The 144179-nt window shown below is 43.1% G+C and overlaps 1 protein-coding gene across 1 annotated transcript; it reads left to right on the plus strand.

Moving 5' to 3' along the window:
- The first annotated feature begins 11455 nt into the window (after positions 1 to 11455).
- RABGGTA (Rab geranylgeranyltransferase subunit alpha) lies at positions 11456 to 73860 on the plus strand. Its single transcript, XM_068271454.1, has 17 exons — positions 11456 to 11563; positions 13802 to 13832; positions 19592 to 19702; positions 22028 to 22152; positions 31269 to 31456; positions 33806 to 34003; positions 39523 to 39606; positions 39711 to 39793; positions 42791 to 42883; positions 43545 to 43647; positions 43734 to 43785; positions 47656 to 47744; positions 57009 to 57097; positions 59473 to 59589; positions 59670 to 59783; positions 65251 to 65338; positions 73656 to 73860. Exons 2-17 carry the CDS (start codon positions 13830 to 13832, stop codon positions 73802 to 73804), a joined length of 1686 nt encoding a protein of 561 aa, XP_068127555.1. The 5' UTR covers positions 11456 to 11563; positions 13802 to 13829; the 3' UTR covers positions 73805 to 73860.
- Positions 73861 to 144179: the final 70319 nt, after the last annotated feature.

Here is a 144179-nt window from a genome sequence, read left to right on the forward strand (position 1 = left end):
CATTTCTGGCTGTTCCATTGACCTTTGAAAGGTGGAAGTTTGTTGGGCTGGGAATAGCTCCTGCGAATACCCCATTGTGTCCTGAGGAAATTCTTCGGACTGGTTATTTGGCAGTTGTGTGCGTGGTGTCGCTGCCGGTTGTGTCAGCTTTGTGCCCACTGGCTCCTTGTAACTGGCTGAGGACTCGGACCTCGTGCGTGATGTGCTGGTGCTGCTTAACCCACTGCTGGACGCTTGAGAGGTCATCCAATTAATTATCTGGTCCTGTTCTTTTTGATTTGTGAGGGTTGATTTCCTGGACAACATGGGCGGTATTGAGTGGGTTTTCTTCGGTGCTCCACTGTGGCCTGTACGTGAACCGTCAGGGGAAACACCTCTTCCCTTGCCCCTCCCTCTTTCACAGGATTTCTTCTTCATTTCACTTATCCTTAAAGTACACGCTGACTGGCAGCAGTACAGTGGCAGTACAGAAATGCTATATAGTGGTGGGTGAGCGGTGTACTACTATTCCCAGCAGCGACACAGAGCACAATGCTATACAGTGGTGGGTGAGCGGTGTACTACTATTCCCAGCAGCAACACAGAGCACAATGCTATACAGTGGTGGGTGAGCGGTGTACTACTATTCCCAGCAGCGACACAGAGCACAATGCTATACAGTGGTGGGTGAGCGGTGTACTACTATTCCCAGCAGCGACACAGAGCACAATGCTATACAGTGGTGGGTGAGCGGTGTACTACTATTCCCAGCAGCGACACAGAGCACAATGCTATACAGTGGTGGGTGAGCGGTGTACTACTATTCCCAGCAGCGACACAGAGCACAATGCTATACAGTGGTGGGTGAGTGGTGTACTACTATTCCCAGCAGCGACACAGAGCACAATGCTATACAGTGGTGGGTAAGCGGTGTACTACTGTTCCCAGCAGCGACACAGAGCACAATGCTATACAGTGGTGGGTGAGCGGTTTACTACTATTCCCAGCAGCGACACAGAGCACAATGCTATACAGTGGTGGGTGAGCGGTGTACTACTATTCCCAGCAGCGACACAGAGCACAATGCTATACAGTGGTGGGTGAGCGGTGTACTACTATTCCCAGCAGCGACATAGAGCACAATGCTATGCAGTGGTGGGTGAGCGGTGTACTACTATTCCCAGCAGTGACACAGAGCACAATGCTATACAGTGGTGGGTGAGCGGTGTACTACTGTTCCCAGCAGCGACACAGAGCACAATGCTATACAGTGGTGGGTGAGCGGTGTACTACTATTCCCAGCAGCGACACAGAGCACAATGCTATACAGTGGTGGGTGAGCGGTGTACTACTATTCCCAGCAGCGACACAGAGCACAATGCTATACAGTGGTGGGTGAGCGGTGTACTACTGTTCCCAGCAGCGACACAGAGCACAATGCTATACAGTGGTGGGTGAGCGGTGTACTACTATTCCCAGCAGCGACACAGAGCACAATGCTATACAGTGGTGGTTGAGCGGTGTACTACTATTCCCAGCAGCGACACAGAGCACAATGCTATACAGTGGTGGGTGAGCGGTGTACTACTGTTCCCAGCAGCGACACAGAGCACAATGCTATACAGTGGTGGGTGAGCGGTGTACTACTATTCCCAGCAGCGACACAGAGCACAATGCTATACAGTGGTGGGTGAGCGGTGTACTACTATTCCCAGCAGCGACACAGAGCACAATGCTATACAGTGGTGGGTGAGCGGTGTACTACTGTTCCCAGCAGCGACACAGAGCACAATGCTATACAGTGGTGGGTGAGCGGTGTACTACTATTCCCAGCAGCGACACAGAGCACAATGCTATACAGTGGTGGGTGAGCGGTGTACTACTATTCCCAGCAGCGACACAGAGCACAATGCTATACAGTGGTGGGTGAGCGGTGTACTACTATTCCCAGCAGCGACACAGAGCACAATGCTATACAGTGGTGGGTGAGCGGTGTACTACTGTTCCCAGCAGTGACACAGAGCACAATGCTATACAGTGGTGGGTGAGCGGTGTACTACTGTTCCCAGCAGCGACACAGAGCACAATGCTATACAGTGGTGGGTGAGCGGTGTACTACTATTCCCAGCAGCGACACAGAGCACAATGCTATACAGTGGTGGGTGAGCGGTGTACTACTGTTCCCAGCAGCAACACAGAGCACAATGCTATACAGTGGTGGGTGAGCGGTGTACTACTATTCCCAGCAGCGACACAGAGCACAATGCTATACAGTGGTGGGTGAGTGGTGTACTACTATTCCCAGCAGCGACACAGAGCACAATGCTATACAGTGGTGGGTGAGCGGTGTACTACTGTTCCCAGCAGCGACACAGAGCACAATGCTATACAGTGGTGGGTGAGCGGTGTACTACTGTTCCCAGCAGCGACACAGAGCACAATGCTATACAGTGGTGGGTGAGCGGTGTACTACTGTTCCCAGCAGCGACACAGAGCACAATGCTATACAGTGGTGGGTGAGCGGTGTACTACTATTCCCAGCAGCGACACAGAGCACAATGCTATACAGTGGTGGGTGAGCGGTGTACTACTGTTCCCAGCAGCGACACAGAGCACAATGCTGTACAGTGGCGGGTGAGCGGTGTACTACTGTTCCCAGCAGAGACACAGAGTGGCAGTAAACACAATGCTATACAGTGGTGGGTGAGCGGTGTACACAGAGTGGCAGTAAACACAATGCTATATAGTGTGGGTGAGCGGTGTACTACTGTTCCCAGCAGCGACACAATGACTGGGGGGACCCTGGCTAGCCTGGCTGGAGAGAGAACTACCCTGCCTGCCTACCCAAAGCTAAACCCACAGAGAAATGACGTGGATCGGGTATTTATTATGATGTATGATTTTCGATCCACTTCTCACATGTACACCACTTTGTATTGGTCTTTCACGTGGAATTCCAATAAAATTGATGCATGTTTGTGGCAGTAATGTGACAAAATGTGGAAAACTTCAAGGGGGCCGAATACTTTTGCACTGTAGATAGAACCATACAGGTAATAAGCAATACGATACACAACACAATACAGGTAGTAATACAACTCCAGATCATACACTGGAGAGGTAGTGCTAATATCACAAGTTCACGTATTCTGGGTAGGGTGTACAATCAAGTATGATACACAAGGGGAGAGGGCCCTGCCAAAGGCTTACAATCTAGAGGGCGGGGTGGTGACACGAAAGGAGGGGGATGCATCAAGAAGTTCTCGGCAGAGAGTAAGGGCAGCGTCAAAGTGAAGTAGGCCTCCTTGAAGAAGTGAATTTTGAGTGCTTTTTTTGAAGGTGTTGGAAGGAGGGAGCAAGTGTGATGGGCACTGGGAGAGAGTTCCACAGGAGGGGGGCAGCTCTAGTGAAGTCTTGTAGAAGTGCATGGGAGTGCGAGATGCGTGGGGTGGTTAGGAGGAGGTTGTTGAAGGAGCAAAGTAGGTGGCCATGTGTGTATCTGCTGACCAAGTCATAAATGTAGGTCGGGCAGGACTTGTGTATAGATTTGTAGGCCAAACATAGGATCTTGAAGCTGATTCTGAAGCGAATTGGAAGCCAGTGAAGGGATTTGCATAGGTGGGAGGAGTAGATTAGTCTGGCTGCTGCGTTCATGATGGATTATAGGGAGGCGATGCAGTTTTGCGGAAGGCCTGACAGGAGGGTGTTGCAGTAGTCCAGGTGGGAGATGATGAGGGCATGGATAAGGATAAGGAGTTTGGCAGTGTCTGGGGGCAGGATCTCCAAGGTCGGAGATGTTGCATAAATGGAAATTGCAGGCCTTAGCAATGGTTTGGATATGGGGGGTGAAGGAGAGGGCTGAGTCCAGGGTGACACCCAGGCAGCTGGCTTGTGTGTTTGGGCGGATGATTGTGCTGTTGACAGTGACATAGATGTCTGTGGGGGGGTGAGATTGCACGGGGCGGGAAGATTAGGAGTTCAGTCTTAAGGTGCCCATACACTCGTCAGATTGGCAGCAGATAGATAAGAAATGCATCTGATGATCTATCTGATGCGTTTTTAGAAAAATTTTTACCAGGATAGAATTCCAATAGATTTCAGTTTGAAATCTATTGAAATTCGATCTGATGGCATTTTTTTGCCATCAGATTTCCATTAAGGCCAATGCAAACTGATAAGCAATCTCATCAGATCGACCTAAATTTTCCACCCTGCAAGTTCGATGGAAATCCATCGAAATCGATCGAAATCGGCCGTCGATCGGTCGATTGGCCAACCGATTTGCAATCGATTGATCGATCGATCGATCGGGATCGATCGGTCGGCCAGAAAATCGGCTGAGTGTATGGGCTGCTTTATCCAGGTTTAACTGTAGGAACCTGGCAGACATCCAGGATGAGATAGCCGATGATACCTTCTCCATGGTGGTGGTGGAGAAGTCCGTGGCATGGAGGTAAATCTGGATGTCATCTGCATTTAGGTGATAGTTGAAGCCCAGAGAGGAGATAAGTTTACAGTATAGGAAATAGACTCATTACATGCAAAGAGAGATATTTCAAGCCTTTATTTGTTATAATTTTGATGATTATGGCTTACAGTTTGTGAAAACCCCAAAAGCAAAATCTCAGACCATTAGAATATTGTGAAATTGTTCAATATTCTAGGCTCAAAGTGTCAGACTCTAATGAGCGTATTAGTCCACAACACCTGCAAAGGATTCCTACTTTATATATTAGTTTCACTTTTTATGTTGAATTACTGAAATAAATGGACTTTTGCACAATATTCACATTTGTTTTCAGTTTCACCTGTATATCATTAAAGATTTTACTGTCTTGATAGCAGTTTTCTTAAAGTACAGCTGACCTGCTGCAAAGCTTCCTAAGGTCAGCACAGAGGTATGCTCCTGCTGGATACTGTGCATATGCTGGATGTTCATGCACATACCTCTGTGTATTGTCCATTCATCTCCTTGTGTTAACAATATCTATAAACTTGATTATATCTCATATTCATCTTAAAAAGGCCTTTTAAAATTATTTTTAATTACTTTTATTGTTAATCACTGAAAATAATAGAACATCATTGGAGCACAGTATAGCTTGTTTTATGTGATAATTAATGATAAGGTTTGAGTTAAGTTCTTTTTAATATGCTGGAAATAAATATGTAGTGAAATTAATTTCTGTCAAAAACCATCACTGTTCACTGTCAATTTTTGCAATGAACGCTAATGGCAAGAATATGAGATGAGAGATGTCTAAAACAACATCGCCATCTGCTGGTAGACAAGAAGAAAAAAGGTATACCATACACTAGTATTTCCCGACAGCACTCTACCCCCTTCTGCTGGTCTATTTGACTGCAGTTGTGTCTGAATAACATCAGAAACAAGTATGCAGCTAATCTTATCAGATTTGACAAAAATGTCAGAAACACCAGACCTGTTGCATGCTTGTTCAAAGTCTATGGCAAAACGTATTAGAGGATCAGCAGGACTTCCATTCAACTGGTATTGCTTAAAGGGAAGTACATTATGGTAGTCTCCATATCCCTCTCACTTCATGTGTCCGTTTAAAGCAGGGCTGTCAAATATTAAGTGGGCCAAAATTGAACACTGGGACCAAGTCTCAGGCCAACCTAAAAGTCTACTGGCCACCTTCCAGCCCTATAAAGTTCCCTGGTGTCTAGTGGTCCTTCTCCCTCCCCATATACTTCCCTGGTGTGTAATGGTGCTTCCTCCCACATACATTTCCCTGGTGTCTAGTGACCCCAAACCCTCCCTTATACAGTACCCTAGTGATTAGTGCTTTGCCCCTACCTCCCCGATATGGCTTTCCTGGTGTTCTAGGGCTTCACCTTCAATATAGCTTCCTTGGTGATCTAGATTGGGCCAAACATAATGTAAAATGAAGAAACCACTTGTGGTCTAAATTGAATGCCTCTGAGGGCCAGATTTGGCCCACAGGCCGGAGTTTGACATGTTTGTTTTAAAGAAAAGCCAAACATTCAGTGAAAAATGTATAGAAAATAAATCAGTGCCACATAAGCTATTTTGTCATTTAATTTTGTAGCCAGCAACAAGCTTCCAGAACAGCAGATTATTTAGTATATGCTCTCTTGGACAACAGTACTTTGTTTGATCAATGGGACACCCATACCTCCCTTTTAACATTAATTAAATTAAAATGTACAGTATATTAATTATCCCCCCACCCAATAAACAATAATTGCACATTCAGAAGTATGTACCTGATTGATTCTGCAGTCCCTTAGTGACTGATGATGATTAGGAGAAAGTACATTTTTATTTGCGATTTTTATGCAATTTTCACTGGAATGTACTTTGCTGGGGGGAAAAAATGGGAAGGTACAAGTGAGGTCACACAGTGTCCTCACTGGCCTTCCTGAAGGTGGATGCTCACCCAGGGTGAATATAAAGAAGAGAACCTGAGGCAGATGAAAGTATGTCCTCCTAGAGACCACTGCAGCTGCCTAGGGCCCTCTTTAAGATTACGACCGTGTTCCCTTCATGCATGTGCAAGTATGGCCATGCCTGTGCAGTAGGTTGGAGCCGTTCATGTACGAGCTGCTTATGCCTTCTGTGCAGGTACACCCATACTTGCACAGGCAAGGTCTTGTTGGATATGTTCTAGGGCTCCGCATACAGAAATGGTGTTCTCCAGAAAGACTTAGGAAGCCTTTGGAGGATCCAGAGGTTTCCATTTTCTTACGCAAGTATCTAATTTTATATTTTAATCCGCCTCAAGTACACATTAAAGTAAAACTTAAGAGTTTCACTTACCTGGGGCTTCTACCAGCAAACGCAAACGTGTCCCCTGCACCCTTTTCAGGTAATTTCCCGGCGATCGCGTTTCAGTGCTATAGAAGCGCTAAACGTGATCGCGGAAAAATCGCCACAGTGTTCAGTGATTTTCCGCGGGAAAATTACTCCTGCAAAACACCAGCAAAAATCGCCGGCGTTTTGCGCTTTTAGGTGTGAATGGACTGTTAGAATATTAAGTTATTATGGGTGCAGCCCTTCAACATACACAGTAAAGGGAACATGACCCGAAACGCGGGTTCGAAAATGGATACTTACCTAAAAAGAGGGAAGCATCAGGATTCTACTGAGGTTTCCTTCTGTGCTCCAATGTCCATCCTTAATCAGCCCATCGATTGCTCCTCTACCGTTACGAGCGCGGCTGCACACGTGCACTAGCATGGAGCCGCTCGTACAGTACTGCGCATGCGTGGGCGTGCTTGTACGACTACTGGATGGCCGAGCTGATGGAAGAGGGGCCAGGCCCAGCAAGGCAGGTCATCAGAGTACTGAGGGAAGCCTCAATAGGATCCTGAGGCTTTCATCCTTTGGCTTCCCTCTCTTTTGGTAAATACCTCATTTTGCACCCAAGCTTCAGCTAAGGTACACTTTAAGGCCCCATTCTCACTTGCAATACGCTAGCGCTTTTGCTAGCATTTTGCTCTGGCAATTTTTGGTGATTAACGCGAAAATAACGGCATTCACACTTGATGATTTTTTCGCGATCGCGATTAGCGCTTCTATAGCACTAAACGCGGTCGCCGGGAAATAGCCTGAAAATGGTGCAAGATACAAATTTGCGTTTGGTGATTTCTGTTAATCGCCGGCAATTAACGCAAATCGCCCAAGTGAGAACGGGCCCATAGGGTAATATGGCACTAGCACTTTAAAAAGCGCTAGCGCCTGAGCGTTTTGCCGACGATGTCGGCAAAACGATCAGACGTGAACGGGGCCTAAAGCAAATGTGAAGAGAGATTAAAATAAAAAACGTCAGATACTTACCTATGGAGAGGCACTTTTGGGAACTCCAGCTGAAAAATGGGTGTGGCCATGCACCACAATGTGCGTGTGGTCATGGGTGGAGCCAAATTGACATGAACTTAACAGCGGTCTAAGTAAGCCTGCCCAGCAAAATGTTGGATGAAGCAGATCTCTCCATTAAAAAGAAAAAATAATGCAGCATATCACATAAATAGGCAGGGTCACATAGCTAGAGTTACCTGGCTTCTGTGCTGGCTGGTCTGGCTTTCTCCTGGGCAAACTGGCTTGCTGCCAGTCCCCCCCCCCCCCCCCATAGCATTCCCTGACCTTCTATTGGACGGGTGAGAGCATGGAAGGGGGTTCCATGCGCCCATGGGCCCCCCATTGAGGCACCACAACCTCCAGCGTGCCCCCATAGAAGAACCACAGCTCCCTGCACGCCCCCATAAAGGCATCATAGCACCTAGCATAGCATTACAGCACCCATTATGCCTATATAGAGGCACCATAACACCCAACAGCATAGCTGTGTGCTATGGTGTCATGCTGGGTGCTATGGTGTCGTGCTGAGGGCTATGGTGTCTCTATGGGGCACTTTGGGTGCTGTAATGGCACGGTAGGTGCCTCTGTGCACCATGCTGTGTGCTGTAGAGGCACCAGTGGCGTAGCTAAGGAGCTGTGGGCCCCAATGCAAGCTTTACATTGGGGCCCCCCCAAACACTCTATATGTAACAATTGATACAGCGCACCAAAAACTGCCAATGGCAACTACAGTGTCAGAGGTGCAAGAAGGGAATGGGCAGCAGTTTGTTAATGATTACCACTAATCAAATTATCTATGGAAGTCATTATTATGAGCGCAGGAGCAATAAAGAGCTAATACTGCAGTTGAGGGAAGGCCCTTCGGAGCCCCTCTTGCCCAAGGGCCCAAATGCGGTCACAAACTCTGCAACCCCTATTGCTATGCCCGAGAGGCACCCTCGTGTGGTGCCATGCTGGGTGCTGTGGCGCCTCTACCCTGCCAGGAGACATCAGGGGCACGCCAGAATAAATCCGAGGCACATGCCACTGATCTTTAGGGCGAGCAATGCCCCTGGGAAAGGGAATGCTCTGGATCTAATAGGAGTACATTTGAAATCGGCGCCGATAGACTTGGGCGCAGGATACAGCGGTATATGGCTGATCCTGCTTCTGCACAAGTCCGGGCCGATTTAATAACTATTCCCCCTCCAGGCCGCCATGGATAGTAAGAGAATGAAATAATTCGGCTTCCAGCGATTGCTGGAGGCCGAATTATTATGTTTTTAAGCAACCTCGGCTCCGTCTTCTGACAGAGCCGACCAGGGGTGCCTCTAGTCATTTTGTCACTCCAGGCGAGAAAACCTGTGGCGCCCCCCCGAGCCCCTCCTCCCCCCCAGGAAAATAATCATAATGCAGTATCGTTTCACCAGAAAATAATCATAATGCGGCAGTGTTTCATCAGAAAATAATAGTAATTATTGTAATTCAGAATCGTAATTCACCAGAAAATAATCGTAATGTGGCAGTGTTTCACCAGAAAATACACTTATTGCAGCAGCATTTCACCAGAAATTAATCATAGGGCAGCAGCGTTTCACCAGAAAATAATCGTAATGTGGAAGCGTTTCACCAGAAAATACACGTAATCCGAGCAGAGGGAAAGAGTAGAGAGGGAGAGGCAGCATAAGATGTAAGAGGGGGGTAGAGGAACAGAGAGGGGGAGGGATAGACAGCATAAGATGGAAGAGGGTGCAGAGGAACAGAGAGGGTTAGAGACAGCATAAGATGGAAGAGGGGGCAGAGGAACAGAGAGGGGAGAGGGAGAGACAGCACAGCACTAAAGCACAGGTTTACAGCTTTACCAGCCTACAGCCTAACCAGCTTTCAAAAAAAACTCTAGTATCTAAAGAGCAGGGCACATTCTAGCAGTTATAACAGTACTGGGAGTCTGCACACAGGACAGGAAGTGTCCTTAGCAGCCTGCCTGCATACCTTCTCTTCTGCCTGTGCATGCAGCTTATCATCTCTGGACGTAGTGAAGGGTCGTTCGCGAACGAGCCGGCTCTAAGATCCGGCTCTTTGCTGCGAACGACAAGAGCCGGTTCTCAGTTTTGAAAGAGCCGATGCCTCAGCCGCCCCACAGAGCACTGCTTTGCTCTGCAATAAAGGGCGCTGAGGCATGTTGGGAGATGTAGTCCTCCTCTTGCAGCTTGTAGGAGTGTATGGGGCGGAGGAGAGCAGTAGCAGGAGGGATTGACCCAGTCAGAGAAGCAGTCTGGAATTGTCATGGAGACGGGGGCGGGGCTTTTACTCCGATTTTGAGTGGTGTTTAGTGATATTTAATGAAAAGCCGATTCAGAGCCGTAAGAGCCGGCTCTTTAATGGGAGCCGATTCAGAAGAGCCGATTCTCTGAAAAGAGCCGGAATTCCCATCACTACTCTGGAGCAGAAACTTCCCTTCTCCCGGGCTGTGTTGCTGTCTTGTGCGAGGGCGGGGCTCCAACACGGACACATCACATTCTTCTCTCTGTGACTGCATCTGTCTCCTGGCTGTCTTGCTCCAGTGTCTGTGTGCAGCCAGTGACACAGGTGGGGGGTCAGACTGTCGGGGGCATAAGCTGGCTGGCCGCTGGCTCCTGGTTTGACTGGCGTGGGGCGGAGTTAAAGGCTGGGCCACACGAGGGAAACACTTTACCTGTGTGGCTACTGAGAAGAAGGGGCACGGCTTTAAAGAAGGAGCCTGACAGAGAAGAGCAGTATTGATTGTTCTATTGGCTGGGGAGAAGTGGAGGTGGAGGCACTGCTGAGCTCATGGTAGCGTGCCGAGCACCGGGGAGTCGGGAGATAATATAATATAAAAAAAAAAAAACATGGTCACGGTAGCAGCGGCAGGGGAATGCGCCTCACCACCTCATAGCGCCTCACCACCTCATGGCGCCCCAGGCAACCGCCTATACTTGCCTGGTGGGTGAGACGCCCCTGGAGCCGACGTTACTCACTGAGCGCTGCAATAGGAGTGATTCCTATTGTAGTCTATAGAGGCGCCGGCTGCGCCCAAATCTAGCAGCGCTGAAAAGCACTGCTCCATCTAATAGAGCCTTCCTGTTCATCCCACTTCAGAAGACTGAGTGATCCCAAAGACAGGCAGCTCCGTACTGTGCATGTGCGACTATATGCCAGAGTGCACAGGCGCAGTTTGGAGCCTTCGGATGATACTCAGAGATATATTCGACCTATTGGTTAAAAAGCTCTTGCGGGAATGACAAAGCTGGAATCAGGGGACCATGAGAGGATGTTCCAAAGCCTTCCCTCTCCATAGGTTTTTTTTTTATTTGTAATAATTTCACGTCACATTAGGTTTAATCCTAAACTTTCTCGCACACCTTGTAAACATGAATCATATACCCTGGCAGAACAGAATGCAGCAGAGAAACAGACACCTCCCCATTAAACGAGGAAGCACTAATCATCAACAGAGGATATTACACTAATATCTGCAATTCTGTGCAGACACAGGAACCACCCTGAGTCACACGTTTCTACCCACTTCCAATCAACACTACTGACAACCCCGCCCTACGTCTCTGAAAGCCAATCGCAGCCTCCGTGTCATGCCGCAGGGTTACACGCAGTTAGGAACTGCAATACTACTGACTGCTGAGCCTAGAGTCACTAGAGGCGTTCTCCAGTCAGGGGAAGTGTGAAGGCTGCGCTTCCGGTATAGCGCAGGTCTCAGAGCCAGCCGGCTATCTCAAGCAGGTAATATTCAGGAAGACATTCATCATTCACTGTACGAGACCATTATTCCATTGTCAGGGCTGTAGACGAGATGGATGCATTCCCTGCTGCATCACGGCAGTGCAGGGACAGAGCATCATTTCCTTAACATGAGCTCTGTGAAGTGCTTGTCATGCACAGTGGAGTCAGCACATTTTGACATCTCCTCTACCTGTCTTTGTAATACATACAGTCTTCATCTTTTCACATACCTCTTTTTGCTGCTGTCCATTCCAATCAGTAGAGAAATATTCTAGAATCTGGTCTAGTTGAGATGACCTATGGCCACATCCTGCTCACACCAATTTTGTCTCCACCACTAATTTGTAAGAAATAGAGTACCAAGCTGCTTCTTCTGGTATGGTGCTCACTATGGCTGCTGCTTCTGCTCGCTCAGCTTTACTAAACCTATTCGGTTGGAGGCATGGATAGTGTTTTCTGTTGGTTCACCTATTTAATACAAATTAGTGGTTGCAACCAAAGTGTTGCAAGCAGGGTGGTCTATCTATGAGGTTTCCTGCTGGGTCACCTCAACTAGACTAGTAATATAGATACCCAAGACCTACTTCTAATCTAGTAGGTGCCGTGCTGCCTTCCTGTTCACCTTCCTCAATCTGCTGTGTGACCAGGTAAAGTCTCCCAACTTAGCCAAGCTGCGCACTACTACACATTTGCTGACCCAATGGCGTGCCTCTTTGATCACACCCCTGTGACAGGTAGTTTTCTGCGCAGAACACTCCTGACTATGGGAGCATGATCAAGGCGGCGTGCCACCGGGTCAGTCCATGCACAGTAGTGGGCGACTTACTGGGTCGCACAGAGGATTGAGGAAGGGTCTCGGGAGCACAGTGAGGGACCTACAAGACTACAGGGGCTGGAAGAAAACCCCAGGTAAGTAAAACTCATGTTTATGTTATGCGCATGTCTCTTTCTGAACATGTGGGCCAAACAAGGTGAAAATAAACTGATGAGATATACAATTGCATCTATTCTCCTTCTAAAAAGGACAGCTGAAGTGAGAAGAATATGGAGGCTGCCATATTTATTTCCTTTAAAACTATACCAGTTGCCTGGCAGCCTCGCTAATCTATTTCGCTGCAGTAGTGTCTGAATCACACCAGAAACAAGCATGCAGCTAATCTTGTCAGATCTGACAATAATGTCAGAAACACTGATCTGCTGCATGCTTGTTCAGGGTCAATGGCTGAGGGTACATTTCCACTTGTGCGTTGCGATTTTGTTGCGGAAAACGCGTCACCGAATCTGCATGCGGGTGCGGAATTGTTCGCGTTTTCACGCAGTTTGCGCTATGCGATTTGGTTTTTCAGCGGAAACGCCGGGAAAACTGCAAGACTAATACGTTTGCGGTTTTCCTATTAAATTACATTACCGGCGATTCGCGTGCAGAATGCCGTGCAGATTTTTTCTGCACAGCAGACTGCACAAAATCCCGCACAAGTGGAAACGGCCCCATCCACTTGTATTGGTTATGCGAATCTGCAAGCAGAAAACGCATGCAGATTCGCTCTAGTGGAAACGGGCCCTCAAAGTATTAGAGGTAGAGGATCAGCAGGCTAGCCAAGCAACAAGGAAATAAATATAGCAGCTTCCATATCCTTCTTGATACAGTCCTTTAATAAGCTGTTTACAAAGGGGTAGCAGGATACTGTTAAGGCATAATTTTAGAAGGATTAACAGCAAAACAAGAAAATAAATGGTCTATTACATTTTGTTGATATACTTATAAAATAATAATCATTTTCAAGCCGGCTGCTGTGTGTGTCTAGATTTCCTTCTGTCCTGCACATGCCCCCTCCAAACCCACCCTGCTCTGATTGGCCATGTTGCTGCATCTATCCGAAGCATACATTCCCAACTTGCCACGGTGCTGATTAGATGGCATGTGTGTGTGGTGGGATGGCGTGTCGATGCATGTAGGATGTCGTGCCTGACGTCCAAATAGATGGCTTGCACATTCCTGACTCGTGCAGCATGGTGTGCGCAACTAGCTATCTAAAAAAATCATGATGGCATGGCAGTCTGTTATAAGTATTGGTCTTTGAAGCAGCACAAAACAGCAACTGAGATCATAGCCATGGTATTGTTGAAAATTAAATAACCAAGGCAGCCTCCATATTCTTCTCACTTCAGTTGTCCTTTAAGTATTCTTATCTAGTTACACGTTTTATTGGTTAATTTATGTTACCTGATTTCTTACAGATCTGCTTTGCACACCTTCTGAAGCAAAATGGTATGTACAAACTACATTTATATATGTGTGTCAGACTTATTAGAATCAGAATCAATGTTATTTGCCAAGCACGACCGGGTTTTTCCTGGCAATGGATATGGCACATACAGTACACCTGTATGATATAGCAGTGTAAGCACAATATACAGCAATGTACAGCAGTGTAAGCAAGATGCATTGAAGTGGCACTGACTCAATGTTCGATTTGTTGATAACAAGGACCAGCGTGAAACCCTTTAGGGGGAAGGATGTCAAGAGAGTTTAAGAGGCTAACCACCGAGGGGACAAAAGTGTTTCTATGCATGAGGTCCTGATGGAGATGGCTCAAAACCTCCAGCCTGCTGGGAGCTGACACAAGAAGGGGTAGCCTGGGTGGGTGGGATCATTGGCAATCCTCAACGCTCTGGAGCGCATTCAGGTGTTGTAGAGTAGGTTGAGTGGGGGAAGGGTTTAACAATCATCTTCTCCGCTGCTCTGATTGCCCTCTGTAGTTTTTGTATTTTCTTGATGAAGGCACCGGCATACCAGACCAGGATGGAAGAGCCAGAGGACTGATTCAATAGTGGCGTAGTAGAATCCTGTCATATTCTCCTGGGCCATACTGAACTTCTTCAGTTGGCGAAGGAAGAATAGCCTCTGCTGTGCTTTCCTCTATGTAGAGGCGGTGTTGGCCTTCTAGCTCACTTCGTTGGAGATGGTTGTGCCCACGAGGCGTACCCAGGGTACTCTTTCCACTTCAGTGTCGTCAGTGTAGATTGAGGGTGGGGTGGAGGCATGCTTTCTGAACTTGATGATCAGCTCAACCGTCTTGACTGTGTTGAGAACCAGCCTGTTCTCTTTACACCAGTAGCACATTCTGTCAACCTGCTGGCGGTAGGCCTACTCGTCCTATTTGGTAACCAGGCCAACGATGGTGGTGTCATCAGCAAATTTAATGACCTTGACCAAGATTTCAGTGGCTCTGCCATTGTAGAGAGCTTAAGGTGGGACAGGACAACTCTTTCAAAGGTCTCCATGATGACGGATTTTAAGGCCTCAGGCGTAAAGTTGTTGAGGTTGGAGAGTCCCTGCTTTTTAGGGACATTAATAATGGTAGACCTCTTGAAGCATGCGGATGGGATCGAGCTGCTGTGAACAAGTTTTCAGGCAGACTGGTGACACGCCATCAGGGCCTTCAGCTTTCCTACCGTTCACTGTTGACAGATGCAAAGGATTATTGCAAAAAGGATAAGAATTAGTTTAACACATTCCCTGTCGCATCTTAGTCTGGACTATTGCCCTGATTCAGATGCACTGCATAAAAGGAGGTCCAGACTGGGGTGTAATTTCAAATGGTACTGGGGCCCTCACCTACAGTGGTTTGCAAAAGTATTCAACCCCCTTGAAGTTTTCCACATTTTGTCATATTACTGCCACAAACATGAATCAATTTTATTGGAATTCCGCGTGAAAGACCAATACAAAGTGGTGTACACGTGAAAAGTGGAACGAAAATCATACATGATTTCAAACATTTTTTTTTTAAATAATAACTGCAAAGTAGGGTGTGCGTAATTATTCAGCCCCCTGAGTCAATACTTTGTAGAACTATCTTTTGCTGCAATTACAGCTGCCAGTCTTTTAGGGTATGTCTCTACCAGCTTTGCATATCTAGAGACTGAAATCCTTGCCTATTCTTCTTTGCAAGACCGCTCCAGCTAAGACAGCAGTTTTCAGATCTTGCCACAGATTCTCGATTGGATTTAGATCTGGACTTTGATTGGGCCATTCTAACACATGGATATGTATTGTTTTAAACCATTCCATTGTTGCCCTGGCTTTATGTTTAGGGTCGTTGTCCTGCTGGAAGGTGAACCTCCGCCCCGTCTCAAGTCTTTTGCAGACTCCAAGAGGTTTTCTTCCAAGATTGCCCTGTATTTGGCTCCATCCATCTTCCCATCAACCAGCTTCCCTGTCCCTGCTGAAGAGAAGCACCCCCAGAGCATGATGCTGCCACCACCATATTTGACAGTGAGGATAGTGTGTTCAGAGTGATGTGCAGTGTTAGTTTTCCGGAACGCATAGCGTTTTGCATTTTGGCCAAAAAGTTCCATTTTGGTCTCTTCTGACCAGAGCACCTTCTTCCACATGTTTGCTGTGTTCCCCACATGGCTTGTGGCAAACTGCAAACAGGACTTCTTATGCTTTTCTGTTAACAATGGCTTTCTTCTTGCCACTCTTCCATAAAGGGCAACTTTGTGCAGTGCACAACTAATAGTTTTCCTATGGACAGATTCCCCCACCTGAGCTGTAGATCTCTGCAGCTCGTCCAGAGTCACCATGGGCCTCTTGACTGCATTTCTGATCAGCGCTCTCCTTGTTCGGCCTGTGAGTTTAGGTGGACGGCCTTGTCTTGGTAGGTTTACAGTTGTGCCATACTCCTTCCATTTCTGAATGATTGCTTGAACAGTGCTCCGTAGGATGTTCAAGGCTTTGGAAATCTTTTTGTAGCCTAAGCCTGCTTTAAATTTCTCAATAACTTGATCCCTGACCTGTCTGGTGTGTTCTTTGGACTTCATGGTGTTGTTGCACCCAATATGCTCTTAGACGACCTCTGAGGCCATCATAGAGCAGCTATATTTGTACTGACATTAGATTGCACACCGGTGCACTCTATTTAGTCATTAGCACTCATCAGGCAATGTCTCTGGGCAACTGACTGCACTCAGACCAAAGGGGGCTGAATAATTACGCACATCCCATTTTGCAGTTATTTATTTGTAAAAATTGTTTGGAATCATGTATGATTTTCGTTCTACTTCTCACGTGTACACCACTTTCTATTGGTCTTTCATGTGGAATTCCAATGAAATTGATTCAATACTTTTGCAAACCTCTGTATACGGAAAGATTATTGAAAGTGATGAACATGAAACATAGACCATGTGATCACTTTCTTGCAATTCTGGTAAATAAAGTCCTCAAATGGCTATGGCACCCTCTGCTATCAGTGGACTTGCGTGTACTTTTGGTGTTGGAATACCACTTTTAGGATATATGCTGCTGTCCAAAATGAAAATCATTACAGACAATGGCCAATAAATTGAGCTCTCACGCAGAAAACATAATTGGAGAATTTGTTACTGGTAGGTAGGATGTGACATTCTCTGTCCATTCCTCGAGGCAGGGTGCCTCGGAGGCCCTCGAGGCACCCTGCCTGGAGGAATGGACAGAGAACGTCACATCCTACATCAGGTTCTGTGAGGAGCTGTGCATCCCCACGAAGAGTTTCAGGGTTTACCCCAACAATAAGCCTTGGTTTAACGGCAAGCTACGCCGGCTCCGGAAAATCAAGGCGGCAGCGCACAAGTCAGGCACACCAGAGGAGTTCAAGGCAGCCTTAAACGTGAACTCAACGCTGCAAAAAAGGTCTACTCCAACAAGCTGGGCCTCAGCCTTCGATCCAACAACGCTCGGGAAGTCTGGCAAGGTCTCAGAGCAGCAACCAACTTCAAACCAACTGGTCCTCAGTCATCTGAAAGACTCCACCGTTGCCCACCTTGACCCACTTCAATTCGCTTATAGAGCAAACCGGTCCATTGAGGATGCCATCAACATCAGTCTGGCATTCATCATGGAACATCTTGACAAACCCAACTCCTACGCTAGGATCCTCTTCCTAGACTTCAGCTCTGCCTTTAACACAATCTGCCCGGACATTCTGCATTACAACTTAGGGCAACTTGGGCTCGATCATACTCCCTGCGCTTGGATCAAGGACTTCCTCATGAATCGGACGCAACAAGTCAAACTTGGCAGCTGCCTTTCCCGAGTGAGGACCACAAACACTGGCGCCCCGCAGGGGTGTGTACTGTCTCCGATACTGTTCTCCCTATATACTAACCGATGTACCTCAGCTGCTGACTGTGTTAAGGTCATTAAATTTGCAGATGACACCACCATACTTGGCCTCATCAGGGGAGGGGATGAACGCACCTAGCGTAGCGAGATCGAGCGAATCTGCAACTGGTGTAAGGACAACATGCTCGTCCTAAATGCTGCAAAGACTGTCGAGGTGGTCGTGGACTTCAGAAAGCGCCCCCCCCCCCCCACTTGACCCAGTCTTCATCGATGGCTCCGAGGTCAGCAGAGTATCAAGTGTTCGATTCTTGGGCACTACCATCACCAATGACTTGAGATGGAGTGAAAACACCACTAAATGCCAGAAGAAGGCACAGCAACGGCTGTTCTTCCTAAGACAACTAGGGAAGTTTGGCATGCCGCAGGAGCTGTTGTCAAGCTTCTACACCGCCACCATCGAGTCTATCCTGTGCTCCTCTATCATCGTCTGGTATGGAGGAGCCACCACAAGTGACAAGTACAGACTACAGAGAGTAATCAATGCCGCTGAAAGAATCATCGGTACACCCCTGCCACCACTGGACCTCCTGCACGCATCCAGACTGAGGACAAGAGCTAACAGGATCACGCAAGACCACCACCATCCTGGCAGTCGCTTCTTTAACCGCATGCGCTCAGACCACCGTTACAGAGCTATTTCCACCAAAACCTCCAGACACAGGAACTCCTCCTTCCCCCAAGCAGTGCACATCCTGAACTCGAGCCCTGCACACAGCAGGCTGTCACCATGGACTAGATAGCCTGTTTGCTCCTACTGGGCGGCTGTTCTTCATTCCATGTATATCCGCTCCTTGGACTAATTAAATATCTAGCTGGACTAATTAACCATCTAGTTCTTCAGTGCACGGGCACCTGCACCACTATGTTCCAATGCCTATGTACGCACGTGTATTACATTACTTTTGTTTCAATGCCCATGCCCATGTCAATGTTTGTATGTGTATTGCACTACTATGGTTTATGCTATCTTGCACTATGCCGGTGTGTACCACAAACAATTCCGAGTTTGACAACCGCCGGACTTGGCGAAATAAATTTGATTCTGATTCTGGTAAGATTACAGTATAAAAATATTAAACTCTGAAGAATCGTACTGTACATTACCTAATGGATAATCCAAGTTTAGCAAAGGTATGGTAAGAACCATATAGTAAGAACCTACGAAAACCTTTTCCAGTACATGCCATAGAGCTTGGGCACATTGTTGAGTTGCTCGGCGATGCAAGTGACCATGCATTTTGCAGAAACGCAGGGCACCTGTGTGGCTCGCTGTTGCAGTGCTGACCCCATTCAGTGATAATGAATGGAGCAGCTGTGCTGCACTCAGAATGCATGCTGTAGTCATATCCCTGCATATCGCATGCTGATACATGTTGCTGAAATCCGCTCAGCAATGGGACACTTACAATTGCAAAATGTTCTAAAAAAAATACACTAGCTAGTGATAGTGTTTTGGAGAGCGATTTTGTCACTTGAAAGTGGAGCGATTTCAGGGAAAGCAATTTTGGACCTTGCTTTCCCTTATGAAATCGCTCTGAAAATGCTGCATGCAGGCCAATTGTGATTCACTCCTATGTGAGCTTGCCCATTCACTTTCAGCAGCGAAGCGCTTTTGGAATTTCCAGCGATTTCTAGAAAGCACAAATCGCTGTCTAGTGTATCTCAGGCCTTTATGAATTAATGGCCCCTAACAACCATGCAGCCAAAAAAAGTGGAACATTATGACATACATGCGGGTTCCAAATACAGAAATTGAAGCTCACCTGTTTCTTTTATTCATTCAGATAATTAAGTTTGGAAATGTATCATGTTTATATCTCTGTATGTTGTGTAAATTACAAGTGAACCTTTGTTACCAGCATGGGCGGATTAAAGTAAAGACTACTTTGGAGCAACAAGAGGCAAAGCGAAAAGAGAGAGAGAAGAAGCTACAGCTGTATGTGAGTGCTACTCAAGATGCCCTAAATAAGGTATGAACAACTCAGACACTCTCTATGCTTGTTATGGTTTGAGAAAATAAGTGTTCAGAGAGGATGCCACCTATTCGTCATCAGAATAGTATCTGGATGGGGTAAGGGCCCGTTTCCACTAGTGCGGTGCGAATCACCGGGATTCCACCGCTGACGAAATCGCATGCGGATGCGATTCCGCGTGCGTTTTTTTGCCGCGATTTCGAATGCGATTTCGCATAGGCAGGGTATATGCGAATTTAACCATGTCACTGCCTGGTTCAATTTGCATTAGTTTTCGTGCGAATTTGCACGCGAAATCGTGGCAAAAAACGCATGTGCGTTTTCCCTATTAAATACATAGCCTGCGAATCGCCTGCATTCCTCACGCAGGCGAATTCTGCAGGCCCTACCGTGCAGAAAAATCCTGCACAGAAAAACGCACCAAAAAACTGACAAGTGGAAACAGTCTCATCCACTTGTATTGGTTATGCGAATCCGCATGCAGACAACGCATGCGGATTCGCTCTAGTGGAAACGGGCCCTAAGGATTGGCAGTTCTGAAATGGCACTAGGCATGCTGTTTGTTTTTGTTTGTTTTTTATTTGTTTGTTTTTTAGCTATCTTTGCGTTTGGTTAGGGATGTTGGTGAATGTTGGGAACAATATTCTCTGAGGCTAGTTACACACTAGACAGAAACGCTAGCGTTGCGGAAAATGCTAGCATTTTTGGAGCTAATGAAAGTCTATAGGCCACATGTAAAAATGAATATACAGTATGTGCGTTTTACGATGTCTGTTTTTTAAACCATACAACTTGCTGCATCATTTTCAAAAACGCATATAAAATACACATGGAGATGCAGAGAAATGCATTTTTACATGTGTTTTTTAAGATTTTTTTTTTATTACAAATATGATGTTATAAAAACCACAAACACATACAAAAATGCAGGTAAAAACACACAGTGCAGAAAACACATGGTTTTCTGCACTGCCTAGAATGCTCCCAGCCTGAATTAGAATATCAGTGCATTGTGCTTCATGGTGAAACCTCAAGCAGATTTTTTGTTTTGTACTGCTTCAGTAGCACACACCCATTGGTTGGATCTAAATTGAATGCAGATGCAATAAAAACTAACTTCAATTACCAGAAGTAATAACCTTTGCATGGCAGGATTCTTTAAATGATACCCGAACTGACATGTGACATGATGAGATAGACATGTGTATGCACATGCCTAGCACACAAATAACTATGCTGTGTTCCTTTTTTTCCTTTCTCTGCCTGAAAGAGTTAAATATCAGGTATGTAAGTGGCTGACTCAGTTCTGACTCAGACAGGAAGTGACTACAGTGTGACCCTTACTGATAAGAAATTCCAACTATAAAACACTTTCCTAGCAGAAAATGGCTTCTGAGAGCAAGAAAGAGGTAAAAAGGGAATTTCTTATCAATGACGGTCACACTGCAGTTACTTCCTGTCAGGACTGAGTCAGCCACTTACATACATGATATTTAACTCTTTCAGGCAGAGAAAGGAAAAAAAGGAACACAGCATAGTTATTTGTGTGCTAGGCATGTGCATACACATGTCTATCTCATCATGTCACGTCAGTTCGGGTATCCTTTAAATAAAGGCTTGCATAACAGTAAGCTGGTGACTGCATACAGCCATGCCTCTGCTGAGTCCGATTGAGTACACTATCTTGTGTTTGGCTGCACTTCTTGATCCTGGAGCCCATTCATGCTCAGCCTATCCCATGCCTTTTTCCTGCCCATGACATGGAGGTTGTGATTTCCTCACAGATTTTCCACGTGTGATAGACACCCTACCATCATAGATGCACATAAATAATCATTTTCCACCGTGAAAGTGGACATTTAAAAAACAAAACACAATCTCTCTGTAGAAAAACACACTCTCGCTACAGTATAGTTTTCTGAAGACTGTAAACAGGGAGAGGAAATACGTCGCTGGTTATGTTTTACATAAAAAAGCACGCAAAACACACATACACACCAATCGCGTTTTAGAAAACCATACCATTGTATGCAATTTGAATGAGACTTATGTTAACATGTTAGGAAAGGGTAGCTGGGATGAAGTTAAATGGGAACCAGTAGCAGACACTTCTGGTGTTGGTCCATCTCATCTCAACTTAATACCTATTTTTACAGAAATCTGCAGTGAAAGGAATTTAGAGGCAGACATTGTTAGTCCAATTGTGCTATTTGTTTGGCTTCTCAGCTTGTCTCTTACCCGTATACTGGCATTCTTTTTTCTTTCTCTTGTCTATTCCATTCCTGAGCCCACTTTAATCCAGGCTGTTTGTTTTTTTTCTAGCGTGAAGTTGGGCAATTGGATAAAGAAGCCCTGGAACTGACAACTCAGATATTGTCATTAAATCCAGATTTTGCATCCTTATGGAACCTGAGACGAGAAGTATTTCTGGCGCTCGGCAATGAAAGGTAAAATGCGCAGTGCCTGTGTCCGTTTCTCTTATTCTCTGCTGAATGTGAACTTGTCTTAAAGGACAACTGTAGTGAGAAGAATATGGAGTTGCCTGGCAGCCCTGCTGGTCAATTTGTCTGCAGTGGAGTCTGAATCACACCAGATATAAGCATGCAGCTAATCCTGTCAGATCTGACATTTTTAGAAACGCCTGATTTGCTGCATGCTTGTTCATAGTCTATGGCTAAAAGTATTAGAGGCAGAGGATGTGCAGGACTGCCAGGCAACTGGTATTGTTTAAAAGGAAATGCATGTGGCAGCCTCCACATCCCTCTTACTTCAGGTGGCCTTTAAGAAAAGGCTAAGCATCTCTGTTGTCCATAGGTACCTATCAGATTTCATCTGTCCTTGTGTTAGGGCCCTGTCACACCAAACAGCATTTTCGGTTTTTAAAAAAACACTTCCATTGACTTACATTAAAATTACGGTAAAATCACGGCAAGATTGCAGCGATCGCGATTTTTGGTGTGACAGGGCCCTTAGAGCAAGTAATAGCATTAAATAGCTGTAAAAACATTCAGTGTCGGCCCTGCAAAGTCACCCAAGGTACTGGGTACCTATACAGTGGAGGAAATAATTATTTGACCCCTCACTGATTTTTTAAGTTTGTCCAATGACAAGGAAATGAAAAGTCTCAGAACAGTATAATTTCAATGGTAAGTTTATTTTAACAGTGGCAGATAGCACATCAAAAGGAAAAAAAAAAAAAAAAACCTTAAATAAAAGATAGCAACTGATTTGCATTTCATTGAGTGAAATACGTTTTTGAACCCCTACCAACCATTAAGAGTTCTGGCTCCCACAGAGTGGTTAGACACTTCTACTCAATTAGTCACCCTCATTAAGGACACCTGTCTTAACTAGTCACCTGTATAAAATACACCTGTCCACAGAATCAATCAATCAAGCAGACTCCAAACTCTCCAACATGGGAAAGACCAAAGAGCTGTCCAAGGATGTCAGAGACAAAATTGTAGACCTGCACAAGGCTGGAATGGGCTACAAAACCATTAGCAAGAAGCTGGGAGAGAAGGTGACAACTGTTGGTGCGATTGTTCGAAAATGGAAGGAGCACAAAATGACCATCAATCGACCTCGCTCTGGGGCTCCACGCAAGATCTCACCTCGTGGGGTGTCAATGGTTCTGAGAAAGGTGAAAAAGCATCCTAGAACTACACGGGAGGAGTTAGTGAATGACCTCAAATTAGCAGGGACCACAGTCACCAAGAAAACCATTGGAAACACATTACACCGCAATGGATTACAATCCTGCAGGGCTCGCAAGGTCCCCCTGCTCAAGAAGGCACATGTGCAGGCCCGTCTGAAGTTTGCCAATGAACACCTGAATGATTCTGTGAGTGACTGGGAGAAGGTGCTGTGGTCTGATGAGACCAAAATAGAGCTCTTTGGCATTAACTCAACTCGCTGTGTTTGGAGGAAGAAAAATGCTGCCTATGACCCCCAAAACACCGTCCCCACCGTCAAGCATGGGGGTGGAAACTGTTAGGCTTGGTGGTGTATTCTCCACAGTTAGCATGCAACACATAAGCTGACATGAAGGAGGTACACACACCAGCACAAGGAATCAGGATATCCCCAGTTTAGTGGAGGAGAGGACTGACTCCAATAGGAGATTGTGGCGCACAGAGCCGATGCAGATCCGAACAGCCACAAACAATACTTTTGTGATAACGTCTCAGCGCAAAGAAGCGCTGAGCGCATAAACCAGAACTGAGGAGATCAGGACTGGTAGACAGAATGAACGCTTGCTTAACCAGCCACTACTTAGTGACAGCAAGCGTCCACAACAAGACAGACTGGAATGAGGCAGCCAATGCGTTTGCAGCGATGGCGTGCCTCACAAAGACAGGACAGGATAGTCAGGAAATAGCATTTTCGCTATGCAAATTTTCCTTGCAAATTCGGGTACGTTTTTGCTTAAAATCGATGTAAAAGAACATAGGCAGTGACATGGTTAAATTCGCATACCTACAAACAGATGCGAATTTGAACGCGTTTTCGCGTTAAAATTTGCATACAAATGCGTAGGTATTTGCATGCAAATTCGTTTTCGCTATTTCCGCAACGGAATCGCACTGCACTAGTGGAAACGGGCCCTGAGGCTTTAGGCAACCCATTTAGACAACACAGGATCTGCAGATAGATAGATAGATAGTGTGGTAGATCAGGTAAATGATCAGTGTCTTCCTCATATCAATTGTTAACCTATTCAATACAATGCAAAGCTATCAGAACCTCCACTGCGGCCTGCTGCCCTGCCTCTGTCCATCCCGCATTCCCCCAACTCTCACAGATCTTGCATTGAGATAAGGAATGCAGTCGCAGTTGAGTCAGCACCATCAGCCTGAATCATAGCGAACAGATTAGCTCCCTTAATCCCTCAACTCATCCACCCTGACCAAGTAGGTTTCACACAGGGTAGGTCAACATGCGATGGCACTAGAAAGGTCCTTGATTTGATACATAAAGTTGGGCTCTGTCGGACGCCTACCCTCCTAGTCTCCTTGGACGCGGAGAAGGCGTTCGACAGAGTCAATTGGTTGTATTTGTCCAGAGTGCTCACCAAGTTTGGTATCCCAGGTTTCTTACATAGAGCAATTATGGCTCTTTATACTAACCCCTCTGCTAAGGTGTTATCCTCAGGTTCGTTGTCCTATGCTTTTAACATCAAGAATGGTACTCGTCAAGGTTGCCCGCTCTCCCCCCTCATTTTCAATTTGTCACTAGAACCTCTAGCCCAAAATATTAGAGATAATCCGCATATTTATGGTATTACAGTTGAAAAATCCACTTACAAATTAGGCTTAAATGCCGATGACATTATTTTATTATTACAAAAACCCTTAGTATCCTTGCCAAATGCTCAAATTGAACTAGATAATTTCTCCCGTATTTCTTATTATAAGCTTAACCAAAACAAAACTGTTATTCTCCCGTGCAATGTTTCCCAAAATATTAAAAACTCCATAAAGGAAAACTGCAGCTTCACATGGAGCGAAAACTCTATAAAATACTTAGGAATACACCTTACCCCTACACTATCCACTTTGTACAAAGAAAATTATCATCCATGGTTGAAAAAACTCAAAGAAAAACTAGATGCTCTAGCCAAAATAGAATATTCCTGGATGGGTAGAGCAGCATCCTTTAAAATGATGGTTCTCCCCCAGCTTTTATACCTGTTCAGGAACTTGCCCATAAGAATTCCACAATCCTTTTTCAATAATCTTCAAAAATCCCTTAATAGTTTTATCTTAGCACACAAAAAATCCAGGTTCTCCAACAAAGTCCTTACTACACATACCTCGAATCTGGGACTCGGAGTCCCCAACCTAGAGTTATATTATAAAGCTACTGTCTTAGATCAGTCTAGGTCAGTCTAGTTAGAAGACTACTCAAAACAATGGGTCTCAATAGAGGAAGATCAGCTTCCACACAAATCCTTCAGATTTTTTCTCAAAGCTAGATTGACTTGGAAGACTAGACAGTGCATACGAAATCCAATAACAGCTAACACTATAAGGTTGTGGAGGGAAGTATCCAACTTGAGTAAAGAAGATGTTTTAGCTATAGAATCAGACTCCCCGTTGAGCTCCCTATATACTGTTATTAAAAACATAGACCTGGAAAACTGGATTCAGTGTGGCATAGAATCTGTAGAGGACCTGTTGGAGGACACTGGGATAAAATCGCTGGAACAACTCATATCAACATATGGTATATCACAGTTAGATAAACCATTATATTCCAAAATTAGTAAATTTTTTTCACTATCATCCATACACCCCAATTTCTTTAATTCCTCAAATTACTAAAATAATTAGGCCTGAAGGCAGGAAAATTAAAGGCACATCAATCTTCTATAAATCATTATTAGCAATGAAAGAATCTGCTCCTAAGTGGCCATTAGACAGCTGGCAGAAATATTTGGAGACTGAACTTAGCTCTGAAAAATGGGAACTAACATTGAGATCAGTGAGGAAATCCTCCCACTGTATAAAACACCATGAAAGCTTACTGAAAACCATTTGGCAATGGTACTATACACCAGAAAGAAACTCTAAATTCGATACCAAAATGTCTCCTTTATGTTGGAGAAACTGCAACTTGACGGGCACTATAGGTCATATCTTATGGGACTGCCCAAAATTAAAGGACCTGAGGAATGATATTGAAGGCTTTCTAGGGAAACTCCCTATGTCAATACGTCCTATTCCATCTGGTATGGCTTTGCTTCACCTGGGTACCAGGGATCTGCCGCCCCAAGAAAGACTCATATATAACCAAATTTTTATAGTTACTAGGAATCAACTAGCTTTAAATTGGAAAACTACAATAATTCCTTCATTGGGTGAAATTCTCAGAATAGTAGAATCCAATATGCTTGCAGAAAAGGCATGGGCAATTAGATCTGGATGCCTGAAGGCTTTCTTGGATAAAGCAGATCTCTGGCCTCTCTCACATTGTGGAAAGTTATCTGGTGAATGCTTTGACCTAGCAGGCTCGGCTCCAGTCGGTGGTGTAACTGACAGTTCTGTAACAGAGGTAATCAAATCATCTATGGGACACTATTGGGACAACCTGTAGTATAGTGTAGTTTAGTTTAGTTAATTTAGTTAATACCAAATATAACTCAGAAATCAATCCAACTTCTGGATTGAGATTGAAGTTATAGACTAGCATGTATTGAATTTGTTCTTACAGGTATAGATAGACTGATTGGTGGTAGGATGTTTCCCGGTAATGTCCATGAATAGCAGGGACTCCACTCCCTGGGATCTCTGTAGGGTGGTTTCAATCCCCCATTTCCCAGGTTGAGAGGACTCCCCAAACTCTACAGTTATATGGACATTCTAGGGACAACTTTAACAACCATAATTTGTTCTATTCCAATTAGTTTTTACTTAATAAGACTTATCGCTATACCTGAATTAATTTAGATTAGTTTAAGCTATCTTGTTCAAAATTAGAAAGGAACTACGAAGCTGTAAGATTAAGATTAGAGACTTCACTGACCTTCTCAGAATACCTGCATATAATAGTTATCTACCATCTTCAGGTATTGTCAAACATTAGTCTTTGACTCTCACTATTAACCCAACTATTTCTAGTTGAGTAGACTAGTAGAGCAACGTTATCACAACATAACTATAATAGGCTACTTACATGTTCACTGCTTTTGAATATGATTACCATCACTATGGTATTGCATTGTAACAGTATTTGTATTTGTATTAATGTATTTGTATTAATGTTATTTTATTAGAGACATTCTTGACCCCAAAGATTTCTCTTTGAATGCTTTGTTGATTTAAACACTACTCTGTTTGGACTATATGGACTACATCGACTATATTGAATGACTTAGTGTTTATCCTTATCCTTGTATGCGATGTACACATAATATGTCTACTCTCTGTTATATTTCAAAACTTCAATAAAAAACACAGAAATTGAGTCAGCACCATCAAGTAATTTATAAGCTCTATATTGAAATAAAAGCAGCATGATATCCTGCTATAACAGCGACAGCTCCGCTGTTTTGGGCTGCAGACCTTTCTCAAGCTGTTAAGTCACACATCACACTGTCATTTAAAATCAATCCATATATATATATATAGGCAACTTCACAGTCAGTAACCAATCAGATTCAAACTTCCATAGCCAATCAGAGGCCAGCGGTCATCCAGTGGACCTGATGGAAGACACAGGTCTATAAAATGCACATTTTCTATCCCATAATAGTGCAGGCATGTTCATACATATGCAAGACCCCCCTGGTTGTTCAAACGGACCACAAAGGGAACATCTACTTAAACAGGCAAATGATTTGCGCAAATATGTTACCTAGAGCAACAGTCTAGAGCAGCCATTCTCAACCGGGGTTCCTCAGAACCCTGGGGTTCCGCGAGAACCCTTCAGGGGTTCCGTGTCATTTTGCCACTTCCGCGGGACAACATAGTCCCGCTGCTGTCTTTTTGCAGCAGCAGCAGAAGGATTCCTTCATGCTGGTGCAAGTGATGCGGCGGATGGATCAGTAAAGAAGCCACATCACCCAAAGCCAGCTCTATAGTTCCGGCACGCGCGTGAGTTCAAGAAGAATCCCAGCTTCAAGGAGGAGGAAAGGACATCAGATGGTAAGTATGGGGGGAGGTTTTTCCCTGCACTGATGGCAAAGCAGCCACATTAAAGGGGACAAAGCAGCACACAAATGGGGGACAAAGCAGCCACAGAGAGGGGGAACAAAACAGCCACAGAAACGGGGGGAGAAAGCAACTACAGAAACAGACAAAGCAGCAACAGAAACGGGGGACAAAGCATCCACAGCAATGGAGGACAAAGCATCCACAGCAATGGGGGACAAAGCATCCACAGCAATGGGGGACAAAGCAGCCACAGCAATGGGGGACAAAGCAGCACACTAACAGACAAAGCAGCAACATAAACGGGGGACAAAGCAGCCACAACAATGGGGGGGGGGAACAAAGCAGCACGCTAACAGACAAAGCAGCAACAGAAACTGGGGACAAAACAGCCACAGCAATGAAGGACAAATCAACACACACACAAAGCAGCCACAGAAAGGGGGGACAAAGCAGTCCCACAAACAAGGGAGACATGGTAACCAAACAGGGGGGACCAAGCAGCTACAGAAATGGGGGCCACACTTGTTAATAAGGGCACATGGGAGCTAACAAGTGGGATAAAGGGGGCCAACCCTGTTAAGGGGGACATAGCATGCCACACTAATAAAGAGGGCACAGGTGCCATACTATAGAGAGGACAAGGGTCCAATTTTAATATAGGGAAATGTGTGTGTGTGTGTGTGTGTGTGCATAATATATATAAATATAAAATATCTATATATATATATATATATATATATATATATATATATATATATATATATATATATATATATATATATATATATATATATATATATATATATATATATATATATATATATATATATATATATATATATATATATATATATATATACACGCGTCAGGGGTTCCCCGAGATTTGAAAATTTTCCGAAGGGTTCCACGGGTCAAAAAAGGTTGAGAAAGGCTGGTCTAGAGTGTACACCTGCGACCGGAGCAGCCGAGAGTCCCCACTGGCAGCCGCACTTCTGCCATCTGATGTCACTCCCACGTGACAAAGTCACATGGCCACAATCAGCCAATGGGGAAGGACCTATCTCGTAGTCCTAAATCCCCATGGCAATGTATATCAGCGTGATGTCGGCTGTCATGCCGAACCAATCACGCTGTATGTAAACAAAGCTCAATGCTAAATCTAGTTAATCAACATTGCGCGGATGCACAAAGGGACTTGCCACCTCTCCCCCGCAGTTCCACCAGACGCACCTCAATATAGGTATAATTATAGGACGACCACTGGGCTCCTCCAGCTCAGGAAATCTGAAAGTAGTAAATACAATATTAACATTAACCCACTTATAAACTAGATTGGACATGAACTTCATCTCAAGCAAAGCATCAGATCATATTCCATATATACCATATCAAAATTCATCACCAATCATATACAAGACATAAGATCGTACTCCTTGTTAAGTCCTCCCCTCCCCATTGTCCCCAATTTATGTATCCATGCAGCTTCTTTCGTCAGCAACAATTTATGTCTGTCCCCTCTCCTTAACCTATTTTGGTTCCTGGACGTAGAAAGTACGTCCAGGAACCATGCGCACTCCCGCGGCCGATCGCGCGCGTGCACGCGCGCTCTCGGCCCGCGGTTCGTTAGCCAGGCAATCAGTGGATTGGGCTGCGCCTTTTCTGGCTGTTACCTCCCCCATGCGTCGCTCTAAGCGTATGTTACGCTTAGAGTGACGTCACGTAAACAAACTCATGGCCGCCATCTTGTGGCCAAAAAGTAAAACTACAACTAAAAGTAAAAAAAAAAAAAAAAATCAACACGCATTTACATTATAAACCTATAGTTTACATCCCACCCTCCCAAAACTACCCAAATAAAATGTTTAATATAAAAAAAACAAACAAACATTACAATAATAAAAAAAAAACATGTAAATATTTACCTAAGGGTCTAAACTTTTTAAATATCAATGTAAAGATTATATATTTCTATATTTTTTTTTTATTTTAAACTTGTAAATAGTGATAGATGCAAAACTGAAAAAATGCACCTTTATTTCCAAATAAAATATTGTCGCCATACATTGTGATAGGGACATAATTTTTAACGGTGTAATAACCAGGACATATGGGCAAATACAATACGTGAGTTTTAATTATGGAGGCATGTATTATTTTAAAACTATAATGGCTGAAAACTGAGAAATAATGATTTTTTCTGTTTTTTTCTTATTCTTCCTGTTAAAATGCATTTACAGTAAAGTGGCTCTTAGCAAAATGTACCCCCCAAAGAAAGCCTAATTGGTGGCGGAAAAAACAAGATATAGATCAGTTCATTGTGATAAGTAGTGATAAAGTGATAAAGTTATAGGCTAATGAATGGGAGGTGAACATTTCTCAAGTGAAAACGACGGAAGGTGAATGGGTTAAAGTTAGAGGAGCATGGTCAATAACCTGCACTCTCAATTAAATGACCGTATGACCAAACTCCTTAAAGTGTGATTATTACCACCCCTGATTGCAGTTTTATGGCAGACTACAGCCCAATCAACAATTATATTTAAGATCCCATCTTAACATAAAGATGCCTAGCTTGACCTGGTGATATATTACTTACCAGTATTTTAAATTACTGTTAGCCATCCTAAGTAAGCTACCCTAGTTTGACCTAGACGTAATCAGAAATTGCAGTATAAATGACAAGTGTTTTATCACAAAGCAGTTTTGTTTAGTTACTTTAGATTGATGTTTCACATTTACTATTCCGTTTATTGCAGCAAAAGTAACCTTTCTGACACAGAACATGTTCTGCAAAGACGGCAGATTTAAAATCTTTTACTCAAAATAGATATCTGCCAAACGGTCTACTTGCTGGAAATGATGCATATGTGTTACTGTTTGTTTGTTTTTTCTATTATCTACTCAAGGTCAGAAGAGAAGATACGTTCTCTTTATGTGGGGGAGCTCTCCTTCCTAGAGAGCTGCCTGCGTGTCAACCCCAAGTCCTATGGAACGTGGTATCATCGTTGTTGGGTAATGAATCACATGCCTGAACCAGACTGGGCAAGGGAACTGCAGCTGTGCAATCGGTTTCTGGAGATTGATGAAAGGAACTGTGAGTATATGACTTTAGTTGTAGAATTTCATAGTACACCTGCCATGAGTGGACTGTGAGAGCAACCATCATGACTTCATTCTAAATATGTTGTCTGTAATACTTGGCTGTATCACCTAGCTGTAATTCATTCAGTCACTCACCTTGATCAGTTATGCCGAATGTTGTCAACGCTGCTGATTTGTTCCAGGGTGGAGATTGAAGCTGTTCATACAGAGATAAAGAACATAATTATTAAATTGGTTTAACATTTTATGCAACGTGAAGATTCTGTTTGTTAAGGGGCCCATACACTGGTCGATTTCAGCCATCGATCGATCAGAAATCGATTCTATCAAATTCCCAGATCGATTTGATCTATCTGACAAGATGGAAAATCTAGGTCGATCGGCTGCTGGCAGCAGATCAATGGCTCATAGATTTGCATTGGATCTAATGGTCCAATAATGCGTTTAGATCGATTTCCAATAGATTTCATTCTGAAATCTATTCGAAATCTGTTCCTAGTGTGTGGCACACTTCAGATAGATTTCTATCAGATTCAACTTGACAGGCATCTCACAGAAATGTATCTGATGGTCGAATCTGCTGCAAATCTATAAGTGTATGGCCACTTTTAGTTTCAGCCATCCAACAAGCTGGAAAATGTAGACCTGGAGTAGCATAATGGCATAGTGGAACGCTCTCACCTTATAGCACTAGGATCACAGGTTTGAATTTTGGCCAGTACCCTATGTGGACATATAAATTAAGCATGTTCTCCCTGTGTGTGAGTTTCCTTCAAGCCATCCAGTTCCCTCCTACTTCCTAAGAACACACCAATAAACGGATTGGTCAAAAACACCCATCCTCCAGAAAATAAAAATCAGTGTTTACTATGGTAGGGATATTTCACTATGACTATGGTAAGGTATTTGATTAGGACATGACTATGTACTTGGTAAAGAGTTTTTGAAAATGTTAGCACTATCTTAATACATCATAATAATAATATGATCATAGCTTCAAAAAAAGCATATAATCTTTCAAACATTTTATTAACAGAATGCTTGAGGCTGGGAGCACACGCAATACAGTAGAATCAAATGCGTTTTGATGAAATACCCCAACTCTGTCAATGAGACGATGCAATTAGAACAATTACAATTGTTCTATGAATATTTTATTAAAGCACACTGCTTAGCACATCTACAAAAGTTGAGTCATTGAATATGAGCAATATACCCAGAGATTGTTGTAGATAGCAGCTTGGAGTCTGGTTATCTCTAAGTAACCTAATTTAAAAATTAACATTCATGACTGTGTGTGTGTGTGTGTGTGTGTGTGTGTGTGTGTGTGTGTGTGTGTGTGTGTGTGTGTGTGTGTGTGTGTGTGTGTGTGTGTGTGTGTGTGTGTGTGTGTGTGTGTGTGTGTGTGTGTGTGTGTGTGTGTGTGTGTGTGTGTGTGTGTGTGTGTGTGTGTGTGGTGGGGGGGTCTGGGCTGGCTTCTCAGCATGCATTGCAGTAGGCGTGTGCATGAGTTTACCGGGAACCTGAAACAGACTACATAGTCATGTCACTAACTGTCCCTCAGAGGGGCTCGCAATGTAACCCCTACCAAAGTCTAGGGACAGTTTTAGGGGATCCAGGGCTGCAAGACGAGAGTGCTATTCACTTTGCAGCACTGTGTCCCTGGTTTGAATCCCAGCAAAGACACTATCTGCACAGAGTTTGTATGTTCCCCCCATGTCTGTGTGTGTTTCTCTGGGCACTACAGTTTTTGCCCTAAAATTGACCATGACTATAATGTGTATGTGACAATGGAAGATTGTGAGCCCCTCTGAGGGACAGTTGGTGACATGGCTATGTAGTCTGTAAGTGTGCTGCAGATTATCTCAGTACTATATAAATACTAACTAATAATAATATTGTTAGATTATCATGTCTTCGTTTATGGACAGCTTTAGGACAAGTGTACACAAACAGTAGAAATGTGCCCATACACTGCCTGCACTGTGCTACGATCTGCACAGCCTGAACTACTTCACTTAATTCTGTTAATCAGTGCCATAATATTGAATGGCCTAAAGCAATGCAGTGGAAATGCCAGGAGAACGCCAACAATGAACCCCATGAAGCCGTAGCTGGAAGAGATGATTAGGATGTGCTGATCGTAGAGGAAGGCAGACAATGCATGGGAAATATTCAGTCACGTGTGTAAACCTCCCCCGAGACAGAGCTACAGCAATAAAGCTGGTATTCTTTAGACGGAGGTCACTAATTACAGGTGTACTTGAAGACTTTAGTGCAGCATAAAGTTATTTTTATACTTTCTAAAATCATGTCTGTGATTTTTCCATTTTTTTCTCAGTTCATTGCTGGGACTACAGAAGATTTGTGACTCAGTCATCACTTGTTCCTGTAACTGATGAACTAGAATTAACAAGTAACCTAATCACCAAAAACTTCTCCAACTACTCCTCCTGGCATTACCGCAGCAAACTGCTCCCGCAGATACACCCTGACCCGCAGCGACGTGGCAGGCTGAGTGAAGAGGCCCTGCTATCTGGTAAAAAGAAAGCACATGTGTATTAGTGGCATGTGTGGACAAAGACAAATTTATAAAAATCTCTCTAGGTACTAAAACTAACTACAATGGATCTTCAAAAAAGTTCCTAACGGCCTCTGCCTTTTTAGTATGTATAAGCCAGACCTTTGTCCAGTTCTTATTTAGATTATTCCTTCACATTTAATCATGCTATTTAACCTCCCTGCAGTTACGAATATTTCTAGATTTAGGGTCTAAAGCCGTGCGATTTTCTTTTTTTTTTTTTTTTTTTTTTTTTCTTTTTTTTTTCCCACAAGGTTTTAGACCCTAAAAACAAGAAAAAAAATACATACCACAGAGAGGTCTGCAGCAGCTCCTGCATATAACTCACTCAGGCATGGGATTACTGCTCTGAGCTGTGAATTTCTGTCCCAAGCCTGACTTGAGGTTACCGTTAAGAAAATTGAGGAACTTTTAGCGGAAAGGGGAAAAATTAAATCAATGCATTACAAAGCGAGAAGATAAAAGATAGAAGGGCCATCAAGAAATGATTGATATTTGAAATGTAATTTGTTCATATTATTGGATCCACAATGAGCCTACATGTAATCATCTTTACTACTGGCAGACATGAAAAAACAGCACCAACTGCCATTGTCTGTAACCACGCCACCTAAAAATGCGAGTCTAAAAGGTTGTTTTTTTATAGATCTACATATTCAAAGAGGCAGATACTGGTTGCTTGGCTGTTAGAAACACCCCTTATTTCCCACAATGCAACAACGTGCCCTCAGTGCAATGTCAGGATATAGGTCCTGACATCACACTGTGGGAGGGGATTCACCCATACAGACGTCCCTGATGACGGTAAAGATTTCTCAAAGGAAAGGGGTATCAGCTACTGATTATGATGACGTTCAATCTTTAGTTACAGTTCCTCTTTAAAGAGAGTCTGAAGCCATAAAAATACCTCCTTTTTACTGGCCAGTTCTATTAAGCATTAAGATCATAGCTGATACGCTGCATCCCCGCGGCAGAACGAGGTATTTATACCCCCAAATTCCCGGGGCAAAATTCTACGATTTTTCAGGTTGTGGATTTTGCTGCCCGGAGGAGGCAGAGCTTTGCACTGTAGCTCTATCTCCAGTCCAGTCAATATCCGCCAATCTCCGCCTCTCCCTGCCCCTCTCAGTGATAGAAGACTGAGAGGGGCGGGGAGAGGCGGAGATCGGCAGAGATGGACTCGAGCAGAGGCAGAGCTATTGCCCAAGCTCTGCCTTTTCCAGGAAGGATCAGCAAATTTTGTCCCGGGGATTTCAGGGGTATAAATATATCGGTCTGCTGCGGGAATGCTGCAAGTCAGATATGATCTTAATGCTTAATAGAACTGGCCAATAAAAAGAGGTAATTTTTATGGAAGTGGGCAGGTGGAGAATTTGGACATCAGAGAGGATGCAGGAGCATAGCAGCACTCCAGGTTTGGCATTTCTTTGGCGCAGGCAATCCTGGCCTGGGCATGAAGCAAGCTATTTCCTTTACCTATGTTTTTACATTTTTAATTTAAAGTGAACCTCCGGACTAAAAATCTACTCAGCAGAACTGAAAAGGCTTGGTGTTTCTTTAACATTTTCACAGCATCAGATGTAATGCTTGTGTTACTAGTGTAAGGTGTATTACGCAAGTAGCATGACACACAGTATTCTAGCAACATGCATGTTACCTAGGCAACACAATTTACACCACGCGTGTTACCTAGGCAACGCAATTTACACAACACGCGCTACGCAATTGGCGTAATTACCGGTAAAAAATGTTTTGAAAAACCACTTTATTAACCACTTCCCGACCGCCTAACGCACAGCGGCGGCCGGGAAGTGGAGCCCTTAAGGACCAGCTCACCCACAGAGGCGGCGGTCCTTTTAAGGGCATGGGCGGAGCGATCGCGTCATCCGTGACGCGATCCTTCGCCCGGGATCGATGCACGGGCTTTTTGTCTCCGCTCGCCGGCCACTTAGCAGAGCCGGCGAGCGGAGGAATCCGCATAATTAACCAATCAGGGAGTATAAGGCACTTTGTTAGGTAAACAAAGTGCCTTATACGGGCTCCTGATCAACCCCCCACCACCTCAAATCGCCCTCAGACCCCCCCCCCAATCACCGTCCAAGTGCATTGTATTTGACTGTGCTGTGATTGTATTGATTGTGCTGCGCTTGTATTCGATTGTGCTGCGATTGTATTTGATTGTCCCGTGATCTGCTTGGATTGTCCCGTGATTGTTTGATTGCCTCTGAGACCCCACTTCCCAACAACCCCCACCCCCCATCACCTTCCGAGTGCATCAGATTTGATTGTGCGGTGATTGGATTCGATTGTGCTGTAATTGTATTTGATTGTCCCGTGTTTGGCTTCGATTGCCCCGTGATTGTTTGATTGCCTGAGACCCCACTTCCCGCCACACCCAAATTGTCATTTACAGAGATATTTCTCCCACCCAGCATGGGTATGTGTAAAAATACACCCCAAAACACATTATACTACTTCTCCTGAGTACGGCAATACCACATGTGTGGCACTTTTTTGCAGCCTAACTGCGCTAAGGGGTCCAAAGTTCAATGAGTACCTTTAGGCTTTACAGGGGTGCTTACAATTTAGCACCCCCCAAAATGTCAGGACAGTAAACACACCCCACAAATGACCCCATTTTGGAAAGTAGACCCTTCAAGGTATTTAGAGAGGGGCATGGTGAGTCCGTGGCAGATTTCATTTTTTTTTTTGTCGCAAGTTAGAAGAAATAGAAACTTTTTTTTTTTTTTTTTTTTTTTTGTCACAAAGTGTCATTTTCCACTTACTTGTGACAAAAATTAATATCTTCTATGAACTCACCATGCCTCTCAGTGAATACTTTGGGATGTCTTCTTTCCAAAATGGGGTCATTTGGGGGGTATTTATACTATCCTGGAATTCTAGCCCCTCATGAAACATGACAGGGGGTCAGAAAAGTCATAGATGCTTGAAAATGGGAAAATTCACTTTTTGCACCATAGTTTGTAAACGCTATAACTTTTACCCAAACCAATAAATATACACTGAATGGGTTTTTTTAAATCAAAAACATGTTTCTCCACATTTTTCGCGCTGCATGTATACAGAAATTTTACTTTATTTGAAAAATGTCAGCACAGAAAGTTAAAAAAATCATTTTTTTTGCCAAAATTCATGTCTTTTTGATGAATATAATAAAAAGTAAAAATCGCCGGAGCAATCAAATAGCACCAAAAGAAAGCTTTATTAGTGACAAGAAAAGGAGCCAAAATTCATTTAGGTGGTAGGTTGTATGAGCGAGCAATAAACCGTGAAAGCTGCAGTGGTCTGAATGGAAAAAAAGTGGCCGGTCCTTAAGGGGTAGAAAGCCCTAGGTCCTCAAGTGGTTAATTTTTAGTACAAAACATACATATACATTTTGTGAATCAGCCCCAATGTGTTGCTCAGCAGAGAGTCACAGAACATGTTTATACCCTAATTGGGACCAAACTGTTCCCATTGCTTCTCAAAAGGTCATTTCAGATGCCCTTTAAGTAGACTGTGTGTGTAGCTTTAAACAGAATAAAACTTCATCCTTTCAGATTTTCAGGTACAGATACAGCAGCTTGTACATTTGTAGCTACATGTTGAAAACCTTTATTATACATTGTAGAACATGACTCAATTGTAATTACTGTGATTGATGGCATCCCTGGTTTACTATATTCTAATGTTAGCCGCATGTTGACAAATTGACCTGGAAGATTTTTATTAGATCATCCACATACAAGCAGTGCAGTGCTGTACAGTTTCACAAAGCAGTGACATTTTCCTGTAGATTTTATACATCTAGACAATCACTAAAAATATAAGCTGTTTTCTGCTCATGACAGCATGTTTAAGTTATCACAGTAGTGAGACCACACTGCTTTTCACTTTACACTTACTTCAGTGATCAGCTTGTAAATATTGTCCTGTGAAGTGTGAACCAATCATAGTAACCGTTAGCTTGTTTGATAAAAAGATATCCATCCATCAAGTTCAATCTTTAGAGCAGCTTAAATTGGAAAATGAAGCGAGGCTGTCATATTTGTTTCCTATTAAAAATTGCCAGTTGCCTGGCAGTCCTGTTGATCTATTTGACTGCGGTAGTGTCTGAATCACACCAGAAACAAGCATGCAGCTTATCTTGTCAGATTAGACAATAATGTCAAACGCCTGATCTGTTGCATGCTTGTTCAGGGTCCATGGCTAAAAGTATCAGAAGCAGAAGATCAGTAGGATAGCTAGGCAACTGGTATTGCTTAAAAGGAAATACAAATGGCAGCCTCCATATACCTCTCACTTTAGGTACCATTTAAGAATGGGAACTACACAAAAACTCTGTTCAGAGGGTGGAGGGGAGAGGACACGTGAGTGGTGCTTGACTATAGGAACTTCAAAGGAAGTCCCAGCAGGAACACTAGCAGTGAAGGGACAGCAATCTGTAATGCCAAATCAGTAAAGAGTAGCAAAAGACACTGGGCTGCTATGCATACATTTTCAACCAAGATGATCGGGAGCCATTATTTCATTATATCAGGTATGAGCTACACTAGTACTACACGGAGATTTTCATGCCTATTTGTACATAGAATAAAATCTGGGTTACACTGATTATTTCAATCACTTAACAGCCTTAGGGCTGGACCCCACTACAAAACGCTATCGCTAATCACAATCGCTAGCGTTTTTGTATGAGCGGTTTGTAAGCGATTTTATGAGCATTTTCAGGAGCGATTTTAAAAATCAAAAATTAAAAGAAAAGTTATCGATTTGCCAGTGGTTGTGTAGTGATTAGCGTTTTTTAATTCTGATTGGTCCTTTCAATTAACCTTAATTTTGTTACGGTGTGTAGTAATGTAAAAACGCTAGCAAAATCGCTCTGTGTAGGTTTTGACAAGCAATTATGCCAGCATTTTATATACTTTACATTGCAGAAACGCTAATGCTCAAAAATGCTGCATGTCCTGCATTTGCAATTTTGGTAATCGCAATCGCTCCAGTGGAATTTGGCCCATCCATTAACATTAGTTGAGCGTTTAGGGAAATCGCTAGCGGTCTGAATCACTCCCTAAATGCTCCCAAAATCGCTCTAGTGGGTTGCAGCTCTTAAAATGCTCACTAATGATACAATTTTGATTGGTCAGTCTTAACAAATCTATGTTGTAGAGGAGTAAACGGAGTACAGTACATATACTTTGAATGGATACTACTGTATCATTAGTGGGCATCGTTTTGGTGGTGAGGCATGTGGGGAAGCATAATATATTATAATGTATATGTATAATGCCTGCTGTAATTGTATCCTTCAGTTGTGTGGCAAATTAGTTTAGTGATGTACCGGTACTTATTATTTTTATTTTATTTTAATTATTTATTTACTGTCATTAACCGAAAAGGTTTCTAATATAAGACTTGCATCATTCCTTGCCTTAGTACAATTTGTTAATCCTATTATGTTTATATTTTTATACTAGAACTTGAGCTTGTCCAAAATGCTTTCTTCACGGACCCAAATGATCAGAGTGCCTGGTTTTACCATCGCTGGCTTCTAGGGAGAGGTAAGAAGCTTGATGCATCTGATCGCTTTTTACTGTAAGTAGTTTTGCTTGTTTTCTTATTCTCTTATAATCATTTGCTTCTTGCTGTTTGTTTTACATTTCAGGTGATCATCCACTGTCTATTCGATGTGTCCTTGTTGATGTAGAGATACCCTTTGCAACTGCTACTTTTTCTCATCCAATACTTGTAAGTTAACAGTTTGCATACAGAGCTGTTTGTTGCTCACATATACATTGACTAACTGTCCCTACATTACACTAATCCCTTTATTAGTTTTATATATAAGGTATCCCAAGATTAATTTTATATCATTCTGAGATACTGTGTATGCATTATTGTTTTGTAAAGGAGTAAGGCAGGGAACACACTTGTCTTTCAATTTTCTGCACAACATGTGTGTTTGTAGGCAGAAAAGTGCACACATTTTTTTTCACAGCAGTTAATGTAATTGCTAAAGAAAACAGGTGTTCTCAAATGTTGCTGGCCACCTCTTTAGTGATGTGTACAGGTGTTCTCAAACGTCACTGGCCACCTCTTTAGTGATTGGTACAGGTGTTCTCAAATGTCACTGGCCACCTCTTTAGTGATGGGTACAGGTGTCCTCAAAAGTCACTGGCCACCTCTTTAGTGATGGGTACAGGTGTTGTCAAATGTCGCTGGCCACCTCTTTAGTGATCAGTACAGGTGTTCTCAAATGTCGCTGGCCACCTCTTTACAGGTACAGGTGTTTTCACCGCTAATAATCAAATGCCAGCTAGAAAGTCAGCATACCACTGCATAGATGGAAAGCTTTACATTTAAATTGTACCTGTAGCAAGAAAATTTGCTCCAAGAGGGTACCTGTTCAGATTGAAGCTTCCTCTGTCCCCCTCCACCTTGCAGTTGCAGTGCTGGGTCCCCCCAAGGCCATCGACAAAAGCTTGCTGCATCGTGCTTGGGATGAGCTTCAGCTTTTCTTAAATTCCAACATGCAAAGCTAAGAATCCCAGTTCTTACACAGAGAAATGAATGTTTCAATGAACCACAGTAAATGAATGCCATACTCAAATAGTGGCAATCCTTCTTACCCTGTCTATGAAATTTATCTGCCATTTGAGTGTGCTAAGGGTTAAATGGAAGGGTTTTTTGTTTTGTTTTTTTAATGTGTCTGAATTTTCTCTGAGTTGTGGGCCAACAATTCATGCACTGTCCAGACTCGCATATATGGACTTTGTATACCTAGCGTTTAGAGCATATAGAAGCAGTAATAGCGCAACCTCGGATGAGTTGTTATCCTCATGTTCCTCCTTTGCTGAACTGTAGCAAAGGGTAACACAGAAAATCTGCCCTTTTCTGTGTGATAAAAGTATCAGGGCTATGGAATTAAGGAGTCTGTTTTGGATTATTTTTGCACCATTTATTTCCACAGCCCTGTCAGGGCTGTGGAGTAGGACAAATTTTTGGGTACCCAGATGTGGAGTCGGTGGATTCATAAACAGAATCAGAATTTATTTCGCCAAGTACAACGGTGGATTGTACCCAGAATTTGTTTTGGCGCATACAGGGTCATTGATGAAAAACAAGAAAATAGCACGGTTAAGCATGGTACATACGTAGACGTGGGACAGGCATACATAGGACAACATTACAATTTGTGCGTACATTTAAGCAGAGCGTCGTATACAGTTAAGCATGGTACATACGTATAAACAATAAAAGCAAAAACAGAGCATTACAGCATACACGTACAATTCACGTAATACAAACATAGCAAGACATACACTGATAGCAGGAACAGAAAAGAGTGGGGCTGGAGGAACAGCCTGAGAGCTGATATGAGCGCTGCCATTTTCGGCACTGGACGCTACACAGCGACACGCTCCCAACTAGACAGGTGCTACCGATTGTCCACGAAAAGTAGAGAGGAAGCTATGGGGGATCATGATGGAGGCGGACAGCAGGGATCACTTGAGCCAGGTTGCTCGAGGAGAAGCGCTCCTAGTTGGGTGATGAGGGTGCAGACACAGTGGGGGCCCTGTGGTGCCAGGGGACACCTTTGCTGGGCAGCAGTAGTGGACGTGGGGCCTGGGGCAACCCGGGCTGGGCAGCAGTGGTGGACATGAGGCCGGGGGGCACCTCGGCTGGGCAGCATTGGTGGACATAGGGCCGGGGGGGCACCCTGGCTGGGCAGCAGTGGTGGGGCCTGGGGCCACCCGGGCTGGGCAGCAGTGGTGGACATGAGGCCGGGGGGCACCTCGGCTGGGCAGCAGTGGTGGACAGGCCAGGGGCAGCATACCTTCTCTGTGGCTGCGATGGAGCAGTAACAGGCCCTCCATTTACGTAGTGGCAGCGTGGTCGGTCCCATGGTGACTGGAGGAGCAGCTGCAGTCAGGCCTCCTCTGCACGTGGAGGGTGTCCCATGTGCCCTTGCTGGTCCCTAGGCCTCTGGGCGACCCGTGGTGGAGGGGGTCCGGAAACCCCCAGCAATCCAAGGCTGCAGACGTCGGGTCACCCGCCCGGTGATGGGGAGGTCTCTGGGGGAGGTCTCCGGCGACGGCTGGTGGAGGCGGCGGGAGCACGTGGCGGCTTCTTCCCAGGCGGCAGCCCTCGACATTCAAAAGCGGCCGAGGGCAGTGTGGAGCCCTCTCCGTGTGGTCCCCGGCAAGAGAGGCGGAACATATGCAGCGTGAAGGCGGCACTGCGTGCGGCATCCCCGGGCTCCAGAGCGGCGTCCCGGCTCCCCTGGCAGCAGTGATTCCCCGGACAAGCGATCCTCACCCCGCAGCATGCTACCTCCCGATCCTCCAGCAGCCCGCGAGGCACCTTTGTGGCCCCTGCATCATCCCCAGGTGGGTGGAGGTGGTCGGGATGTCGCCAGAGAGGGGAGTTAGGGGAAGGGGAGAAAAAAAGACCGGAGCCCTGTGGCCGTGGCGTCCTCACCCGGAGCCATCTTAAATCTATGGCCACGTAAACGTAGGAGTCGGAGGATTTTTGCCCCAAATAGAATAGAGAGCGCATTTGCAGCATGGCTGCTCTTACAGTTTGGGCAGGCTGTATACTTTTTACAGTTAGAGATATAAAGCATTAATTTTATATTACATGCTGGAAGATTGTTGTTTTAATATAATATGGCATAGGTCAGGCGCATGTCTAGTATGGCTTATTTCAGTGATAAAATTTTTTTTTTTTTTTTCTATGGTTTAGGTCGGGAGCGATTTAATGCTGTTTGTCGATGAGAAACCTCTGAGGGTCACCTGGAAAACTCCTGAAGGAAAAGAGAAGCCAAGTTTAGTTTGGGTACTAAAATCTTTATCTTGAGTAGTGTTTGTCACTTGTGCATCTCTTGTTTGCCCAGCTGCTGTAAGTCTAGTAGTTGTGAAATGTCACAGATATAAAAAAAAAATGTTTGTCTTCTTAAAACACAAGGTATTTGCAATTATTCAGATTGGAGTGAGCATATGATGTCTCCCACGATGCATTGCTGCTGAATATGCAAATAATCCTTAGTTGTCCCTGTAAGCTAACCACACCTTAGTAAGAGGGCTTTTCGATCCTCTGTAGCCCCTTACACACTCCAATGAGTTCTGGTTCACCATGAGCTTGCTGGGTAGTCTGGTTCCTTTATTCCAGCTGGCCCTGCACACCTTTACACTAAAGCGTGATCTGCCTAATCTGGCAAAATTAAAAGAAAACCATTTTCTTGATCATGCATGAAATTTCATTTGCCCCATACAGCCCATGTTAATCCTTGAGCTTGTTCAGCTGCAGCTATTCGGAGTATGTGTGAGAGGGTACATAAAGCTATGTATTGAGGAGGCACAAGGCAGAAGGATTACTATTAATATTACCTGGGTAATTGTAAAATGTCTATGCAGAGTTCCGTTCCTCTGCAGAGTAGTCACAAAGTATGGATTTAGGGCTGAGTAATTGGCTGAACCAGTCTCTGCATCTCCAACAGGTCTGTGATATCCCCAAAGAACGTTTGAGTGGCAACTGTCAGCATACCTTCAAGGTTGTCTGGAAATATGGTGAAGCCCAGAAGGAGTGTGCCTCATATCCAGGTGATAAAGGAAATGCGCAAAACAATGCAGGATCTCTGAATGCATTCTTCATTAGAGTTAGAAAATGCTGTTTTCCTTTCATGTAGGAAGACGGGTCACGTGGTTCCGAGACTCTGCTACAGAAGATAATATTTTCAGGTAATCTATGTGTGTGTGCTTCCACTCTTTACCTCCCTGTGTTGTGACCTTGGTTGTTTCTTCGTTTTACTCTGATTAGAGGTTATGTTTAGTAGTGTCAAAACAAACAATACTTATATGTGGAACAGTGTGTGGACTGCAGTAATTGAGTATAGATTGGCTAATAAATTGTGAAGCAGTATTGCATCTGATGAATATTATATGTGTGTGAAGTTACTGGTCACCCTGGACTGTAATAGAAAATGCTGTTGATATTCTTCAACGCCAATTATCATTGGGTTATAAACAGCTGAGTGGTATGCACCCCGTACCTTTAAAAATGAAAAGTAATATAATAAGAAAGGGAGAGATGTATACGGAAACTCACAATTCTATCCACAGTCCTAATTACTGCTAATGAGAAAGGATTAGGCTGACTGGAGACAGCATATTATATACCCAACTGCTCTCTGATGAGCATTTATAGCCCACCACACACAGCAAATCATCTGTTATATCATATCTTTATACTGAGGCATCCTTGCCTTGGTTTATTTTTGTTAGTAATAAATGTAATATTTAACATTTATGAATCGTAAGTGAGCAATATGCCATTGGAGAAAAAGGTGGTTTCTCAGCAACAGCAATTCAAACAGTAGTAACAAACTGACAGTTATTCTTCTTTGTCCCACTTTATCTGTATGGTCTGAGCCATGCTGATGCGCTTTTAGTCCTACGGGAAAAAAGCGCTTTACAAATGTTATTTGTTGTTGTTTTATGTATACAAAACAGTGATTGCTGGTGTAACATAGAAGTATGGAAACTAATTGTGCTCATCTCCTGTTTGTACTACGCTAAGTTGCCTAGATATTTTTGGAGATATTAATGAAACTCACACAAGTGGAAGGTTTTGGGTCTGAGAATGCTGTGTTTTAATAATGACTGCAATCCCAAATTCAAAAAGGCAGTGTAGTGACATACAGTAGAATGCAGTAAACTATTCAGTTTCTCTCCAGTCAGGACATAGTTGGACTCCATAGCATAACCCCCACTGATAAGAAATTACAGCTGTAAAATTATTTTCTGGACAAGAACAGCTTCTGAGTGCAGAGGATGGATAATAAAGGTCCATTTTTCATACATTTTAGCTTTGGAACACTTGAGACTGTGTCATTAAGCAGAGACAATGAAACATTAAAGTGTACCTGTAGGGGAAAAAAGTGTCTCAAGTGGGTACTCCCCTCCATAGAGGGAACCCTCTGAATAATCCAGAGGCTTTCTCCTTCCTCCTTCACCTAGCCCATTTCAGCACTGAAGTCTCCTGAAAACTGTCGACAAGCCCATGGCTCCAGCTTTTTCTGCTGAAGCCCGAGTGGGTCTGTGCTATTGCGATTGTGCGAGCTGCCTGTGCAGTAGTATGGGCCCAATCGGGCTCAGCTTTTTCTACCAAAGCCCAAGTAGGTCAGTGCTACTGTGTAGGCACCGTATGCCTTTGCTTGTTATCGTATGGGAGCATGCTCTTGGGCTTCCGGAGGACACATCACTAGAATGGTGAGGTGAAGGCAAATGAGGGACCCTCTGGAGTAAGCGCAGTACACCTGCGCTTGTTCTCATATGGGAGCACTCCCTTGAGCTTCGGAAGGAAACATCGCTGGAATGGTGAGATGGGGGAGCCTCTGGAGTACCTCTCTTTTCCATTTGCAAACCATATAGGTTTGCTTTAAACCTACTTTTTAAGTAGGAGGAAAAAATACAATTGCTGTTCTCATCAGTTTATTTTCTCCTCGGGGTCATTTTAAGTACAGTGCATAAAGCGCTCCATGGAATGGGTTTCCATGGCTGAGCAGCTGCTTCCAAGGCCTACATCGCCAAGTTCAATACAATGCAGATACAGTTGTATAAAACACGCTGCCACTGAACCTCTAGAGCAGTGAAGACGTGTTCTTTGTCTGGCAATCTGATTGATAAGTCTGAGTTTGGCAGCTGCAAGGAGAACAGTACTTGTCTGACTTTAATGTGCCAAATGTAAATTTGGAGGGGACTTGTATCTTGTGGGGATTTTCTGGGGTTTGGGCTTGGTCACTTAGGGATGGTTTCCACTACTAAGGCTACTTTCCCACCAAGACGTTGCGTTAAAGGGGACGTTATGGTCGCATAACGTGCCCCTAACGCAACGTATGGTGGTGTTGAAGTTGGACGTCAGATTGAGCAGCGTTATGCAGCTCTCAAAGCAGCCGATCCAGGTTAGTGATAGGAAGTCCTTTTTTAAGGATTCGGATCATTTGAATCGGATCATTGAAAAGATCCGGATCTTTGAACCAAATCATTTGAATAATTTTACTAGGGAAGCAGACTGGGTGAAATGACTAGCAGGACAGGACGTTCCCTGCACTGTACATTCTGTATGTTCCTGTTCTTCCAGACAGACATCCACTGTGAACCGAATCTTTCATTGTGATGATCCGGATGATTTGACTCACAAAAAAGATCCGGATCAAATGAACGATTCGTTCATGATCCGGACAACACTAGAGTCCCACCAGGAGTCACCACAGTGCAGTGAATATTAATTAGCCATGTGGCTGGCCATGGAGGAGGAGGGGAGACCTCCTCCTCCAACATTACTGAGCATGTGCAAACAGTCTAACGTGGCTTAGCCCAGTATAACGTACAGCATGCAGCACTTTGTTTAAACGTGCTGCGTTACTATGTAACGCAACGTGTGCACTGTGAACAGCACATTGATTTTACAGTGCTGTGAGTTAGGCTGCGTTACTGGCTGCTGTAACGTGGGACTTTAACGTCCCACTGTGAAACCAGCCTAAATGCAATCCCAAGTGCTAAGCAAGCAATTGCGTAAAGCAAGATCCATAAAGGCATGGATGAGGGTTTGATGTAGAGGAATTTGACTGGCCTACACAGAGCCGTGACCTCAACCTAATAGAACATCTCTGGGATTAATAAAACCTGAAATTGCCTTCTTGTCCAACATCAGTGCCTGACTTGGAAAAACCTTCCCAGAAGAGTTAAAGCTATTCTAGATGCAAATGGTGGGCCAACTCCATATTAAAACCTATGGATTAAGAATAGGATGTCATTACAGTTCTTATGTTTGTTAAAGGATACCACAACTGAAATGTGACATAATGAGATAAACATGTGTATGTACAGTGCCTAGCACACAGATAACTATGCTGTGTTCCTTTTTTTCTTTCTCTGCCTGAAAGAGTTAAATATCAGGTATGTAAGTGGCTGACTCAGTCCTGACTCAGACAGGAAGTGACTCCAGTGTGACCCTCACTGATAAGAAATTCCAACTATAAAACACTTTCCTAGCAGAAAATGGCTTCTGAGAGCAAGAAAGAGGTAAAAAAAGGGGAATTTCTTTTCAGTGAGGGTCACACTGTAGTCACTTCCTGTCTGAGTCAGGACTAAGTCAGCCACTTACATACCTGATATTTAACTCTTTCAGGCAGAGAAAGAAAAAAAGGAACACAGCATAGTTATCTGTGTGCTAGGCACTGTACATACACATGTCTATCTCATTATGTCACATTTCAGTTGTGGTATCCTTTAAGGTAAGGGTCCCAATACTTTTTGTACTTTTTGCAGTATAGTCTAAGTTCCTGTGAAATAGAAAGTGATTATGGGATTATTTTTTCCTCATTAACTGCAGTGCTTGAAATGTCACTTTGTAGCTGGTGAGACCTGCTAGCAATAGTAATAGACAATACAGACATGGACATTCATAAATGTGTTAGGGGGTCTAATAAAACTGCTTTCACATTTTGCAAGTTGCTTTCAATTATGGCTGAAATTGACTTTGTGATTTGGATTTTTGTTTCTGTCCACAAATCCTGATTGGTTCACCATTTTCTTTACTTTCTTTAGCTTGGAGCTGTCAGAAGGCAAGAGCAGTGTCCTGCAGCACGAGCTACAGTCCTGCAAGGAGCTCCAGGAACTGGAACCTGAGAATAAGTGTAAGGTTATTAATGTATACTATATTCATTTCTTTTTTTTCTCAGTTCCCCTGATGGTATCTTATTTACTGAGAATATCTTGTAGCTTGACTCTGTAGCAGATGGTTTTGCCAGTATTAGACTTGACGCCCTTATATGCACATGGTGTGAGGAATCCCAGGTCAATTATTTATCTAAATATTTGTGTATAGAAGGAAAAAAGTCCCAACACCTGAGCATTGAGACTGCAAAGAGTTTAGACATTGTGCTGGATCAGGGTGCACCAAGGCCAAACATCAGAAGAGAATGGATCCGCACAAATGACTGTCGTATCAAAATATTTGATTAATAGACATATCCATTTTAAAAGGTCAAACCAGACACACTGCAGCTTGTAACAGCTGACATGTTTCAGACCTTACTCATAGCTACCTGTGATCAGTTGTATTGTGTAAACTGTAAAGAATTACAGTAGTCTACAGCTGTAGTGCTTGAAACACAAAAAAGGATTGTTGATATTTATGCTCATTCACAAATACTGTGCACTTTAAAGTATCTACATTCAGTTGACTGAACAGACCATACAGATCTTCCACAAGTTAACAACAACTAGAGGAATCAGAATTAAATCGGGTGCCTCTATTACCGTATGTTTTCTATTATTGTGAAATTATGCCGTACTGTAGACTTCCTTCAAACAATATCTTATAGTAGTACAGATTGATGGCCAGCAGATGTCACTGTCAACTTCTTTGTAGTACATAGTATACATATGTATAACTTACTATATGAAGTAGTATTTTAAATATTTAAAGCATATTCCCAGGATTTAGGAAATAAAATGAGATTTAAAACAGTATTGTGAATACATCATTAAATATTTTTGTTTTCCTCTTCTACAGTGCTTCTATTCTTTTTGTTAAATTCCAAATTGCCTGTAATCCGAATAGCAGATAGCTTATTGCTTGTGTGAAGCTTCTCCTGACCACTAAAAGAGCTGGAGACCCAATCTCTGCTTGCTAGGCGTGTCAGCTCATCCAGTGCATTTTATTTACTCCGTTTATATCATATGTTGAAATGCTTAAATGCTTCTTGTGTGCATCAGTTATAGTGACTAGACTGTGTGTAATATTGTACACAACAGTCCCAACACAGAGGTCTTGCATATATATGCTGGCCTCCTAGTACAGGCATCTCCAAAGTCCGTCCCAGCGGCCAAATGCAGCCCACCAAGCCTTTGCTATTAGCCCTTGAGGCTCTTTACAGTCATTAATTCCATGCAGTGCCCCATGCAGTGGCCACCTTGTATCGCCATTCTGCCTCCCCTTTTGCCTGCCTGTAGGTTATCAGCCACCACTATAGCAGTAGCAGCCACTACGGCTACCGATTAGTAGCTAACATCATATATGTGAATTTCTTTGCTCTAAAGTGTCTTTATATATGTATTAGGAGTGGGACTTGCGTCTGTTTTGTAAATTGTCCATGCTCTGTCTACCTTAATAAGTTGCACACATCGCCGACAGCAACCAGTCATATTGTTTAAGCATTTACAAATTGTACTTGCAAGCAGGATCAATCATCATACTCATAAATACTCAGAATGTCAATTGCAGCGGGCTGACTTCTTGCCCTTGTGTAGACCCATGACAGGTTCAAAACACTAATTGGAAAGTTTACAGGCCACAAAAAGGAAAACAGCAGGCTGGCATGCTTTATGGCTCATTTACACATGCAACTTAAAAAGCATATTTTTTCCATGCTTGCTTTAAAGGAGAGACTGATATGGAGACCAAATTTGCTCAGTTATTCTAAAAGTGCTGTTCAACTGGCTGTCACACTGATTTGCTGGCTATAATACGTTCTGACACATAGGGGCAGATTTATTAACGCTACCGCACTAAAGCAGCGCGGGTTAATACTAGCTTCGCAAGCTACGCATGGCCCTGGCAGCATAACGTGCGCTGTTCACTTCCTCATGATCCCCAAAGTGCCATATTATGAGCGTGCACCGCGCTACAAGCTCATTGTGCGGCACTTAATGGATTGCGCATAAGTGAACAGCGCACGCTATGCTGCCAGGACTGCACGTAGCAAGCTGCTTGCTTGTTACGATTTTATGGAAAAATTAAGATTTAATACATAAATATGTCCCCCCAGTGAAAACAAAAGTACATTGTTACCTTGGGGTGCATTTATACAATATATATCTGTTGCAGTGCAAAATAATTCTGCACGTCTACACACTGCCCATACAACTCTATGAGGCTGTTCACTTCTCTGTGTTGGACCGGATCACATTAGTCTAACTTGCTGCATGCAGGTTTTGAATTAACATGTACCCTATGTTATAACGCACGCAATGTCCATTGTAGTTCACACACATTATAACGCTTGTGTTATGCATCATGCATATGACTTGATTCACCAAACCGTAATAACTCGTATCACGGGCGCGCTAGTATTTTTTTGCGCGTTTTCGCTCACGCTATTGCAAATTTTCGCATACAATCGCGAATATTTGCGTGTGAAAATTTGCGATTGCAGGCGAAAATGCTAGCGCAACCGTGATATGAGTTATCACGGTTTAGTGAATCAAGCCCATAGTGTGAATCTACACTTAGAAATCAGTCACTGATGATACTAGTTATTGACAATGATAATATTTCAGATTTTAACAGTGTTGCAAAAACAAGTACAGCCATGACTGTCATGTAGTGAGATAGGACTGCTGAACTGTTCTACTTTTTTTAAGTTTTGCAATACTGTAATCTATTAATAATGTATTTTCCCATAAGTATTCTGGGTGCAGTCTTCTTAATAACAATTTTGTTTCTCGGTACCTTGACAAACTGGTTTCTATGATCTGTTTACTTTTGGTTCTAAGGGATCCTGAAATAACACTGATTTGTCTGCATAAATAACTTAGAGCTCTTGGTCTGTACCTTAGTCCTGTGTGCTATACATGGCAATGAGAATATAAGTGCTTATTCATTATTCTATGTAGATACTTCTATTTTCTGTTTAACCAGCAGATATAGAATTAGTAAACAGCCTCGTTTCTAGAGCCGGGGCTCCGCCCGGGGCGCTGTGAGAGAGGGGGCGCAGTGTCGGAGGGGGATGCCGCGGCTTCACTGGGACTCAGCCATGGGGAGGGGAACCAAGGCTTCTCCCTCCATCTCCCTGGGGCCCCCCTACATGCTCCCCCCTCTTGGCAGAGTAAACGCAGTGGAAGACCAAAGGAACAGCTCATCTCCCTCCCTGCTCCAAGCGCTGATCACTTGCTGCTGTTCGCCTCTGTCTGCATAGCAACTTATACGCTCTCTACTTTCTACTGATTAGCAGGAAGTAGAGCAGTGGCACCAATACCTAGCTAAGCTATACTGGCTGCACCTATACCTAGCTAACCTATAGCTAGCTATCTATACAGGGGGCAACTATAGCTGGCTACCTATACTGGGGGAACATATAGCTAGCTACCTATACAATTTTACACCCTCGCCCTGTGTGTAAATTAGCCTAGAAACTGCCCTGTTAGTAAATTCACCAGTTAATTTTGCCCTCCCTAGTTCAGTAATACAAGTATTCCTGGTTCAGCTTTGTAAATAGATTAGGACATTTTCATAGCAGGATCCTGTGGATATCTAATTTTATGGACATGGTATTAAATATAGTTGGCTTAAAATCTGAGATTCATATAAGGCTTACATTTTTAACTGCCGAGCCTTGGGTTCTATTTGAAGGTGGATAAATGTCTGATTAGTTCCAAATGACCTGTATGGAAGTACTGTATATTAGATTTTCTGACCATAATGTTTCACAGCACTACATAGAACTACCATCAGATTACACAATAGGAAATTGCCGTCAGATTACACTACAAGAATATTGCCATCAGATTACACTACAGGAAAATAGCTGCACATTTAACAACTGGTTTACCTGTGATTGTAGACTTTGCACATACAGTGTGTTTGTCTGGCACTGCTGTGATAAATGAATGGGATTCAATGACTTCCTTTATATGTGTTACTGAATTTGTTGGCATTGCATATTACAGCGTAGAAAAAGTTTTGATTCTTGGTGGTTATCCATAACCTCCAAGTCTCTGTGAATGGGAGTGACCAAGAGCCCAATGGTGCACTACCGTTAGACATAGGCCTCGATTCATAAACAGCAGTGCGATAAAAAAAATCTAGTCGTGAAAATACCACACTCGGTATTTTCCCGGTCTGTGTGCTAATTCATAAAGATTTCCCCAGCTGCCCTTGGAGGTCGGTAAATTACCGCAGCCCATTGAGCGGTAGAGTAGAGCAGTATCTCCATTTTCTCTTTGCCCTGCAGAAATGACTCACACAGACGGCTCTCTGGCTCTCTCCACTGATGACTCAGACAGATGAGTCACACAGTCTTTCTCTGCCTGCTCAAATGATTCACACAGAGGGCTCTCTGGCTCTCTCCACTGATGACTCAAACAGACTTAGGCTCTCTGCACTTTTGCATTCATCAGAGCTGTCGGTAACTTGTTATCGCCTCACTAGAGGTGTCGGTAACTACCGCCAGACTTACCGCTTGTTAAAGGCTTTATGAATTGACATTTGCTGACAATTTACTGACATGTATTGTCGGTATCTACAGCCAAGTCGGTAATTTATCTCCCTGGTCGGTAATGTCAGCTTTTCATGCGGTAACAGCCTTTATGAATTGACATTTTTGCTAAGTGGTCGGTAAAGTCTGCTGTTTTCAGCATTACCGCATGAGGTAATGCTTTATGAATCGAGGCCAAAGGGATGTAATCACGCCTGTATAAGTGTTATACTCACAAGGGTGGGTTGCAAAACTTGCAACCACCATCTGAGCCTGCGGTAATACATCAGTCCCTACTCTGTGTCCCAGGTCTGTTGGTGTAGATGCTGGTTGGTCGCTCTCCTGGGTTAGTTGTGAGGATTAAAGTTCTTCGAGACTAAAAAACCCCTATGGGGTATGGACTATACTAAAAAAAACACTGGTGGAGGTGCCCTTAATTATATGACACTACTAGATGTCGTACAAATGAGAAGCATAAGTTCTTTTCTTTTTAAGGACAAACCTTTATTTAATGGAAAAATTGTTTATTCATGCACAGTTGACAACTCTTTTCATGGGTCTTGGCCCGCTTTTTCAGGTCAATACAAGTGCCTGTAGAACTTTTGGTCACTTGTATGGGCCTGGGGAAGTGGGCCAAGACCCATGAAATGTGTTGTCTACCGTACGTCTAGTAATATATCATCAAGGGCGCTTCCACAAGTGTTTTTTAGCATATTACAGTGTGGCTATTCTGTGCTTGTTTCTATCTGTATAGTTAGGCCCGGTTCACATTAGCGTTCGCTATCCGGATTTTCCGGATCTGATCCGGACCGCATACTGTACAAACGGAATGTACGTTCCGCATAGCAATGTAAAGTCTATGTGGACGTTCACACGCGTCCGTTCCGTACGTACCGGAGCCGGATCGGATCCGAACTCTTTTCCAACATGCGCTATTTTTTGGGTCCGGATCTACGGCCCACGCACCCGGACCGGAGCCGGACCTGAGCCTGACAGCACCATCCGGAACACAGAAACCAATGGGGAACGGAAGGCACAGAACACACTGCCTACAAAAACCTGACGTTCTACCCCACTTCCTATGCGTATCCAAGCGGCCATTTCGGATGGGGACACATGGGCCAAGCATGTCTGGAGTGGAGCAGCAGTGACAGACGTGCTGGAGCTGTTAGGCAAAATGTCGGAGGTGGAGGTGAGGCCTACAGCGGAGGAACCTGATTCTACAGGTGCACCAGGTGCACCTTCTGCTGACCCCAACATTTTTTCTTAAAATTTCGCTATTTTTTGCCCACGGATCCGGATGGCAGCCTGATGCAAACGGACCGGATCCGGATCAGATCCGGATCGGAACTGTACGGTTCCGATCCGGATCAGGTCCTGATCCAATCAGGATCCGGTCCGTTTGCATGGCAAAACGCAAGTGTGAACGGGGCCTTAACGTGTGCAGAACTGCTTTTCTGTACAGTTCGCTACTGGAATAAAAAAACAGTGTTGTATGACTAGTTCTGCTATATTATTTTACTAAGAATTCACAAATAGTACATTTTTAATATATACTGCATATACTGATATAAACTACACACACGCAGTCCAGATGCTCACTTTAATGGTGTCAGAGGGACCAGCATCTGACCCAAATATAAACGAAATGTACAATGCAATATTTCAGACCCCCCCAAAAAATCCAGTTTATATTTGAATAAATGCAGTTTGTAGCTTTATGCTTAAAGTGTACCCGAGCCGAAGCTCAGGTACAAAATAAGATACTTGCCTAAAGAGAGGGAAGCCTCAGGATCCTATTGAGTCTTCACTACCTGCTCTGATGTTCCCCGTCATTGAGCTTGGCTCCCAGAAGATTAGCGGCAATGCCGCTAACCACACTACCATTCGCCCTACCCCTCAAGCCCGCTGTCTGGGTGTCACCCTGGACTCCGCACTCTCCTTCACTCCCCACATCCAAAACCTCACAAAGTCCTGCAACTTCCACCTTCGTAACATCTGTAAGATTCGCCCTTTCATGACCCCTGCACCACCAAACTCCTCATCCATGCCCTCATAATTTCCCGCCTTGACTACTGCAATGCCCTGCTGTCTGGTCTCCCTATGACCCGAACAGCCCCACTGCAGTCCATCATGAATGCGGCAGCCAGAATTATTCACTTCTCCCATTGCTCCACCACGGCGGATCCCCTCCTTGAATCCCTCCACTGGCTTCCTATCCAGTCCAGAATCAGAGTCAAGATACTGTGTCTGACCTACAAATCTGTCCACTAAACCTGTCCAACCTACATTTCCGATCTTACTCAGAGGTACACACCTAGTCGCTCACTCCGCCTAACCACCCCCTGCATCACCCAGTCCCATGCACGCCTCCAGGACTTCTCAAGAGCTGCTCCAACACTATGGAACTCCCTACCTCCACCCATTAGGGCAGCCCCCTCCTTCAACATCTTCAAGAAGGCCCTCAACTCACCTTTTCTTTCTGGCCTACTACGACTCACAAGTGCTCTAAACCCACAGCTTAACTCTGGTCCACTACCTTTCGTGTCCTTACCTCTCCCTCTAGATTGTAAGCCTTCGGGCAGGGTCCTCCTCCTTTTGTGTCCAACCTGATCATGCACCTCCATTACTGTGCACCCATGCTATGCATCTGAGTGAACCTAACTTGCCTAATCTCCATGCTCCATCCAGTGACTGACTAAGCATTACCTTGTACTCATACTGTGCTGCATGATCTGGTTTTCTTGTATTCATGTATTGTCATTTTGCTGTATGTCACCCCTAAATATTGTCTGTAACCTAAACTAATGTCCAGCGCTGCATAATATGTTTGCGCTTTATAAATACAATAAATAATAATAATCATATCGGGGCCGTGCAGCTCTTCTTCTTTAAGCGTGGCCTCGCAATAACCGGCCTGCCCACTCATGCAGAGGAAGCTGGAGCCCTGGGCTCCAGCGTGCTGTGAATGAGCGGGTGGGCTTGTGTGTCTACTGCACGGCCACGCTTCAGGAAGAAGAGTTGCACTGCCGTGATGTGAAGGGCCGCGCTCTGCAACGGGGAGGCTTAAGAGCAGGGAGGAAGCCTCAATAGGATCCTGAGGCTTCCCTCTCTTAAAATGGACCCAAATTAAAAATACACGATTTCAGAAATAAAATCTATTTTCTAAATTATAATAAATAACAGCCTTTTTTCAGCTGCATGATGGCAAATATAAACTATTTTACACTTAATGGAGGAACCCCTCCCTTCTTTTCATATTGCCGGGACAGAATCCAGCAAACTGGTGGAGTAGGTGGTGTCTGGCAAAGGAGGAATTGCTAATGGCTGCCACCTGTATATCCCTAGTTATGAAAAGAGAAGGGTGAAGGGCATGCACTGAAATGCTCATAGGCTTGAAGGAGTGTTTATTTATGTGTCAGAGTGGTGCAACTAAATATTTTGAATTAAAAAAATGTTTGGTTTGGGTCCGCTTTAAGGTAGCTATCTGGTTTTGCTCGCGAGCTTCGGCTCGCGATCATTTTAATGGAGAAGTATGGCTAGGACTTTTTTTTTAAATATTACCTGCTTGATGTAAATGTTATGTACATTGGGTAATTAGAGGCTCAGTTATGTTTTACTACTCAAATTTAGACAATGAATGTTTAAAAAATATATGTAGGTTTTTCTGAAATAAAACTTTAAGAGAAACTCTGACCAAAAATTTAACTTTATCCTAATCAGTAGCTGATACCCCCTTTTACATGAAAAATCTATTCCTTTTCACAAACGGACCATCAGGGGGCGCTGTATGGCAGATATTGTGGTGAAACCCCTCCCACAAAGAAATTCTGAGTACGTACTCTTGGCAGTTTCCTGTCTGTGAACCTTGTTGCATTGTGGGAAATGGCTGTTTACAGCTGTTTCCCACTGCCAAACAACCATGCAGCAGCTACATCACCTGCCAACAGTAAAAATGTCACCATGTAATAAATGTCAGAATCTAAATCGGGGATTTAAAAGATTTTATAATGGGCAAACACTGACTAAATCATTTATACATAATTATTGTAAAAATGAAGCACTTTTTTTATTACATTATTTTCACTAGAGCTCATTTTTAAGTAAGTTGAATATAAAGGCCTTCTTTCCTTTTAAAGCTAGCCAGTCTCCCAGTTTTTGTGTAAATTATTTGGCTTCAGCAGTGTTGAAATCACACAAGCATACAGCCAGTGTAGTAACAGCTCTGATCTGCATACTTGTTCTGTATCAGGCCGCATTCACATTAGACGCGTTGCCGTCCGTGTTTCAGCAACACGTGCGGAAGGCAGATGCGCACGAACATCAGAAGTGCATAGACTGCACTGTCTGATGTTCACATTACATGCGTTCCGTAGCAGTGCAATGTGTGAATGCACTGCTGCACCCATTCTTTAGCAAAACACGCAGCTGACCCATTCACTACAGTGAATGGGATCAGCCACGCAAAGCATACAAACGCAGATTGCATGCGATTGTACGCGTTGCGTTCCGATCGCACAGCCATCTGCTGTTTGTAATGTGAACGAGGCTTCAGTGGTTGGTCAGGTATTTTTTTGGTAGGCAGTCGGCATCACAACTTTCATATTCAATTTCATGCCAGATTTCTTTTAAGACAGAATGGTGTCGTACGTCTATGATTTTTCCTCTCATCTTAATTTATTTCTTCTCCCCTGTCTACAGGGTGCCTTCTAACTATCATATTACTGATGCGAGCTTTGGATCCTCTACTTTACGAAGAAGAGTCACTTTGCTGTTTTGACACATTGAAGGTATGACACAAATTGCAGAGCACTCTGTGTTAATAGACAGGACAGCCACACAAAGCTGCCAATGAGGATGAAGGAGGCTGATGATCTCAATTTACTGTGATGTTTAAAGTTACACAGCTGCACCTAAAAAGTGCCTATTATGGACATAGAAGAAAAATGACTGAGCTAGTGTAAGATGGAAATCGTTTCAGTAATAATTTGATGTAAGGTGTGTAGGTTATCAGCCTTCAGCACCTGATCCTGGTGGTGGGGCTGCCACCTAAAGCTTCCAGGCACACTGATTTTCTGGCAGAATTCCTTCCGTTAGCCTTTAAAATCCAACTTCCACTGCAAGGCAGCAGTGCTAGTTTTAGTCCACCCTGGATTACACCAGTACTTGTAGCCAGTGTTCTTTGTTCTGCCACTCAAGGAGGCTTCTGATGGGAGACCAGCAACTCCACAGTCTTTGCTTCGCTTTAATCATTGCTTGTCAGGCCTTCATGATGATCGTAGTGGCAAGGGGCCCACCATACTTCACCCCAACAATCCCTTACTTGGAGGTAGCAAGCTTAGAAATACATAGATTGGATAGATATGCTCTGCAGAAATAAGATAAACAGAAAGATCTCAGTTCTGAAGTCCTGCTGCAGAAAACAATTGCCGACATCATGAAGCAACTGTAAATCTACAACAAAATGGCTGAAAAAGAAAGAATCAGTGTTCCTATTGCACAAAGGTCAAACATTAACCTGATGCTGTGGCAGGACCTAAAAGAGGATCTGGAACTTGAAAAACAGATCCTTACCTCGGCAGGGGAAAGCCTCTGGATCCTAATGAGGCTTTCCCCGTCCTCCTTAGCCAGAACAATTCAGCGGTGGGACACCAAGCCAGTCCACAACAATGATAATCCAGTGACGTCTCACACAAGTGCACTAGCGGCTCACCGCTCAGGTGTAAATAACTTAGCCTGACTGGGTTTGCTCTACTGCACAGGAGCAGATGGCTCACGACTGCGCAGTGGAGCGGACCTGATTGGACTCTGTTATTTAGCCTGAGCGGTAAGCCGCTAGATTATTATTGTTCTCGAACCCGATGACTACTGAGCCTGCAAGAGCAGGGACCTATCATCGCCCACTGACATCTGATAGGTCACTGCTACTGAGCAGGTGCAGTGATTGGCCTCAATGACGGAGCCATGGTCCCACCCTCGTAAGCATTGCCTCCACTTAAAAACGGGCAGGCGGCCATGATTGGCAGCACCCCACGCCTGATTGGCCGCAGGCAGTCTAAAGGTTGGCTCTCTACATATAGCTACTGTTCTTCCGCACTAACGATCAACTGCCGCTCCGGGATGGAGGGTGAATGATTCTCACTAAACAACTGGCCCATGTATTAAGATGGCAGAAGAGGACATGGGGACAGAAGAGGACACGGAGACACAGGAGGTAAGGAGAGGATATAGGGACAGAGGAGGAGACAGGCACAGGAGAGACACAAGGTACAAGGAAGGCACAAGGGAGACATAATAATTTTATAGGGAGACAGTATATTTTTTTTCCCTGGATTTTGTCCCTAGGTGTTTCTTATGGTCTGGAGCATCTTAGGGTCTGATAAATATGGTGAATTCAAATAATTTTTGAACCCACTAAGGACCAGATGATTGTTTATTATGGTATGTCCTGACCCTTAGAACTGAAAGAGAGTTTAATTATTTTTTCATAACTGTATAATAGTGATGTTTTTATGCTGGGCATTGTTGTGAACAGGGATAAATGTTAACTGAAGTCTTTTGTAGTTTTAGTTTTACTCCTTTGCCTTTTTTTTTTTTTTTTTTTCTTTTAAGGCCTTGGACCCACTAGAGCACGTTCAGCGTCAATTTATGCTTTCTGGGAATCGCTGGCGATTCTGAAAGCGATTTTCTGCTGAAAGTGAGTGGCCATGGTCCTACAGAATCCCAATTGTTTTGTTTATAGCGACTCCATTAAAGAGAGAACAGGACCCAAAATCGCTTTCCCTAAAATCACTCCACTTTGAAGTGTCAAAATCACTTTCAAAATCGCTTTTTTGAGAGTGTTTTGCAACCACTAGTGGGTTTCAGACCTTAGGTAATCAGAGCTAAATGTTACATGTTAGAAATTTGAATGAGAAAGTATGTCAAAATGAAATTGCATGTTTTTCACTTAATCACACTTTGCTACTACATTCCCAAGCTACGTTCAAAATGTTATGTCCTCCAGCAAATGTCCTGGCATTCCATACGCTTTTACATTTCTTGACAACAGGAATTCAGCAAAGTTTGGTTTTGTAGCTCTGTGAATTAAAAAGTAAACCGAGGCATTGAAAGTAGCTACTGCATACATGTTTGTCTGAGAAGAAACTTTTCTGTCCTATCATAGGCTGTAGACCCAATGCGCTCTGGTTACTATGACGACCTTCGCAGCAAGTTCCAGATGGAAAATGCCATATTAAAAATGGAGTATGCTGAAGCAAATTTGATTATAGTTGCAGATAAGGTAAACTGTGGACGATGTTTATTACAAGTGAGAGGACATCTCTACATAACCGTGCCTAACATTTCCTGTTCTTCCCTCAGAGACTTACAAGATTATGCCATCTAGACCATTTAATACTGGTCACTCACATGTGTCTTTCGAACAACCAGCTTCGGTCCCTCCCTAGAGACTTGTCGATGTTACGATGTATTGAGGTAGGTGATTTGGTTCCAGCTGAGAGGTAACATGAGCAGCATATGGGAATATATGTCCATAAGAGTAGATTTTTACACAAACCGGAGCCTGTAACAATTTAAGTAATGATTCTGACATGCCACAATACTGTATATTAAATTCAACAATATGCACCACTTACTGAAATACTGTATATTAAATTCAACAAAATTCAACATTTTAACACTTTTTGATTTAGAATCTTTTACACTGCCGGCAACAATCCAGTTTACCTAATGAAAATGTTACTTTTAAGTGGACCTAAGCATAAGTAATGAAAGTACATGTAGCAGGCTGCAGTCTTCACAGTTTTACTTTCTTTTTCCTGGTGTCTGGAATAAAGTGTCCTTCCCCCTGTTTGCCCCAGCAGATCTTACTTCTAAAGTGAGTGATCAAGATTCCAACCAGTTAGCACTGTCCCCCTCTCATGTGACCACGCTCCGACCTGTGTATGGATGCAAAAACAGATGAATGTGGAAGTGTAAACAGAACTGGGGATTCCAGTGGACAGCTGGGAAAAAGGTTTTTGTAACCTACAGATACCAAGAAGAACATTAGTATTAGATAGGTAGGTGTTAGGCATAGGTAGAGGGAGATCTTAGGGTTAGGCATAGGTAGAGGGAGGACTTACGGTTAGGCCTCGGTAGAGGGAGGTCTTTGGGTTAGACATCGGGAGAGGGAGGTCTTAGGGTTAGGCAATGGTAGAGGGAAGACATAGGGTTAGGCATTGTTAGAGGGAGGTCTTAGGTTTAGGTATTGGTAGAGGGAGGTCTTAGGTTTAGACATTGGTAGTGAAAGGGCTCTGTTAGGTTAAGACACAAGTAGAATATTGGTAAGGATTAACAATATTTTACTATTGGAATTAAGTAGTAGAATATCTGTAATCTTACCAATATGCTATGAGCGGCAATCAGCCACAGGCAGGTGGTGGCCGGTCCCCGTACTCTTCTTCCTCTCCCTGCTTTGTGTCGGTCCTCTCCAGCATAATGAGGCCTGCTTAGCCTGCAATTGCTGCTGTGTGGGTAACGCTTTAATACAGCTACAAATGCAGGTGACACAAGCTTCATTAAGCTGGACACCACACACACAGCAGGGACGGTTCCCAGAAACTGTCTGGCATCTGCTTGTATAATTGGGCACCTCACAGGCAGCTGGGGACTGTCTTTCCTGCATCAAATTGTCTGATTTTAGTGTGATACCACTTAAGGGTGTGAATATAATGCAAGTTTTGTCTGAAAGTGGCAATTCAACAGTGGAGCATACGTGTCCAATTTTAAATCTACACAATCATTGCGCATAACAAATGTATAGAAACACTATTCCTTTCCTTATTAAAAATATAAATTTGATTAATCAAAAATAGAAAAGAGTGCTTAAAAACAGCATGGGATGGCCACCCTGTCACAACCACTCAGTACCACGCCACACAAACCACCACACACACAACGGCCATATAACACAGCACACTGGAGGCAGGGACACTACTTAAAGAGAACCCCTCGGTAGGGGGAAGCCTCAGGGTCCCAATGAGGCTTCTCTCTCCACTGTAGCTGTGGGCAATCCAGGGCTGGCTCCCCCGAGGTCTCCGGCAATCCTCCCTCGACAAGCGCTGATTTATTTACCTTCCCTGGCTCCAGAGGGGCGATGTTGAGGCACTCAGCGCGGAGATAGGTGGAAATTGCCGATCTCTGATGGGTCCGCTCTACTACGCAGGCGACTTGAGCCTGCGCAGTAGAGCGGCCCGACAGTGATCGGCTATTTCCACCTATCTCCGAGCGGAGAGATGATACTGCGCTGGAGCCAGGAAGGTAAATATTTACATCCCCGCCATTCCGGAAGCTTTTTCGCCGCCGCCGCCGTGGGACGAGGAAGCCTCGATATGATCCGGAGGCTTCCCCCACCCGAGGTGAGTACCTCCCAGGGGAACTTTTTCTCATTACAGATTTTCTTTAATAGCAGGGAAAGATGAAATAGTCAAAGTTCAATTTCCAAAACGATCTCCACGTGTTAAATTATCCTTAACCACTTTACCCCCACGCGTACGGATTTCTCCGTCCCTTTTTCCATCCTTTTACCACCAGGGACGGAGAAATCCGTACTTTCCGCGCTCCCGCTCGCTCTAGCGCGCACTCCCGCTCGTAAACACGCCGCCGGCCGCTCGCCTGGAGATCAATGAACGGGAAAATCCATTCCCGTTCGTTGATCTAAGCCCCGCAATGATCCGCTGCTTCTTCGATAAGCAGCGCGATCATTGTGGAAAAAAAGGCGCTTGCAGGTCGCATTAAACAAAAAGTTACTGTTGCCATCTTGTGGCCAAATAGTAAAACTACACTCTAAAGCATTTTTTACATACAAATACATTAGTTTTACACAAAAAATTAACTCCTTACCTCCCACACTCCCCAATTTTTTTAATTTTTTTTTGTATTAAAAAAAAAATTACAATTAAAATACATAGTTACCTTAGGGACTGAACTTTTTAAATATTTATGTCAAGAGGGTATAACACTTACTTTATAAACTATGGGCTTGTAATTAGGGATGGACGCAAAGCTGAAAAAAATGCACCTTTATTTCCAAATAAAATATTGGCGCCAAACATTGTGATAGGGACATAATTTAAACGGTTTTATAACCGGGACAAATGGGCAAATAAATTTCATGGGTTTTAATTACAGTAGCATGCATTATTTTAAAACTATAAAGGCCGAAAACTGAAAAATAAATTTTTTCCCACATTTTTTCCTATTTTCCCATTAAAACACATTTAGAATAAAATAATTCTTGGCATAATGTCCCACCTAAAGAAAGTCTAATTGGTGGCGAAAAAAACAAGATATAGTTCATTTCATTGTGATAAGTAATAATAAAGTTATAGACGAATGAATGGAAGGAGCGCTGAAAGGTGAAAATTGCTCTGGTGGTCAAGGGGTAAAACCCCTCAGTTGGGAAGTGGTTAATGTTCCAAATCAGATATACCTCAACAGCAAGGCATGTTGCCGTGCAAATATCAAGTTAGTAGTTTTCATGCAGGCACAAACATAAGCCGTATTAGTATCGGCAGCATATATCAGAGAAGCAAGCCCGCCATTGCCACATCAGCAGTAACCTACAACTGCACCTCGCAGGCAGCTGGGGACTGTCTTTCGTGCATCAAATTGTCTGATTTTAGTGTGATACCACTTAAGGGCGTGAATATAATGGCCATCCAATGCCTTGGCCTTCATGTATAGAACTTTCTCTAGAATCTGTGAATCTTTTAATGAAATGATGTGCTGTAGATGATGATATCGCTAAGATCTTTGCTCTGTTTGTTTAAAGGACACTTGAAGCAAGAGGGATATGGAGGGTACCATATTTATGTCCTTTTAAACAGTACCAGTTGTCTGGCTATACTGCTGATCTTCTGCCTCTAATCCTTTTAGCCATAGACCCTGAACAAGCATGCTGCAGATCAGGTGTTTGACATTATTGTCAGATATGACATTATAATCTGCATGCTTGTTTCTGGTGGTGTTCAGACACTACTGCAGCCAAATAGATCAGCAGGGCTGTCAGGCAACTGGTATTGTTTAAAAGGAAATAAATATGGCATCCTCCATATTCTTCTTACTACAGTTGTCCTTTAAGGAACGTTCTTCTTATAATGTATTTGCCCATAGTGTTTCACAAGCTTATCCTCTCTGGGAAGCTCTTTGTATGCCCAGTTATGTTGCTGATATGTTGACAATTAACTCAGTTACTTGTAAAATGTTCCACCAGGTGTTCTTTCTTATCAATTTTTTTTCTTTTGTTGCTCCTTTCCACGTTTTTGAAACATATTGCATGTTGACTGTATATTTTTCATAAAACCATAACATTTCTTAATTTCAATATTTGATCTGCTGCCTGTGTTATATTTTGATTTTCAAATCATTGCGTTCTGTTTTTGTTTGCATACAGTGTCCCACCTTTGCATACAGTGTCCCATCTTTACATACAGTGTCCCATCTTTACAGACAGTGTCCCATCTTTACAGACAGTGTCCCATCTTTACAGACAGTGTCCCATCTTTACAGACAGTGTCCCATCTTTGCAGACAGTGTCCCATCTTTGCAGACAGTGTCCCATCTTTGCAGACAGTGTCCCATCTTTGCAGACAGTGTCCCATCTTTGCAGACAGTGTCCCATCTTTGCAGACAGTGTCCCATCTTTGCATACAGTGTCCCATCTTTGCATACAGTGTCCCATCTTTGCATACAGTGTCCCATCTTTGCATACAGTGTCCCATCTTTACTTACAGTGTCCCATCTTTACATACAGTGTCCCATCTTTGCATACAGTGTCCCATCTTTGCATACAGTGTCCCATCTTTGCATACAGTGTCCCATCTTTACTTACAGTGTCCCATCTTTACATACAGTGTCCCATCTTTGCATACAGTGTCCCATCTTTGCATACAGTGTCCCATCTTTGCATACAGTGTCCCATCTTTACATACAGTGTCCCATTCTTTGCATACAGTGTCCCGTCTTTGCATACAGCGTCCCATCTTTGCATACAGTGTCCCATCTCTGCATACAGTGTCCCATCTTTCTTGGAAACGGGGGTTGCATTAGTTATTATAGAAATTGTAGGAGAGTGTGGTAAAAAAAGGTGAAATAGGAGTTGGCTTATAGTGGATCTCTAGTAAAACCTTGTTATAGCAAGATTTTCTTGCTGTTTGTGTTTTCCATTACTGCCTATCAATGTTTTTGCGCTGTTCGTCTCCACTGGGATGATTTTCCTCTGAAAGTAAAAAGTTATTAGAGTTTCCACTTTCAACTCTTGCATTGAGCAAATTGCTCACAAGTTGTGTTCTGAGTAGATAGCATTGCATTTTGGGGTGTATTCACTAACCTAGATAATGCACATCACACTAACTGCGCAATGTGCACTACCTGTCGAAAGTACTGGTAAAATTGCCATCTGATCTCTGTTCATGGCAGTTTTACCATTCAATGGTGAATACACCGTTTTGTGCCTCTGCGTGGAGTAGTGAAATGAATATCTCTCTATCCCATTTCTATGGTATACATCAGCCTTTCTCAACCTTTTTACCCTGGGGGAACCCTGCAAAAACTTTTGGATCTCAAGGAACACCTGCAAACATTTTTTTTAATCTCAAGGAACACCTGCATTTATTTTTTAAGAAACATGGTCTTTAAAAGTAGGTGAGGCTGTTAATTTGACTACCTTCTATTACACTGCCACTTATTATACTGTGCTCATTATTGTCCTGACCCACAATTTAGTGCTTCTTTTTACAGTACCCCCTATTATAATGTACTCTATTATACTAACTCCACGATGGGGGAAAATGCCAAGGAACCTATGCAGAGTCCTCAAGGAACCCTGGCTGAGAAAACCTGGTATACATAAAGGTGTCTTGTTGTAGCCTCTATCCAGAACTATTGTCTTGCCTTCCAGGTACTGCAAGTTGATAACAATGAGATCTCACATCTGGAAGGAGTGTGGAACTTGCCATGTCTTCAGGAATTCTCTCTACAGTGCAATAGTATCCTTTTTATTGGATTAATTTACATATTAATAGTGTTACACCTTATCAGAGGGTATACAGCTCTGCAGCTACTGGCAAAGGTGTTGCATTATAATTTATTAATACTTTGGCAATCCACTTTTGAGTCAGTTTTGTTGAAGGTAGTGCACTTCATAGTGTCTGTATAGATTCTTAAGCTGGCCATACACTAGGCCGTTTCCCGCCAGATCGACAGCAGATTTGATCACTGGGATCGAATCTGCTGTCACATCGTTCCCGCATCACGCCGAATTTCGATACATTTCGTCCGATCCCGTCGATCGCTCCGTGCGGAAAATTACCGTCGATCGCCCACGGGTAGGGAGTGAGTCGCTAGCGGCGTTCGAGTACCCGACGACCGACGCAATAGAGCCTGCATACATTACCTGCTCCGCCGGCACGACTGCCCCCGGTCACCGCTGCTCCCTCTCCGCGCTGGTCTGGTCTCCGGCATGCTTCACTTCTTCTAGCCCGGCAGGAAGTTTAAACAGTAGAGGGCGCTCTACTGTTTAAACTTCCTGCCGGGCAGGAAGAAGTGAAGCATGCCGGAGACCAGCGCGGAGACGGAGCAGCGGTGACCGGGGGCAGTCGCGCCGGCGGAGCAGGTAATGTATGCGGCGGGGGGGAGCGGCGGCAGCACCACCACCACCACCACAACAGATTGTCAACGGTTTCAGGCTGAAATCGGTTCACAATCTGTTTGCAGTAAAGGTAGCCATACGATCCCTCTCTGATCAGATTCGATCAGAGAGGGATCTATCTGTTGGTCGAATCTGATGGCAAATCGACCAGTGTATGGCTACCTTTATTCATTTTTTTTGTAACTTATTGTTTTTATTGAGAGATTCATTGTACAAACAGAATGCACACAATGACCAAGTAGGCAACATAAGAAAAAAGATATCAGCATAAACGTTTCGAAAATAACATTTCCAGCATTGGAACAAGATAAGCCATATAGTACAAGATAGGAATAAAGGAACCTCCCTTTTTTCCCCCAAAATATAGAGCTGCAATAGAGTATATACATTGGCTATAATGAATAATTAATAATAACCCTTCACATGGTAAAAGTATTACTACAACCTATGCCAATAACCACCTCACCAAGCAAGATCAAGACTAAAACATTATGAGTCAGACAATAAGTCGTAGTTAATTTCCCAGAAATCCCAGACCTTACGAAATTGTCCTGCGGAGTCATTGACCAAAGATGACAGATATTCCATCACCCGGATACTTCGTATGACCTCCTCTACGGTAGGGGGATGCCTATCTTTCCATTTACCCGAAATCTGCATTCCTGCTGCGGTTAAAATCTGATTTAACATTTTCTGAGTATGGGCTCTAAGCCCTGGGGGAGACTTACCCAGAACATAAACCCCATGGATCTAATTGGACATTTTTCCTAATAACCTTAGTGATCAAGTCGGCTATGGCCTGTCAGTAAGATTGAATTTTTGGACAGGACCAAAATATGTGAGCCAATGATCCCCGATTTCCACAGCCCCGCCAACACAGATCTGAAGTTGTTGGAAATAGTCTATGTAAAACTACAGGGGTATAGTACCAATTGAACATCAGTTTGTGTATGTTTTCCTTTACAGTTGTGCAAATGGAGGATTTCCTAGCATTATCCCAAATATTCTCCTAGTCGGTGTGATCCAAAGAGTCATCAAATTCCCCTTCCCAATACATCATATATCTAGAGTCTCAATGCAAACTGCGCCTGCCTAAAAAAGTCATAGTCCTTAGTTCATTTGCGAGTATTCGCTACCACAAATCCATGCATACACTTTAGACCATATTGTGATAGCGCTCCTCTTCATGTAATCTGTAAAACTGAAAAACAAAGCTCCACATAGTGCATTACTGTTAAAACAGAACTATAAGAGCATGCATCCACCAGGTGGGAACAGTGTAAGGCTAGGTCCACACTAGGCACGGTTGCAGGACGGACGCTGCAGTCCGGGATCAGGGGAAGTACCACCAGACCGCAAACTGATCCGTTTTCATAAAAAGTGCATTAGTTTTGCATCAGTTTCCATTCAGTTTTTTACCCCAAAAAACGGACAGAAAATGTCTCTATCATTAGGAAGGTAGTGGGAGGATTTTTTGGGCCAATAATAAAGTTCAGGCTACCCGTTTTCTCAGTGCTAGACCCACCTGGATTTTGAGGTGGCACCCATCTGGTGAGCTGCTATATTGTAGGTGTGCATTTTGGATGTCACACAGAGTGGAGCACAGATTTACACTGTTCCCACCTGGTGGATGCATGCTCTTATAGTTCTGTTTTAACAGTAATGCACTATGTGGAGCTTTGTTTTTTCGGTTTTACAGATTACATGAAGAGGAGCGCTGTCACAAAATGGTCTAAAACGTCATATACGGTATCTGTGCCTAACAGGTTGTTGGGACCCCTTTAATGAGAGGATAGCATACAATTTAGATTCTTAGGCATTTAATGCTTGTATGTAAAGGTCCGTGCTAGAGTGACTTCACAAGCGATATCACTCAAATTACATTACCCTTCTAAAATAAACACACGCATACCGATATTCCAAACGATTGTCGTTCAATCGAATACACCATGTAGAAGCAGAAGGGACATTTCACACGAAATGCGCACATGCTCTGGAGCAATGCCGTTTGAACGACATTGTAGATACCATCCAACTGCATGATATCTATCCAACAGTTATCAGAATATATCTTCCAGTTGGATCGGCCAGAATCTGTGATATCGGTCGCTCATCGTTGTCATTTAATGTCGTTTAGCTAAAAAAAAAATTCATACCATCATCAGAAATGTTGAATTCTGTTTGTCGGACATTTAAAATGATTTTTATCCAATGTGGTACGAGGTTTAATAGAATTCATGATTTGTAAGATTCTATTTTGCTGTCTTTACTACCTGCATCAGCACATGATCATGACCAGTAACTTAGCCATCACCTGATCACATTCTTCTTCAGGCCTGAGTCCTGATACATGAGCAGCGCTGTGCTTCTGACTTTAACAAGCCCTTTGTTATACTTCAGTCTCTTAAAATTGACCTAATTATCTACATTCTACAAATCCAGTACAACTGGATGTCTGGGGAGGGGGGGAGGTATTTTTTCTACAATGTATAGTAGCAGTTTTTCTGCTAGTAAGCAACCTGTTTCATTACATAAAGTAGTTCTGGAGGCTCCATCTGAGTGCTTTGCCTAGACAGAAATGTTAGGGTCCTTGTAGCACTGAGAGCAAGTGATGTACAGTACTGTGATATACAATATATGCATGCACACTGAGGAAACATGCCTCTGGCATAATCACAAGGTTGAAGGTGTTAATCCCACATCCTAAAAGAAGAAGCTGCATGGATTCCCATTATGTGTATTACTAAAGAAAGCAGTTAAGCCTAACCAAGGGCTATTTCATGGAAAGCTGTGTTTCCTTTAACTGAAACTTTTTAACTGGTTAATTGTGCCTATTGTTGCATAGGCCCATCTTATAGAATCTACATAAAGTCCCACTATATGTAGTTAGAACCTTTTATCTTTATCAAGGAAATACCATAAAAATTCCGCTGAGCAAGATTATTCCAACCCCCATTACTGTTATGTAGAAGTTATGGCTACAAAACCTTTTTAATTTTTAGTTGCTGTGAGGGACCTACCATAGAGTCAACGTTCCTGGAGCCAGCAGTGGGGGCTATTACATGGGCCAGTAGTATTTTGCCTGATTTGGCATCATTTTAGTAACATGTAGTGCAACTGAACATTCATTTAGTCTTTTATGCATTTCTTCACAGACATATACTAATTACGTATGCAGGCAAAGTTATTGTGTAGTGGATTGCTGAAATTTACACTTGTGTTACGGTTGCATACAGCCCAGGCTTACCACCATATCACTAGTGTCACCTACTGGAACTCTCCTGAGCCCATGTGAATCTTTCAGGTTGGATAAAAATAAATATTTGTTGGTTGCTATTGGCAACAACACTACACCTTCGTTCGGCACCATATCACAGGAAGTGTGATAACTTGACACTCATCACAGCAAACAGCATAGGAGATAGAACTTCTTAGACGTCGTCAAAAGTTCAAGAGTTTATTTGTAAAACAAATATACAGATGTGTTCAGTAGCAATCTTATATCTTAGTTACATGTTACCTCCCTCGTGGCGAAGCAAACGGTCTGTAGAATCTTATGCGTTCCATGCAGACTTGATCTATCCCTAGTGAATAGATCAGGCGTTCTCTTTTGTTACATGTATGCTAGTTGCACTTAGGCATATATACAGCATACAGCTACGGAAAGTTACAGGAAGGAAGTCAGCAGAAGTAGAGAGCAGTGCCCTCGGGAGCCCATGCTGACTATTCTTATACTAACCTCTAAAGAGTTAAATGTGACATCATCCCGCAGGGATGATCTAGTACCCATCGCATGCAATTGGCTGATAATAGCATGTGATAGATGACCCTATCTGCGCCTGCTCCTAGGGGACAAGCCAAATATGGCGTTTCCTCTCTTATTACCCAGAAACGAGGGAAAATGTTCCCTGGCTATTGTTTACCTTTAGGAAATATGAAAACACTTGATGTTTACAGTAAAGATGCATGGCAGTCTGTACATCGTGGACAGATAAGCTTCTCTGGCCTTGGGCTGGCCCTGTGTGAGACAAGACCATGTTCCACAGTGCTTCTAGAAATGCTCCTTTAAATGGAGACTCTCTGCAAGTCAATTCTTTTAACTAACCTCGGTTAAAATAACTTAGGCCTACGAATTCAAGCGTATCATACTTAAATTCTAACAGCAGGCAAAGTCATTGTGTAGTGGATTGCTGAAATTTACAATTGTGTTAGGGTTGCATACAGTCCAGGCTTACCACCATATATCACTAGTGTCACCTACTGGAACTCTCCTGAGCCCATGTGAATATTTCAGGTTGGATGAAAACTTGAACTTGGGATAAACTGCAGGAGCACACCTGCTCCATGTGATCTCTGGGACTCTGCCACGCTGGGATCTACAATAATACAAACATTTTATTAGGCATCTTCCCTTACAAAACCTGTATGCTAAAAACAACAACCCACAAAGCCTTTGCAGCAAGGGAGAAAAACCGCTTGAATGGTTGAAGTGCGCCTTTAAATAGTTGATGGTCATTTTTGCATAAAAATGTTTCAGGACCACATAGGTGTTTACACTGTGTCCTGCATGTGCATATAAACATTCAAAGGTGTGATGCAACATAATTCACTCTTCTGGATGCCATTTCTGACAGACAAGGGCCTCAATTCACTAAGCTTATCTCCTGTCTTTAATAACATTTCTAGAGTGATTACCATGGTGATGAGGCATGTAGTATTCAGGAACATTTTACCTCAGGCAAACCTAAAGTTAACTCTTCTGTCTTTAAGTTAACTCTTCAATCCTTAAAATAACTCCACAGTTAAGGACAGGCTGTTTATTAACTGCGTGTGAAAATAACTACAGAGGAGGTAAATTAACTACAGAGGAGGTAACTTAAGGAATGAAGAGATGAGATAACTCTCTTACTGTGTGGAGGTAAATTTTCTCTTGCCTTATTATCTTCAGCATGATCTTAGTGAATTGAGGCCATTATCTGGTCTTGCTTGTTACAACACCCAACCCTATGGGCATTACATACCCAGTGAAATGTTGAAGAACCTACCGTATAAAAATTCCAGCTGAATTCAAAGCTCAGGAGACACTATTAGGGGAAGGTGATAGCACCGATGTGTTGGTGGTTGCTAAGTATGCAGGCTAAAGCTGGCCACTAACGGTCCAATTTCTAGCGAAAAATCGTTCGAGCGATCAGAAATTCTGATCGGATTGGTTGTAAATAATCTCCATTGGTGGACACAATCGATTATGAACGAGTGAAAAAAATGTCGCCCGAATGAATTTTCGTCGAACGAAAATTTGGATTTTCTTGGTGGTCGTGATAGATAGGAAGCAAGGATTGGTTAGTTGATGGTGTAGTGAACGATTTTTCGTCCGATCAGAATTTGATCGCTCGAACGATTTTTCGCTAGAAATTGGACCGTTAGTGGCCAGCTTTATAACGATTAGATTTCAGCTCTCCACCTCAGGGTTGCTTTAAAGGGTACACAATGACATGTGACATGACGAGATAGACATGAGTATGTATAGTGCCCAGCACACAAATAACTATGCTGTTACTTTTTTCTTTTTCTGCCTGAAAGAGTTAAACATCAGGTATGCAAGTGTGATGTTGTAAGAAAAGTACGCTCTTTGCGTATCTCTCCAGCAGCCGCTGGAGAGATACGTAGAGGGCGCACTTCTCCTGCATAGACAGGTCCTGACTGGCAGAAGTGTCGGGATCCCGGTATCGGAGCTGTAGACAGCGGAGGACGGCGACGTGGGAGCGATCCAAGCAGATGGGGCTGGAGGAAGCCCCAGGTATCTATAAAACTTTTTATTTTAATCAGCTCTGGTACACTTTTTAAACTGGGATTCTAAAAAAAAAAAAATAATAATAATTTTTAGGATTAGGAGCATAGATACAATTGTTTAACTTATAGTTTATTTTCACTTTGGCTTTTCTTTAACCATTTTATTACTGACATAAAACCATTTTATTACTGACATTAAAAAGATTAAGGGGGAATCTTAACTGAGAGGGATATAGATGTTTCCTTTTAAGCAATACCAGCTGTTTGTCAGTCCTGCTGATCTCTTTGGTTGCAGTACTGGCTGAATCACACACCTGAATCAAGCATGCAGCTAATCTAGTCTGACTTCAGTCAGAGCACCTGGTCTGCATGCTTATTGAGGGGCTGTGACTAAAAGTATTAGAGACACAGGATCAGCAGGAGAGTCAGGCAACAGGTATTATTTGAAAAGGAAAATCCATATCCTTCTCAGTTTAGGTTCCCTTTAAGGACCAAAGCAGATTTGACATTCTTTCTATGTCCCTATTCAATCAGCAATAACTTTACCTCTACTTAAGACTACTAAGAGATACATATATTGGACACCCCCTCCTCCCCTCCAAAAAAAAATAAAAAACAGAAATTGGAAAGGCAGTTCAGGTAGCCAGATATATCCCCCCAGCATAGGTTGCCAGGCATGGGTGTCCCCCTGTATAGGTAACGAGGCATGTGTGCCCCCCTGTGTAGGTAGCAAGGCATGGGTGCCCCCTGTATAGGTAGCAAGGCATGGCAGGTAGTGAAATCTACGCCCTGGCAGAGATAATGGCACCAAAACGGCATAGATTTCAATCACTGCCATCGGCAAGTGGTTAAACAGTGTAGATGCATTTCTATTTTTTTTGTAATACATTACACAAAACATTGCACAGCAAGAGCCATGTGTGAAATGTGTTCACCTGATTACAGCACATGCAGGATATATAACAAAATAGCCCATTTGCAAGTACAGTAGATAGGTTGTCCGTTCAAAACACATTTTATATCACTAATCTATATTATTATTTTTCTTTTAGATTTGTACAGTAGGTGGACATAATCAGTACTCCTTATTTATCAATATTGCATCCATCATTAGCTGAAATGGCCAGATTTATGAAATGTGTAAAACTATTTTGGCACATAATCATACCACGGAGTTGCACATTACCAAGGTTTCTGCATTTAATAGGAAATTATTTAAAATGCTTCATCCACATTCCCATGATTACAGTGTAATTATTAGCTGTTGACTGGAACATTAAACTGTTTAATGGCAGAAGTCACTAATCTACTTCTCATAGAGTGTAATCTTCCTGGCAGCATTCTTTCAGCGTTGATGTGCTCTTGCTTGGAGAGCAAAGCATGATTCCCTGCATGATGATCAATGCCTTTGGCTTCCACTACTTTGCAGACACTTTTATTAAAGGATCATGAACTATCTGGAATTTGGAGGTTGCCATCGCTATTTTACAGTTTTTTTTTCTATCTTGCTATTTTTTTTGTTCAATTACTTGGAGTTGCACACCAAGTGCAATCATGCTTCTAATAGAAAATTACTTCTTTTGGGTCAGTGATTTAGAAAGTACTAGAGACTGAGAACCAGCATTCTTTAAAAGGTAGTACGCAATGGCTCATTTCATTGTACCCTCAGTTAGGTTTTGATTTGAGCATTCTACAGGTGTTGTTCAGTCCTCTTATCTTTCATTTTCTAATCTGCAGTAGAGGTATGTCTTCTGTATCTGAAGTCTTGTTTTGTTTTCATTTGCTTACTCACAGTTTTAGGAGTATTTGTGGAATGCTGAACCTGTGAACTGAGAAATACTATTTTCCTTACCTGGTTTCATTAGAAATAGCGAAAGTTCCTGACCTCCAACCACTAGTTAGCTGTCCTCGGCTCTCAATTCTGCGTTTGCAAGGCAACCCCTTGTGTGAAATTCCAGATGTACAAGATCAGCTGAAGGCCTTTCTCCCACACGTGGCCACCTTTGAGATTTGACTTTATTTATTGTGGCAGTTTTACATGTCACACATCAATAAACTATATGTGTTCGGTTTTGTGGTCTTTTATTGTGGTGTTTATTTTAATTTTGTACTTTGAGTCCAGTTTTATTTAAAAAAAAAAAAAAAGCATGAACCCTAACAATTTACCATTAAATTGCTATTAAAATTAAATATCTACAAAATACAGTAAATTCCAGTTGTTTGACATCCTATTGACTGACAGGAAATCATAACTGTTTGATAGTAGTATGGAGTTGTGGCTTAAGGACATGGAGCAGCTGGACCTCTCCTCTCCCTACTACATACATTGTCCCATGTACCTTAAAGGAAACCTGTAGTGAGTTACTGATGTAAGTAACCCCGCCCCTCTAACTTCAGGTGTTTGAAGACAGCATGGTTCTATGCTGGTGTGAGAGGGAGCTAGGGTTGCCAGGTCGGCTGATGGAGAAAACCGGACAGGGGGTGGAGTTAGGGGCGGAGTCAGAAGCGCACTTTTATGTAGAGTGGGGCTAAGCAATGGGCTTTTTAAAAAATGTTTTTTACAGTATTTATATCGCACTGACATCTTCTGCAGCACATTACAGAGTACATAGCCATGTCACTAACTGTCCTCACCAGTACATGCACATAAGAGACCACTTTTCACCAGTAAATGCACATAATAAGAGACCGCTTTTCACCAGTAAATGCACATAATAAGAGACAGAGCAGAAAACTATTACAAAACTGGAAAACTATGCAAATAATGCAATGCATTTATGGCGTTTTTGCACAGTGAAGTGGTCGATTTCTTGCGGGAAGTTTTAAAATTTATTTTTTTTAGGTAGGTAGCTGCACCCCAGTATAGGTTAGATAGGTAGGTGCCCCTCAGTATACGTTAGATAGGTAGGTGCCCCCCAGTATAGGTTAGATTAGGTAGCTGCCCCCCCTTCCAGTATAGGCTAGATTAGACAGGTGCCCCCCAGTATAGGTTAGATAGGTAGCTGCCCCCCCGCATAGGTTAGATTAGGTAGGTGCCCCCCAGTATAGGTTAGATAGGTAGCTGCCCCCCAGTGTAAGTTAGATAGGTAGCTGCCCCCCAGTGTAGGTTAGATTAGGTAGGTGCCCCCCAGGATAGGTTAGATAGGTAGCTGCCCCCCAGCGTAGGTTAGATTAGGTAGGTGCCCCCCAGGATAGGTTAGATAGGTAGCTGCCCCCCAGCGTAGGTTAGATTAGGTAGGTGCCCCCCAGGATAGGTTAGATAGGTAGCTGCCCCCCAGCGTAGGTTAGATTAGGTAGGTGCCCCCCAGGATAGGTTAGATAGGTAGCTGCCCCCCAGCGTAGGTTAGATTAGGTAGGTGCCCCCCAGGATAGGTTAGATAGGTAGCTGCCCCCCAGCGTAGGTTAGATTAAGTAGGTGCCCCCAGGATAGGTTAGATAGGTAGCTGTCCTGTCCCCCATAATGGAGGGGGGAGCCGGAGCCGCGGGGAGGGCAACCCGACCTCTCCCGGGCCGCCCTCCGTGCTCCCCCCTCAGATGTATAGTGAGCAGCAGCAGCCAGGGAGGGAGCGCTGTATACAACATACCTCCCTGGCTCCAAGCGCTGCTCTCTCGTCGCCGGTCTTCTCCCATCTGCCTACACACGTATACATACGCTGCTTCCGGCTAAACAGGAAGCAGCGTGTGTATAAGCGTGTATGCAGAGAGGAGAAGACCGGTGGCGAGAGAGCAGCGCTTGGAGCCAGGGAGGTATGTTGTATACAGCGCTCCCTCCCTGGCTGCTGCTGCTCACTATACATCTGAGGGGGGAGCACAGAGGGCGGCCCGGGAGAGGGAGGGAGAGGTCGGGTTGCCCTCCCCGCGGCTCCGGCTCCCCCCTCCATTACAGGCAGCGCCCCCCTCCCAACAGCGCCCCGGGCGGTGGCACGCCCCGCATGGGGCTAGAAACGGCAAACGGGCATCTTAATTGTCCGGTTTAACATGCCTTTTTGGACAGGACACAGCGGCCAAAAACCGGACTGTCCGGTCTAAAACCGGACACCTGGCAACCCTAAGCATGTGAGCTGAGTAGTATGTGGACACGGATGAGTCGGTGCAGCAGATAGTTATTCATTTTTATTGCAAAAAAAAAATGTTTTTACTTAATATGTGCATTTTTTAAAGGATCCAAAACTGCTATATGAATTAAAAACATTGTCCTCACTGGGGCTTTAATCCTCAGAAGAAATATGGTTCATCACTCATTTTTGATATAGTTCCATTCCAAGATGTAGAATAGATTCCACCACAGGGTCCCTTCATCAAGGCATTTGAGGCACCAGCATATACAGAAGGTGCCTGCACTATTGTTTATAATTGTGCACATCATTGTGCAGGCCTCCGGACCATTACCTAACTCAATCCATTACCTACCTTAATTCTCTTTACTGGCAGACTGCAAAATATGGAAAACCTCTGCTCTGTTCTAGAGTGCTTCTTCAAATGATTTTGTATGTGGAACATTCTTGCATAGTAGTGGGCCTTGGTATCTGCAAGCCGAATACTTAGGAAGGGAGAGGAGAGGCTCTAAGATGTCATCTATGATTTACTGTCTTTTGGATTTTAGAGAATCTAGTTAATCTGGCCAGTTAAGTAGTCAAGTTACCTAGGTTTGCAGCATGAGAATTTTGACCCATATAACAGCATTACTGTATATCGTGGTTCACTGCAGCAGTCACACAGTCTGACAAGGGAGTCCAGACAAACAGGCAGGTTTAACTTGGGATTTATAATAGTTTTATACCTTTGGTATAATATATATTCTGCACATATAGGAACCTTCTCTATTGACATGATACATCAGTTACATCACTTTTTCATATATGGTGTGGGCACTCTTCTTCATAATCTCATCTCCATTAAGGCATTTCCTGCAGCATAGTAGCAGAGCAGGTTATTCAGAATGTAGCTGTGTTTTTCTTGTTGCTGCTGACTTTTTCTTGCTCTCTGGTTAGCCTCCTCAGCACCATCAACATGTTTGGGAGTGGACCTTCTGTTGGTTTTTACTGGCATTTCTCCAGTATGTCATAAGGGAACACACCGGGGCTTATAAATGTTTACTGGGAGTAGGTAAGGCTCTGTTTAACCCATCATTATAAGGTAATTATGCTGTGCATGGACTCACCTGCAGAGGAAGTGGGTGGTGTATCATTCTTCATTGTCATTCCAGCACTTGTTCCACCTGTTTGGACCGGGAGTCATAACACCCTGAAAAAGCATTGTCATGAATCAACACTTACTCAGAGGTTCCTGGATCTGTATGTCACTGTGTGACCAGGATTACCCACCAGACAGTGAGCACAGCCAGTCAGCAGCCAATTAGTCTACATTATTGATAGCCACCTACACATATACAGTAAACATAGTATTTGTGGCTATTAAAGTAATGTATATGCTTGCAAACAAGTCATCTCAAGAATACTGACAAGGGTACCACTGACATCCATTTTTAACCTTGAAAAAAATGCCTGTTAATGTTTGACTAATACTGGATTAGTTTTAGGGCCCGTTTCCACTATCGCGAATCCGCATGCGTTGTCTGCATGCGGATTCGCATAGCCAATACAAGTGAATGGGACTGTTTCCACTTGTCAGTTTTCCTGAGCGTGTTTCTGTGCAGGATTTTTCTGCACGGCAGAGCCCTCAGAATTCGCTTGCGTGTGGAATGCAGGGAAATCGCATGCGTTTTTGGCATGCGTTTTTCCCCGCATAGGAACCAAAGTTAATTCACACAGGCAGTAACATGGTTAAAATCGCATACACACTACCCTATGCGAAATTGCGGTAAAAAACGCATGCGAAATCGCACCCGCATGCGATTTTGTCCGCTGTGATTTTGCGGCGATTCCGCACCGCTATAGTGGAAACGGGCCCTTATAGAAACCATGTTTTTCTCCAAAAAACGGGGATATAATTTCTGTAGTGGTTTGATTTTTTTGGAACGTAAATAAAATATCTAACTTGACTATAGATGCATTACTTTTTATATCTGGGGACCACCTGACTCATACCTGTGACCCACAGTGTGAAAGTCACTGCTGTACTTCATTCGTTTGGCAGAATGCACAGTAACATCCATGCATACATGCCAGTGGCCCATAGGTGGTCCTGGACTGTGTCTCTTTAGAAAGAGGAAAACCTGGGGGGTGGTTTGTTTGAGGTTGGCCCTTTTAGATCTATTGTTGGGGTGATAATGGGATAGACGTACTCCCCACTAGTAAGTACAGTGGTAAATGGTGTAGTGGCTGGATAGTGTAATGGTTTAGGGGTTTGCCTGTGACACGGGAGACCAGGGTTCGAATCTCGGCTCTGCCTGTTCAGTAAGGCAGCACCTATTCAGTAGGAGACCTTGGGCAAGTCTCCCTAACACTGCTACTGCCTATAGAGCGCGTCCTAGTGGCTGCAGCTCTGGCGCTTTGAGTCCGCCAGGAGAAAAGCGCTATATAAGTGTAAATGTATTTATTTGAAGACAGCACAATACTTACTTTGTGAATCCAGGGTCTGGATGTGCAGGCGGTTGCAGTAGGACTGACTGGCAGCTAATGGCCGTTTCAGTCTTTGGACACATGCTCATAGTCTACACCTCTGCATGCACTTGCTTGGACATTTGGGGCCATATGCAATTCACTTTTTCTCCTAGGTGATATTTTCACAACTTGTAAATAAAATGCCTTTTATACTACCAGCAAGCAAACAAATACTTAAAATCATGTTTATAGTACTTTTCACCTACTTTTTGGTACTTTTTCAATTGCAAAGTGCTAAATTGTTAATTTAAATTGAAGATGAAAATGTTTCTCCTAGAAGAAAACGCAGGAGAAAAAGTTAATTGCATATGGCCCTTGGTCCTGGAACTGAAAAGTGTTGGTGCCTCATTCTACTTATAGAGATATCCACTCTGAGGGAGAAAGATAATTCGCCTACACAAGCTATTTTAGGTCACATTGTTTAAACAGAGGGAATACACTATCCATATTTTAGTGTAACACTCTAAATAACATGCCTCCACAAAGTTTATGTAGATTGTTCTTTCATGTGGGATTTTAGGCTTACAGAAGTAGCTTTTTTGACCGCATATGAAGCCCACAAGTTACATCCTGCTTGAAGAAAAAGACACTGTAGCTTTTAGATACCTTCTGTGCTATAAATATAATATATACACTATTGTATAGTACAGTCTGATTATAAATACAGACACACATTTATGTTGAGGGTCGATTTATGTCTTTGTTTAAACCTGACCTATCTAAAGCCGCTAGAAGGAATGTAAAAAATCTGCTCTGTATTCTTAGAAAAATGTCAGACGATAAGGTGTAACGTTTTGTAGGACGAGGCTACAAATTCATTAAAGAGCCTATGTTGATTTGTACTGGAGTTGGAGGCGCCCAAAAATAGGTAATGTAGTGGTGTCTACCACTGCAGATGAAGGAACCCAAACCACAGGGTTAAAGTAAAAAGATTAAATTATTCAGCATGATTAAAAGGACAACTGTTTCACGGGTCTCAGTCCGCTTCTTCAGGTCAATACAAGTGCCTACAAACAAAAATACATATATATGTGTATACTGGCGCTGCTAAATGATATAATATATTTCAAAAACCATTACATCAGTATTAGACATTATTGATGGTATATCTCAAGAGTATTTGTCAATGGTATAAGCAATATTATATCTATATACTATATTCTAGTACATTTTAACCACTTCAGGATCACAGGTTTTTTCCCTTAAAAACCAAAACAACTTTCACATTTCAGCGCTCCTCCCATTCATTCAGCGATAACTTTATTGTTACTTATCACACTGAAATGATCTATATATTGTTTTTTTCGCCACAAATTATGCTTTCTTTGGGTGGTAGTTTTTGCTCTGAATTATTTTATTTTATATGCATTGTAAAGGGAATAATAAGGAAAAAAAGAAAAAAAAAATATTATTTCTCAGTTTTCAGCCATTATAGTTTTAAAATAAAATGTGCTTTGGTACATAAAACCCACACATTTTATTTGCCCATTTGTCCGGTTTATTACAACGTTTAAATTGTGTCCCTAGTACAATGTATGGTGATAATATTTTATCTGGAAATAAAGGAGCATTTTTCCATTTAGGGATTTTTAATACTTTTTCACTTATTACAAGAACTTTTTTTGAAAAAATAAACAGTGATATACTCTCATGACATCCGTATTAGAAAAGTCCCTAAGGTAACTATTTATGTAAAAAAAATTAAATGTAATTTTTTTTTTTTAACAAGTGTTTTATTTCTGTAACTGGGGAAGGGATGGAAGGGGTTAAAACAGTATAGTGGCATAAATGGGTGTATTTTACTTTTTGGCAACAAGATGGTGCTGCTGAGACCGTGTTTCTATTAATAGAACACGGCCCAACGCGTAAGTGTCGGGTCTGAGAGTTTATGCGACGTTTACAAGCTCTCCGAAGACATGGGAACGGTGATCGGGATTGAGAATCAAAAGATTCTCACATCCTGATCACAGATGGAGGGGGCTGCGACGGTGGATTGACGGTAAACAGCGCGGGGATCGTGAACGCGACGGTAAGGCAGCAGTACGCATATCTACCCCCCTGATCCGCACGTTTAGTTTAAAGAGGCGTAGATATGTGTAACAAGGATCCTAAAGTGGTTAATATTGCTCTCAAAATCCTGGTTCTATGCAAATATATCCTAGAGAATTACTATTGATTGCATTATTGATGTACTGAATATCCCAAAATACTGCTCCATTTGGCTCCTGGCCTCTACTTGTCACCTTTTCTATGTAGATTTGCAGCTGCACAGAGAAATATTGATGAGGTCCGATAATTAAACTGCAAAGTGGCCATTACAAGTGTGTCCTCATAACTCTTCATCATAGCACCATTATCAAAGTCTACTTACATTTATACTTCATTAAACAATATACGGTAAGCAGATTTCAGCTGTTGCTGTGTACTTCTATGGTGGTCCAGAATATTCCAAGCCCCTCTCATGTAAAGGGGCTGTCCTCTGGTTAGTTCCCAGATAGGAACCATATCTGCAATTTGTAATGCAAATGTGAAGGATACCCCACCATCTATCAGGGATGTTCAACTCCAGTCCTGGAGGGCCATATCCATACCAGTGTTTAGGCTGAACTGAGAAATCTACTTGATTAACCATATATTTTCTGATTCAATCCCATCAATTAATTTGAACAAAAATGTGTGACCTCGGCCCTTGGGGACTGGAGTTGGACATTCCTGGATGGTTACTCTACTATATCATATGATCTCATGTGATGCATTGCTGGGTGACCAATAGGGTGGAAATTCTCTATCTTGTTATTAGCAGGTCCCAGCATCTTTTGGTAACACTTGTGATAGCAACAGAGACTGCTGTGGAAACCTTAACGGACTTAGAGTTACATCATGAAGTACTGGTAGATTGTAGAGAGGCCAATTATTTCACTTCATTTCGTAAGCTATAACGTGTATGCACTGTAGATTTCTGTTCCCCAAAATGATTGATTATTGTCTCTGGTGTCAATCTAGCATTACATATGCCCCCAAATGTCAGTGGCTTCCTCTTCTGTGATCTGCATAGTACTCGGCCAACTGCTATTGCTGGCTATGCACAGCAATATTACCGCACTTTTGTGCTTCAACCCCTATGACACTTATTCCATTAACTTTTTCTCCTAGGAGATAATTTTTCCTCTTTTGTCTACCATAACTTTAGCACTTTGCAATAGAAAAAGTACCAAAAAGTAGGTGAAAAGATACTATCAAAATTATTGGTGGCTTAAAGGGCATTTTATTGATAAGGTGAGGAAAGTGCAAAAGTTATTTTAAACCGAAGGTGGAGAATTATCTCCTAGGAGAAAACTTATTAAAAGTGAATTGGATCAGGCCCAGAGTGAAATGAATAAGGGCCTGTAGCATCTATATGCAGTCAAAGTGTGAGAGGAATATATTATTATTGATTTTTAAAGCACCAACATATTCCATGTCGCTGTACAAGGCAAGAAAACAAACAAGGCGTACAAAATGATACAGACAATCATATACAGAATGATACAGACGACGATATAGATCAAATATGGACACTGGTACAGAATACAGAACTGGTGAATACAATGGCAGATTTAACATGATGAATAAAATGTATAACGGAGTGCAAGCTATGAAATGAATAACAAAATGTCTAAATAACTTTTGCACTTGAAAAAGTACCTAAAAATAGGTGAGCAAATGTCAAAGTTATTAGTATTTTCTTGCTTGCTGGTAGCTTAAAAGGCATTTTATTGATAAGGTGTGGAAATATCACTACATTTTGTCCTAGGTGATATTTCCTCACCTTATCAGTTACAATGCCCTTTAAGCCACCAATAATTTTCATAGTAGACCTCCAAGGATTAAATAAGAGATCTTGACTCGATCAAAAGATAAGGGAGGCCTGGCGGTTCTGGACCTGAGGCGATATGGTGTAATGGTTAAGAGCTCTGTCTCTGACACAGGAGACCAGGGTTCGAATATCGGCTCTACCTGTTCAGTAAGCTAGCACCTATTCAGTAGGAGACCTTGGGCAAGTCTCACTAACACTGCTACTGCCTATAGAGCGCATCCTAGTGGCTGCAGCTCTGGCGCTTTGAGTCCGCCAGGAGAAAAGCGCAATATAAATGTTATTTGTCTTATTATGTGGCCGCAGCCTTGAACAGAATAGTAGACTGGCACAGCACAGACACTCTCAGTATAAGCAATGGGTACAATTAGAACAGTTTGGATAACTTCCCATGGTTTACAGGTAATTATAAGTGCTAGCACCCTTTGAGCTCCATGATAAATAACACTTTGATGGTTTGGAGTAAGTATAGACAACTGGCAAATATTTCCCCTGGCCCCTCTCCCCTCATGCCCATTCTGGATAACCCAGACTTCTTAATGGGATGTGATGAGAGAGGGTTAAAAACAATAGAGTGGACAGCTCCCCATCAGGGTTAAAGAGATTCTTCGGGATGGAGGGTGGAGAGAGCTCCCAGAACTGGCAGAAATAGGTGGCCATACATGGTACAATTTTTCAATTAGATAATTTAGTTCGATTATTCCGTTAGATCGAATATAAAGATTTTTCCAGCATGTCCGATCATTTTTCCCGAAAAAACGGGATAATCGTTCGAATTTCTTGATCGAAAAAAAAAATATTTTCAACTTTCATTCAATTCGATCATTTAGATCGAATAAACTGGAAAATCGAACGTTTTTATTGTACCGTGTATGGCCACCATACACAGACCAAAAATTGACCAATGGAGCCTGACGCAGTTTAGACATTTTGTAGCGTCACAAGAAACAAAAGAGCAATTTTCACAAGAAATTCACCTTTTGGGTTTGATTCACTAAACCGTGATAACTCAAATCACGTCCACGCTAGCGTCTGTTCGCGCAATCGGAAATTCGCGATTGTGTGTGTAAATTTGCGATTGTGCACAAAAATGCTAGCGTGGCCGTGATATGAGTTATCACGGTTTAGTGAATCAAGCCCCTTGAGAGAATGTGCTACAGTGACGGCAGGTCATCAAAGACATTAGCTCGAATAGATAACTGTTTTGAGTCCGTAAAGATATAATTAAGATCATTCTGCTATTTTACTCGATAGGGGTTTAACCCCCATGCGGCCGCGGGTGGCTTTTAAAAAAAAAATGTGTTTAAGTTAGTGTAGCTAGCACTAGGCTAGCTACACTCTCCCCCCCCCCCCCCAAGTCCCCCGGGTCTGTTCCCCTCCGATCGCCGCCGGCGATATTTACCTGGCCGCGATCCCGTGAGAGCAGCAACTTCTCCATCCGGCTTCAGGCATTGCTATGGCGACGATCTGCATTACGTATGACGTCATGCGCAGTTCCGATCGCCGCCATAGCGACCCCTAGGGGCTATGGAGAGGCTGTGTGGGCCCCGGGGGGGGGGGGGGGGGGGGTCAGAGCGGGCCGGCGGCGATCGGGGGGGTGATGTAGCTAGCCAAGTGCTAGCTACACCCCCCACAGAAAATGTTATTCAAAAAGAGCAATCCACCGCGGCGGTAATGGACGAGCTAAGCTCGTCATTACCACCAAGGTGGTTAAGTCATCTGCCTGATGACTTAAACCCCTATTTCAACTAGAATCCAGTACTTTGCTTTCAAATTATTAACTAGGTGGTATTACACACCTGATAAATTGAGCAGAATGTTTCCGGGGTATGCTGGAGATGGCAGGAATATGAAGGAACATTAATGCATATCTTCTGGAACTACAAAAAGATTAAAGGAGTTCTTTGGGGGGAAGGGGGGGGGGGGGGGGTTTAAATAAAAACGGACACTTACCTGAGGCTTCTACCGGCCACCTGAAGCTTTAATGTCCCACACCATTCTCCAATGATCTGCCGTTCTCCGCCACCGGTCCCGGTCTGATCAGCATCTGAGACCCACTGCGTGCTCGCTCCTGCGCGCGTCATCGGGAGCTTACTGCGCAGGCGCAGTACAAGAAAACTTCGTACTGCACCTGCGCAGTAAGCTCCCGATGACACGCGCGGGAGCGAGCATTGTTCGTCTTGTTAGATGAATATATTACCGGGACCGGTGGCGGGGAACCGAGGATCGTAGGAGGACTGTGTGGGACATTACAGCTTAAGGGGGCTGGTAGAAGCCCCAGGTAAGTGTCCGTTTTTATTTTAAACCCCCCCACCCCCAAGAGAACCCCTTTAAGCATTATTGGGAAGGGGTAAAGGATCAACTGCACCCAGATGGTCTACGTTTATACCTGCTACATAATAGCCCAAAAGACTGGATTAAATATGGGAATTCGTTAATTAAACATTTAATAAATGCCACAATAATCCTAGTGGGAAGACATTGGAAAACTCAAACTACTCCCACCATGTCAGAGTGGTTTAAAGAAATAGCATATATACAACATATGGAAGAACTCACAGTGATCAGCCAGGGGAGGGAAGATAGAGACATGGAAGTTTGGAGACCATGGGCAGATTTTATGGAGATAGAGGACTATCGGAAAACTCAGAAAGAAAATGTAATAAAATAAGGGCCCATAGTGGCGGGGATTAGGTGGGATAAGATGTAAGATGGTCCCCCTCTCCACCTCATAACGATCTGTTGCACATTATACAATAAAGATGGGTTGACTTTTTTTTTCTGTTTTCTTCTTGATTGTTCTTGTTTTCTTTTCTCTCTTCTTCTCTTTGTAATTGGGGACATCATATGCGGAATTAGGACCAGAGGGAACTGGTCTAAGGAGATTGGAACGATTGCCGTGTTTATTGCCCTGTGGAATGTGCAAAAGAGCGCTTCCTAGTCGTTTTTGCATTGTGGCCGCGCAGAGGCATAAGTGATCGAGAACGCGTAGATACCTGTATATGCAAGGATGGAAATTTTATATATTTATTCTTTTTTCTTTTGCGGTCGAACTAGGGATGGTGGGCGCTTTTTTCCATCCCACTTGAGGGCAAAAAGGTGCATCTCGGGGGGGGCGAGGAATACAGCAATAAAGCTAATAATCTAATATAAAAGGGGTGATCCTAAAGGGGATTGTATTTTCTATGAAGAATTGGATAAAGGGTATGGGAAAAAAAGTTTTTTTTTTATCTGGAAAAAAAGTCTAAAAAATAATAATAATTTTGATAGTACTCTTTCACCTACTTTTGGTACTCCTGCTTGTAAGTGCAGGCAGCCCATCACAATGATTCAGCTTTCAATTCTTCAGGTCATAGCACAGGTTCCAGAACATAAATGACAGGCTTGCTGTGGGCAGGGTAAATATTTTTCTAATCAGACCAGTTTTAAAACATATTATGGCAGCATCACACAGACATTTCACTTTGATATGTTTTTGATAAGATATCATAGTAATGTGACTGGCACTAGATTCCATCACTACTGCTTTCCCTATTCTGCTTCCTGGAATCTTTACAGGGCAAACGCTGTAGTTGTGGTTTGAACAATGTAACTGGAAATGACAGGCTGGATGAGTCCATTTATCCAAGTGGCATTCTCCGTATTCCAGTGTTTGCATTACAACTGTTTCACATAGCTGACATGCTTCTTCCACATGTCTAAATAATTGCTGATTCACATTTTGCTCAGGAATCACTTTAACAATTTACTCGATATTTGTATTTTTCCTCTTTTCTAGTTATCTTAACCACTTTTTCCTCTTAAAAAAAACAGAACAATTTTCACCTGTCAGCGCGCCTTCCATTCATTTGCGTATAACTTTATTACTACTTATCACAACAAAACAATCTATATCTTGGTGGTTTTTTTTTGCTACAACTTAGACTTCTTTTGGGGGCTACTTTTTGCTAAGAAATATTTAATTCCAACTGCTTTTTAACAGGAAAAATAAGAAAAAAAAATGGAAAACATTATTTCTCAGCTTTTGGCCATTATAACATAATACATGCTACAGTGTTCTCCCCAGAACCATAATTAAAAACCACACATTTTATTTGGCCGTTTGTCTCAGTTATTGCAATGTTTAAAATATTTCCCTAGTACAATGCATGTCACCAATATTTTATTTGGAAATAAAGGTGCATTTTTTCAGTTTTGCATCCGTCACTATTTACAAGCCCATAGTTAATTAACAGTAATACACCCTCTTGACATACATATTAAAAAAGTGAAGTCCCTAAGGTAACAATTTATGTAGTTTTTTTCAATACAAAAAAAAAATGGGTAATTATGGGATAGTGTGGGAGGTAATGTGTTAATTGAAAATGTATTTGTGGGTCTTTTTTAAATTAAATGTGTGTAGGTGTAATTTTACTATTTGGCCACAAGATGTCCTCGCGCATTACGTCCTATTGCATCTCTATAGTATGCTAAATAGGAAGTAATGCATGCACGGTTTGTTTCAAAGTAAACAAATTATCGCAACATCTCTTTGATGCCTGCGACCATTCATACGGGGACATCTCCAGTCTAATGATTAGTGGCGATAATGAGCGCGGGAGCATTCGGGGGCGGGGGGGGGGGGGGGGGGGTAGGAGAGAGCGGTGGGAAGGGACGTAGTAGCTTGATCCCTGCAAGGAGAAGAGGGAATTGGGGGAGACGGTGGTGCTGGGGGGAGAAATTTGTCATACACAGGACAAGTTTCTTAAATTCGATCATTTTAATTGAATTTGCCAGTTATATTTTGTCACTGTCCGGGGGGGGGCTATGCGTATTATCCTGTTGATGCTTCCTGCAGCGGAATAAAGGGGAATGGTGCTGTGTGATTATCCTGCTCCGGCCTCTCATACCGCAGGACAATCATACATATGTGAAACCAGCTTGAGAGGTGCTAGACGATGCATGTGTCTGAAATGATAAATAATGGTTTGACGAAATGGGTCGTTATTAATCAGTGTATGGATTGCCTTTAAAAGACAAGAAAAACAAAATGTTGACTCCTAATTAAAGAGATTTGATCATTGTTTCACTGTTCAACATATTCTGAACTTTTATAATATTTATCTTCTGTGAGGATCAGTACACCACAGAGTGGGGGTAAGGCTGCATAGTATCCAGTCCATTAATTTTGCACTGCCTGTTCTGAGCTCTTGTGGGTCCCAGGTAAAAATCCATCTTCTGACCTAAATTTAGGTGCACTCGCGCTTTTTGAAGTGGATCGCAGCCAGTGGAAAAGGGCCCAAAAGGACCAATGAATGACGCATAGTTTATAATACTCAATTTTAAAGTACACCTGAAGGGAGAGAGATATGGTGGCTGCCATATTTATTTCCTTTCAAACAATACCAGTTGCTTGGTAACTATTGCTAGTACTGTAGGTTTGTAAGTCTGCATGTTATGTACAATCTATTTGAACTGTTGAGCACATAAATGTTCTTTTAAAACAAATTTTATCATGAAAGAAATATAAATGGTGCCATTGTTGACTTCCTTCTGAAAATACAAATTCACTATTATTATTGTTTATTTATATAGCGCCAACATATTCTGCAGCGCTTCACAATGCACAATAAGATGACAAAGGGAACATAGGTACAATCAAAAAATGTACAGCAGAGTCTCAAGCAGCACAAATATTGCAACAAAAACAGTAAACATTAGGAGGATGACTCTACCCTTGCGAGCTTACAATCTAGGTGAAATCCTTGTCCTCTGTCTGTGCAACAAGTATGCAGATCACTTGTTTTGACATTTTTACTCTAGTCCAGAGGATCAGCATCATAGCATTACTGACAGAGGTCAGCAAAGGGCAGCTCCACATTTCTGCCATGATGAATTCACCATAAACTGAGAACAGACAAACACGTGCTGCATTATATAGTTGTGCTCTATTTTATTAAACTCCCAGTTTAGGCATGACAAATGTAGCCTTTATGTGGGTGACTCTACTGCTCACTCCGGTTTATAGTGTGTAGCTGAGTGCCAAGACAAACTAGTGATTTTCACTAAGGATCAAACTGGTTTTATAAAATGCCTATGCAATTACCAGATGGCTATCTATAGAGCTATGCAAATTTATTCAGTAAGGAAAGAGCAGTGGTGGAGGATTAGTGCTGCTGTATTTTCGATGCATCCTGATGCAATACATCACTTTCTAGAAATACCTTTTTTTTCTATCAGCAAAGGCAAGGAATGTCCAGTGCAGCATAAGGGCCTTTCACACTGTGGCGGTTGAGTTTCACCATAATGGTGAATGTAATCGTATCCCAATGCGATGCAATGATAATTCTATGGTATGCTCACATTGGGTGCAGTGCGGCCGGTGCCGTGCATTTACTGGACAATGTGCGCGTTTACAGTGGCAATGAAGCATATATGTTACCAAGTGCTGTACAACAGATAGGGGAGACATTGCAACATTAAACAAAATTATGCTGGGAATACACAATGAGTTTTTTTCGGCAGATTTACTGGCCGATCGATTTTTTCCGATTGATTGTCAGATTGTTTTTCTGATTGATTTCCATTCACTTCTATGAGAAAAACTATCAGAAAAACTATCAGATCGGACCTGTCAGAAATGATCTCTAGAGCCATCTATCTGCCAAAAAAAATCTCATGGTGTATTCACAGCATTACACAGGGACATTACAGTATCAAGCAATGGTACACAACATACTGATGTAACAATAAACAGTGGTGCTCAGATTGAAATGTAGGGATAAATAAAGCAGATGAGTTATATATGGTGGTGGAGAAGAGCACACAAGGAGGAGAGCCCTGCTAAATAGGCTCACACTTGAAAAGATGGTGTAGAGGGGCACATATAGGCTTGGGGTGTATGTCCACAGTAGGGGGATGGAGCTGTGCAACTTTTTACCACTGTTGCGTTGCGATCTTATCACAATGCAAATCTTATCACAACGCAATGTGTATAGTGTGAAAAGACCCTAAATGGCCAACTTAAGGGTTATCTAAATCCAATTTAGTGCAATAAAAAAAAAAGAAATAAAACTGTATGATGGTAGCAGAATTCATTTGTAATGTCACATCTCTAGAACTAAACCTGAAAGAAAAGCCGTGCAAATGCATGACTGATATGCGTGTATTTAAGTGCATTGTTAACTTTTTAAAAGCATCCTGCTTTAGTTCCTTCAGTCTTAGTTGCAGGCATTGCATGTTGTCAAGCAGGAAGTGAGAGTATATAGCTTGCTTGCATAATATATGCTAAGTTCTAGGTTTCTTACTATTAATCATTTTTTGTTGAACTAGATTGCAGAGTGTACGCCCTGACTCTGGTTTGACCAGTCTTACATATACAGACGAGTTGCATGTAGACCTCAAAACGTCTTATCATTTATTTGCAGTGTTGGGTTTAGTTCCCTGCTGAGTTTTGTATGGTGTTACTCCGGCAGAGACATTTCATTCACCCTTGGTCATAACTGTGACATGCAAGGCCCTGGTTCCCACTTTCCTTTTCTGAAGTGCATTCTCTAGAATCTGCAACAATAACATTGTGGTGTCACTGGTCTCCTATTTTGTGCTGAAGGTACCAACTTTTATATTCAGTATATAAAGTATTCATACTATTGCATTTTTAGGCTACATCTGCTCATATAGTGCCTAATGTACAAACTAAGCTTCTCCAGTGAGGGAATCATAAGTGATTCAGCAAACCTGAACTGGATTAATTAAAACTTTTTTGGTTAAGATTTGCTAAAAAATGCTCTAAGGCTTTGAGCCAAATAGATCAGTGTACATGTCAGTGTTTTAATGATGGCTAGCTCGCAATACACTGATGTGCTGGGATGCCCCTACTCCTGCCGGATTGCAGAACGCCTCCAGATGCCACGGCCTGCCGATGCTCAGCTGCATTTCCCTGCCCATGTAAACAAAGCCTTACACGGCACCGTAAGAACTGCCTCAGAATTCAAACTACATTTACAGTGCCTCCAAAGTATGGTACTACAGATATGACAATCCGACTCAAGAACACAATATTTTAAAGCAAATATGTAGTGTTTAAAAAAAAAAAGTCTGATACTCATGTCCCCAATTTCTCCCGAAGACAGGCAGCTCCATACTTTGCAAGGGCGAAAGCACCACCCATCTTCAAGAGCACTTGGAGACGAGTGCCTCCGAAGCCTTCTGAAGGTCCCAGAAGGCATATTTCACTGGTTGGTCAAATACATACAATGGGGGTCACAGTGCTGCAATTAGGACACCAAAGGAAGACCTGGAAGGCTCAGTAGGATCCAGAGTCTTACCTCTCCATAGGTACGTTTCATACTTTTTTTTTTTTTCATCGCTTCAGTTTTACTTTAAAGGGTACTTGTACTTGTGAACCTCCAGGATCTTTTAAGGAACTAAAACGAACTTAAAACCTCCCTTATAAAGAAAAAGTATGGTAAATATAATTATGCCTATTAAAACAACGTATTTTCATTTATTCATACAGGGATTAGTGATGGGCGAACATTTCCCGATCACTTACTGTTGGGGTTCGGGTGACGTCATTGAGCGCGGCTGCCCCCTCCCGCCACCAGGGGGTGCCGGTCCTCCCGAGAGCCGGCCGGCCCCTCCACAAGCCCCCCCCCCGCGCCCGCTGTATCATGGCGCGGGGGGGGGGGCTTGTGGAGGGGCCGGCCGGCTCTCGGGAGGACCGGCACCCCCTGGTGGCGGGAAGGGGCAGCCGCGCTCAATGACGTCACCCGAACCCGAACAGTAAGTGTTCGGGAAATGTTCGCCCATCACTAGACTCTGACTCGCAAACTGGGACTCTAAGGAAGGCAATTGCAGTTTTTCTCTTTCTTCCTACGAGTCTAGTGATGGGCGAACATTTCCCGAACACTTACTGTTCGGGTTCGGGTGACGTCATTGAGCGCGGCTGCCCCCTCCCGCCACCAGGGGGGGCCGGTCCTCCCGAGAGCCGGCCGGCCCCTCCACAAGCCCCCCCCCCCCCCCCCCCGCGCCCGCTGTATCATGGCGCGGGGGTGCTTGTGGAGGGGCCGGCCGGCTCTCGGGAGGACCGGCACCCCCTGGTGGCGGGAGGGGGCAGCCGCGCTCAATGACGTCACCCGAACCCGAACAGTAAGTGTTCGGGAAATGTTCGCCCATCACTAAGGATGTGTCTGGGTAATATAGCACCTATAGTAACACTGAAATTGAGGGCCCCCTCCCCTCTAAAACACCATCCTTTCTCGTGTACATTTGTTATGATTGCCTGTGTTTTTTGGCTGGAAATATTGCCAAAGTTACTTTTTGGGGAAATACCTCTTCTTATTCCCTCTCTGTAGTCTATTCTAAATCTAACCTTCCCCTCTTTTAACACTAAACACTGACCTCCTGCTCCGATCCTTGGCCTCCTGACTCCTAACACTGGTATGCTCACATTGGGTGCAGTGCGGCCGGTGCCGTGCATTTACTGGACAATGTGCGCGTTTACAGTGGCAATGAAGCATACTTTCTATATACTGTATACTTCACTATTTGGTCGCATAGTTTTTCTACTGTGAAATTATTATTAAGCTTTATTTATAAAGCCCTAACATGTTACCAAGTGCTGTACAACAGATAGGGGAGACATTACAACATTAAACAAGGTTATGCTGGGAATACACAATGAGTTTTTTCGGCAGATTTACTGGCCGATCGATTTTTTCCGATTGATTTTCCGATTGTTTTTTTGATCGATTTCCATTCACTTCTATGAGAAAAACTATCAGAAAATCTATCAAAATCAGACCGGACCTGTCAGAAATGTATCTCTAGAGCCATCTATCTGCCAAAAAATCTCATGGTGTATTCACAGCATTACACAGGGACATTACAGTATCAAGCAATGGTACACAAAATACTGATGTAACAATAAACAGTGGTGCTCAGATTGCAATGTAGGGATAAATAAAGCAGATGAGTTATATATGGTGGTGGTCACCACTAACATTAACTTTTCCCTCACCAATACAGCTAATTAGTTTGAGCTCCAGATACAGATTGCCCATACAGGGCCCTAGGGAAACAAATTAATTTGTGCCCCCTCCTTTTCCCCCAACCTCCCTGTTTATTGGTTTAACCACTTCCGCAATAAAGGTCTTTTCACCTTATGGACCAGAGCAATTTTCACATTTCTGCACTCCTCCCTTTCATTCACCAATAACTTTATCACTACTTATCACAACAAAATGATCTCTATCTTGTTTTTTTTTTGTCACCAATTAGGGTGTACATTTTGTTAAGAAATATTTAATTCTAAATGCATTTTAACAGAAATAATAAGAAAAAAAATCTCAGTTTTTGTCCATTATAGTTTTAAAATAGCTCATGCTACTGTGGATAAAACCAACACATTTTATATGTCCCGGCTGTTACAAATTTTAAACTATGCCCCTAGTACATTGTATGGCGACGTGTTCCCATTCACTGATCACCGGTCTACTACTCTGCTGCAGGGGGAGGTCGTGGGTGCATGTTTCCTCGCCCCACTCATGAGAATGTGAAGACACATATCTATGCTCCTGTGCAGAAGTCCTGCGGGGCGTAGATATCCTGCCGTGGACGGGGTAACTGGTTGAAGGGTGTAAAGGTAAGTTGGAATAACTCAGTCCAACAAGCAATGGAAGACCACAAATCAATACTGCCAGAGAGGCAGTTTAACTTTTATCTGTAGGCTGCACTATTGTTGTAAGACAATTAAGTAGCCATGTGCCTCATATTTAAATAAATTGTTAGATGCTTCCAGATAAAATAATCAAATATTTCCATGCTTCCAGATAATCAAATAGTTCCATGCCTCCAGATAAAAGAATAAAGTATTCACATACCCCCAATAAAAATATTAAGTAGTCACAAGTATCCAGATAAAATAATTTAAGTTGTCACACACCTCCAGATAATCAAGTATCCAGGGACTTCACGATCAAAAAAAATGAAATAGCCAGGTGTGTCAAGATAAAATAATTAAATAGGTAAGACTGCAAGAGTGTCCTATATACATAAATTAAGAAGCCATGTTCCTCAAATAACAGAAATAATGTTATCTGAGGTCTGAGTGACAAGGAGCCACTGGGTCAGACAAGACGGCGCAGCACAGGAGCAGGCTGTGGTGCCCATGGCAAAAACTATGCCTGTACCCCTCTAACTAAGTCACTCTATTCAAATGTGTGTGAGTAAGAAGTAACTACCAGGATGTATCACTCTGTGAGTGAATATGCAAATCATTCTTTTATTTCCCTGAAAAGCCAAGTATACATCCAGATCCATGGGTGTACAGTGTGCTTATAGCCATTTACTTTTACAGAGCCACATTAATCCAACATGCTAATGACGTTTTCTGGCGAAATTGGCTTTGATGGATTGATATGGCTCTATGGGTAGGTCTTGGGAAACAAGTAAGTCATGATGAACCAGAGCCACTAGGATTTTAGGGACTAAAAGGAATCTTAATGTTCCCTTACTAAAATGGCTATTCTAAATTGAGGTTGCCTTCTTAAAACAGAAGGTATTTGACCCATTGGTTTACATGGTGCCTACACCATAGCTTTTTTAGTAAGAGGGCTTTGTAAGTTACTTTCAGGCCCTTACACACTCCTAATGGCTCTGGTTATCCAGAAACAGCTGTATGCAAGTATGGCTTTTAAAATAGTTGAATAATTGCAAATTCCTTCTGTTTTAAGAAGGCAAATTTGTATTTGATGAAGAACAGTAATGAAATATAGTAAAACATAATACCTTATTAAAGATTCCCATTTTTCTTTAATTATCCTGGTTTCAGCATCAGAAATACATCTTCTATATCTATATATTGCCGTTATGTGTTGGTATGTAACTCCCCCTCCTAGTGATGTTTAGCCTAGGCTATGGTGTTGTGCAGCCTTCTTTAGAGCACTCAGAGATCATGTGATGTTCCTGTTCACTTCACAGAGGGAAAAAAAATACAGTGATTCACCTTGGCAGCAGTAAACATGCCGACATTGCTAATAAAATTAAGAATGTAAATACGATTTTATAATGGGCAATCATTAACTAATTAATTTACAAATGAATATTATGAAAATAGCAAGCAATTTTATTCAGTAAATTATATACAGTAAAGTCCCTCCTTTACTTCGGTAAAGCAAGCATTGGTAGAGTAACTCACACACTACACAAGTAGCACAGGCCAAGGCAGAGGCAAGAGAGGCTCCAGCCTCAGGGTGCAGTGTAGGAGGGGGCGCACAACTCACTCATTCGGCTATAGTGTTTGAAGCAGAGAGAAATAAGAAAAAGGGGATACATGGCAGTGACTGCAAGCCAGATAAATAGAGATTAAGGTGTTGGGGGCCCTGGGGTGCCTCTTAGTCTAATAGCAATCAGTGTGTGACAGCTGGGGTGGGAGGGATGGAGGGGCGCACTTTGGTGTCTCAGCCTTGGGTGCTGGAGGACCTTGTCCCAGCTCTGGTAGCGCAACATGTATAGCCCTAGCAATGCTTGCATTACCTACGTAGTTGGCATAAGTAACAATAAAATTGCCAACTTTCTCAATGTTTACTGAATATTACCCAATGACCTGTGCACAAAAAGCCATTTATTTTTTTTAGCAATCTGTTTCTTGCACATTCTGACTCCTTTTTGCTTTTTTCAATACAGAAACTAAATGTGAGGTTATTTTAGGCAGTAGGTTTCATAATATGTATTGTGTATGAGAAAATCAGGCGGTTCTGTGCCTTCCAGTAATGTTCTGCATCTCCATGTACTGTGACTGCCGTACATCTTCTCATGATGACAGAAAGCTTTGTCAGCATTCATACTTTCTGTGCTATTTATTGTTGTGAGGAATGTTCTACTGTTCTTTCTCCACACTTCAGCATGTACCCTACAGTGTACAGACACTCCCCGACGTGGAAACAGATACTATTTATTTTTCATGTTTACATACTAGCCAAATAACATCTAAAAACCGAATGCTGAGTATACATGTGGCATTCTTTTGGCAGATTCAGCAGCAGCAGTCTAAAAGGGATTGCTTAGGTCACAGTTGTCAAACTCAAGGCCCGCGGGCCGAATGCGTCCCTCTTTGCCATTTTATGTGGCTCCCAAGAGCTTCAAAATGAATGACTATGAGCAGTAAAAGAACAACAGCACACTGGCTCCCAATCCAGAGAGGCACATCGGTGACAGTGTTTCTGGTTGAAACATTGTAGTTTGAGCTGGAGTGCAGCAAAAACCAGCTGGACTCCCCGTCAAAATTAGCATCCCCCTTCCCCTGCGATAGCATATCCCCACATAGCAGAATAGTACAGCGGGGCAGTGTAATATTTGCTTGCTCCAATGGTGCATTGTGTCTCTTCACTTCTTACATGGCAGCTGCATGCTGTGTGCTTCCATATCTCCTTCTCCATGTGACATGCCTCAGGAGCCAGATATATGCTGCATAGCGCATGTGGCTGTCAGAAAGACCATAGAAGACCTGAAGCAGCACTGGAGCAGGTAAATATCAAACTGTTCCACTGCGCTACTCTGAAGAAGGAAGAGGAGCGTGGATCCAGGCCCTCCATGGTTGCTATAGTTATGCCATTTAGATTGAGACTGTTCAATAAATGTTAAATCTCAATAAACAGTTTGGCCTGCGACTAATACTAGATTTTGTCCCTTTACGTGATTGAGTTTGACACAGCTGGCTTAGGCAGTACTTCACTGCACGCAAATGAGGTATTGTCTAAAGGCAGTTCAGCCTGTCTGCTGGGTATGTAGAATGTGTGTAATGCAAGATATTAAATATGCATGAACATTTAATTATTTTCCATTTGAGTTGTAGTATCAGCAGTATATATTGCATGGTTTTCTCACTTACAGCTCAGCCTTGATGCACTGGGCTCAGTTAGCCTATGTATAAAGTACCCCCATCTTCTCTCCATTGCTGCCCTATACTCTTATATCAAATTTAGTGTTACTTTTGTATGCAGGATAAAAGTCTAGTATGTGACACTGGGCCACCATTTTCAGATTTATCTGGATAGACTGCCTCTGTCCTTGCTCCTTTAAATTGTTAGAGTATTTATACTTACATATTTTCTACGTAATTAATTTTAATTCTATTAAGATATCAGCATGTTACCAGTAGTATGTACAGTAAAAGCTTTTACTTTGTGCTTTTACTGATAGTAAACAAACTACAGTGTGTGGTGATCCCTGCTTAAAAATCTTGTTACTAAAACGTTATCCTCCCAGAGGCTAAATCAGTATTTATGCCCAGGAAGAACACCTTAAATTCCTGAGGCAAAATATCCATGATGCAGTTGGCTCTAGAGTAGTGGTGTCCCTAGATGACACTAAGACCTTTGATACCATTGATTGGGACTTTTTCTTTTCAACCCTAAAGTGCTGTAGTATGGGTGATACATTTATTTGGTCTGTCTGGTTATTATACCCTTCACCATTGGTTAAGGTTAGGGTTAATAGCTGGGACTCAAAAGAGTTTTTTTTAACATTGAGGCAATAGCCATGGTTGATCCCTTTCACCCCTACTTCTTGCACTGGCCATCTAACCCCTTTCTATGAAAATGTGGCCAGCAGACTCAAACCTTTTAAGATTATACTTCTCCCTAGAGTATTATATACCGTATTTTTCGGACCATAAGACGCTCCTGACCATAAGACGCACCTAGGTTTAGAGAACAAAGACCAGGCGAAAATACATACATATACTAAACCTGGTGCATCCATGGTGAAGGGGCATCTTGTGGATTATGCCCCCTTTGTACCTTATGCCCCCTTGTACCTCGTGTCTCCCTGTGTCATCTTCTGTCCCCCTTGTGTCCTCCTGTGTCTGCCTCTGTCCTCCTTGTGTCCTTCTTCATGCCTCCTTCTGTCCCCCTGTGTCCACCTCTATGCCCCTTTGAGTCCCCCTGTGTCCTCCTCTATACCCCTTTGTGTCTCTCTTGTGTCCTCCTCTATGCCCCTTTGTGTCCCCGTGTCCTCCTCTGCATGGGCACAGTACAAGGGAGTCCCCGACATTGCGGCGGTTTGGAGGTTCCTATTGGCAGGCATTCACAAGTCAGGAACTCCCTCCATTTAAACTATAAGATGCAGGGACCCCCCCACCCCCACACACACACACACAGTCCCAGCATGGGTATGTGTAAAAATACACCCCAAAACACATTGTACTACTTCTCCCGAGTACGGCAATACCACATGTGTGGCACTTTTTTGCACCCTAACTGCGCTAAAGGGCCCAAAGTCCAATGAGCACCTTTAGGCTTTCACAGGTCATTTTGCGGAATTTGATTTCCAGACTACTCCTCACGGTTTAGGGCCCCTAAAATGCCAGGGCAGTATAGGAACCCCACAAATGACCCCATTTTAGAAAGAAGACACCCCAAGGTATTCCGTTAGGAGTATGGTGAGTTCATAGAAGATTTTATTTTTTGTCAAAAGTTAGCGGAAAATGACACTTTGTGAAAAAAACAATACAAATCAATTTTCCGCTAACTTTTGACAAAAAATAAAATCTTCTATGAACTCACCATACTCCTAACGGAATACCTTGGGGTGTCTTCTTTCTAAAATGGGGTCATTTGTGGGGTTCCTATACTGCCCTGGCATTTTAGGGGCCCTAAACCGTGAGGAGGAGTCTGGAAATCAAATTCCGCAAAATGACCTGTGAAATCCTAAAGGTACTCATTGGACTTTGGGCCCTTTAGCGCAGTTAGGGTGCAAAAAAGTGCCACACATGTGGTATCGCCGTACTCGGGAGAAGTAGTACAATGTGTTTTGGGGTGTATTTTTACACATACCCATGCTGGGTGGGAGAAATATCTCTGTAAATGGACAATTGTGTGTAAAAAAATCAAAAGATTGTCATTTGCAGAGGTATTTCTCCCACCCAGCATGGGTATGTGTAAAAATACACCCCAAAACACATTGTACTACTTCTCCCGAGTACGGCAATACCACATGTGTGGCACTTTTTTGCACCCTAACTGCGCTAAAGGGCCCAAAGTCCAATGAGCACCTTTAGGCTTTCACAGGTCATTTTGCGGAATTTGATTTCCAGACTACTCCTCACGGTTTAGGGCCCCTAAAATGCCAGGGCAGTATAGGAACCCCACAAATGACCCCATTTTAGAAAGAAGACACCCCAATGTATTCCGTTAGGAGTATGGTGAGTTCATAGAAGATTTTATTTTTTGTCACAAGTTAGCGGAAAATGACACTTTGTGAAAAAAACAATACAAATCAATTTTCCGCTAACTTTTGACAAAAAATAAAATCTTCTATGAACTCACCATACTCCTAACGGAATACCTTGGGGTGTCTTCTTTCTAAAATGGGGTCATTTGTGGGGTTCCTATACTGCCCTGGCATTTTAGGGGCCCTAAACCGTGAGGAGGAGTCTGGAAATCAAATTCCGCAAAATGACCTGTGAAATCCTAAAGGTACTCATTGGACTTTGGGCCCTTTAGCGCAGTTAGGGTGCAAAAAAGTGCCACACATGTGGTATCGCCGTACTCGGGAGAAGTAGTACAATGTGTTTTGGGGTGTATTTTTACACATACCCATGCTGGGTGGGAGAAATAACTCTGTAAATGGACAATTGTGTGTAAAAAAAATCAAAAGATTGTCATTTACAGAGGTATTTCTCCCACCCAGCATGGGTATGTGTAAAAATACACCCCAAAACACATTGTACTACTTCTCCCGAGTACGGCGATACCACATGTGTGGCACCTTTTTGCACCCTAACTGCGCTAAGGGGTCCAGAGTCCAATGAGTACCTTTAGGCTTTACAGGGGTGCTCAAAATTTAGCACCCCGCCCACTTGCCAGGACAGTTAACAAACCCCACAAATGACTCCATTTTGGAAAGAATACACAACAAGGTATTCCATGAGGGGAATGGTGAGGTCATTGAAAATTTTATTTTTTGTCACAAGTTAACGGAAAATGACACTTTGTTAAAAAAAAATAAAAAAAAAAATTCTGCTAACTTGTGACAAAAACTAAAATCTTTTATGAACTCACCGTGCACCTCACATAATACTTTAGGGTGTCCTCTTTCCAAAATGGGGTCATTTGTGGAGTCTGTCCTGGCATTTTAGGGTCTCTGCAATCATTACATGTATGGCCAGTATTAGGAGTTTCTGCTATACTCCTTATATTGGGTATACAAGTAATGCACTCTGGGCTGAAAGGAAAAATGAACGGCAAACATACCTTGCTCCACATCAATGGCAGATCTTCCTCCACATCAATGGCAGTGATAACCTCAGGAGAGAGACACCCCGTGCCACCCTGCACTCAGGGTGAGCCACCAACTTATGTGACTGGGCCTCAGAACTTTAGTATACAGCATTATGCCTGTAGGATACAGCAATATGCCTGCCAATAGAGATGACTCTGTGTGGCATTAAAGCATCATCATAGGCCCAAATCACATATAAACCGGGGGTGTCCACACTCAAGGGAAATTCAAACATGCCGTCTTATATCGCCAACCCAGGACAGATCAGCAATATCAAGCATGGAAACCGATCCTTCTTCCCATTTTTATGCTTACCCGTTTGGTCTTCAAGCTTACCTCTCCTCTCCCTGCGACAATGTGCGAAAGACCACTGAGTGTGTGCCTACTCCTGTGTCTGGAGTTCCCTAGGTTCTAATAGTGTACCTGCTCGTGGTACCTCTCAAAACACGGCCCTACGCATAGACCAGGCTGGTCAGGACAGCGGGGACAATAATAAACGGTGTCACTCCTTGTTCCAGCCCTGCTGCAGACACGGCAACGTTTTCTTCGGATGCGTTGACCTGGGGCACACGGAAGCTGATAGGCGTAATGCCTTCCATGCAGTCGGCTAGTTGCATCTGGGGGGGGGGGCCTGGCACCTCCTGGATACAGGATGTCCATAATGATCTCTTCCTGAAATTGGAGGAAAGATCCAGTTCTCCCAGCCTTACTGTAGAGAACAAAGCTGTTGTAAACTGCCAATTGAATCAGATAAAAAGACACTTTCTTATACCAGCGTCTTGTTTTCCGGGTAACTAAATAGGGCGCTAACCTCTGGTCATTGAAGTCCACCCCTCCCATGTTGACATTATATTCGTGGACGACAAGGGGCTTTTCAATGACCGCAGTTGCCCGTTGAATTTGGACTGTCGTGTCTGTGTGAATGGTGGACAGAAAGTAAACGTCCCTCTTGTCCCTCCATTTCACCGCGAGCAGGTCTTCAGTACGCAAGGCGACCCTCTGCCCCCGTAAAAGTCTGGTGGTAACGAGCCGTTGGGGGAAGCCCTGGCGACTAGGCCGCGCAGTGCCACAGCATCGGATTCCTTCTAACTTTAAGTGCTGAAAGAGGGCCACACTTGTGTAATAATTGTCCACAAAAAGATGGTACCCCTTCTGGAACAAGGGTGACACCAAGTCCCACACAACCTTTCCACTGCTCCCCAGGTAGTCAGGGCATCCGACCGGCTCCAATTTTGAGTCTTTTCCCTCATAGACCCTAAAACGACATGTATAGCCTGTGGCCCTTTCACAGAGCTTATACAGTTTCACCCCATACCGGGCGCGCTTGCTTGGGATGTACTGTTTGATGCCAAGGCGCCCGGTAAAGCGTAAGAGGGACTCGTCTACGCAGATGTTCTGTTCAGGGATATAAGCATCTGCAAATGTTGATGACAGGTGGTCTATGAGGGGCCGAATTTTGTGGAGCCGGTCATAAGCAGGGTGGCCCTTTTCATGACAGGTTTTGTCGTCGTTGAAGTGCAGGAAGCGCAGGATGGACTCAAATCGTGTCCTGGACATGGCAGCAGGGTACAAGGGAACATGATTTACTGGGTTCGTAGACCAATACGACCGCAGTACATTCTGTTTCATTAGTCCCAAGTGAAGGATAAGGGCCAAAAAGATTTTAATGTCGGAAACTTGGACTGGTTTCCACCCGAAAGGCTGGGCATACATGCTCTCCGGGTGCTCGGTGATGAATTGTGTGGCTTTACGGTTGGTCTCAACCACAATTAAGTCCAAGAGAACCTGGGTGATGAACAGCTGCAAAAAGTCTAGGGCCGTTCCTAGATGAGCTGTCGCCACCTGGACTCCAGACTGGGCGGTGAAAGGGGGCACTACGGGTGCGGCGGAATCAGGGGATTGCCAATCTGGTTGTGCCAGCACCTCTGGGAGTCTATGGGTACTACGGGCCCGTCTTCTTGTTGGTGGCTGCGACGGGGGTACTACTGCACTTGCCACCGTACCAGTTTCAACTTCCATGCTGACGCTCACCACTTCGTCAGGGTCTACGGAAGCACTGGCACTAAGTCCAGGAGATGCTGCGCTGCTGGTGCCTGCCTCACCAAGAAAACTATCAACAGCGCTAGCACCACCCTGCTGCCCTTGAGGCGGATCCTGCGCCACCTGCGGTCTAACGACTTGGGGTCTGGTACGCCTGGCTCTAGCCAGGACCATAGCCTCGTCATCAGTATCGGTCAGGGAACCACTGCTTTCTACAGGTTCAAAATCGGACCCGGAAGATTCGACGGATGATTCTTCCCAAAAGAACTCATCCGACTGGTCCATGTACCTGTATACCTCGTCATCGGAAAGCCCCCTTCTTGCCATTTTGGATTGCTAAATTTATGGGGTTTTCCTCCGAGACTACCCAGAAAAAAAGAGCACCTACCTAGCAAAAAGGGAGTATTTGAGAGGTATTGGGGTTGGTGGGAAGTGGGGTCTCAGAGGCAATCAAACAATCACGGGACAATCAAATCCAATTACAGCACAATCGACTCCAATCACAGCACAAGCAGATCTGATGCACTCGGAAGGTGATGGGGGGAGGGTGGGATTGGGTGTGGCGGGAAGTGGGGTCTCAGGCAATCAAACAATCACGGGGCAATCGAAGCCGATCACGGGACAATCAAATACAATTACAGCACAATCGACTCCAATCACAGCACAAGCAAATCTGATGCACTCGGAAGGTGGTGGTTGGAGGTGGTGGGGGGTGGGGGGGTGGGGTTGGGTGTGGTGGGGGGGAGGGTGGGGTTGGGTGTGGCGGGAAGTGGGGTCTCAGGCAATCAAACAATCACGGGGCAATCGAAGCCGATCACGGGACAATCAAATACAATTACAGCACAATCGACTCCAATCACAGCCCAATCAAATCTGATGCACTCGGAAGGTGATGGGGGAGGGTGGGATTGGGTGTGGCGGGAAGTGGGGTCTCAGGCAATCAAACAATCACGGGGCAATCGAAGTCGATCACGGGACAATCAAATACAATTACAGCACAATCGACTCCAATCACAGCACAAGCAAATCTGATGCACTCGGAAGGTGGTGGTTGGAGGTGGTGGTGGGGGGGGGGGTGGGGGGGGGGGTGGGGGTGGGGTGGGGTTGGGTGTGGTTGTTGGGTGTGGCGGGAAGTGGGGTCTCAGGCAATCAAACAATCACGGGGCAATCGAAGCCGATCACGGGACAATCAAATACAATTACACCACAATTGAATACAAGCGCAGCACAATCGAATACAAGCGCAGCACAGTCAAATACAATGCACTTGGACGGTGATTAGGGGGGGGGTCTGAGGGCGATTTGAGGGGATGGGGGGTTGATCAGGAGCCTGCACGGGGCAGACTGAGTCCTGATCTGATGAGAGGCAGACACAGGGGGTTACTGATCAAAGATCAGTTAGTGATTGCTGGGGAGGACAGATGTAAACAAACAGCAGGGGATGTAATCAGAAGGGGGGTACGAGGGCAATCGAGGGCCTGGGCAGGTGATCGGTTACCCCCGCGGGGCAGTTAGGGTCTGCTCTGATGGGTGGGGGTGCTGAGGGCTGATGGACAGGTGATAGACAGGTGATCAGAGGGGGATCAGAGGGGGATCAGAGGGTAATGTAGCTGTATACAAATGTATACAGTATACAGGGGGGTAGTCTGGGATGGGGTGTGGGGGTGATCTAAAGGTAGGGAGGGGGGATCAGGGGTGACTAGGAGGCAGTTAGGGACCTAAACTAAGGGGCAGCGTCGCTAGTTAGTGGCAGGTGGGGGGGGTGGGGGTTTTGCAGGGGTGCAAGGGTGCTGGGCAGGGGTCTGCTGGGGTGATCAGGGGGGGTATGAGGCCTGGGGTGGGTGATCAGGGAGGCTGTGGGCAAAATCAAGCTGCGTGCAGTGAGACTTACAAGTGCTTCCTCCTCGCTGGTGGTCTCTGGAACAATGAGACCACGAGGCGAGGAGGAAGCACGTATAAGGCACTTTGTTTACCTAACAAAGTGCCTTATACTCAGGGATTGGCTGATCCTGCGGATTCCTCCGCTCGCCGGCTCTGCTAAGTGGCCGGCGAGCGGAGACAAAATGCCCGTGCTTCGATCCCGGGCGGAGGATCGCGTCACGGATGACGCGATCGCTCCGCCCATGCCCTTAAATGGACTGCCGCCTCTGTGGGTGAGGCCGTCCTGCAGGGCTCCACTTCCCCGCCGCCCCTGTGTAGTGGGCGGTCGGGAAGTGGTTAAGATCCGAGACTCAAAATATATATCTATATATAAACGTTAAAGGATATCAAGGTACCCCAAACAAGCATCAAATCCCACCCTCATTTATCCGGATCCTGAAAGTATGGGTCTTCACACATAAACCACTAAATATCACAAAACCCTTAAATATCTAACCCTTGAGGAGAAATATTTACCTGAGTTACATGACTTACAGGGTGAAATAATTTGGTACCTCAAAGAAATGGCACACATTTATCAGTTATATAACAATTATTTCAAATCACCCAACTGCAGAGAGAGTTTAATCTTCTGCATGATTTGAAAGATGGACACTATCAAACTATGGTGACAACTGCAAAAGAGGGCACCATGGAGCTATTCTTAGCACTCTGTGCTTTGTGGAATTCTTATTAAAACTGCTAGATCTAATAATGGGAAGGATGATAATTTTAAGACCTAAACAGGCACTGCTGATTAGCATAACAATGATATGACAAGTGCTAGTAATGTTCTAATTAAGCAGTATTTGTTTACAATTTGGTCTGTGGTGATTGTTGCAGCGCTTTGAGATATTCAGGACAATCTTCCAACCTGTAACGACCCAAGCTATACATAAACAGTATAATGTTTTCATAAAGTGGCTACATGCCCACCCATAACAATTATAGGAAGGGTGTGTTATGTGGGTTCAGTGAGTTTGCACCACTGAGATATAGCGGGCTGGTTCTAATTGGTGTACCCTTTTTTGCATTTATTTTGAGAAATAACATAATTTCTGCATATAACCTAACAATTGGTAATTGGCGCCTGTCAAACTAATTAACTATCTAACGTCCGCATCACGCCAACGGGCATTACCGCGGCGTCAGCCCCATGACCACCTAACGCCAATTGGCGTCAAGTCCTGGAGCCGAATAATGCAGGAGGTCGCGCGCAGGCTGCACGCGCATCTCCTGCTTGGGGAGCGGAGCTCCACCCTGCCTTCAGTCTCCGAGCAGCGGTCGCCGCTCGAGAGACTGTTACACGGCGAAACCACCGTCATTCTACTAAGTACAGCGCTGCAATCTGCAGCTGTGCTGGGGACAGCCATGTGACACGGCTGTCCCCCTGTCACACAAGAGAGCGATCGACTCTCATAAGGTGAAGCCTATGAGAGCTGATCGCCATGATTGGCTGGCTGAGGGGAGGGAGGGGTTTTAAAAAATAAATAATAAAATAAATAGTAAAAAATATTTGGAAAAAAAAACCAAATATTGATAAAAAAATATAAACACTGGGGGGGGGCATTAGGGGGGGGAACCATCAGACCCCACCAACAGAGAGCTCTGTTGGTGGGGAGAAAAGGGGGGGGGGATCAGTAGTGTGTTGTGTTGTGCGGCCCTGCAGCTTGGCCTTAAAGCTGCAGTGGCCAATTGAACTAAACGTAGCCTGGTCTTTAGGGGGGTTTAGCACTGTGGTCCTCAAGAGGTTAATCAAGGTTACGATTTACACAGTCTTATTCATGAGATAGAAGACAAAAAGTGCCTTGCCAGGGGCACCAAAATAATAATGGCAGTAATAATGGCAGTATTTGTATAGCGCCTTTCTCCTGTCGGACTCAAAGCGCTTGCGAGGCAGCCACTAGAGCGCACTCAGTAGACAGTAGCAGTGTTAAGGAGACTTGCCCAAGAAACTCCTTACTGAAATAGGTGCTGGCTTACTGAACAGGCAGAGCCGAGATTTGAACCCAGGTCTCCTGTGTCAGAGGCAGAGCCCTTAACCATTACACTATCCAGCCACTAAAATAGCCTGCTGTGTAGTATAGGGCCAGACTACTGTACCCAGTTAGTTTACAGAATCTACTGTTTTCACTAATGTTCTGATTGCTTTTTGTTATTAATAAATGGGTAAAAAAAAAATCCTTCCCATGTGTAATGTTTCTTCAGTCCTCATCTTCCCTGTGCAGATTATTATCAGCATCTCAACACACCTGCGGAGGGAGCACAGGCTAGTCAGTAATCTTTTTCCTGTAAACCAGAGGTGCCCACACTTTTTTGGCTTGTGTACTACTTTCAAAAATTAGCAAGTCAAAGTGATCTACCTATGTACAATTTTAGGAGCACACTTGTATATACAGAATGGAAAATGTAGTGGAGTCGGGATCTACCATGAAGGCCTTCGCGATCTACCTAATGGGCACCCCTACTGTAAACAATGAGATTGTCATGTCAGTATTTTGAAACACCTGAAATAAAAAATGCAAGTGTGTTGTATTATGTATCAGGGTCTCATTTTAATACTCTGTATCAACACTTTAAGGTTAGTAAACTGACAGCATAGATTTTTTAACTCTTTCTGCCTGTGTGTACTTCAGATGCCTTGTATCCCAGGCATTCATATACTGGCTTTTATTCAATTCTCTTCAATTCCCATTTTTCTCCTAAGTTTTCTCCTAGGAGTTATTTTTTTCATCTTCATGCCCCATATGCAATTCACTTTTTCTCCTGATTTGTCTCCTTGGAGATAATTTTGTGGCTTCTTTTTAAAATAACTTTTCAGCCCTTCAACTGAAGAAGTATAAAAAAGTGCTTGCTGGAGGCTTAAAGGATACCCGAGGTGACATGTGACATGATGAGATAGACATGGGTATGTACAGTGCCTAGCAGACAAATAACTATGCTGTGTTCCTTTTTTTCTTTCTCTGCCTGAAAGAGTTAAATATCAGGTATGTAAGTGGCTGACTCAGTCCTGACTCAGACAGGAAGTGACTACAGTGTGACCCTCACTGATAAGAAATTCCAACAATAAAACACTTTCCTAGCAGAAAATGGCTTCTGAGAGCAAGAAAGAGATAAAAAGGGGAAAATCTTATCAGTGAGGGTCACACTGTAGTCACTTCCTGAGTCAGCCACTTACATACCTGATATTTAGCTCTTTCAGGCAGAGAAAGAAAATAAGGAACACAGCATAGTTATTTGTGTGCTAGGCACTGTACATACCCATGTCTATCTCATCATGTCAAATGTCAGTTCGGGTATCCTTTAAAGGGCATTTTAGAAAAAGTTAATTGCATATATGTTTGTTTTAAATAACTTTTTAGCACTCTGTAATTAAAGTACAGAAAAGTAAGTGAAAAAGTACTACCAAGAGTATTCTGAGTGTTGCATTTTTTATTGATAAAGTGTGAAAAAATCACCTAGGGCAACAAGTGAAGTGAATGGGCCCCTGACTTCCGTCAAAGGTAACAATTAGCCGTGTACCTTCTCTAGCTGACTAGGCTCTTTCAGTTTTTGAACCTCAGTATTGGTTATCACGATTATGGACAGCCTTTCTAGAGAAGATGAAGGTGCAGCATCTATGTTATCAGATTTAAATATCTAATGGTCTTAAAGAGCTGGTAGATCCAGTTCCACCTAAACCTCAGAACCTCCAAAGCTTCCAACCTTCTCATTCCACACAGACCTACAATTTTGAAACAGTAGCTGTTGACTATAGGTTTGGTTGTTGTTTTAGCAGCACTTCCACCCTTGGAACCTGCTTACACTTGTTCTGTAGATCAGGGCAAATTTCCCTTTCTTGAATTGATTATACTTGTTCTTATTACAAAACTGTCAGCAATATGTATAGCCATGATAGTTTAGTTGCATTAAAGCGGATCTGAGATGAAAAACTAACTATAACAAGTAACTTGTCTATATATCTTATCTAAAGTTTAGCAAATCTAGCTGCAAACAGCTTTAATAGAAAATGATTATTTCTTCCTGTGATACAATGACCACAGCCATGTTGTTTGTAAACATTACACAGAGGCAGGCTTATCTGTATCTTGAGCACTCAGCCTGTGAAAAAAAACCTAATCCCCCCTCCTCCCTTCTCCCCTCTGCCTCTGAAATCAATGGCTAGTAACACCTCCTCCTCCTCCTGCCCAGACTGAGCTCCCATGAGCCCTTGCTACTGCCAAGGCTCTCTGAAAACCTGTGGGCGTGGTTTATTTAGTTTATAGGGAATTAGAGTCTTCAAACAAAAACAAAAAAGTATTTGGCTTGAGGAATGCCCTATAAACTATAGGAAAGGAACACAATTATGCAATGAGTAAAAGTTCACCTCGGATCCACTTTAAACAAGTTGTGCATCACTCAGACCACACATCACCCTGCTGGGAAGCTTAAAGTGTACCTGAGATGAAAGGGGTGAAAAGTTTTATACATACTTGAGGCTTCCGCCAGCCCCCTCCATCTTGATTGCTCCCTTGCCGCAGTCCTCCACCTCCTGAATGGTCCCACAAAAGCCCCGTTATCTTCGGCCAGTCTGGGCCAGTCAGCGCATGTGCAGTGCAGTCCGCCCACGCATGCTCCCCCATCACGCTCCCATGGCGGGTAGCATTCTGCACCTGCGCAGTAGTACTGGCAACAGGAGGAAGGGGCACGTGGCCAGGCTGTGTATGTAATAAAACTAGTAAAGATAAAAAACACAGGGACACCGGGAGCCCGATATCGTGTATTATCGTTGTGCGAGATGATCTATTGAAGATAAAATATACTCACAATTCTGGGTTGCTGTTTAGGCAACCAACATCAGAACATGTGGAGAAGTACCGTCTCCACTCGGCCTTGTCCGGTCGCTGCTCCCAAAAAGTACTACTATAATGAGCTTACAGTAAGTATATCCCCACGTAGTGGGGTGTAAATGGGTATCAAAACACTGTGGGAGGTGCCCTTAATCTCGTTATAACATATACAACCAATTCATAGGTAAGTGTAGTGTGTCTTACCTGTTATGAAGGCTCGTACACACGTAAATCATAAAAATTGGGTTTATTATAGCACAATGGATAGACAACGCGTTTCGCGACCACAAGTCGCTTCCTCAGGTCAAATAGAGTGCTGTTAGACAGAAGATGTACAGCGCTGTACATCTTCTGGCTAACAGCACTCTATTTGACCTGAGGAAGCGACTTGTGGTCGCGAAACGCGTTGTCTATCCATTGTGCTATAATAAACCCAATTTTTATGATTTACGTGTGTACGAGCCTTCATAACAGGTAAGACACACTACACTTACCTATGAATTGGTTCTATATGTTTTAACAAGATTAAGGGCGCCTCCCACAGTGTTTTGAGGCTGTGTATGTGCAGTACGCCCAACTGGCTGAACATAATAACAGGGCTTCAACGGGACCATCCAGGAGGTGGAGGATGGCGGCGAGGGAGCGATCAGCTGCATGGAGGGGGCTGGAGGAAGCCACAGGTATATATAAAACTTTTCACCCCTTTCGTCTCCGGTACACTTTAAAACCCACCTAAACCCAAAACTGATCAAGGCAAATTTTTACAGCAATTATGTTGAATACACACCTGTGCCAGCTATGTTTGCATTGTGTTTATAAAATGTCTTGACAAAATCTACATGTACCAAAGTTTACATTAGTCGGTAGGGAATGTCAATGAGGTACAAATAAATTTGAGACAATTGATAATTATGCTAATTACTATGATACTGAATTATAATGAATATGAAAATCTATGCAGCTTGTAAATGGACTACACAAACCTTGCAGTGGAAGCATTTGATCAGTTGCATAGATTTGCAGTAACATTTGCATAATTCTGCTTCAACTAGGAATTATTTGCCTGTCACAAGCCAAGTAGAAAGATGGCGCCAAGTCCAAACTTTATACTAAAAACTCCTTTAGATATCCAGGTTGTATGAGTGCAGAAAAAAAGAACGTCTATAAACGACCATGGCTTATGGATGAGGGAGATCAGAGAATGCCTATAGACGTCAGCGGCAGTCTAAGGGTTAGGTTTATAAATGTACTTTACAAGGCATAAAACAAATACATTGTGTAATTGAACTTGTCTGCAGCTGTGCACCAGTATTGGAGGGAAGTTCCATGGCTGGAGCAGCAACATTTTCCTGTGCAATCAGTTGGAAAGGGAGAGGGTGAGTGGCAGAGGTGCCACACTTCCTCCCAAATGTCGCCGGGGGTGGGGGGTGAGAGGGCAGGCTGCTGTAATGCCCTGGCCTAATTTGAACTCTGGATCGTCAGTAGTCTTGTAAGTATAAACTGAGATATTTGCGAGGAAGGTAATCCTCCCTATTGTCACTTGTGCGGGAGAGAAGAAGGGGGTCAAACTAGTAAAGGTGGACACAGGCATTCATAAATCTATTTGCATTTTTATATAGCCTGCTAAATGGAAAACCATTGCTCTCTACCAGTTGATTAATTATTCTGAATTAGCTATTTTTCTTATGCAATATGTTTTTCCCACACTAATTCGCTGAGTGCCTGTCTTCTGTCTGACTTTCTCTGGGCGTTTCTATTTTCTGGGCCGTGAACTGAAGTGTTACTGCAACCTGCCTGGGCATGGATACAACACCACTATGAAAATAATGTCATCCTGTTTCCTGCCAAAACCCAGTGCTAATTCCTGCCTCTCCAGACTCAAACAGAAAGTCATGCCAGAAACCTCTCCTGCCACTGTGCTCACCTTCTGTGTAATCTGCACACTACAAATTCTGTATGATGACAAGCCACATCATGCAGTAATGTGAACAGGTATTTGGCCGTTTCCTAATTTCTTATTTTATCGCATATTTTTTCACTGAGCTTTTTTCCAGATTAAACAAAGGAAAGATAAGGTAAACACAAAGTTTTTAAAACTAAGGCTTTATAAGCATTACATAATATCTGTAGTAGCAGTAGGGTATTGTACCGTGTTAGCCATCAGTAAAAGCAAGAAGTTTTAAATCAGGATGATACCATTTATTGGCTAAATAAAAAGAATAAGAATAAGCAAGCTTTCGGCCTTGCAGCCTTCCTCGGGCTTACAATCCTGTATGCTTGCAGGCTGATGGTACAGACAGCTTTATACATGTAACATCAAAAGGGAAACTTAGGGTATAACTTAGGGTGTAACTACAGGGGAGCAGCACCTGTGATCACTGGGGGCCAAGAGCTGAATGGCGGGGGAAGAGGGGGGGGGGGAATAAATCCACCCACCATTTTCTTCCTCCGATACACGTGACTACTGTTTATGCCAGATTATTACCGTATATACTCGCAAGCAAGCCGAATTTTTGACCCCCCAAAAGTGGGCCAAAAGTTGGGGGGTCGGCTTGCTTGCGAGTCATGGGTGGATAGGTGCTGTCCCTCCCCGCTCCCCCCGCGGCTGCCGCTGCTATTACCTTAAGCGGCGCCGCTTCCTCTATCCCCGTCCTCCTCCGGTAAGTAACTCATTCACAGCAGCGCGCCCCCCGCTGCTGTGATGACGCAGGAAACCATAGAGAGCGGTTCCCATAGTAACGGCATCGCCGCTACAGGAAGCCGCTCTCTATGGTTTCCTCGTCATCACAGCAGCGAGAGGCGCGCTGCTGTGAATGAGTTACTTACCGGAGGAGGACGGGGATAGAGGAAGCGGCGCCGCTTAAGGTAATAGCAGCGGCAGCCGCGGGGAGGGACAGCACCTACCCACCCATACTGGGGCACTATACTAGCTATAATGGGGCACTATACTAGCTATAATGGGGCACTATACTAGCTATAATGGGGCACTATACTAGCTATAATGGGGCACTATACTAGCTATAATGGGGCACTATACTAGCTAAACTGGGGCACTTTACTAGCTATACTGAGCACTATACTAGCTATACTGAGCACTATACTAGCTATACTGAGCACTATACTGGCTATACTGAGCACTATACTGGCTATACTGAGCACTATACTGGCTATACTGAGCACTATACTGGCTATACTGAGCACTATACTGGCTATACTGAGCACTATACTAGCTATACTGAGCACTATACTAGCTATACTGAGCACTATACTAGCTATACTGAGCACTATACTAGCTATACTGGGGCATTTTACTAGCTATACTGAGCACTACCTACCTATACTGGGCACTATACTAGCTATACTGGGACATACTGGGGGGATCACGCGGCCAGCGTTTCCTACCCCCGGCTTACATGAGGGTCAATCATTTTTTCCCTTTTTTGGGGGTAAAAGTGGGGGGGTCGGCTTACATGCGGGTCGGCTTGCTTGCGAGTATATACGGTATTTAGTATTTATATAGTGCCGACATCTTCTGCAGCGCTGTACAGAGTATATATTGTATTGTCACTTAACTGTCCCTCTGAGGGGCTCACAATCTAATCCCTACCATAGTCTTATGTCTATGTATGTATTGTGTAGTGTATGTATCTTAGGGGAAGCCAATTAACTTATCTGTATGTTTTTGGGTTGTGGGAGGAAACCAGAGTACCCGGAAAAAACCCATGTAGACACAGGGAGAACATACAAACTCCTTACCGATGTTGACCTGGCAGGGATTCGAACCGGGGATCCAGCACTGCAAGACGAGAGCGCTGACCACTACGCCACCGTGCTGCCCACTGTGTTTTTGTTGCTACACTTGCTATGGGTGTGAAGGATATGAACATTGTGGGCCTCATAGACCAGGAAGTCCTGCATAGTCTGGAGATCCTGTTTCAGTTATAAAACACATGGGAAAAATGTGAACTGCGGTGGGGATGGGAAATTTAATACAGCCTTGATATATGAAATGTGCAAAATAAAAGATTGGGGTTCTCTTAACACTACAGTATATATGGTTTTACAGAATCACTAAGGGACATTTCTGCAGCAATATGTGTTCCCTCCTTTCCATTTTGATGAGTGTGTGTTCTACAAATACCTGCAGAAACCACTGAATGCGCAACAGCAGGTTCTAAAGTAATTTCATAGAGAAGCAGGGCCAATGCTTCGATTAGGTTAAACCAGCCAATTACCCAGGGCCTCAGACCCCATAGTAGCCACCAAGTCTGCCCTGCCAGTGGCGTTTCTATGGGAGTGCAGCGCACCCGGGTGTGACCATCAGAGGAGTAACATCCAGAGGTTAGTGCAGAGTGAAATATCTCATCAGTACAGCTGACGCAGTCTTCCACTTTCCATCCTCGGTGTATTCTACAGTTTCCATGGCTCCCTGCTGTGGTGACTATGCCCCCATGACCCACCATCATGTTACATCAGTGCATACATACCTGCGCAGACAGAGAAGAGGTGCCAGTGGGGAGGTACAGGAGTCTGAAGCATGCTGAGGAAGGAAGAATGAGGGGACAGAATATAGGTGAGATATTGCCACACTGGTTATTCTGCATTGGGAGAGGAAGAAGATCTTGTACCGCTATCTGATCATTTTTTGAATGATTTCAGATAGAAGTGAGTCATCATTTCTATCTCCATTTTGAGATAGAAGTCAGAAATCGATCGGTAATCAGATAGGAAATAATCAATCTGACAGTAAATCTGCCAGAAAATCTCATATTGTGTACCTAGCATAATACCACTATCTGGGTGACGGGGACAAAGGCCACCTAATAGGGGGATGGAGGACAAAGGCCACCTAATACTGCTATGTGGGGATCGGGAGCACAAGACCACTTAATATTGCTATCTGGGGGTTGGAGGGCACAAATGGCACCAAATACTGTACTATCAGCAATTATCTTGTAGCAAGTCCCCATGTTCATTTTCGCACATTGCACTATATATGTATGCAGCTTGGTACTTGATTGCAGGCATATAACAATAGCCCCGAAACCGGCGGGGAGGGGGAGGTCATGAAGGCCCACTCCTCCTCCCTTCCCTCTTGCAGAGCACAGTGGAGCTGTGTAAATATATGCACCTGCTCTCGTTACATTGGGCCTTGCAATGAAAGAGTAGACTGGTGGCCTTAAAGGAGTTGTCCGAGGTACTTAAAAAACAAAATTCTACTGGCGGCAGTCCTGTGCCCTCGCTGCAGTTTCATTCCCAGCCACTGGCCCAAGGTTCCCTCCGGTGTAGAAGCCAAACTCGCCAGGTCATCCTCTACTGCGCCTGCGTGAGCGCCGCTGTCAATCACGCTGACGTTGTCTGGAGTGTACTGCGCAGGCGCAGTAGTTCTGCACCTGTGCAGAACACTCCAGATGACGTCAGTGTGACCGAGAGAGGCTCTCATGCAGGTGCAGTAGATGCGCGTCGGCATCTACACCGGAGGGGACCCCGGCCAGTGGATGGTAGCGGAGAAGGACATATTGGCTGCCAGGGGCTGGAGGAAGCCCCGGGTAGGTCGTTTTTTGTTTTTATACACCCTGCATTTGTCCTTTAAAGAGAACCCAAGGCAGAGAGATAATAAAAACAAAACAGAGAAGTTTTCTTCTTTTCCAAGATGGCTGCGACCCCAGGATCACAATGCTGCAGCATGTCGGCTCTCATTCGCATTAGACAAGGTATGCACAAATGCAATTTCATGTATGCGTTGCGATAAATGGAAGGGCTTGCTGCAGCATGTTCTATCCTGTATGTCAGAGGCTTTGATTCGATTGACTATGATGGGAAAATGCATGCGTCGTGTCGGATGTTTCCGACTGCATTACAACGCAGTGCACGAGAATGCACACTGTAGTTTGAATGGTAACATGACAGCACCACACATAAGTGTGAATGAGCCCACAGAGCTCTCAAAGAGACCTGAGAGCTGTGCTGTGACACAGAGAAGCGGGTAAGGGGCATTCTTAATGTTGTGAGTGGGCGTTCTGCAGGGGTGCCTTTCCTGCAAAAGACTCCCCTTCCCTCATTTGGATGCCAACAAACTGCTTGTCTGCAATTTCGGGAGGCACAGCAGAAGGAAGGGGAAGCAGAGAAGACACAGAGGCATGTCATTGAGCAAGGAATATGCCGCTGTGTCCCATTTGCAATATAACATCCACCTCGGTATGCTTTAAAGAGCAAATGGTGCACCACGACATGATGCTGAAATGTACTGGACAGAGGCAATCAACAGGGTCCAGTTGATTGCCTCTCTCCATAACCCCTAAAGACACCATAACACTGAAACCTGTTTCGAGTTGGAGAGCGGGCAGTATTACTATGTGATACAAGTGCATTTGGCAGATTTTAACAATTTTGTTTTTGCACTTTGTGACTGCAGGACATAATAAAAGTGCTGAGGATCAGTGGCATTGCAATAGGGGGTGCAGAGGCTGTGACCGTATCGGGGCCCTTGGGCCAGAGGGGCACACTAGGGGTCCTCCTTCATCCGTCGTATTAGCTTTTCATTGGTGCTATGCTGATAATGAACATGTGCATTGAATAGTTAACAAGCTATTTTCTCTGATTACACCTCTCTGACACTGCAGCTGTCCTTGGTAGGTTTTGGGGCTCCATATCAATAGAGTGCTTGGGGCCCCATGTGAAACTTGCACCGGGGACACTTCACTTTGGAAAATGGTCAGTTTTTAGATCTAGTATTAGCCTAGCATAAACCATATAGCCTTGCATGTAGCTTGCAGTTCCATGCAGTGAATCTGGCGTAGTGGATAGCGAGTTTAAATGAAAGCACTGGGGGTAATATCATTGTTTTATGTTACTTAATTTGGGGTTCTGATTATGTTAATCTTAAAGTTTACAAGTTGCAGCACTGATGGGTGTCTGTTGGATAGAAGGTTATGTTATCTTTAACATTCCTTTGTAACAACCATTACAGTTCCCCTGAAAATTCCTCCCTCCTGTATATTGTGCTTGCAAAAATGATAGATTATGTTATCTTTGACACTCCTTTGTAATGTATTGCAAGTCCTCTGAAATCTCCATTCTTCCAAATAATGTCCTTGCAAGGATGATAGGAGGGTATTTTATCTTGGATACTCCTTTGTGATACATTACAATTCCTCTCTCCCATATAATGTACTTGCAAGGATGATAGGAGGGTATTTTATCTTGGATACTCCTTTGTGATACATTACAATTCCTCTCTCCCATATAATGTACTTGCAAGGATGATAGGAGGGTATGTTATCTTTGACACTCCATTGTAATACATTTTAATTTTTCTCTCCCATATAATGTATCTACAAGGATGATGGGTTATGTTATCCTTGACACAATATGTGCAAGTGACCTCTTTACCTTGCTGACCAAATAAACCTCCAGTCTATGCCACACATGTTATCAATCAAGTGTCATCATTTACTTCAGAAAACTTTTGTTAAAGGAGAACTTCAGCCTAAACAAACATACTGTCATTAAGTTACATTAGTTATGTTAATTAAAATAGATCCTATATAATAAAATCCAAGTGTCTCTGTGTCCCTGTGTGTGTGCCTCCTCCTAGTGTTTCTCATACTGCTGTAATTTTAACATATGTACATGTACCAACTACACATCAACTATGTATGTATTTGTATTTTTAATTCTATTCAATGTCATGACAGTACAGTGTCTTGTATTTCTTATGTATATTTGTTCCCCATAATTTGTTTGTACTATGTACATCGCTACGGAAGATGTTGGCGCAATATAAATAAAAAATAATAATAACAATAATGTGCGCAGAGACACTGAGGGGGAGTGACGTGCGGCTTCAAGGGGCGGACGGGGCAAATGGGCGGGCGGGAGCACGCGCGGCGGGTGCACGCGCAGTGACATGCATTTTTAAACGGGCTTAGGTCAGTGCGGCGGAAAGCGGTGGAAATCGTCGGCAGAAGGAAGTGCGGCGGCTCTATCTAAGAATAAACACTGTCTTTGAACAAAAACAGTGTTTATTCTCGGTTGACACATACGGATTGGCACAGGTGACTTTTGTCCCCTGCAGCCAAGCCCCCCTGTTGCTGGCAACATCGCGATTGTGACCATCTGCCCGCATGATCACGCGCAAACACCCCCCCCCCCCACAAACTGCAGGGACGTGACTAGCGCGTCCCTGCGGCTGTAGCAGCTGCTGCTGGGGACGTGAAGCTCACGTCCGCGTGGCATAAATGGTTAAAATAAGCTTATCGCAGTGAATTTGAGATTAAGGGTCTGATATATGAAAGGCTGATAATTTTGCTGTGCGCAATTTCACTGGTCCTAACGTCAGCATTATGCCGCTAGTTACCACAGCAATGCCCGCATTCATTTTTTTCTTCTTGAAAGTGAGTGCTTCATGCTGATATCAAAGTCAACAATACAAGCGAGAGCAAAAATGCAAATGCAGACGCATACAGGTTTATTAATTTTGCGGCAAAATCTGGACATGCACCGCACAGGACTCACATGACAGGCAAGTTGAAAATGCAAAAGATACTGCTTAATTGCCTCGAGATAAGTAAATCCTATGCCGCAGTTGTAGCCACTTGTCTCGGAAGTGGCATAGTATTTACACTGCTGGATTTCAACGGTACTGTTTCAATCGACTGTGCACACTGCTGGTGAATCGGCTGTGGTAAATCAAGGTATTGTGTATTTTTTTATGCATAATTCTACTTGTAGTTTTGTACACATATAGAAATCCTGCCCAGCCCTCCCATTATTCAGGGGGGAAAAACACATAGAAATGCATACAAAAGTGTGCAAAAATGAGCTGAAACACGCTTGCGTTTTTAAAGTCCATTTATGTGCGATCCCAAACGCACCTGATGTGAACGAGGCCTTAATGAATCGGTAAGGAGCCGAGGTTAATTGGCTCCCTACCATGTGGTCGCTGTGAGCCAATCACTGTGATCACTAGATAGAAAGCAACAAAGTTGCAATCTCTTGCACTCTCTCCAGCTTTCTCCACCAGTCTGCAGTGATCTCTGGACAGAGAGAGCTGTAGCTGCTGTTTGACTGTGTCTCACAGACAGCGTTACAGTGTAAAAACACATTTATTCACATAATTTCACCCCACAACCCCTGTGATCCCTTTCCAGTCACCTCTAGCATGTAGGTGAAGTCAGCAGTATATATATATATATATATATATATATATATATATATATATATATATATATATATATATATATATATATATATATATATATATATATATATATATATATATATATATATATATATATATATATATATATTTATTTATTTATATATATGCTGTGTAAAGTTACTGTATACAGGGGCTGTATCCCTTACACAGTTAGTTTATGTAATGTATGTATATTGAGAACTATCTCTGGGCACTGGTTTTTTACCACAGAAACAATGTAACCACATATATCTTATATTGTTTTATTCAGAAGGAGTTACTGAATCATTTTTTGGGTGAATTACTGCAATACTCCGAAGCATATCTGTGAAAAAAGCAGAACAGCTAACATATCTGATTAAAAGAAATGCATTTTCAATTTTGTTGTTATACATTCCATCAAATTTCACCAATAATTGCTGCAGCCAAAATTATCATCGCACCCATCAAAGGATACCTCAGGGGGTGTAGTTTACTAAATGAAGCCATTTTTGGCGGGAATTTGACAATCTCTTTACCTCAGACTTCATTGTAAGTGGCCTACGCTGGAAAATACAAGCATGTGAATTATGCTCTGTGAAAGCTCAATTATTGACAACTTTCTCTGGACATTGGTTTTCACTACAGAAACAATGTAGCCACATATATCTTATATCGTTTTTGCTCAAAAGGAGTTACTGCATCATTTTTGGGGTGAATTACTACAATACTCCAAAACGTATCTGTGAAAAAGCTGAACAGCTGACATATCTGAATAAAAGAAATGAATTTTTCATTTTGTTGTTATACATTCTATCAAATTTCACCAATAATCTCTGCAGCCAAAATTATCAATGCATTCATCCAAGCGTACCTCAGGGGGTGTAGTTTACTAAATAAAGTCTTTTTTGGTTGGAATTTGACAATCTCTTTACCTCAGGCTTCATTGTAAGCAGCCTACACTGGAAAATACAAGCATGTGATTTATGCTGTGTGAAAGCTCAATTATTGACAATTTTCCGTGGACACTGCTTCTTACTGCAAAAACAATGTAACCACACATATCTGATATTGTTTTATTTAAAAGGAGTCACTGAATCATTTTTTGGGTAGATTTTCTGCCATATTCCAAAGCATGTCTGTGAAAAAGCAGAAATGTATATATTACCATTGAATTGCAATAGGTAACATTTGATTGGCTGTTGTAAGCTCCGCCCAGTTTTCTGAATTTTAACTCCAGTCACCCAGTCATGGTCTGTGCCAAGTTGTGGGCCTCTGGCTTTAAAACTGTGAGAATGGCAATATTTAAAAAATGTACATTGACGTCAATAGGTGAAATCTGATTGGCTGTTTGTGGCTCCACCCACTTTTGCTAAATTTTGACCGCAGTCACCCAGTGAGTAATTGTGCTAAGTTTGGGATGCCTGGCATTTAAACTGCAATAATAGCAGTAGTTAATCTTTTTTCATTAAGGTCAATAGCTGAAATCTGATTGGCTGTTATTGCCCCACCCCTTTTTTCCCCTAAATGTGAACCACAGTCACTCAGTGGCCAACACTTTAAGGTTTGGGAATCCTGGCATTCAAAGTGTCGAAATGGCAGAAGTTTTAATTTCTCCATTGAAAATCAATGAGTGATATATGATTGGTTGTCGGTGGCTCCGCCCACTTTTTCTAACCTTGAAGTGCAAACACCCAGTGAGAACATTTGTAAACTTTGGGGTCCTTGACATCAATAATATGAGAATAGCAGAATTTTAAATGTTCCCATGTAAATAAATCACTGAAATTCAATTGGCTGCTTGTGGCTCTGCCCACTTTAAAAATGTCAACCCAAGCCACAACCCAAGCTGCAATTTAAATTTTCCCATATAAAACAAACAGCTGAAATGTGATTGGCTGTCGACGGCTCCGCCCACTTTTCCAAAATTCTAATCATAGTAACCCAGTGACCCATGGTGCCAAGTTTGGGGACTCTGGCTTTAAAACTGTTAGAATGACAGCTTTTACAATTTTCTAATTAAAGTCAATAGGGAAAATCCGATTGGTTGTTTGTGGCTCCGCCCACTTTTGCAGTCCCCAAAATGTGACAGAAATGTTACGTCAACCCCATGACTAAGTGACCCAAGTTTGGTGAGTTTACCTTCACATCTGTCTGATTGGCGAAAGTTTAACATTTTCCAATGAAAGTCTATGGGAAAAAATGGGGTTTTCGGGGGGCCGCCCCAGGGGCACCGAGGGTAAGATCGCTTAACAGAGCACAAGCAACCTGCACGGCTATGGGCCGAAGAAGTGTGCAAAATTTTACACATGCCCTCCTAAAACTCTTAAAACTGTGGCATGAATAGCATTTTAGCATTTCCATGTTAAAAGGATTATTTGCACTGATTAACATTGGGCAGGAGTGGTAGCGAAGGGGAACTGTGGCTGTCTACCATGTGCAACGTTGTGAGTTCGACTCCTGGAGCAGGCATGGGCAACCTGGACGCGGGTTAATGTCCATGGCTGGGACGTTGACTCAAACATCCTGGGGACGAAGCAGTAAACCTCACACACACCTGCCCAATTTTTTATGTCACAATACTTTCTGACTGATTTTAGCAGCAATTAATTTTTTCCCTTTGGCTGTTGCTAGCTCCGCCCACTTTTTTTAACCATTTCAGCCCACGGGTATTTTTCATCTTATGGCCGAGAGGAATTTTCCCATTTCAGCACTCCTCCCTTTCATTCCCCAATAACTTTATCACTACTTATCACAAAGAAATGATCTATACCTTGTTTTTTCCACCACCAATTAGGCTTTCTTTGGGTGGTACATTATGCTAAGAATTATTTTATTCTAAATGCATTTTAACGGAAATAATTAAGAAAAAAATGGAAAAAATCATTATTTTTTAGTTTTCGGCCATTATAGTTTTAAAATACCACATGCTACCGTAATTAAAATCTACACATTTTATTTGCCCATTTGTCCCGGTTATTGCAATGGTAAAATTATATCCCTAGTATAATGTATGGTGACAATATTTTATTTGGAAATAAAGGTACATTTTTTCAGTTTTACATCCATCGCTAATTTTTACCCCATACATTTATAATAATATAGCCTCTCGACATACATTTTTTTTTATTCCCTAAAGTCAGTAGATGTAATTTTACTATTTGGCCACAAGATGTTCCCGCTGAGCAAAATCCTATGTAGCGTACCAAGTACGCTACATAGGAAACAATGTGTTGCTCCATTGTTCCTAGGGAAGTGATGCAGGCTTCAATGGAATCCTGCGGCATGGGTGTCCTGTGGGGAGATTAATGAATGGGAATTTTGCTCCCATTCATTAGTGTAACAATTGTGCGGCGGAAAGCGGTGGAAATCGTCGGCAGAAGGAAGTGCGGCGGCTCTATCTAAGAATAAACACTGTCTTTGAACAAAAACAGTGTTTATTCTCGGTTGACACATACGGATTGGCACAGGTGACTTTTGTCCCCTGCAGCCAAGCCCCCCTGTTGCTGGCAACATCGCGATTGTGACCATCTGCCCGCATGATCACGCGCAAACACCCCCCCCCCCACAAACTGCAGGGACGTGACTAGCGCGTCCCTGCGGCTGTAGCAGCTGCTGCTGGGGACGTGAAGCTCACGTCCGCGTGGCATAAATGGTTAAAATAAGCTTATCGCAGTGAATTTGAGATTAAGGGTCTGATATATGAAAGGCTGATAATTTTGCTGTGCGCAATTTCACTGGTCCTAACGTCAGCATTATGCCGCTAGTTACCACAGCAATGCCCGCATTCATTTTTTTCTTCTTGAAAGTGAGTGCTTCATGCTGATATCAAAGTCAACAATACAAGCGAGAGCAAAAATGCAAATGCAGACGCATACAGGTTTATTAATTTTGCGGCAAAATCTGGACATGCACCGCACAGGACTCACATGACAGGCAAGTTGAAAATGCAAAAGATACTGCTTAATTGCCTCGAGATAAGTAAATCCTATGCCGCAGTTGTAGCCACTTGTCTCGGAAGTGGCATAGTATTTACACTGCTGGATTTCAACGGTACTGTTTCAATCGACTGTGCACACTGCTGGTGAATCGGCTGTGGTAAATCAAGGTATTGTGTATTTTTTTATGCATAATTCTACTTGTAGTTTTGTACACATATAGAAATCCTGCCCAGCCCTCCCATTATTCAGGGGGGAAAAACACATAGAAATGCATACAAAAGTGTGCAAAAATGAGCTGAAACACGCTTGCGTTTTTAAAGTCCATTTATGTGCGATCCCAAACGCACCTGATGTGAACGAGGCCTTAATGAATCGGTAAGGAGCCGAGGTTAATTGGCTCCCTACCATGTGGTCGCTGTGAGCCAATCACTGTGATCACTAGATAGAAAGCAACAAAGTTGCAATCTCTTGCACTCTCTCCAGCTTTCTCCACCAGTCTGCAGTGATCTCTGGACAGAGAGAGCTGTAGCTGCTGTTTGACTGTGTCTCACAGACAGCGTTACAGTGTAAAAACACATTTATTCACATAATTTCACCCCACAACCCCTGTGATCCCTTTCCAGTCACCTCTAGCATGTAGGTGAAGTCAGCAGTATATATATATATATATATATATATATATATATATATATATATATATATATATATATATATATATATATATATATATATATATATATTTATATATATGCTGTGTAAAGTTACTGTATACAGGGGCTGTATCCCTTACACAGTTAGTTTATGTAATGTATGTATATTGAGAACTATCTCTGGGCACTGGTTTTTTACCACAGAAACAATGTAGCCACATATATCTTATATTGTTTTATTCAGAAGGAGTTACTGAATCATTTTTTGGGTGAATTACTGCAATACTCCGAAGCATATCTGTGAAAAAAGCAGAACAGCTAACATATCTGATTAAAAGAAATGCATTTTCAATTTTGTTGTTATACATTCCATCAAATTTCACCAATAATTGCTGCAGCCAAAATTATCATCGCACCCATCAAAGGATACCTCAGGGGGTGTAGTTTACTAAATGAAGCCATTTTTGGCGGGAATTTGACAATCTCTTTACCTCAGACTTCATTGTAAGTGGCCTACGCTGGAAAATACAAGCATGTGAATTATGCTCTGTGAAAGCTCAATTATTGACAACTTTCTCTGGACATTGGTTTTCACTACAGAAACAATGTAGCCACATATATCTTATATCGTTTTTGCTCAAAAGGAGTTACTGCATCATTTTTGGGGTGAATTACTACAATACTCCAAAACGTATCTGTGAAAAAGCTGAACAGCTGACATATCTGAATAAAAGAAATGAATTTTTCATTTTGTTGTTATACATTCTATCAAATTTCACCAATAATCTCTGCAGCCAAAATTATCAATGCATTCATCCAAGCGTACCTCAGGGGGTGTAGTTTACTAAATAAAGTCTTTTTTGGTTGGAATTTGACAATCTCTTTACCTCAGGCTTCATTGTAAGCAGCCTACACTGGAAAATACAAGCATGTGATTTATGCTGTGTGAAAGCTCAATTATTGACAATTTTCCTTGGACACTGCTTCTTACTGCAAAAACAATGTAACCACACATATCTGATATTGTTTTATTTAAAAGGAGTCACTGAATCATTTTTTGGGTAGATTTTCTGCCATATTCCAAAGCATGTCTGTGAAAAAGCAGAAATGTATATATTACCATTGAATTGCAATAGGTAACATTTGATTGGCTGTTGTAAGCTCCGCCCAGTTTTCTGAATTTTAACTCCAGTCACCCAGTCATGGTCTGTGCCAAGTTGTGGGCCTCTGGCTTTAAAACTGTGAGAATGGCAATATTTAAAAAATGTACATTGACGTCAATAGGTGAAATCTGATTGGCTGTTTGTGGCTCCACCCACTTTTGCTAAATTTTGACCGCAGTCACCCAGTGAGTAATTGTGCTAAGTTTGGGATGCCTGGCATTTAAACTGCAATAATAGCAGTAGTTAATCTTCTTTCATTAAGGTCAATAGCTGAAATCTGATTGGCTGTTATTGCCCCACCCCTTTTTTCCCCTAAATGTGAACCACAGTCACTCAGTGGCCAACACTTTAAGGTTTGGGAATCCTGGCATTCAAAGTGTCGAAATGGCAGAAGTTTTAATTTCTCCATTGAAAATCAATGAGTGATATATGATTGGTTGTCGGTGGCTCCGCCCACTTTTTCTAACCTTGAAGTGCAAACACCCAGTGAGAACATTTGTAAACTTTGGGGTCCTTGACATCAATAATATGAGAATAGCAGAATTTTAAATGTTCCCATGTAAATAAATCACTGAAATTCAATTGGCTGCTTGTGGCTCCGCCCACTTTAAAAATGTCAACCCAAGCCACAACCCAAGCTGCAATTTAAATTTTCCCATATAAAACAAACAGCTGAAATGTGATTGGCTGTCGACGGCTCCGCCCACTTTTCCAAAATTCTAACCATAGTAACCCAGTGACCCATGGTGCCAAGTTTGGGGACTCTGGCTTTAAAACTGTTAGAATGACAGCTTTTACAATTTTCTAATTAAAGTCAATAGGGAAAATCCAATTGGTTGTTTGTGGCTCCGCCCACTTTTGCAGTCCCCAAAATGTGACAGAAATGTTACGTCAACCCCATGACTAAGTGACCCAAGTTTGGTGAGTTTACCTTCACATCTGTCTTATTGGCGAAAGTTTCACATTTTCCAATGAAAGTCTATGGGAAAAAATGGGGTTTTCGGGGGGCCGCCCCAGGGGCACCGAGGGTAAGATCGCTTAACAGAGCACAAGCAACCTGCACGGCTATGGGCCGAAGAAGTGTGCAAAATTTTACACATGCCCTCCTAAAACTCTTAAAACTGTGGCATGAATAGCATTTTAGCATTTCCATGTTAAAAGGATTATTTGCACTGATTAACATTGGGCAGGAGTGGTAGCGAAGGGGAACTGTGGCTGTCTACCATGTGCAACGTTGTGAGTTCGACTCCTGGAGCAGGCATGGGCAACCTGGACGCGGGTTAATGTCCATGGCTGGGACGTTGACTCAAACATCCTGGGGACGAAGCAGTAAACCTCACACACACCTGCCCAATTTTTTATGTCACAATACTTTCTGACTGATTTTAGCAGCAATTAATTTTTTCCCTTTGGCTGTTGCTAGCTCTGCCCACTTTTTTTTAACCATTTCAGCCCACGGGTATTTTTCATCTTATGGCCGAGAGGAATTTTCCCATTTCAGCACTCCTCCCTTTCATTCCCCAATAACTTTATCACTACTTATCACAAAGAAATGATCTATACCTTGTTTTTTCCACCACCAATTAGGCTTTCTTTGGGTGGTACATTATGCTAAGAATTATTTTATTCTAAATGCATTTTAACGGAAATAATTAAGAAAAAAATGGAAAAAATCATTATTTTTTAGTTTTCGGCCATTATAGTTTTAAAATACCACATGCTACCGTAATTAAAATCTACACATTTTATTTGCCCATTTGTCCCGGTTATTGCAATGGTAAAATTATATCCCTAGTATAATGTATGGTGACAATATTTTATTTGGAAATAAAGGTACATTTTTTCAGTTTTACATCCATCGCTAATTTTTACCCCATACATTTATAATAATATAGCCTCTCGACATACATTTTTTTTTATTCCCTAAAGTCAGTAGATGTAATTTTACTATTTGGCCACAAGATGTTCCCGCTGAGCAAAATCCTATGTAGCGTACCAAGTACGCTACATAGGAAACAATGTGTTGCTCCATTGTTCCTAGGGAAGTGATGCAGGCTTCAATGGAATCCTGCGGCATGGGTGTCCTGTGGGGAGATTAATGAATGGGAATTTTGCTCCCATTCATTAGTGTAACAATTGTGCGGCGGAAAGCGGTGGAAATCGTCGGCAGAAGGAAGTGCGGCGGCTCTATCTAAGAATAAACACTGTCTTTGAACAAAAACAGTGTTTATTCTCGGTTGACACATACGGATTGGCACAGGTGACTTTTGTCCCCTGCAGCCAAGCCCCCCTGTTGCTGGCAACATCGCGATTGTGACCATCTGCCCGCATGATCACGCGCAAACACCCCCCCCCCCCCCCCCACAAACTGCAGGGACGTGACTAGCGCGTCCCTGCGGCTGTAGCAGCTGCTGCTGGGGACGTGAAGCTCACGTCCGCGTGGCATAAATGGTTCAAATAAGCTTATCGCAGTGAATTTGAGATTAAGGGTCTGATATATGAAAGGCTGATAATTTTGCTGTGCGCAATTTCACTGGTCCTAACGTCAGCATTATGCCGCTAGTTACCACAGCAATGCCCGCATTCATTTTTTTCTTCTTGAAAGTGAGTGCTTCATGCTGATATCAAAGTCAACAATACAAGCGAGAGCAAAAATGCAAATGCAGACGCATACAGGTTTATTAATTTTGCGGCAAAATCTGGACATGCACCGCACAGGACTCACATGACAGGCAAGTTGAAAATGCAAAAGATACTGCTTAATTGCCTCGAGATAAGTAAATCCTATGCCGCAGTTGTAGCCACTTGTCTCGGAAGTGGCATAGTATTTACACTGCTGGATTTCAACGGTACTGTTTCAATCGACTGTGCACACTGCTGGTGAATCGGCTGTGGTAAATCAAGGTATTGTGTATTTTTTTATGCATAATTCTACTTGTAGTTTTGTACACATATAGAAATCCTGCCCAGCCCTCCCATTATTCAGGGGGGGAAAACACATAGAAATGCATACAAAAGTGTGCAAAAATGAGCTGAAACACGCTTGCGTTTTTAAAGTCCATTTATGTGCGATCCCAAACGCACCTGATGTGAACGAGGCCTTAATGAATCGGTAAGGAGCCGAGGTTAATTGGCTCCCTACCATGTGGTCGCTGTGAGCCAATCACTGTGATCACTAGATAGAAAGCAACAAAGTTGCAATCTCTTGCACTCTCTCCAGCTTTCTCCACCAGTCTGCAGTGATCTCTGGACAGAGAGAGCTGTAGCTGCTGTTTGACTGTGTCTCACAGACAGCGTTACAGTGTAAAAACACATTTATTCACATAATTTCACCCCACAACCCCTGTGATCCCTTTCCAGTCACCTCTAGCATGTAGGTGAAGTCAGCAGTATATATATATATATATATATATATATATATATATATATATATATATATATATTTATATTTATATTTATATATATGCTGTGTAAAGTTACTGTATACAGGGGCAGTATCCCTTACACAGTTAGTTTATGTAATGTATGTATATTGAGAACTATCTCTGGGCACTGGTTTTTTACCACAGAAACAATGTAGCCACATATATCTTATATTGTTTTATTCAGAAGGAGTTTGTAACGATTATGACACTACTCAGATGACTAAATGTTGGTGATCTGCGGAATAATGGTTTTACAGGACCTTACCACAGGAGTTGGTAAGGAACACTCAGGACACCAACAGAACAGACTAGACACAAGACCCCTTAGTGGGGCTGGAAGGTACAGACAGATAAATACGGTTCTAACGGTCACCTGTGGAGCAGGTGATTCAGACCTTACTGCAGTCTCAGAGATACAAATGACGCGGCTCTAATGGTCATCTGTGGAGCAGGTGATTCAGACCTTACTGCAGTCTCAGCGATACAAATGACACGGCTCTAATGGTCATCTGTGGAGCAGGTGATTCAGACCTTACTGCAGTCTCAGCGATACAAATGACACGGCTCTAATGGTCATCTGTGGAGCAGGTGATTCAGACCTTACTGCAGTCTCAGCAACAAGTTCCTTCCGTAGTCTGGACTCTCCACGGGGAGGAGTCAGACAGGGAGAGGGAAGGACCGAACGTGAGTGACACCAGATAGAGGGTGTCACTAACAGGTCTGGCGTTCTGTAACGATCGGTGTCAGTAACCAGAGGGAATCCGATCCTTGGCGATCCGCAGTATCCCCAAGAATACAGATATACCCGATTATTGAGGATCTGCGGAATCGTCAATAATCAGATATGTCTAATCTCTAGACACCAGGGAGAGTGTAAGTGTTTGGTGCAACAGTAATGTTTTGAGGGCTGCACCTCAAGAGCAGGTACAGGGCAGCAAGGAGTACTGCGCAAGTACAGATTCCTTCCGAAGGCCTAGACTTCCCCGAGGGAGGAGTCAGGCTGAGCGCAGGAAGGACAGAGCGTGAGTGACACCAAAGGTAGTGTCACTAACGGATCTGGGAACTGCCTCTAACAGTAAGGTCAGTTCTCGCGGTCGGGCAAGCCAGGTCGAAAACACACGGACAGACAAAGTACAGATTCAAAAGGCAGAGGCGGAGTCTAAAGTACAGGCAGGGTTCGGCAACAGAGTATCAGAAATATCGAGGTACAGAATCAGGAGTGCAGATGCGGAGTCTAGAGGCGAGCCGGGGTTCGGCAACAGAGTATCAGAATAGCAAAGTACAAGATCAGAGTTTCAGAAGAATGGTCAGACAGGAAAACAGGTCATGACAATAATCACAATCAAACTAGTACTTTAAACTATCAACAGAATCTAGCTAAGTGTGGATCCCCGGCTCCGGCCGGTTCTAGCACACTTTGGGATCTGACTATGGTCTGAGTGCCTTCACGCAAGTGTTAGCAATGGCAGACAACCAGCAACTGACAAGCAGCAGAATATATAGTTGCTGGACTCTGCTGCCCCGCCCGAACCATTCAGCCAATCATGAGTCCTGCAAGAGTCAGCTGATCTTCCTGATCAGCTGACACCTCCCCTGCTGGTATAAAGGTCCTGCATTCAGGCCCGCGCGAGCATAGCTCTCCATCTGTCCAGGTGCACTAACAGACCAAGCCACACCAAGCACACGCTGCTGCATGCAAACAGCCGCTTTGCTGTCAAGACATGCGGCGGCTTTTCTGTGTTCCACCACACCGCCAGACGCGTGCAACCGCTGCGTAGGACGCGGAGTCAGCCGCCTAGCTCTTGGCACATGCGGCGGCTTTTCCGCGTTTCCTCACAGTTCCCCCCCCCTGAGGCGTGGACTCCGGACACGCCCCAGGAGACAATGATAGCGACATCCTCATCTCATACCCACACTCTTCACCTGATCAGATACCAAAGTCGAGGACCGTCCTGTGTCAGATTCAGAATTTTGGAACAAGGTATAAATGTAACAGTCACTAAATTTCTCGCATTCCGAACATAAATACAAGCTCTCACAGGTGCGAAATTTTTCATGCGTGACAACCGGTACATCAGGCGAAAAACATTTCCCACACTCAGAACATGAATAAGTTTTCTCATCAGTGTGAGACTTCCAATGACTGAGAAGTTCAGTGTTATTTACAAAACATCTTACACACTCAGGAGATGAATAAAGCTATCCCCCGCAGTGTGAGTTTCTACGATTGACAAGATTTATGTTATGTTTAAAACATTTCCCACACTCAGAACATTAATGTAATTTCCCATCAGTGTGAGACTTCCCATGACTGAGAAGTTCTTCCTCACATACAGAACACCAGTACAACTTCTCACCAGTGTGAGATTTCCCATGAGCAACAGGTCGCAGTTCAGGTACGAAAAAGTCCCCACACTCAGAACATGAATATGATTTCTCATCAATGTGAGACTCCTCATGACTGAGAAGTTCTTCCTCACATACAGAACACCAGTACTGCTTCTCACCGGTGTGAGATCTCCCATGGGCTACAGGCGGTAGTTCGGATACAAAAGGGGCCCAGCACAGAAAACATGAATACTTTCTCTCATTGGTGTGAGACTTCCCTTGACTGAGAAGTTTCTCCTCACATACAGGACACACGTATAATTTCTCACCTGTGTGAGATTCCCCATTAGTCACAGGTTGTCCCTCAGGTACAAAAGAGTCCCCACACTCAGAACACGAATATATGTATCCCTTAAAGTGGGGCCTACTATGGTTGACAAGATCCAAACCATGCTCAGAACCTGAATGTGGTTTTTTGTTACTTAGAATCTGGTCAGATGATGGAGCTGAAGACTGTACGGTTTCAGACTCCTGAACTCGATTTGCTGCAATAAGCAAGCTTGACCCTTGCACAGCAGATTCATGACTATAGATAGAGCCATCACTCTCATAAAGTTCGGAAATGTTATCCGCATAGTAGCTCTCTATCTGTTGTTCCTCAAAACTAATCTCTGATCCCAGTGAGGTCGCACTTCCCCTATACGAGTTCTCATCAGAATGCAATTCCTCAGGAATAATAGGGGGTGCAAGATGTACGTGGGACTTTCTATGATTGAGGAGATCTGCATAATACACAAAATCCTGTTTACACTGTGAACATGGAAAAGATTTTTCAGACGGACGGGAGATATCTAAATCGGGGTGATATTTAAGCGACAGATTTCCCACCATAAGTTTAGTTACACCAACACATGGTTTCTGGAGGCCAGGATCTGAACTAGCACCAGAACCCTTATTTCCCGGGGATGGCGCAGCAGACTCCTTAGAACTCGGGCCTCTCACCGTCCCCAAAAAATTTTTTCTTGGCTTTTTCCTGCAATTTCGTACCCAATGGTCATGTTGTCCGCAATAGAAGCAAAGACCCTCTAGGCGTCTTTGCGTCCTCTCTGATTCAGATAACCTAGAGTGGTGCCCTACGAATTTCCCTGGTGAGGGTACTCTAGATTGAATTACAGAGGGGGGTGACACTGATGTAACAGAGTTTAAAATACACTTAATTGACTCAGTCAGTTGGTTAACCTGAGTCTGTAATGTATCAACCGTTTCCCTAACCTCCTTAAGAGTAGCGGTTAACACATCGATCCGTTCATCAAGTGTCACCATGTTTTTTGGGTCTGCCATTCTGTAACGATTATGACACTACTCAGATGACTGAATGTTGGTGATCTGCGGAATAATGGTTTTACAGGACCTTACCACAGGAGTTGGTAAGGAACACTCAGGACACCAACAGAACAGACTAGACACAAGACCCCTTAGTGGGGCTGGAAGGTACAGACAGATAAATACGGTTCTAACGGTCACCTGTGGAGCAGGTGATTCAGACCTTACTGCAGTCTCAGAGATACAAATGACGCGGCTCTAATGGTCATCTGTGGAGCAGGTGATTCAGACCTTACTGCAGTCTCAGCGATACAAATGACACGGCTCTAATGGTCATCTGTGGAGCAGGTGATTCAGACCTTACTGCAGTCTCAGCAACAAGTTCCTTCCGTAGTCTGGACTCTCCACGGGGAGGAGTCAGACAGGGAGAGGGAAGGACCGAACGTGAGTGACACCAGATAGAGGGTGTCACTAACAGGTCTGGCGTTCTGTAACGATCGGTGTCAGTAACCAGAGGGAATCCGATCCTTGGCGATCCGCAGTATCCCCAAGAATACAGATATACCCGATTATTGAGGATCTGCGGAATCGTCAATAATCAGATATGTCTAATCTCTAGACACCAGGGAGAGTGTAAGTGTTTGGTGCAACAGTAATGTTTTGAGGGCTGCACCTCAAGAGCAGGTACAGGGCAGCAAGGAGTACTGCGCAAGTACAGATTCCTTCCGAAGGCCTAGACTTCCCCGAGGGAGGAGTCAGGCTGAGCGCAGGAAGGACAGAGCGTGAGTGACACCAAAGGTAGTGTCACTAACGGATCTGGGAACTGCCTCTAACAGGTCAGTTCTCGCGGTCGGGCAAGCCAGGTCGAAAACACACGGACAGACAAAGTACAGATTCAAAAGGCAGAGGCGGAGTCTAAAGTACAGGCAGGGTTCGGCAACAGAGTATCAGAAATATCGAGGTACAGAATCAGGAGTGCAGATGCGGAGTCTAGAGGCGAGCCGGGGTTCGGCAACAGAGTATCAGAATAGCAAAGTACAAGATCAGAGTTTCAGAAGAATGGTCAGACAGGAAAACAGGTCATGACAATAATCACAATCAAACTAGTACTTTAAACTATCAACAGAATCTAGCTAAGTGTGGATCCCCGGCTCCGGCCGGTTCTAGCACACTTTGGGATCTGACTATGGTCTGAGTGCCTTCACGCAAGTGTTAGCAATGGCAGACAACCAGCAACTGACAAGCAGCAGAATATATAGTTGCTGGACTCTGCTGCCCCGCCCGAACCATTCAGCCAATCATGAGTCCTGCAAGAGTCAGCTGATCTTCCTGATCAGCTGACACCTCCCCTGCTGGTATAAAGGTCCTGCATTCAGGCCCGCGCGAGCATAGCTCTCCATCTGTCCAGGTGCACTAACAGACCAAGCCACACCAAGCACACGCTGCTGCATGCAAACAGCCGCTTTGCTGTCAAGACATGCGGCGGCTTTTCTGTGTTCCACCACACCGCCAGACGCGTGCAACCGCTGGGTAGGACGCGGAGTCAGCCGCCTAGCTCTTGGCACATGCGGCGGCTTTTCCGCGTTTCCTCACAGAGTTACTGAATCATTTTTTTGGGTGAATTACTGCAATACTCCGAAGCATATCTGTGAAAAAAGCAGAACAGCTAACATATCTGATTAAAAGAAATGCATTTTCAATTTTGTTGTTATACATTCCATCAAATTTCACCAATAATTGCTGCAGCCAAAATTATCATCGCACCCATCAAAGGATACCTCAGGGGGTGTAGTTTACTAAATGAAGCCATTTTTGGCGGGAATTTGACAATCTCTTTACCTCAGACTTCATTGTAAGTGGCCTACGCTGGAAAATACAAGCATGTGAATTATGCTCTGTGAAAGCTCAATTATTGACAACTTTCTCTGGACATTGGTTTTCACTACAGAAACAATGTAGTCACATATATCTTATATCGTTTTTGCTCAAAAGGAGTTACTGCATCATTTTTGGGGTGAATTACTACAATACTCCAAAACGTATCTGTGAAAAAGCTGAACAGCTGACATATCTGAATAAAAGAAATGAATTTTTCATTTTGTTGTTATACATTCTATCAAATTTCACCAATAATCTCTGCAGCCAAAATTATCAATGCATTCATCCAAGCGTACCTCAGGGGGTGTAGTTTACTAAATAAAGTCTTTTTTGGTTGGAATTTGACAATCTCTTTACCTCAGGCTTCATTGTAAGCAGCCTACACTGGAAAATACAAGCATGTGATTTATGCTGTGTGAAAGCTCAATTATTGACAATTTTCCTTGGACACTGCTTCTTACTGCAAAAACAATGTAACCACACATATCTGATATTGTTTTATTTAAAAGGAGTCACTGAATCATTTTTTGGGTAGATTTTCTGCCATATTCCAAAGCATGTCTGTGAAAAAGCAGAAATGTATATATTACCATTGAATTGCAATAGGTAACATTTGATTGGCTGTTGTAAGCTCCGCCCAGTTTTCTGAATTTTAACTCCAGTCACCCAGTCATGGTCTGTGCCAAGTTGTGGGCCTCTGGCTTTAAAACTGTGAGAATGGCAATATTTAAAAAATGTACATTGACGTCAATAGGTGAAATCTGATTGGCTGTTTGTGGCTCCACCCACTTTTGCTAAATTTTGACCGCAGTCACCCAGTGAGTAATTGTGCTAAGTTTGGGATGCCTGGCATTTAAACTGCAATAATAGCAGTAGTTAATCTTTTTTCATTAAGGTCAATAGCTGAAATCTGATTGGCTGTTATTGCCCCACCCCTTTTTTCCCCTAAATGTGAACCACAGTCACTCAGTGGCCAACACTTTAAGGTTTGGGAATCCTGGCATTCAAAGTGTCGAAATGGCAGAAGTTTTAATTTCTCCATTGAAAATCAATGAGTGATATATGATTGGTTGTCGGTGGCTCCGCCCACTTTTTCTAACCTTGAAGTGCAAACACCCAGTGAGAACATTTGTAAACTTTGGGGTCCTTGACATCAATAATATGAGAATAGCAGAATTTTAAATGTTCCCATGTAAATAAATCACTGAAATTCAATTGGCTGCTTGTGGCTCCGCCCACTTTAAAAATGTCAACCCAAGCCACAACCCAAGCTGCAATTTAAATTTTCCCATATAAAACAAACAGCTGAAATGTGATTGGCTGTCGACGGCTCCGCCCACTTTTCCAAAATTCTAACCATAGTAACCCAGTGACCCATGGTGCCAAGTTTGGGGACTCTGGCTTTAAAACTGTTAGAATGACAGCTTTTACAATTTTCTAATTAAAGTCAATAGGGAAAATCCGATTGGTTGTTTGTGGCTCCGCCCACTTTTGCAGTCCCCAAAATGTGACAGAAATGTTACGTCAACCCCATGACTAAGTGACCCAAGTTTGGTGAGTTTACTTTCACATCTGTCTGATTGGCGAAAGTTTAACATTTTCCAATGAAAGTCTATGGGAAAAAATGGGGTTTTCGGGGGGCCGCCCCAGGGGCACCGAGGGTAAGATCGCTTAACAGAGCACAAGCAACCTGCACGGCTATGGGCCGAAGAAGTGTGCAAAATTTTACACATGCCCTCCTAAAACTCTTAAAACTGTGGCATGAATAGCATTTTAGCATTTCCATGTTAAAAGGATTATTTGCACTGATTAACATTGGGCAGGAGTGGTAGCGAAGGGGAACTGTGGCTGTCTACCATGTGCAACGTTGTGAGTTCGACTCCTGGAGCAGGCATGGGCAACCTGGACGCGGGTTAATGTCCATGGCTGGGACGTTGACTCAAACATCCTGGGGATGAAGCAGTAAACCTCACACACACCTGCCCAATTTTTTATGTCACAATACTTTCTGACTGATTTTAGCAGCAATTAATTTTTTCCCTTTGGCTGTTGCTAGCTCCGCCCACTTTTTTTAACCATTTCAGCCCACGGGTATTTTTCATCTTATGGCCGAGAGGAATTTTCCCATTTCAGCACTCCTCCCTTTCATTCCCCAATAACTTTATCACTACTTATCACAAAGAAATGATCTATACCTTGTTTTTTCCACCACCAATTAGGCTTTCTTTGGGTGGTACATTATGCTAAGAATTATTTTATTCTAAATGCATTTTAACGGAAATAATTAAGAAAAAAATGGAAAAAATCATTATTTTTTAGTTTTCGGCCATTATAGTTTTAAAATACCACATGCTACCGTAATTAAAATCTACACATTTTATTTGCCCATTTGTCCCGGTTATTGCAATGGTAAAATTATATCCCTAGTATAATGTATGGTGACAATATTTTATTTGGAAATAAAGGTACATTTTTTCAGTTTTACATCCATCGCTAATTTTTACCCCATACATTTATAATAATATAGCCTCTCGACATACATTTTTTTTTATTCCCTAAAGTCAGTAGATGTAATTTTACTATTTGGCCACAAGATGTTCCCGCTGAGCAAAATCCTATGTAGCGTACCAAGTACGCTACATAGGAAACAATGTGTTGCTCCATTGTTCCTAGGGAAGTGATGCAGGCTTCAATGGAATCCTGCGGCATGGGTGTCCTGTGGGGAGATTAATGAATGGGAATTTTGCTCCCATTCATTAGTGTAACAATTGTGCGGCGGAAAGCGGTGGAAATCGTCGGCAGAAGGAAGTGCGGCGGCTCTATCTAAGAATAAACACTGTCTTTGAACAAAAACAGTGTTTATTCTCGGTTGACACATACGGATTGGCACAGGTGACTTTTGTCCCCTGCAGCCAAGCCCCCCTGTTGCTGGCAACATCGCGATTGTGACCATCTGCCCGCATGATCACGCGCAAACACCCCCCCCCCCCCCCACAAACTGCAGGGACGTGACTAGCGCGTCCCTGGGCTGTAGCAGCTGCTGCTGGGGACGTGAAGCTCACGTCCGCGTGGCATAAATGGTTAAAATAAGCTTATCGCAGTAAATTTGAGATTAAGGGTCTGATATATGAAAGGCTGATAATTTTGCTGTGCGCAATTTCACTGGTCCTAACGTCAGCATTATGCCGCTAGTTACCACAGCAATGCCCGCATTCATTTTTTTCTTCTTGAAAGTGAGTGCTTCATGCTGATATCAAAGTCAACAATACAAGCGAGAGCAAAAATGCAAATGCAGACGCATACAGGTTTATTAATTTTGCGGCAAAATCTGGACATGCACCGCACAGGACTCACATGACAGGCAAGTTGAAAATGCAAAAGATACTGCTTAATTGCCTCGAGATAAGTAAATCCTATGCCGCAGTTGTAGCCACTTGTCTCGGAAGTGGCATAGTATTTACACTGCTGGATTTCAACGGTACTGTTTCAATCGACTGTGCACACTGCTGGTGAATCGGCTGTGGTAAATCAAGGTATTGTGTATTTTTTTATGCATAATTCTACTTGTAGTTTTGTACACATATAGAAATCCTGCCCAGCCCTCCCATTATTCAGGGGGGAAAAACACATAGAAATGCATACAAAAGTGTGCAAAAATGAGCTGAAACACGCTTGCGTTTTTAAAGTCCATTTATGTGCGATCCCAAACGCACCTGATGTGAACGAGGCCTTAATGAATCGGTAAGGAGCCGAGGTTAATTGGCTCCCTACCATGTGGTCGCTGTGAGCCAATCACTGTGATCACTAGATAGAAAGCAACAAAGTTGCAATCTCTTGCACTCTCTCCAGCTTTCTCCACCAGTCTGCAGTGATCTCTGGACAGAGAGAGCTGTAGCTGCTGTTTGGCTGTGTCTCACAGACAGCGTTACAGTGTAAAAACACATATATTTACATAATTTCACCCCACAACCCCTGTGATCCCTTTCCAGTCACCTCTAGCATGTAGGTGAAGTCAGCAGTATATATATATATATATATATATATATATATATATATATATATATATATATATATATTTATTTATTTATATATGCTGTGTAAAGTTACTGTATACAGGGGCTGTATCCCTTACACAGTTAGTTTATGTAATGTATGTATATTGAGAACTATCTCTGGGCACTGGTTTTTTACCACAGAAACAATGTAGCCACATATATCTTATATTGTTTTATTCAGAAGGAGTTACTGAATCATTTTTTGGGTGAATTACTGCAATACTCCGAAGCATATCTGTGAAAAAAGCAGAACAGCTAACATATCTGATTAAAAGAAATGCATTTTCAATTTTGTTGTTATACATTCCATCAAATTTCACCAATAATTGCTGCAGCCAAAATTATCATCGCACCCATCAAAGGATACCTCAGGGGGTGTAGTTTACTAAATGAAGCCATTTTTGGCGGGAATTTGACAATCTCTTTACCTCAGACTTCATTGTAAGTGGCCTACGCTGGAAAATACAAGCATGTGAATTATGCTCTGTGAAAGCTCAATTATTGACAACTTTCTCTGGACATTGGTTTTCACTACAGAAACAATGTAGCCACATATATCTTATATTGTTTTTGCTCAAAAGGAGTTACTGCATCATTTTTGGGGTGAATTACTACAATACTCCAAAACGTATCTGTGAAAAAGCTGAACAGCTGACATATCTGAATAAAAGAAATGAATTTTTCATTTTGTTGTTATACATTCTATCAAATTTCACCAATAATCTCTGCAGCCAAAATTATCAATGCATTCATCCAAGCGTACCTCAGGGGGTGTAGTTTACTAAATAAAGTCTTTTTTGATTGGAATTTGACAATCTCTTTACCTCAGGCTTCATTGTAAGCAGCCTACACTGGAAAATACAAGCATGTGATTTATGCTGTGTGAAAGCTCAATTATTGACAATTTTCCTTGGACACTGCTTCTTACTGCAAAAACAATGTAACCACACATATCTGATATTGTTTTATTTAAAAGGAGTCACTGAATCATTTTTTGGGTAGATTTTCTGCCATATTCCAAAGCATGTCTGTGAAAAAGCAGAAATGTATATATTACCATTGAATTGCAATAGGTAACATTTGATTGGCTGTTGTAAGCTCCGCCCAGTTTTCTGAATTTTAACTCCAGTCACCCAGTCATGGTCTGTGCCAAGTTGTGGGCCTCTGGCTTTAAAACTGTGAGAATGGCAATATTTAAAAAATGTACATTGACGTCAATAGGTGAAATCTGATTGGCTGTTTGTGGCTCCACCCACTTTTGCTAAATTTTGACCGCAGTCACCCAGTGAGTAATTGTGCTAAGTTTGGGATGCCTGGCATTTAAACTGCAATAATAGCAGTAGTTAATCTTTTTTCATTAAGGTCAATAGCTGAAATCTGATTGGCTGTTATTGCCCCACCCCTTTTTTCCCCTAAATGTGAACCACAGTCACTCAGTGGCCAACACTTTAAGGTTTGGGAATCCTGGCATTCAAAGTGTCGAAATGGCAGAAGTTTTAATTTCTCCATTGAAAATCAATGAGTGATATATGATTGGTTGTCGGTGGCTCCGCCCACTTTTTCTAACCTTGAAGTGCAAACACCCAGTGAGAACATTTGTAAACTTTGGGGTCCTTGACATCAATAATATGAGAATAGCAGAATTTTAAATGTTCCCATGTAAATAAATCACTGAAATTCAATTGGCTGCTTGTGGCTCTGCCCACTTTAAAAATGTCAACCCAAGCCACAACCCAAGCTGCAATTTAAAATTTTCCCATATAAAACAAACAGCTGAAATGTGATTGGCTGTCGACAGCTCCGCCCACTTTTCCAAAATTCTAACCATAGTAACCCAGTGACCCATGGTGCCAAGTTTGGGGACTCTGGCCTTAAAACTGTTAGAATGACAGCTTTTACAATTTTCTAATTAAAGTCAATAGGGAAAATCCGATTGGTTGTTTGTGGCTCCGCCCACTTTTGCAGTCCCCAAAATGTGACAGAAATGTTACGTCAACCCCATGACTAAGTGACCCAAGTTTGGTGAGTTTACCTTCACATCTGTCTGATTGGCGAAAGTTTAACATTTTCCAATGAAAGTCTATGGGAAAAAATGGGGTTTTCGGGGGGCCACCCCAGGGGCACCGAGGGTAAGATCGCTTAACAGAGCACAAGCAACCTGCACGGCTATGGGCCGAAGAAGTGTGCAAAATTTTACACATGCCCTCCTAAAACTCTTAAAACTGTGGCATGAATAGCATTTTAGCAATTCCATGTTAAAAGGATTATTTGCACTGATTAACATTGGGCAGGAGTGGTAGCGAAGGGGAACTGTGGCTGTCTACCATGTGCAACGTTGTGAGTTCGACTCCTGGAGCAGGCATGGGCAACCTGGACGCGGGTTAATGTCCATGGCTGGGACGTTGACTCAAACATCCTGGGGACGAAGCAGTAAACCTCACACACACCTGCCCAATTTTTTATGTCACAATACTTTCTGACTGATTTTAGCAGCAATTAATTTTTTCCCTTTGGCTGTTGCTAGCTCCGCCCACTTTTTTTTAACCATTTCAGCCCACGGGTATTTTTCATCTTATGGCCGAGAGGAATTTTCCCATTTCAGCACTCCTCCCTTTCATTCCCCAATAACTTTATCACTACTTATCACAAAGAAATGATCTATACCTTGTTTTTTCCACCACCAATTAGGCTTTCTTTGGGTGGTACATTATGCTAAGAATTATTTTATTCTAAATGCATTTTAACGGAAATAATTAAGAAAAAAATGGAAAAAATCATTATTTTTTAGTTTTCGGCCATTATAGTTTTAAAATACCACATGCTACCGTAATTAAAATCTACACATTTTATTTGCCCATTTGTCCCGGTTATTGCAATGGTAAAATTATATCCCTAGTATAATGTATGGTGACAATATTTTATTTGGAAATAAAGGTAAATTTTTTCAGTTTTACATCCATCGCTAATTTTTACCCCATACATTTATAATAATATAGCCTCTCGACATACATTTTTTTTTATTCCCTAAAGTCAGTAGATGTAATTTTACTATTTGGCCACAAGATGTTCCCGCTGAGCAAAATCCTATGTAGCGTACCAAGTACGCTACATAGGAAACAATGTGTTGCTCCATTGTTCCTAGGGAAGTGATGCAGGCTTCAATGGAATCCTGCGGCATGGGTGTCCTGTGGGGAGATTAATGAATGGGAATTTTGCTCCCATTCATTAGTGTAACAATTGTGCGGCGGAAAGCGGTGGAAATCGTCGGCAGAAGGAAGTGCGGCGGCTCTATCTAAGAATAAACACTGTCTTTGAACAAAAACAGTGTTTATTCTCGGTTGACACATACGGATTGGCACAGGTGACTTTTGTCCCCTGCAGCCAAGCCCCCCTGTTGCTGGCAACATCGCGATTGTGACCATCTGCCCGCATGATCACGCGCAAACACCCCCCCCCCCCAAACTGCAGGGACGTGACTAGCGCGTCCCTGCGGCTGTAGCAGCTGCTGCTGGGGACGTGAAGCTCACGTCCGCGTGGCATAAATGGTTAAAATAAGCTTATCGCAGTGAATTTGAGATTAAGGGTCTGATATATGAAAAGCTGATAATTTTGCTGTGCGCAATTTCACTGGTCCTAACGTCAGCATTATGCCGCTAGTTACCACAGCAATGCCCGCATTCATTTTTTTCTTCTTGAAAGTGAGTGCTTCATGCTGATATCAAAGTCAACAATACAAGCGAGAGCAAAAATGCAAATGCAGACGCATACAGGTTTATTAATTTTGCGGCAAAATCTGGACATGCACCGCACAGGACTCACATGACAGGCAAGTTGAAAATGCAAAAGATACTGCTTAATTGCCTCGAGATAAGTAAATCCTATGCCGCAGTTGTAGCCACTTGTCTCGGAAGTGGCATAGTATTTACACTGCTGGATTTCAACGGTACTGTTTCAATCGACTGTGCACACTGCTGGTGAATCGGCTGTGGTAAATCAAGGTATTGTGTATTTTTTTATGCATAATTCTACTTGTAGTTTTGTACACATATAGAAATCCTGCCCAGCCCTCCCATTATTCAGGGGGGAAAAACACATAGAAATGCATACAAAAGTGTGCAAAAATGAGCTGAAACACGCTTGCGTTTTTAAAGTCCATTTATGTGCGATCCCAAACGCACCTGATGTGAACGAGGCCTTAATGAATCGGTAAGGAGCCGAGGTTAATTGGCTCCCTACCATGTGGTCGCTGTGAGCCAATCACTGTGATCACTAGATAGAAAGCAACAAAGTTGCAATCTCTTGCACTCTCTCCAGCTTTCTCCACCAGTCTGCAGTGATCTCTGGACAGAGAGAGCTGTAGCTGCTGTTTGACTGTGTCTCACAGACAGCGTTACAGTGTAAAAACACATTTATTCACATAATTTCACCCCACAACCCCTGTGATCCCTTTCCAGTCACATCTAGCATGTAGGTGAAGTCAGCAGTGTATATATATATATATATATATATATATATATATATATATATATATATATATATATATATATATATATATTTATATATATGCTGTGTAAAGTTACTGTATACAGGGGCTGTATCCCTTACACAGTTAGTTTATGTAATGTATGTATATTGAGAACTATCTCTGGGCACTGGTTTTTTACCACAGAAACAATGTAGCCACATATATCTTATATTGTTTTATTCAGAAGGAGTTACTGAATCATTTTTTGGGTGAATTACTGCAATACTCCGAAGCATATCTGTGAAAAAAGCAGAACAGCTAACATATCTGATTAAAAGAAATGCATTTTCAATTTTGTTGTTATACATTCCATCAAATTTCACCAATAATTGCTGCAGCCAAAATTATCATCGCACCCATCAAAGGATACCTCAGGGGGTGTAGTTTACTAAATGAAGCCATTTTTGGCGGGAATTTGACAATCTCTTTACCTCAGACTTCATTGTAAGTGGCCTACGCTGGAAAATACAAGCATGTGAATTATGCTCTGTGAAAGCTCAATTATTGACAACTTTCTCTGGACATTGGTTTTCACTACAGAAACAATGTAGCCACATATATCTTATATCGTTTTTGCTCAGAAGGAGTTACTGCATCATTTTTGGGGTGAATTACTACAATACTCCAAAACGTATCTGTGAAAAAGCTGAACAGCTGACATATCTGAATAAAAGAAATGAATTTTTCATTTTGTTGTTATACATTCTATCAAATTTCACCAATAATCTCTGCAGCCAAAATTATCAATGCATTCATCCAAGCGTACCTCAGGGGGTGTAGTTTACTAAATAAAGTCTTTTTTGGTTGGAATTTGACAATCTCTTTACCTCAGGCTTCATTGTAAGCGGCCTACACTGGAAAATACAAGCATGTGATTTATGCTGTGTGAAAGCTCAATTATTGACAATTTTCCTTGGACACTGCTTCTTACTGCAAAAACAATGTAACCACACATATCTGATATTGTTTTATTTAAAAGGAGTCACTGAATCATTTTTTGGGTAGATTTTCTGCCATATTCCAAAGCATGTCTGTGAAAAAGCAGAAATGTATATATTACCATTGAATTGCAATAGGTAACATTTGATTGGCTGTTGTAAGCTCCGCCCAGTTTTCTGAATTTTAACTCCAGTCACCCAGTCATGGTCTGTGCCAAGTTGTGGGCCTCTGGCTTTAAAACTGTGAGAATGGCAATATTTAAAAAATGTACATTGACGTCAATAGGTGAAATCTGATTGGCTGTTTGTGGCTCCACCCACTTTTGCTAAATTTTGACCGCAGTCACCCAGTGAGTAATTGTGCTAAGTTTGGGATGCCTGGCATTTAAACTGCAATAATAGCAGTAGTTAATCTTTTTTCATTAAGGTCAATAGCTGAAATCTGATTGGCTGTTATTGCCCCACCCCTTTTTTCCCCTAAATGTGAACCACAGTCACTCAGTGGCCAACACTTTAAGGTTTGGGAATCCTGGCATTCAAAGTGTCGAAATGGCAGAAGTTTTAATTTCTCCATTGAAAATCAATGAGTGATATATGATTGGTTGTCGGTGGCTCCACCCACTTTTTCTAACCTTGAAGTGCAAACACCCAGTGAGAACATTTGTAAACTTTGGGGTCCTTGACATCAATAATATGAGAATAGCAGAATTTTAAATGTTCCCATGTAAATAAATCACTGAAATTCAATTGGCTGCTTGTGGCTCCGCCCACTTTAAAAATTTCAACCCAAGCCACAACCCAAGCTGCAATTTAAATTTTCCCATATAAAACAAACAGCTGAAATGTGATTGGCTGTCGACGGCTCCGCCCACTTTTCCAAAATTCTAACCATAGTAACCCAGTGACCCATGGTGCCAAGTTTAGGGACTCTGGCTTTAAAACTGTTAGAATGACAGCTTTTACAATTTTCTAATTAAAGTCAATAGGGAAAATCCGATTGGTTGTTTGTGGCTCCGCCCACTTTTGCAGTCCCCAAAATGTGACAGAAATGTTACGTCAACCCCATGACTAAGTGACCCAAGTTTGGTGAGTTTACCTTCACATCTGTCTGATTGGCGAAAGTTTAACATTTTCCAATGAAAGTCTATGGGAAAAAATGGGGTTTTCGGGGGGCCGCCCCAGGGGCACCGAGGGTAAGATCGCTTAACAGAGCACAAGCAACCTGCACGGCTATGGGCCGAAGAAGTGTGCAAAATTTTACACATGCCCTCCTAAAACTCTTAAAACTGTGGCATGAATAGCATTTTAGAATTTCCATGTTAAAAGGATTATTTGCACTGATTAACATTGGGCAGGAATGGTAGCGAAGGGGAACTGTGGCTGTCTACCATGTGCAACGTTGTGAGTTCGACTCCTGGAGCAGGCATGGGCAACCTGGACGCGGGTTAATGTCCATGGCTGGGACGTTGACTCAAACATCCTGGGGACGAAGCAGTAAACCTCACACACACCTGCCCAATTTTTTATGTCACAATACTTTCTGACTGATTTTAGCAGCAATTAATTTTTTCCCTTTGGCTGTTGCTAGCTCCGCCCACTTTTTTTTAACCATTTCAGCCCACGGGTATTTTTCATCTTATGGCCGAGAGGAATTTTCCCATTTCAGCACTCCTCCCTTTCATTCCCCAATAACTTTATCACTACTTATCACAAAGAAATGATCTATACCTTGTTTTTTCCACCACCAATTAGGCTTTCTTTGGGTGGTACATTATGCTAAGAATTATTTTATTCTAAATGCATTTTAACGGAAATAATTAAGAAAAAAATGGAAAAAAATCATTATTTTTTAGTTTTCGGCCATTATAGTTTTAAAATACCACATGCTACCGTAATTAAAATCTACACATTTTATTTGCCCATTTGTCCCGGTTATTGCAATGGTAAAATTATATCCCTAGTATAATGTATGGTGACAATATTTTATTTGGAAATAAAGGTTTTTACCCCATACATTTATAATAATATAGCCTCTCGACATACATTTTTTTTATTCCCTAAAGTCAGTAGATGTAATTTTACTATTTGGCCACAAGATGTTCCCGCTGAGCAAAATCCTATGTAGCGTACCAAGTACGCTACATAGGAAACAATGTGTTGCTCCATTGTTCCTAGGGAAGTGATGCAGGCTTCAATGGAATCCTGCGGCATGGGTGTCCTGTGGGGAGATTAATGAATGGGAATTTTGCTCCCATTCATTAGTGTAACAATTGTGCGGCGGAAAGCGGTGGAAATCGTTGGCAGAAGGAAGTGCGGCGGCTCTATCTAAGAATAAACACTGTCTTTGAACAAAAACAGTGTTTATTCTCGGTGGACACATACGGATTGGCACAGGTGACTTTTGTCCCCTGCAGCCAAGCCCCCCTGTTGCTGGCAACATCGCGATTGTGACCATCTGCCCGCATGATCACCTGCAAACATCCCCCCCACAAACTGCAGGGACATGACTAGCGCG

Source organism: Hyperolius riggenbachi, chromosome 1 (assembly GCF_040937935.1).
Source record: "Hyperolius riggenbachi isolate aHypRig1 chromosome 1, aHypRig1.pri, whole genome shotgun sequence".
In the NCBI taxonomy this organism is placed as follows: Eukaryota; Metazoa; Chordata; class Amphibia; order Anura; family Hyperoliidae; genus Hyperolius; species Hyperolius riggenbachi.

Excerpts from the sequence above, each read along its gene's own strand:
- RABGGTA (XM_068271454.1), top strand. Across the intron at positions 39,607-39,710 it reads TCGCTGGCTTCTAGGGAGAG|GTGATCATCCACTGTCTATT; the intron begins GTAAGAAGCTTG and ends TTTACATTTCAG. Across the intron at positions 42,884-43,544 it reads AGAAGCCAAGTTTAGTTTGG|GTCTGTGATATCCCCAAAGA; the intron begins GTACTAAAATCT and ends CATCTCCAACAG.